This window comes from Bufo gargarizans, chromosome 9 (assembly GCF_014858855.1).
Source record: "Bufo gargarizans isolate SCDJY-AF-19 chromosome 9, ASM1485885v1, whole genome shotgun sequence".
Classification (NCBI taxonomy): domain Eukaryota; kingdom Metazoa; phylum Chordata; class Amphibia; order Anura; family Bufonidae; genus Bufo; species Bufo gargarizans.
The window spans coordinates 186,604,071-186,725,966 of NC_058088.1; the positions used below are offsets into that span (position 1 = coordinate 186,604,071).

Genomic DNA, 121,896 nt, shown 5'->3' on the forward strand with positions numbered 1-121,896 from the left:
TACTAGACTGGTCATCGTATCTGTACATTATTACAAGGGAGTAGTGTTGAACGAACTTGCGTTGTAAGTTCAGCATCTAAAGTTCGGGTTCAGGTTATCTAAGAATTGGGTTATGGATTCTAAATTCTGGTATGGTCCGTGGTAGCAGAATCCATAACGCGATTCTTCGATAACCCGAACTTAAAACACAAGTTCGCTCAACACTACAAGGGAGTAGTCCGAACCAGACAACCCCCGTCATGTCTCTAGTAGGGCACCTGGACATCACAGAAGGCAATTCCTTGGTCAATAACCCCCTCTACTAGCTAGAAAAGATCTGCTGCATGGGGGTTGATCCAAAAACAATGGTTAAAGGGGTATTCCGGTTATAACATGTTATCCTCAGGGTAGGCGATAATAATGAGATTGAAAAAGAGAACAGGGACCCGTGCCCATTGAGACCCCCTGAAATGGACGCCTCTGCTGCATTCATTTGTAAAGGAGCGCCGGAGACGGCTGTCTGACAACCTCATGTAAAAGGACCCCAACAACCAGCCATGACCGGAAGCAGGGGCAATGAGATCATTTTTTGCAGGTAAACCCATTACATAGCAGCCATAGCTTGAGTCCAGCTCTCCATTCTGGCACACAGAGGGGAGGGGCGGTCCTCCATCTTGGGACCCCCCCCCTCTAAGATGTCCATATAGAGAATACGGATGAGGAGGTCTTAACGTGCTATTTGTGATAATATATATAACTATAATCCAGCGCAGGAATGCCGCGCTTTGACTGCTTTCTTGAAGGTGGATGCTGTACCGCCTGCAGATGTACTGTACCATCGTCCATGTCAGAGGGAAGGCACTTGCCCACCCTCCGGGGTACGGTCCCTGTTCTATCTTCAGGAAGCATTGAAGATTTTCTGAAGAAGCGAGCGATTGGTCTGCGATAGTTCCTGCGCGCGCTCTGCCTGTTCCTGCCTCTTCTGTATGCGTTTCTTGTCGCTGCCGGATTTAAGCGTCTGTATTTCCTCTTCCGTTTTCCGCTGTGTGAAGTTCCACTGCTTGTCGGGCGCCGCGCTGCCGCCTGCCGCCATTCTTTGTTCCGATTTGGCAAACTTTTTGCTGCGCTCCACGTTCTGCATGTAGAAGTTGGTCTCCCTCTTGGCCTGCGACACTTCGGCGCGCATCCTCTGCTTCCGCACCTGCCTCTCGATGGCCAGCCTTTCGCTCAGGTGGGTCCACTTAAAGCGGTGGAGATACTGTCAAAAGCAACAAGGGGGAGGGGGGGGGTGACTAAAAAGCAGGCACACAGCAACACAGAGAGAAGAAAGACCCCCCCTCCCCTCACCTTCATGGTCCATAAGTCATCATGGAAACGGTTCTTCTTCCGGGTACCCATGGGGGCGTTATTCAGACTGGATGCCACCAGCTTGGCGACACGTTTGTCTCGAAATTCCACCCATCCCTCCGTGTAATCACGGGCGTTGCTGCCGGCTTTCTTCTTTTTCTTTCGGACAAAACGTTCTGACAGAGACATTAAACGTCCTATTAGGTTTGCAGATGAGTGTCATGGCGGACTTGGGGAAGGGTATCAGTCTCCATTATAAAGGGGTTTATATTGAAGATGATGATCGCTGTTTTGCTCTGTTAGGCCCCTTTCACACGGGCGCAATGCGCGAGTTGAACGCATTGCACCCGCACCGAACCCGGACCCATTCATTTCTATGGGGCTGTGCACACGAGCAGTGATTTTCACGCATCACTTGTGCGCTGCGTGAAAATCGCAGCACGTTCTATATTCTGCATTTTTCACGCAACGCAGGCCCCATAGAAGTGAATGGGGCAGCGCGAAAAATCGCAAGCAAGTGCGGTGCGATTTTCACGCATGATTTTTATAACTTGGTTCTAAGGGAAAATAATAGCATTCTGAATATAGAATACATAGTACAATAGTGATGGAGGGGTTAAAAATATAAAAAATTAACTCACCGAGTCCACTTGATCACGTAGTTGCGGATCTCTGTCTTCTGTAATGCTGAGCTGCCGGCTAAGGACCTGTGGTGACGTCACATCACATGATCCAATCACATGGTCCCTCACCATGGTGATGAGCACAGTGAAGTCATCAAAGGTCCTATTCCTGTGCACAGCAAAGAAGATAGAAGAGATGCCGGCTGCGCGATCAAGTGGATTAAGGTGAGTAAAATTTATTTTATTTTTTTAACCCCTCCAGCACTATTGTACTATGCGTTCTGTATTAAGAATGCTATTATTTTCCCTTATAACCATGGTTTAAGGGAAAATAATACAATCTACAGAACACCGATCCAAAGCCCGAACTTCTGTGAAGAAGTTCGGGTACCAAACATGCTGATTTTTCTCACGCGCGTGCAAAACGCATTACAATGTTTTGCACTTGCGCAGAAAAAAATTGCGCATTTTCCCGCAACGCACCCGCCTCTTATCCGGGCAAAAAACATGACGCCCGTGTGAAAGAGGCCTAAGGGTTCAGCTCTGAGTGATTCCAGCTATGCTGCACTGTCTATTGGAGTCTGAGGTAGTCTGAAAACACACCTGTCTAATCAAAGCCATGCCTGCTGCTCAACAGATACCCAATACTGCACCTCCTCTGTACTGACGAACTGACGACTATGGCCTCCCAAGCTGCAATCCGGGAATTCCACTGTTTAGTGCACTTAATTGAAAGCATTTTTCTCTAAGTGCTTCTGTCAGCAGTTTTGTACCTATGACACTGGCTGACCGGTTACATGTGCACTTGGCAGCTGAAGGCATCTGTGTTGGTCCCATGTTCATATGTGCCCACATTGCTGGAAAAAAAATGATGTTGTAATATATGCAAATGAGCCTCTAGGCGCAACGGGGGCGTGACCGTTACACCTAGAGGCTCTGCTCTCTCTGCAACTGTCGCGTTCTCTCCACTTTGACAGGGCCAGGTAGAGCAAATGTCATCAAACCTAGTGCTGACTTCTGAAGTAATTGAAAGTGCAGAGGACGCGGCAGTTGCAGAGAGAGCAGAGCCTCTAGGTGTAATGGTAACGCTCCCGTTGCTCCTAGAGGCTCATTTGCGTATAATCATTTTTCGCAGCAATGCGCGCACATGTGAACATGGGACCAACACAGATGTCTTCAGCTGCCAAGCGCACATGTCAACGGTCAGCCAGTGTCATAGGTACAAAACTGCTGACAGATGCTGTTTAGCTATCCTCAGGATAGGTCATCATTATGTGATCGGCATGGGGTTCAACTCCCAGCACCCCCACTTATCAGATGTTTTTTTTACTCTCTGCATTCCCGGGGCCATAACTCTCTCTCTCTCCCCAATTCACATAGCTGCATGAGGGCTTGTTTTTTTGTGGGACAAGTTTTACTTTCTAATGGCACCATTTAATATTGCATACAATGCTGGGAAAAAAAAAAAGTGAATTTGGAAAGAAATGCAAATCTGCTGGTGTTATGGGTTTAGTGTTCCTTGTGTTTTACTACAAAAAAAAATAAAAAAATATTGGGAATCTCAACATATTCTGACCCCTATAACTTGTTTTTATATTGACATCTACGAAGTTGTTTGGAGACCAGGGCATTCACAAACAACCAATGGCTACCTGATCGCCGTGGGGGGGGGGGGGGGGGGGGGCTGTTCAGGCTCCTGGGGAAAGCTGCATCCGATCCAGTGGTCACAATTGACCATGGAATCTGAAGGGTTAAATATCTGATCTGCGTCATCACCGATCGCAGACATTAGCCTCAGGTGTCTGCTGTTTAAGAGCAGAAACCTGGCAGCTATGGCGCCCACGAGCAGGCTCTTTTTTTTTTTAAAGGCTTTCAAGGTCCAAAAAGGGTTAAACACCTCATCAACTAATTAAACTGCGTCCCTTTAAGTAGGACTGAGTAATGCAGCCCTATCAAAAGGGTTATTTCTACTAGTGTTGAGCGCAAATATTCGAATCGTGAATATCGCCACTTTGAGAATTCGTGAATATTTAGATTATAGTGCTATATATTCTTATTCCTGAATATGCTAATTGCAAATTTCTCGCGAATATTGGCACTTAGCAACCAACAGGAAAGTTGCTACCCCTTAGTGTTGATCGCGAATATATTACATTGCCGATTTTAGCAATCAAGTAAATAATGAATGGAGATCTCGAATTTGCCTAAATGTCCCATAGGTGCAGGTCCCAGTGGAAGGATCTGCACCCGTCTCAGAACATGGGTCTTCTAACCCCTTGTTCCTCCTAATGAGGTGGCAACTGGACCTCAAAAGGATTCTGCACTTTATTTAAACTGATAATCTATCCTCTGGATAGATCATCAGCTTCTGATCGGCAGGGGTCCGACGCCCGGGACCCCCGCCGATCAGCTGTTTGAGAAGGCAGCAGCGCCGCGGCCTTCTCGCTGTTTACCGCCGGACCAGTGACGTCACGACTAGTATAACTGGCCTGGGCGTGGCTAAGCTCTGTTCACTTGAATGGAGCTTAGCCCCACCCAGGCGAGTTGATACTAGTCGTGACGTCACTGGGCCAGCGGTAAATAATGAGAAGGCCGTTGCACTGCTGGAGCGCCGCTGCCTTCTCAAACAGCTGATCGGTGGGGGTCCCGGGTGTCGGACCCCCGCCGGTCAGATGCTGATGATCTATCCAGAGGATAGATCATAAGTTTAAACAAAGTGCAGAACCCCTTTAAACCCATCTACCTTCATCAGATGCCACAGTCTGTGGATCATCTTCTATAAAAACAGTTAAGGGCTCTTTCACACCTGCGTTCTTGTCTTCCGGCATAGAGTTCCGTCGTCGGGGCTCTATGCCGGAAGAATCCTGATCAGTTTTATCCTAATGCATTCTGAATGGAGTGAAATCCGTTCAGGATGCATCAGGATGCCTTCAGTTCCGGAACGGAACGTTTTTTGGCCGGAGAAAATACTGCAGCATGCTGCGCTTTTTGCTCCGGCCAAAAATCCTGAAGACTTGCCGCAAGGCCGGATCCGGAATTAATGCCCATTGAAAGGCATTGATCCGGATCCGGCCTTAAGCTAAACGTCGTTTCGGCGCATTGCCGGATACGACGTTTAGCTTTTTTAGAGTGGTTACCAAGGCTGCCGGGACGCTAAAGTCCTGGCAGCCATGGTAAAGTGTAGCGGGGGAGCAGCATACTTACCGTCCGTGCGGCTCCCGGGGCGCTCCAGAGTGACGTCAGGGCGCCCCAGGCGCATGGATGACGTGATCGCATGGCACGTCATCCATGCGCATGGGGCGCTCTGACGTCACTCTGGAGCGCCCCGGGAGCCGCACGGATGGTAAGTATACCGCTCCCCGCTCCTACTATGGCAACCAGGACTTTAATAGCGTCCTGGGTGCCATAGTAACACTGAAAGCATTTTGAAGACGGATCCGTCTTCAAATGCTTTCAGTACACTTGCGTTTTTCCGGATCCGGCGTGTAATTCCGGCAAGTGGAGTACACGCCGGATCCGGACAACGCAAGTGTGAAAGAGGCCTAAAGGGGTTGTCAGCCACTATACAATGGATGGTGCTGTGCTTGGTCTACTATGAAGTCCTCAAGTCCTGGAGAAACCCTTTAATGAACCTCCTTGTTCTCACCCTCGGCCTGCAGAAAAATCCTTCCCACTTCTCCATGGGCGCTCATCATGTTGCGGATGTGACGCGGCCGAAGTCGAGGTGGGATGTGACCCAGGTATATAATGCCGGGGATAGCAGTCTTCTTCTTGCCTTCTGATTCCTTCTCCTCTTCCTCCGCCATCTCAGCATCACCTTCTCCCTGGGCGCTGCCCCCTACGCTCTCTTCTTCCTCGGCCCCACCTTCAGTCACCTGCTCCTGTTCATCTTCCATATTGTTCTCGAAATAGACAAAATTATTTACTATAACCCTCCCCGGGATTGAACATCCCCATACTCCCTGCCTTCAGTGCCAAGAAAGTCAGAAAAGACAAAAAGGGTGAAGGAATAACTCCCACCGATCTCACCACACCCCCTAACAAAAAAATAGCGCCACCTGTGGCAATCAAGTGAGAGGAGCTGCTCCGTGGTTCCTACATAACTTGGGGGCCCGGTTTTAGGAAAAACCAGACGAGGCGGCAGACTCTCGTTATCATCACATATATGGAATCAATGTACGACAAGTTAAAGGGGTACTCCCATCTTCTAATGGCTGAGATGATTAGTGCGGGCCAATGATCCGCTTCACTGTGTTTCCTCTGTACAGCAACACAGGCCCAGAAAAATGGAGCCACAAAATAGGAAATAACTGTCTGATCGGTGGGGCCCCTGCTGATCACAAGACTGGGGCCCCTGCCTCCTCTATTTGAATGGAGCAGCATGCACGCTGCCCCTCCATTCTGCTCTATGAGGCTGCCAGAGACAGCTGGGTGCTTGTAACCGGCGATCAGAGTCAAACAGAGAACACGTATCTGCAGCGCTAATCAAATTGGTGAACACGGGCCCGTTCTTGTTATCGAGGGGGGGGGGGGGGGCAATCAGACCCCCATTGATGAGGTTGTTGTAATGGGACAAGCCCTTTAACCGTTGCTTCCCCTTCATTTTCAGGACCAGAGGTCAGACCCCACCAATCATGAAGTGATGCCATGACTTTATAAAATAGGAGTGCCCCTTTAAACCTGCTAATTGTTGCCACTCATGTCATCAGTTATCCCTCTGCCTCATATGGTAATACATGACCCACACTGCCCCCATCACATATCACGTGATCTGTTTCACCAAAAGGCCACATTTCTTCACCCAAAACAGGCATAGACCGCGTGATCTGATCCAGACACCGTGATCACCGGATAATGTAATGCCCTGCATCCACACAGCCGCTCCTCACACTGCACACGAGCACGCCGTCCACCCTGAGAATACATACTGCAGATGGCGAGAGACGCGACGAGCTCCACACACAACGTGCACTGCTGGTCGCTTGTTAATGACGTCACGGGCGGAGGCAGCGGTAAAGAGGTGGAGCCTCGGCAGAGTGCGGCGGGGAGGCTTTGGGCGTTACCATAAACGTGGTGGGTGGGGCCAACGTAAAAGGGCGGGAAAGTGAGCAAAGTTTTGGCAGCGTCTGACGCTGAGGTAAATGGGAGGCTATGAGTCCGGAAAGTCATTTTACTGAGGTAAAAGATGTAGAAATAAATGTCGGCAGTCACAAATTTCCTTACCAAGTGTAGATTGTGCAAGGGCGTGTTCACATGGAGCGTTTATATTGTGCTTTTTGGCTGTGACCGTCCGTAACTTACCTTAGCGGCAAATTCTATGCAGCGGAGAGTTTCTGCACTGTATCGCACGTTAGACTTAGATACACTGACCCTGCAGAAAGTGTCACAGGTGATAGGTTTAACAAGCTCGGCTGACGGTATCGCACGTGACTGGTTTAGATACACCAGCTCACAGACAGTATCACACATGATAGGCTTAGATACACATGCTGTGGAGACAGTGCCACACATGGCTGGTTTAGATACACAGCTCTGTAGACACTAGAGGCAGAGATACAAGCTGAGCAGACAGTATCACACATGATAGGCTTAGATATACAAGCTGAGCAGACAGTATCACACATGATAGGCTTAGATACACAAGCTGAGCAGACAGTATCACACATGATAGGCTTAGATACACAAGCTGAGCAGACAGTATCACACATGATAGGCTTAGATACACAAGCTGAGCAGACAGTATCACACATTGTAGAAATAGATACACAAGCTGAGCAGACAGTATCACACACAATAGGATTAGATACATGGCTCAGCAGACAGTATCACACATGATCGGCTTAGATACACAAGCTGTGGAGACAGTGCCACACATGGCTGGTTTAGATACACAGCTCTGTAGACACTAGAGGCAGAGATACAAGTCGAGCAGACAGTATCACATATGATAGGCTTTGATACACAAGCTGAGCAGACAGTATCACACACAATAGGATTAGATACATGGCTTGGCAGACAGTATCACATATGATAGGCTTAGATACACAAGCTGAGCAGACAGTATCACACACAATAGGATTAGATGCTTGGCAGACAGTATCACACATGGTAGGCTTAGATACACAAGCTGAGCAGACAGTATCACACACAATAGGATTAGATACATGGCTTGGCAGACAGTATCACACATGGTAGGAATAGATACACAAGCTGAGCAGACAGTATCACACATGGTAGGAATAGATACACGAGCTGAGCAGACAGTATCACACATGGTAGGCTTAGATACACAAGCTGAGCAGACAGTATCACACACAATAGGATTAGATATATGGCTTGGCAGACAGTATCACACATGGTAGGAATAGATACACAAGCTGAGCAGACAGTATCACACATGGTAGGAATAGATACACAAGCTGAGCAGACAGTATCACACATGATAGGCTAAGGCTACTTTCACACTTGCGTTCGGAGCGGATCCGTCTGGTATTTGTACAGACGGATCCGCTCCTATAATGCAAACGATGGTATCCGTTCAGACAGAACCGTCTGCATTATATTTTGCTAAAAAAGTCTAAGTACAATTTGTATTCAGACGGATCCATCCAGACTTTACATTGAAAGTCAATGGGGGACGGATCCGTTTGAAAAATGCACCATATTGTGTCACCTTCGAACGGATCCGCCCCCATTGACTTCCCTTTTAACTCTGGACGGATCCGTTTGCTGCAAGCTGCGTTCAGGTGTCCGCCTGCTGAGCGGAGGACAGACGGTGCCAGACTGATGCATTCTGAGCGGATCCGCATCCACTCAGAATGCATTAGGGCTGGACGGATCAGTTCGGGGCCGCTTGTGAGAGCCTTCAAACGGAACTCACAAGCGCAGCCCCGAACACTAATGTGTATCTAAGGCTACTTTCAGCATTTGCGTCACCACTGCGCCACCAATGAAGATAACTGACCTGTAATACAAATACTGGAGGCGGTTGCCGGAATCAAATAGCCGACACCCGACCTCTATGACAGGGAGCTGCGATCGGCTGCAGTTGAGTTAACCCTTCAGGTGTGGTACCTGAGGGGTTAACTGCTGCTGATCGCAGCTCCCTGTCACAAACGTCGGATGCCGGCTATTTGATTCCGGCACCCACCTCCTGTATTTGTATAAGAAACATTGGTGGCTCAGTGGGAAGTGCCAATGAGGGTTAAAAAATAATAAAATAATTAACTCACCTCCTCCAGTTGATCGCGTAGCTGCCGGTCTCCTGTTCTTTCTTCAGGACCTGTGGTGACGTCACTGAGCTCATCACATGGTCCATTACCATGGTGATGGATCATGTGATGAGCACAGTGATGTCACCACAGGTCCTGAAGAAAGAACAGGAGACGATCAATTGGAGGAGGTGAGTTAATTTTTTTTTTATTTTTTAACCCTCATTGCCACTGCGCCAATAATGTTTATTATAATGGAGGGGCGCACTGCGCCACCAATGTTTGTTATGTTCGGGGGGCGCACTGCGCCACCAATGTTTATTATATTGGGGGGGTGCACTGCGCCACCAATGTTTATTATATTGGGGGGGTGCACTGCGCCACCAATGTTTATTATATTGGGGGGGCGCACTGCGCCACCAATGTTTATTATACTGGGGTGTTGGGGGGGCGCACTGCGCCACCAATGTTTATTAGATTGGGGGGGCGCACTGCGCCACCAATGTTTATTATACTGGGGTGTATATAATGTTTATTATATTCACCTTCTACTAAGCATTCTGTATTAAAGAATGCTATTATTTTCCCTTATAACCATGTTATAATATAGTGAATAGACTTTCATCCTAGCAACCATGCGTGAAAATCGCACCGCATCCGCACTTGCTTGCGATTTTCACGCAGCCCCATTAACTTCTATGGGGCCTGCGTTGCGTGAAAAACGCACAACATAGAGCATGCTGCGATTTTCACGCAACGCACAAGTGATGTGTGAAAATCACCGCTCATGTGCACAGCCCCATAGAAATGAATGGGTCTGGATTTAGTGCGGGTATACATTCATACATTCCTATGGGGAAAAATGATGGATTCGACATTCAGGCAAATCTTCAGTTTATTTCGCCGGAGATAAAACCATAGCATGCTGCGGTTTTATCTTTTGCCTGATCAGTCAAAATGACTGAACTGAAGACATCCTGAACGGATTGCTCTCCATTCAGAATGCATGGGGATATGCCTGATCAGTTCTTTTCTGATATAGAGCCCCTAGGACGGAACTGTATGCCGGAAAAGAAAAACGCTAGTGTGAAAGTACCCTAAAATATTAAGTTTAAATCCCCCCTTTCCCAATTTTACATATAAAATATATAAACAATAAATAAACATATTACATAGCGCTGTCCAAACTATTAAATTATTAAAAAATATCTCCTATGCTGTGAGCATTCGCCATTTTTTAGTCACCTTGTCACCCCAAAAAATAGGATAGGACTGTTCTATTATGGGCCGAATGTTTCATAGAATGCGAAATGCAGCTTTTTTTTGGTGTTTTTTTTTTTTGCGCGGTATTGTGTATCGCAATACTTTTTTATGGTGACGAAAGCGAATCAAAATTTTGGTATCAAAACAACCCTACGCCGATCTGATCTGCGTAGCGTTGTCACGATACTAAAATTTTGATTCGATTTTGATTTGGCGACTAAAAATTGGATTTGGCTCCTAAATTTTTCAGTTCAGGAGCCAATGGCTACTAGGTATTTTATTTTTTTGTCTGGAGCACTGCTATGCCGGAAAAGAACAACGCAAGTGTGAAAGAGCCCTAAGTTATAGGGGTATCAGGGTTGAGGCAGGGCAGGCCATGAGACGAGGTAGTGGGGGTAGTGGTACATACTTTTTTTAAAAACTTTTATTCTTACTTTGTTTTCTTTTCTCTAGGCCCAGGGCCCGCCAGGCAGAGTTGGGAAGGTGCCACAGCAGCTACAGACACAGTCACAGTCAGTAGTCCACTCCTGTCCTCCTCTCCTGACAGTCCGAAGCTGGGGCCTAGCCCTAGGCAGTGGGCACACAGACAGAGACAGGCTCAGCCGCTCACACTAGAAGTCACTAGACTAACAGAAGACTAGCAGAGTGATGCAGGAGCAGAACATGAAGGCAGCAAACGTTCGGGCGGGCGGGCAGGCATGCAGCTTTACGTGGTGACGACCGTGACGTCAACTCGTCTCTGCGGCTACCACACTCCCACCCTGCGCGCTCTGCTTCCGCGAGTCCGCTGGGTCCGACCGCCGCGCCCACCCCCATCTGTCATGTGACTCTCATCTGAGACTGTGTATGTATCTGTGTGTTGTGTTGTAGTGTGTGTACTTTAACTTTAATCACTGAGTCAGTAGTGTGGCCGGCTGGGCGCAGGCAGCAAATCAGGGGGGGCAAGGAATGACCTGGGGGGGGGGGGCAATTGCCCCCCTGTAGCGACGCCACTGTGTGTGAGAAATTTTATATCTCTATATATATACTGTGAACATTCTGTAGTACACTTTTTTGTCCACTAGATGGCCGCAAACCAGATGTATGAGCCATGTGAGCATTCCTTTGTCTGATGGTCAATAGGGGAAGGGGGGGATTAGGTTGCAGTTTTCAAATCTACCTATGAACTGAGAGTTGAAGTTGCTGAAACCACTCCTATCAAGGAGCCAATAGTCTATTCTTAAAGGGGTTATCTCATCTTAGACAATGGGGGCATATCGCTAGCATAACCCCTTTAAGGAACAACCCTTTTTGTGATGTCATCTCTGCTGTTTAAGTTAATGTAACTTGAATAAAGCTCTCTCTTGTTCTGGCTCAGGGGGATGATAAGATGCTTCAATGAAACCAACTGGTGTGTCTGGTCTCATTATGAAAGCAGTATGATACGTACATACTTATACTTTTAACTGATTTGGCACCACATAAAGAGGATGAGAATCGCAAGAATTGCGATGACAGTCTGTTGCTCGGTGGTCCAAAGTCCTCTTTTCTGATGAGACCATCTTTTGCATCTCATTTGGAAACCAAGAACCCAGAGTCTGGAGGAAGAATGGAGAGGCACACAATGCAAGGTGCTTGAGGTCCAGTGTGAAGTTTCCACAGTCGGTGTCTACCAGGAGATTCTGGAGCACTTCATGCTTCCTACCGCAGACGAGCTTCATGGAGATGGTGATCTCATTTTCCAGTAGGACTTGGCACCTGCCCACACTGCCAAAAGTACCAAAACCTTGTTCAATGACTATGGGACTACTGTGCTTGATGGAGCAGCAAACTCACCTGGCCTGAACCCCATAGAGAATCTACAGGGCATTGCCAAGAGAAAGATGAGAGGCGTGAGACCGAACAATGCAGAAGAGCTGAAGGCTGAAGCGTCCTGGTCTTCCATAAAACCTCAGCAGTGTCATAGGCTGATAGCATCCATGCCACTGCGCACTGAGGGGCCCGAACCAAGTACTGAGGACATATGCATGATTATACTTTTCAGAGGTCCTACCTTTTTCTATTTAACATCCTTTTTTTAACATCCTTTTTTTCATGTATTATTCTAATTTTCTGATATTGTGACTTTGGGGTTTTCATAAGCTGTAAGCCATAATCATCCAAATTATAACAAATAAAGGCTTGGAATATCTTGCTTTTCATGTAATGAGTCTATCTTATATATTAGTTTCATCTTTTAAGTTGCATTACTGAAATAAATGAACTTTTGCACGATATTCTAATTTTTCGAGATACACAGCTCTGCAGACTGTATCACACATTGTAGGATTAGATACACAAGCTCAGCGGACAGTATCACACTTGGTTGACGTAGATAGGCTGAGCAGACAGTATCACACATGATAGGCTTAGGCTACTTTCACACTGCCGTTTCTGGGTCCGCCTGTGAGATCCGTTTCAAGGCTCTCACAAGCGCCCCAAAACGGATCAGTTCAGCCCCAATGCATTCTGAATGGATAAGGATCCGTTCAGAATGCATCAGTTTGGCTTCGTTCTGCCTCCATTCCGCTCTGGAGGCGGACACCAAAACGCTGCTTACAACGTTTTGGTGTCCGCCTGGCGATGCGGAGCCAAACGGATCCGTCCTGACTTACAATGTAAGTCAATGGGGACGGATCCGTTTACATTGACACAATATGGTGCAATTCTAAACAGATCCGTCCCCCATTGACTTTCAATGTAAGTCATTCCGGTTACATCGTTATACCCTATCCACAGGATAGGGCAGAGCTGGCCAACCTGCGGCTCTCCAGCTGTTGCAAATCTACAACTCCCAGCATGCCCAGACAGCCACAACTATCAGCGTACAGCAGGGCATGGTGGGAATTGTAGTTTTACAACAGCTGGAGAGCCGCAGGTTGGCCAGCCCTGGGAAAGGGGATAGCTATTAGATCGGTAAAGGTCCTACTACTGGGACCCCACTGTTCATGAGAACCTGGGCCCCAAACCCGATAGAGCCCCCTGAAATAAACGGAGTGGGTAGTCAGAAATGCTACTCCATTCATTTCTATGGTAGTACAGCACTCGACTATCTCAGGGACTTCCATAGTAATAAATGGAGCGTTTGTGCATATTTCCAAACACCCGTTCTGTTCATTTCAAGGGGGTTCCACAAGGTTTTGGGCCCCCCGTCCTCATGATCGATGGGGGTCCCAACGGTAGGAACCCCAATGATCTAATAGTTATTCCCTTTCTCTGTAATGGCTAAACTCCGGCACTCCAGCTGTGGTAAAACTACAACTTCCAAGATGCACACTTGCTTGGCTGTTCTCAGAACTCCATAGAAATGAATAGAGCATACTGGGAGTCGTAGTTTCACCACAGCTGCAGTGCCGGAGGTTAGCCATCACTGCCCTAACGATATAACCGGAATACCCCTTTAAATTATAATTAGCTGCATCCCCCGCAGTCCGTACACCTAGATTTCAGACCTCCGTACACTGGCATAAATAAAAGTAAATGGGCGTGGTCCCGCCCACACCGCGCTTCTCCTCTCCCCTTTTCAGAAAGTGCTGCATGCAAACACTACATGCGCCTAAATTTATGTGAAGTAACATCCAAAAAGTTGCAAACCTCAGGCATCACTCACGGCGCGCACTGCGGGGATGATGCACGATCCCGCTCTGCAAATACTGCCAGATGTTACAGGACAGGGGTCCAGTTATGACCGAAACATTGTGCATCACAAATATGTCCGCATTCTCCGGGATGAAATCTATATACGCTATAAAGTATGTTTCCGCTACTTTGCAGGAAGATACACAGCAGCTTACCAAATACAGGCTCACCTCCATGTCTGCACGGTGCTGGAACACAGGGCTGACTACACAGAGCAACTGGCCAAAAAGACCTGAATTGGTTCAGCACTCGTTATATAAAAAAAAAAAATAATTGATCTCAGAACATAACAAAAAATAAATACATGATATAAAAAACACTGCTTTACACATTTCTGGTGAGAACACCATTAGGGCTCATGCACATGAATGTATTATTGGTCCGCATCTGATCCCCATTTTTTGTGGGCCGGATGCGGATCAAAAATGTAATCTGTATTTTGTAGACTGAAGTATTGACATGGCCAAGTGCATGGGAGCCGCGGGGGTTGTATAGGTAATACCGCTGATATTATACAGTAAACATATGGTGGAGCCGCGAAGTGGGTATAGGTAATACCGCTGATATTATATAGCAATCATACGGTGGAGCCGCGAGGTGTGTATAGGTAATACCGCTGATATTATACAGTAAACATATGGTGGAGCCGCGAAGTGTGTATAGGTAATACCGCTGATATTATATAGCAATCATACGGTGGAGCCGCGAGGTGTGTATAGGTAATACCGCTGATATTATACAGTAAACATATGGTGGAGCCGCGAAGTGTGTATAGGTAATACCACTGATATTATATATTAATCATACGGTGGAGTCGCGGGGTGTGTATAGGTAATACCGCTGATATTATACAGTAATCATACGGTGGAGCCGTGGGGATATTATATAGTAATCATATGGTGGAGCCACGGGGTGTATAGGTAATACCGCTGATATTATACAGTAATCATACGATGGAGCCGCGGGGTGTGTATAGGTAATACCGCTGATATTATACAGTAATCATACGATGGAGCCGCGGGGTGTGTATAGGTAATACCGCTGATATTATACAGTAATCATACGGTGGAGCCGTGGGGATATTATATAGTAATCATATGGTGGAGCCACGGGGTGTATAGGTAATACCGCTGATATTATACAGTAATCATACGATGGAGCCGCGGGGTGTGTATAGGTAATACCGCTGATATTATACAGTAATCATACGGTGGAGCCGCGGGGTGTGTATAGGTAATACCGCTGATATTATACAGTAATCATACGATGGAGCCGCGGGGTGTGTATAGGTAATACCGCTGATATTATACAGTAATCATCCGGGGTAACCGCGGGGTGTGTATAGGTAATATCACTGATATTATATAGTAATCATACAGTGGAGCCGCGGGGTGTGAATAGGTAATACCGCTGATATTATACAGTAATCATACGGGGTAACCGCGGGGTGTGTATAGGTAATACCGCTGATATTATATAGTAGTCATACGGTGGAACCGCGGGGTGTGTATAGGTAATACCGCTGATATTATATAGTAATCATACGGTGGAGCCGTGGGGTGTGTATAGGTAATAACACTGATATTATACAGTACTCATGCGCTGTGTATGGGGCGTCCATTGCATGTGTATTATCAGGCTGGATGTCGTCGTCAGGCCTCTCACTGTGTGAGCAGTTTCCTCTCCTGTTGCCAAATTAAAAAGCTTCCTATTAATTATAAGCAAGATAAAGTGGTGGGGGTCCGAGTGGTATCATGCAGGCAGTGGGGTATAATTAATATAAATACACAGCCTGTGATGGGAGGGCAGGGGATTTGGGGATGTTAATCGGGTGCGGACAGCTGCCTCCCATCCAGGGATTACAGGCACAGATCGGTACTGCTCACACAAAGCCTCCTTCCATTATACATTATTACATGACCCTGCGCTGGCATCACCGCCACAGTCTGTGCTCTCTGGTGTCACATACACCGACTGCCTTTCATCTGTCAATCCACTGATCCGGAGCTCCTCTGTCAGCTGTCACATCACCTGAGCGCCTAGAGGCCCTGCTCTACCTCCACTGTCACAGGATGTGGCCAGTGCTTACTTTAGGCTTTACCTTATCAGGAACCCGCTCTGTAAGCCAGGCTGGAGAGCAGCGTTCAGCATTTTATAACCTATTCATTTTCAGTAAACATTTTAAGATAGTTTGTTTTACAGTGCAGCAAAAAACACTTAGGGTGGGTTTTATGCCTACGTTTGACTTGTATAAATACAAAACGCAGCACAGCACGTTCTTGTATCCTGCAGAGTCTGGTTAAAAAAAAAATATACATTTTTTTTCAATGGAACTCTATGGTGAATTAATATTTAAAGGGATTCTGTCACCAGGTTTCACCCCTGTCAGCTAAACATATGCTGATGTTCAGGGCCTCATCAGGATTCCTAATGTGGGCTTCTAAATGTGATCCGTAGTCTTATTTTGCTAAAAAAAAAAAAGGTTTTACTAACCTGTCACTCAAAGAAATAAGGTGCCCAAGGGGATGTCAAGGGATGCAAGGTGCCGGCCGCACCCACCGCCGTTCGTGCCAAGCGCCGCCTTTCCAGACTTCTGCACCGCCTTCTAATCCTCTGTGCCGCCTCTCGCTCTCCCTCCCTCCCCCCTCCTTCTCCTGCTGTAAGATCTCGCGCGTGCGCACAGGGCTCTGCCTGATGCGCCCGTGCGGACTTCTCGATTTGGCTTCTTAAAGCGAAGTGCGCATGCGCCGGCACTTCGCTCAACCCCGGTATGACCTGCACTCTGGCGCCAGCCTCTCAGAGCCCTGTGCGCACGCGCGAGATCTTACAGTAGGAGGAGGAGGGGGGAGGGAGGGAGAGCGAGAGGCGGCACAGAGGATTAGGAGGCAGAGCAGAAGTCTGGAAAGGCGCCGCTGGGCACGAACGGCGGTGGGTGCGGCCGGCACCTTGCATCCCTTGACATCCCCTTGGGCACCTTATTTCTTTGAGTGACAGGTTAGTAAAACCTGTTTTTTAGCAAAATAAGACTACGGATCACATTTAGAAGCCCACATTAGGAATCCTGATGAGGCCCTGAACATCAGCATATGTTTAGCTGACAGGGGTGAAACCTGGTGACAGAATCCCTTTAATGTATACACAGATGGGAAAATCACGATGTGAACCCACCCTTAACAATCCTCAATACCCCTCTATTTAAGGGAAAATTGTACTGGGGATCAGCATCATTAAATCATGCATATAACATACCTGCACCCACTAATGTCCCCACACTCAGCATTGTACCTGCACCCACTAATGTCCCCACACTCAGCATTGTACCTGCACCTACTAATGTCCCCACACTCAGCATTGTACCTGCACCCACTAATGTCCCCACACTCAGCATTGTACCTGCACCCACTAATGTCCCCACACTCAGTGCTGTACCTGCACCCACTAATGTTCCCACACTCAGCATTGTACCTGCACCTACTAATGTCCCCACACTCAGCATTGTACCTGCACCCACTAATGTCCCCACACTCAGCGCTGTACCTGCACCCACTAATGTCCCCACACTCAGTGCTGTACCTGCACCCACTAATGTTCCCACACTCAGCGCTGTACCTGCACCTACTAATGTCCCCACACTCAGCATTGTACCTGCACCCACTAATGTCCCCACACTCAGCGCTGTACCTGCACCCACTAATGTCCCCACACTCAGTGCTGTACCTGCACCCACTAATGTTCCCACACTCAGCGCTGTACCTGCACCCACTAATGTTCCCACATTCAGTGCTGTACCTGTACCCACTAATGTTCCCACACTCAGTGCTGTACCTGCACCCACTAATGTTCCCACACTCGGCGCTGTACCTGCACCCACTAATGTCCCCACACTCAGCATTGTACCTGCACCCACTAATGTCCCCACACTCAGCGCTGTACCTGCACCCACTAATGTCCCCACACTCAGTGCTGTACCTGCACCCACTAATGTCCCCACACTCAGCAATGTACCTGCACCCACTAATGTTCCCACACTCGGCGCTGTACCTGCACCCACTCATGTCCCCACACTTAGCATTGTACCTTCTACCACTCATGTCCCCACACTTAGCATTGTACCTTCTACCACTCATGTCCCCACACTGTTAATTCTCTCCCTGTGAAGACAGTACTTGTTCCAGACCTTCTGTATATTAAGCCCCCAGTCTTTACAGAAACGTCTCTTTGATTTGCAGTGTATGTACTAACCATGCACCTAACCTGCTTTATGTGACTCTCAGCTGTGCCCATTTTCACCCTGCCCTGGGGTCCGCTTTCTAAGTAATGATGTAGCCTCTTATCTTGGCTCTTATTCAGGCTCATTTATTCCACACAATAAGAAGCCACTCAGAGCAGGAGTTTGCCGGGCCAGGGCCGGGGGCTGCTTACAGCCTATTAATTCTGGCCCATCGTCGTCGTGGCTGTTATTACTGCCTCAGTGCCTACTGTAAGAACCTATGAAAAGTCAGTCCTCCCCCTAAGACACCTCTTGAATATTTCTTATGAAGTCACTTTTCCTTATTTGAGATCTCTTAATGCAGGAGAGTGGAGGCCGGCTGTGTGTGCTATATGTGACGATTTACAACAGATGCCCATGTCCAGTCTTAAGGCGTAAGGTATTTCACTATTTCTTATGTAGGGCATGGCTCTTCCTTCAGACAGTTCTTTCGAATCACAATTCCTTACATCCTTGTATCCCCTATATGTCCCCTATGTGGTCACCCTGCCACCTATCCTTTTATTTGAGCTAATATGCCATGGTACTCATCCCTTTTATAGCAAAATCTTACCTGAACCCCCATTATAATCCCTATACCTCACCTGTCCTAGTGCCCCCATTATAATCCCTATACCTCACCTGTCCTAGTGCCCCCATTATAATCCCTATACCTCACCTGTCCTGGTGCCCCCATTATAATCCTTATACCTCACCTGTCCTAGTGCCCCCATTATAATCTCTATGCCTCAACTGTCCTAGTGCCCCCATTATAATCCCTATACCTCACCTGTCCTAGTGCCCCCATTATAATCCCTATACCTCACCTGTCCTAGTTCCCCCATTATAATCCCTATACCTCACCTGTCCTAGTGCCCCCATTATAATCCCTATACCTCAACTGTCCTAGTGCCCCCATTATAATCCCTATGCCTCACTTGTCCTAGTGCCCCCATTATAATCCCTATACCTCACTTGTCCTAGTGCCCCCATTATAATCCCTATACCTCACCTGTCCTAGTGCCCCCCATTATAATCCCTATCCCTCACCTTTCCTAGTGCCCCCATTATAATCCCTATACCTCACCTGTCCTAGTGCCCCCCATTATAATCCCTATCCCTCACCTTTCCTAGTGCCCCTATTATAATCCCTATACCTCACCTTTCCTATTGCCCCCATTATAATCCCTATACCTCACCTGTCCTATTGCCCCCATTATAATCCCTATATCTCACCTATCTTAGTGCCTTTATTATAATCCCTATACCTCACCTGTCCTAGTGCCCCCATATTTGTATTCACTATCCCTCCTGTGCCTCAGCACATCCATTCTTATGCCCATACCTCTTCTGAATCCTCTATATCCCTTCCTTGAAGCCATGGTCTCTAATATCAGTGTGAACCCTTCAACATACAACATATTTTGTGCCGCCTCTCCTATACCTGTGGCCATTTCTACCTGGGCTTCACCCTCAGCGCCTCTTCTGCATTTTACTGCACCCCCCACCATTTTGTTGTCATCCATGCCGCTGCTTCTGGCTGGAATATAATGGAAGAACAGCAGCTTTTGCCCATGGTAAATCTGTGCAGCTTTTAAAGGATTTAGTGGCACTCAAATCGTAAAGTGACCTCAGAGGGAGGGGGAGTGTGCACTCACATCCACAGCCCAGAATGTCAGCACCACTCGGATGAATGGGAGAGACAGGCGAGAGGGAGACAGGCAAGAGAGGGGCACAGGGATGAGGGCAGACATCTAAAAGAGACACGAATAGAAAGCACAACCTAGAACTAGATTGAAAGCTTAGATATTTAGATTGTGGCTAATAGGAAAGGGTTATGTTAACCCATGCAAGTAAGGGGCCTGTTTTTTATGAAGGAGTTAATAGAGATACTTCTATTTATTAAGAGCATCCTCCTATTGCCGGACTGAGAAATCACAAACTTGCCATCGTTCCCTAAACTTTCCAACATCTCCTGTAAGTAAAACTCAGGTACATGTGTTTATTGTGTATATTTGTATATTATATTGTATTGTGAGTTTATAATATGTACCACGTTCCATATAACCACTTAGATTAGATGCATTTTGTACATACTTGCATTGTATTTAGCATAACTTGTAGATTTTTTTACAGACCTATGTCTATTGTGTGCGTGTAATACACAGCCAGTGTAAGAACTGCAATATTTCCGAATTTTATTTTAAAGAGTTATGATCGGACCTGAGATGCTGATGACAAATGATAGTTTTGTAAAAAAAAAAAATACTTTCTGTGCCTATTTCTTAATGTTTTCAAGATCTCTGCTAGCTGTCACTCAATAGAAAACGGTATTGTTTACTTCCAGGGCATAATAATCTGTCCTGTCATCTGACAATCACACAGGTGGATGGCTTGTTCCAACAGATAAGCGGCATGTACTGTAACGAGCCCTGCATCTCCGTCCATGACCAGGAAGGAAGCAATGAAGGTTCCTAGTGATTTAATGCAAGCAGAGATCATGAAGGTATATTCTATTCATTTTCACTATACAGGTTTATTTTAGGCGGGAGATTACGTTTGTAGCAGCGATGGATGCGGCTTGTGTGATTTTATTAACCCTTGTGTCTTATGGATATAGATATTGCACCAAAGATGCCCTAAACGCTGATGGAAATTGCATGTTCATGATGTATTTATCATTCATATCTATAGAAATCAGCTCCCATTACACGGTCCCCACTTACTGCTTATATCCATCTGTCGATGTGCCTGTGATTTTGAGGCGATTGTACTTTCTCTGTTTGGTGGGCAATGCATTCACATTCATTAATGTTCTGAATTAGCAATGCTCAGACTGTTGATTACTAACCTGAGCAGATAGAAATTACTCCTAAATTCAGAAATCACCAATTTCAGCAATTTTTCATCTGGTTATTAGTAAGTTGGTGACACCCACTGTCGCTTAGACATTTAGCTTTTTGAGACCCTTGAAATATATATATATATCTTGCAATTAATGGAGCAAAGATATTTTGCAATAGGCTAAGGCTACATGCACACAAGTGTTGTTTGTTTCATTGTCCGTTCCGTTTTTTTGTGGATAGGATGTGGACCCATTCATTCCAATGGGTGTGCTGTCCGCAAAAAATCAGTATGACCGTTCCATTGGCCTGCCCAAAAAATAGTGCATGTCCTATTTTTTTCTAGTTTGCGGACAAGGATAGGCATTATTACAATGGATCCGCAAAAAAAAAAAAACGGATGCCATACGGAACGTCATCCATTTTTTTTTTCTGATCTGCAATTTGTGGACCACAAAACACATATGGTCGTGTACATGTAGCCTTAGGCCTCATGCACACGACAGTTGTTTTTCTCGGCCTCCGTTCCTTTTTTTTTTGAGGATAGGATGGGGACCCATTCATTTCAATGTGTCAGCAAAAAAATGCTGATAGTTCATCCGTTTGTGTTCCGCGTCCGTTGTCCGTGTTTCCCTTCAGCAAAAAAAATAGTGCATATCCTACTCTTTTCACATTTGCGGACAAGGATAGGCATTTATTACAACGGATCCGTGGAAAAAAAGGATCCTCCCCAAAAAACGGATGCCGCATCCGTTTTTTTTTTGCGGACGCAAAAAATAACTGTCGTGTGCATGAGGCCTTAGTAAGGGATTTATCACTGATAACTAGATATTGGGAGTTTCCCACAGCTTGATGACATACTCTATGGGAGCTATAATGGTAGCCATATTGGCAGCAGTGGCTGGCTCAGTGGTGGTTGGCACTGGCGGCTCAGTGGTTGGCACTGGCGGCTCAGTGGTTGGCACTGGGGGCTCAGTGGTTGGCACTGGGGGCTCAGTGGTTGGCACTGGCGGCTCAGTGGTTGGCACGGCGGCTCAGTGGTTAGCACTGGTGCCTTGCAGCGCTGGGGTCCTGGGTTCGAATCCAACCAGGGACAACATCTGCATGGAGTTAGTATGTTCTCCCCGTGTTTGCGTGGGTTTTCTCCGGTTTCCTCCCACACTTCAAAGACAGACTAATAGGGACCTTAGATCGTGAGCCCCCTTTGGGGACAGCGTGATGCTAATGGCACTATAGCACTGTGGAATATGTCAGCGCTATACAAGTGCATAAAATAAATAAGCATTATTTTTTTCTATGCTTTCCTAAAAATAGGTATAAACCGGGGGGAAAAAACTGGTTGTTTGAGAAAGATGCAGTGGGGCAGATTTACTAATAGTGTAAGCTGAGACCAGGCAGTCTAACTATGTACCTGAATGAATCACCGTATCTCATGGTGTATGATAAATTTGGGGCAACGCTTTTGTCTAACTTCACACACCCAATGCTTGGCTTACTTTGCACCAATTTAAGCCACTCCCCTTCCCCTCTAAGCCACACCCATTGAAAAACAAGGGGGCTAAAAGCGTCTAAAGCACTGAACAAATGTGGTGTGGGGCAGATACAATTCACAGCGAGCCAGGATTCTAGCACGGTGAGATAAGTAAGACTTCCTCCTCCACTGACTTTTATTGACGGGCAAGTTTTATTATTTTTATTTTAGAGAGAAATGGCCCCTGTCCAATACACCTAATAACCAGCGTCTTCTTAATACCTGCAGTACTGCAACACAAAATGAGACATTTCTGTCATGAAGCCAATTTGGTGGTAACATTTAGAAGCAAAGATTGCATCCACGTTTCCAAATATTATCACCAAGTGTCAGAGGAGTTATTTTACAAATGTTTGGTGTCCTGCATAAGTATTTATATTCAGTGTTGTGCAGTATTTCTGATTAGGATGCCTGTTGCTAATGGGAAACCGTCAACAAGCAGCTTTTGGGTCTGTCATTATTAGGCTTGTGGTGTGGTGTGGTGTTCTGAATGGTTTATAGGTCTCATTGCCTCATTAACGGCTTTAATATCTCTATGTTCAGCTCGTTAATGTTGGAGAAGCATTCCTGATGAACCAGGCGGACCAGAGTCACAGATTGTGAACTGTTTATTAGAGTGTTCCGTGTTTTAAGATCATCTGAGGCCTATTCAGCCATAATTCTTCTTACGGTCCTGAACACATGCCGTCTTAGGCCTCATGCATGCGGCCGTTCCGTGCATTGGGGACCTGCAATTTACGGTCCCCAATGCACGGGCAACGTCAGTGCGGCGGCCTGGGACGGATCGAGACCTATTAGACTTGAATGGATCCGTGATCCGTCCACACCGCAAAAAAATACCGCAAATCTTTGTGGACTGCAAAATACAAACGGTCATGTGAATGCACCCTAAGGCTGGGTTTCCATGCTCACACACGGCAGACTTAAATTACCTTAATTTAATTAATATAATTCAGTTTTACTGTGTGTTTTCCCTTCTTTTATATTTCCACGTCCTTTCAAATCCACTTCTGGCTTTTGCTACAAAAACCCTGCAGGGAAATCTGTCTCATAACCTCCTATGAAACACTCTATGGGAACCTACCCTTAGCGAGAGCTTTATAGTTTAAGAGTTAAGTGACAAATCCAGCTCTGCTAGATCTGTATGTCGTGCTCTCTTTATTACAGCGCTGCAGTGACATTGGGAATACGGTATTTACAGGGCTGTATATGTCCTCTCTGTACCTATCAGAGGCTATATGTGTCCTGTGTCACATTGGTGGACTCATCAGGGGCTATAGATGCCCTCTATGATGTGTTCCTCTTGCAGTGTATATGCAGTTTTTCCATTGCATCCTGTTCTCTAGGAGATGTACATTTATGTTACTAGATTTCAGATGAGCACTGTGTAGAAAGCTGTGCAGTCTGTGGGTTCTCTTAGTTATAAATAGGATTTAAAGAATAGATGCAGAGATTGCCTCGGGCACACTGTCACTGGCAGGACTCTGAACTGACTGTACGGCTCTCTCTACCCCCTCTTTCTGTATCCTCTGAAGGTTCGGATACATTTATTTTCATATTTTCCTCCATTTCTTTCCCTTTTTCCCCATCTACTCATTCTTCCTACTGTACAGACTTCTCATAACCCCTGCAATTTTAATAACAACCCCCATCAGTCATCATCACATCTCCCTATCGAGTCCAGTTCATCATTTAGCCTAAAAACCCTTGTTTTGCAAATATGAAGGACCTTCTTCAATTCTCATCTCTTTGTTCTCCGCAGACAGCTACCAATCGTACGTTATTGGATATAGCCTGAATGACAGATACAACAGGATTTTCAGTCCTCCTTGGAGGGGATCTCGGAAAGATATGGGACCGCCACCATTGCCCAGAGCACTCTTCTTTTTCTTCCTCTTGCAAAGGGTAGCTGAGGCCCAGCAGAATACTCAGCCTCACTCAATTAAGATAGATGGGGACATCACATTAGGAGGTCTGTTTCCAGTTCATGCAAAGGGACCTGCCGGAGTCCCATGTGGAGAAATAAAGAAGGAAGCCGGAATTCATCGAATGGAAGCTATGTTATATGCACTGGATCAAATTAATGGGGATCCCGAACTCCTTCCGAATTTGACGCTTGGCGCGCGTATCTTAGATACGTGCTCTCGGGACACCTACGCTCTGGAGCAGTCACTAACATTTGTTCAAGCTCTGATTCAGAAAGACACCTCCGACATTCGATGCTCCAATGGAGAACCTGCCATACTCAGCCGTCCGGAGAGGGTTGTCGGAGTTATCGGAGCCTCTGCCAGTTCAGTCTCCATCATGGTGGCCAACGTGCTGAGACTGTTTGCTGTAAGAAATTCTTCAAAATTCTCTTTTGTTAGATCCAATTCAGCAGCTGAATGAATCAGTTCTGTTCTTTAAATTTTTTATACCTATACTATAACTTTTATAAGGCCAGTGAATGCATAGCCATACGTCAGTGAATCACTGTAGATACCCATAGACCTCCCATTGTATGCAAATAAAGCTTTAAATGGCTATTTCCACCATACTAAATTATGGTATATCAGTGAGTGTCCATCTGCTGGGACTCCTGGTGATTCCCAGAACTAAAGGGACAGTGATTGTGTTGCCCTTCTCTGCCTCTGGTAAGGAGTGGCTCTGCACATAGGAAAAGCTAAAGGTACTGCAGCCCCTTTAGGGTTCAGGGGGATCACACTTAGGGCAGTCAGATAGTAGTGATATATCGCAGTGATATACTATCACTTAGTTTGGTATGAAAACTGGTTTAGTCATTGTATAATGAAATATAATTTGGGGGTCATTTATTAAGACCGTCGTTTTAGGCGCCAGTCTTAATAAGGCCCTGCACTGGCGGTGGATCCGCTGATGCTATGTAGAGGTGCTGGCCCATATTCTATGCCTAAAACTAGCGTAGGTAATGATGAATGAGATGAGACGGGCCTGCCGGCCTTTTCCCACGCCAGAGCCCACTTTTGTAGACCTGGCGTGAGCGGGGAAAAGAACTTTTGCGGCACAAATCTGCACCAGAAATACACCTAATATAGACGTATTTCTGTTAGTACATAGCCCCCTTTGTGTTTTAACTTTTTGCCAGTTACAGAATTGTTGCTTGCTGTCAGTGAATGTCACCAGCTGAAAATGTGCAAAGGCACATAGCTGAGATGGCATATCCCAACCCAAACAGATCCTGAATATGACGAGGGACTGAAAGACAAAGTATATAATGAATTTGCAATACAGCTATGGCAATTTTTTATTATACATGAACTACAAAACCCATGACATTGATCCAAACAAAGCAGAAGGAACAGTAGACAGACTTCTTCTTCTGAAAAATTATGATGGTTTATTGACCGCATCTGCACAATGAGCCTTGAGAAAGGAGCATTGTGGAGCCAAAATGTTGTGGAAAAGATTCGGATGATACATTTTTGTACATGTGATGCTAGATCAGCAATTATTATTTTTTTAAATACCCTTGTGGCACGGGTTATGTTGGGCTAACCTCCCGATCGATGAAATTCACTGAATGCACATAAGTCAGCTCTTAAAGTATATAAAGGAAAGAAGGTGAAACTGAACAACAAAAAATAGAAATATGGCGAAACCACTGTTATGAAACATTTATGGGAGAAAAAACACAATGTTAGTTAACTGAGATGGCAGATATTAGAGCATATAGACTGCTGTGATGACGAAAAAGAGTTGACGCTAAGAAATTATTGCAGAGGGAGGTATTTTGGATTTGAAAGAGCCTAAATGAGATCTGTGATTTTAGTGTTTTCCTGACATTTAGTATCCATATTCACCCATATACTGTGTATGCGACGTGTTATTTTTAAATATATGTACATACACCATATTTTTCGCTTTATAAGACGCACCAGATGTGTCCCAGGTTTTAGAGGAGGAAAATAAGTTTCTTTTTTTTCATCAGACCTCGGATCAGGATCAGACACCCATAAATATCAGGACATCACATCAGTCCCCCTATATGAGACCTTATATCAGCCCTCCATGTCAGAACTCCATCAGACCTCAGATCAGCTCTTTATGTCAGACCCGCATCAGACCTTTATGTCAGACCCCCATCAGACCTCAGATCAGCCCTCAATATCAGACCTTATATCAGACCTTTATGTCAGACCTTATATCAGCCCTCAATGTCAGACCCACTTCAGACCTTTTATCAGCCCTTTATGTCAGACCCCCATCAGACCTTATATCAGACCTTTATGTCAGACCTCAGATCAGCCCTCAATGTCAGACCCCATCAGACCTTATATCAGCCCTCAATGTCAGACCCCCATCAGACCTTATATCAGACCTTTATGTCAGACCTCAGATCAGCCCTCAATGTCAGACCCCATCAGACCTTATATCAGCCCTCAATGTCAGACCCCCATCAGACTTTATGTCAGACCTTTATGTCAGACCTCAGATCAGCCCTTTATGTCAGACCTCAGATCAGCCCTTTATGTCAGACCCCCATCAGGCATCAATGTCAGACCCCCATCAGACCTTATATTAGCCCTCAATGTCAGACCCCCATCAGACCTTATATCAGCCCTCAATGTCAGACCCCCATCAGACCTTATATCAGCCCTCAATGTCAGACCCCCATCAGCCCTTTATGTCAGACCCCCATCAGACCTTATATCAGCCCTCAATGTCAGACCCCCATCAGCCCTTTATGTCAGACCCCCAACAGACCTTATATCAGCCCTTTATGTCAGACCCTCATCAGACCTCAGATCAGCCCTTAAAGGGACATCAGGCCGGCGCATGCGCACTTCGCTCAATGAAGCCGCTGCCAGGAGTCCGCGGCGCATCAGGCTGAGCCTAGTGCGCAAGCGGGTGGATTGAGGAGGCGGCGCTGAGGTGAGGAAGGCGGCGCTGGGCACCAGACGGCGAGGGGTGCAGGCAGGCATCCTGGATTAACGTAAAACCCCTTGGGCACCTTAAGTAGGTGAGTGACAGCTTATAAAAACCTGTTTTTTGGGCTAATAGAACCACAAGCAGGTTTAATAAGGGCAGTTTAGGATTCGTGTTATTAGCACCGACATGGCCATATGTTTAGCTTATAGGGCACTAATCTGATGACAGAATCCCTTTAATGTCAGACCCCCATCAGCCCTCAATGTCAGACCCCCATCAGCCCTTATATCAGCCCTCAATGTCAGACCTTATATCAGCCCTTTATGTCAGACCCCCATCAGACCTTATATCAGCCCTCAATGTCAGACCCCCCAATCAGAGTTCCTTGCTAGAACACCATCAGACCTCAGATCTGATTAAAATAAAAAACTCCTCTCACCTCTCCTGCGCCCTCGGCTCCTCTCCACGTTCGGTGGTCTCTGGAGAAGTCGCGTTCCCCTGTCTTCTCAAGCCGCTGTACACGGTCAGGACAGTGTAGCGTCGGCCCAGGAACGAAGACTAGAGTGGGTGAGCATCGGGCTCCCGGCACCTAATGCATGCTAGTGAGCTCTTCCATAATGGAAGCTCTCACTAGTATTTGCTTCATAAGACACGCGGCTATTTTCCCCCACCGTTGGGGCCAAAAAAGTGTGTCTTATAAAGCGAAAAAACTATATATATGGTGTGTGTGTGTATATATATATATATATGTATATATTTTTAATATACTGAGATACGTCACCCAAGAGGGTATTTAAATATGCATGAAACCTAGTGATAGCATAAGCTTGATAAAGGGGGCGTGGCCCTTGAAGCGTTGCATGGCGAGGTGCGGCATCCTGCATGTGTGAACTGAGCTCAGAGACAGAACACCAGCCAAGTGCACATGGATGTAAATGCATGATAACGCGGCGATCCTAGAAAGAAGTTCAGGACAAAGTGAATGGACTCGGGTTTTATTTATTATTCTTATATCTGTTGTGATTTAAAACTTGAGTGGTGAAATTAAAGAGAAGTGTATAATATTTAGTGGCCCCAAGAAATTGGAATGGTGGATTTCCAGTGTATAGGGGAATAATTAGAGCCAATGCCGTACGTTCTGAGACTAAATGTTGCTCATTTGGTGAATAAACCGGCAAAACTGTTCAGAACAAGAAGTATATGTGCAGATCCCTTCAGGAGACTGATCCATTCTTGTGGTAATGGAGTAAAATGGAGATTGCTGTATTAATATTTTATTAGGATTTGCTCGCTATTAGGCCTCATGCACACGACCGTTGTTGTGTTCCGTTGTTCAGTTTTCTGTGATTTTCTGCGGACCCATTGACTTTCAATGGGTCCGTGGAAAACTCGGCTAATGCACCGTTTGTCATCCGCGTCCGTGTTTCCAGTCCGTGAAAAAAAATGTGACCTGTCCTATTTTTTTTCACGGACAACGGTTTGCGGACTCATTCAAGTCGATGGGTCCGTGAAAAAACACGTATGCACACAAGATTGTCATCCGCGTCCGTTTTTTTCCTATCATTTGCATGGCAAACTAAACTTAGATTTTTTTTCACTTTCCTTCATGTCTGGTGATCCTCCAAAAATCAAGGAAGACACACGGAAACAAAAACGGATCACGGAACAACGGAACCCCGTTTTGCAGGACCATAAAAAAATACTGTCGTGTGCATGAGGCCTTACAGGGGTAGCGTGCCCGGACTTGTTATGTGCTGTTTTGCCAGTATGGGAGGTGGATGAAGCTCTGTTCTGGGTATATTTCAGGGTGTATATGTCGAGAGTATTTGCCCTGATTTATACCTATGATGTACACCACTCTACAGCCATACAGTGGCATATGCTGTCCATTAGCCAGTGGCAAAAATGTATACTGTATGGTAAGAGTTGTTTGTGGTGGACCACTGTATAGGAAGCAGTCTGCTTCACCATAAAAAAAATGGTATTGGCTTACATGTTAGTAAATTTGCCAGGGCCGGAGTGCGACTTAATACACATGGGCCAGTCAAAAAGAGGATTGCGACTATCTATAAGTCTAATTAATAGTCACAAGTCCCTTGATAAATAAGCCCCAACGAGGGTAGCTTTAGACCTCTATCGTTCATTACGTCATGTTATTTGTCTGCTATATATTTGGGCCTGGTTTTGTTGCTTTTAGAAGCCTCTGGTGCTTTGCTTGGATCGAGTCCTACAGGAAAAAAAGCAAACAAACATTTTTTCTGTGTCGATTTTGCAACTTGACTTTATTGATTTTTATACATCATATCCTTTCCCTTCATTAACAGCACAAGAGCAAGAAGCTGTTTTCTGTACAGAAAGACTAAAATATGATATTCTTCCTTGAAGGGGTTCTCCGGGAAGTAAGAAAATGAAAATATTAATTATTACTTTATTATAAATATATTCCCAAATATCTTTCATTAGTTATAATGGCTCGATCATTAGGATAAATAAAATGGCTGCCGTCCTATTAGTACACACAAATCCAGTCCTAATCACACAGGAGGACAAGTTACTTCAGAGCACTGAGGTAAAGAGCTGCCTCATCCTCCTCTCTGCTCTGCTTGTCAGGGATTATGATCCTGAATACAGTTTAATATGATCTTTAGCAGAATCTCTGTAGGAATGGAGTTCACGAGGAGACATGAAGTACAGAGAGGAGCTGGGGAAGTGGCTGATGAGCAGCAGCACTTGTATGCAGTCTCCATTACCACCGTCTGTCCTGCCCGTCCTCTCTCTACTTCATGTCTTCTTATGAGCTCAATTCCTACAGAGATTCAGCTGAAGATCTTATTAAACTGTATTCAGGACCATAATCCCTGACAAGCAGAGCAGAGAGGAGGATGAGGCAGCTCTTAATCTCAGTGCTCTGAAGTCAATTGTCCTCCTGTGTGATTAGGACAGGTTTTATGTGTATTAGTAGGATGGCGGCCAGTTTTATTTCTCCTAATGATCGCTCCCTAGATAAAACGAGCTATTATAACGAAGGCTGAAAGGTATTTGGGAATATATTTATAATAAAGTAATATTTACATATTTTCATTTTCTTAATTCCCGGAGAACCCCTTTAAAGGGGTTGTGCAAGAATGGTGGTGGTGGTGGGGCTTTGGCAACCTCCACTTTGTCGGAGTTATAAAGGGAAGATAACTTACCTTCTTCCCGTCTCGGGCTCCCTGCTCTTTCTCCTCTATGCCTATGATGCTCCGTTGGGCTCTCTCGATGTCAACATCCGCTTTGACATCGCCGCAGCCAATGACTGACCACGACGGAGACTGGATCCCCTTGTGTCATGTGACCATTTGTCATGCCGTAAACAAAGCCGGTCACTGCTGTGGCCAGTGATAGGTTGCGGTGATGTCAAACCTGATGTTGACATCGAGGGAGCCAGAGCCAGGAAGCAGGTAAGTACAGTAATCTTTCCTTTACAGGTCTGGCAAAGGGGGGTGGGTGGCGTTATCTGTTGTTAATCTTTTCCACGTGTAAAATCATCTTTCATGTAGGCCCTGTCCTTCCATGGCTGCCAATGACGGCACGATTTACAAGGTAGTGACTGTATTCCCTGGAGAATCATTTCAGGGGCGTGCAACAGTCACGTTGTATAAGCCCAACCACTGTTTATTATGTAAGAGTACGTTCACATCTGCGACATTGGATCCAGCAGAGAGGAGACTGACGGATTTCATTGGATGCTGCATTGCCGGATCGTACAATTTATCGCCAGATACCTGTTGACTAAAAGGGGGGTCCGGCGGTGATCCAGGTGCTTTGTGGCATAAATGCCGGGTTTCAGCAGGACAAAAAAACGCTGCATGCAACGTTTTTCTTTCTGGCCGACATCCAGCGTGCTGGACATGTGAACGCAGCCTTAGCGTGCACTTGGCTTGTAACATGCTGCAGTACAGCGGAAGCTAGAAATGGTCACAATGCAGGAAATGGAGGTAGAGTTAAATTTGAAATTCTTTACATCTTTGTTACTAAATTGGTCAATCAAAACACAATTTTATCACATTTGTAATTGATATAGACACATATGTCATTAGCCTCATTATAAATGCCGGTGGCTTTCATAATTCACCGGTAAAGACACTGGGGACAACTTGTGGTTAACTTGTTATAGAAGGGGACAAGTAGATGATATTCTCTGTGCCTCCATCTTTTATTAGAGGAGACAGAGAGGTCTGTCTTTGCAGGGAGTCAGTACTTTCTGTGCCTTCATCATTGACAAGGATGGGTGCCTACATCATCTACGTAAATAGGTAGGGAGGTAGTATTCTTTGCGCCTCCGTCATTTACAGGGGAACAGTAATATCGAGGCCCCCAGCATTTACGAGGAGGCAGAATGCCGTGCTAATATCTTGCTTAGGCTACTTTCACACTTGCGGCAGAGTGATCCGGCAAGCAGTTCCGTCGCCGGAACTGCTTGCCGGATCCGGCCAAACGTATGCCAACTGATGGCATTTGTAAGACTGATCAGGATCCCGATCAGTCTGAAAAATGCCTGATCAGTCAGAAAAATGCATTTCAATACCCGATCCGTCTTTCCGGTGTCATCCGAAAAAACGTATCCGGCATTTATTGCTGCGGTATTATCTCCAGTCCTGATCAGTCAAAATGACTGAATTGAAGACATCCTGATGCATCCTGAAAGGAATGCTCTCCATTCAGAATGCATGGGGATAAAACTGATCAGTTCTTTTCTGGTATAGAGCCCCTAGGACGGAACACTATGCCGGAAAAGAAAAACGCAATTGTGAAAGTACCCTTAGGGCGAGACAAGAAGGCCGTACAGTGTGTGCCTCCATCATTCACAGGAGGAGACGGCGTGTCATCTATAGAGAATGAGTGCTAACTACGAACACGTTTTTGTTGGACAGTAATGTACTTCTCGCTCTAGCAGACTGGAGCCAATATTCTTTTTCTTAGGAATGCAAAGGCTTAGCCTAAAATCCAGCGTTTTTGGATTTTTAGGAAGATGTCCATATTGTGTTATGCAATCCCTAGAAACTAGATTTATGGCGTATCTCATGACAATTGTAGAAGCTAGCAAAAAAAAAACATCTAGGAGGTAATTTATGATGCAAAGTACGCCACTTTTTGCCGTATTTTTGTTGCAGATTGAGTCGCAAAGGGGAGCAACAAGGAGGGGGGCAGGCTGGCTGGTCTGTCTCATTTATAATTTTATACGCCAGTTTTTGGCATAGAAAATGGCCTAAATCTATGCCAGCAAGGAAACTGGCATAGGTTTAAGCTTGTTGTACGCCACCAGAACATGCGCCTAAGTTATGTAGAGGCCAGCACCTCTATATAACGTAGGCGCATCCACCGCCAGCGCAGGCTTATTAAGACCCGCATATAAATCTCCGGTCTTAATAAATGACCCCACTAATGTCTACAATCAGCGTTACTATAGTATGTATATGGTATACAGCATTCTTACACCATTAAGGGCCTTTTTGTGTCAGGCTGTGGATGACTATGTGTGTCAGGATACAGACCGTGTAATGATTTAGGCTGGACGTGCTCATGGTAATCAAATTAAAAGTGTAAGGCTTCCTCTGGCTTCACTGGCAGGATGCAAGGTTAGAGATTATGTGGGTAGTTCATGACACCCACCCTCCATGTGCTAAACTAGGGATTATGTTTGTGTGTCAGAGAAGAGATACACATACAGATGCTAAAGCCTTTTTTTTTTTTGCAAGAGAATTATTTCCAGTCGTGATCTTTAATATATAAAAAAATCGGGATAAATAAAACCATAGAAGTATATGAGGCCATAGAAAATCAACCATATGCATCTTTCTATACACAACAAATATTAAAGAGGTTGTCTCTTATTCTTGACCTTTTCTTTCAATCGCCATGTCAATAAATGTTTTATATTCTTCAGTAAAAGCAGGTAAGATCACACAAAGACCACCCCTGTATATATGCCGTTTTAGGGACCCCTTCTATGAATCAGAATGGAAAGCTGAGTGTCTCCCATTCTCGCAGACTTACTGTTCTGGCTATTACATTGATGGCCATTCATCTGAATGACTGCCATGTAAGCACTACATGCCTGGCCGGGCGTTGTTTACCCTGGTAAAATCATCGGTTTGTAAGGGCTATCGGAATTTTTTTGCTGTGATGACACAGACCCTTTGGTGGTCAGGTTTGAACCTGCACTTAGGCTGTGTTCGCCCCAGCACTTCAATCTGCGTTGTGTTTTGCGGATCCGTGAGACACGGACATCGGCAAGGTGCGTTCCGCATTTTGCGGACCGCACATCGCCGGCACTATAATAGAAAATGCCTAATCTTTTCCGCAATTGCAGACAAGAATAGGACATGTTCTATTTTTTATCAGGAACGGAATTGCGGACCCGGAAGTGCGATCCGCATTTCTGGATCCGGACAGCAGTCAACGGAAGCGCTGAAGCTGTCAAATGATGGTAACGAACAGTGCCTGTCTTTTTTCAATATAATTGGATTCGTCGGGTTTTCCAGCATTTTACCGTCACATGCTGCACCATTTTGTCCCAGATTTTTTACAGAATCTGCAATGGAGATGTGAACATAGCCTAAGCGTTAAAGGGGTTTTCTGGTTATAATGATTTTTAGGCAAGGGCCCACAGCCTGCTTAAACTGAAGATTCATACCCACCTGCTCCACGCCGCTCTGGTCCTTGGCGCCGCCTCTGCCGTCTACTTCTTCCGGTCCCCGCACTGTTTACATCCGGTGCTGCATGGGCACGGTCGCATGCAATGCTTCAGCCAATGACTGGCTTCAGTGGTGATGCACTGCTTATGGCCATATCACCGCTGAAGCCAATGATTGGCTGGAGTGGTGTATGTGACCATAATCAAATAGCGCAGGACTGGAAGATGGAGGCAGCAGAGGACTGGAGCGGTGTGGGGCAGGTAAGTATGACTCTTCAGCAGGCAGGCTGTGGGCACTTGCTTAAAAGTAAAAAAACCTGGAAAACCCCTTTAAATGGTTTTCAGGATAGGGCACTGATATCCAATCAGTAAGGGTCCAGCACCCTGCACCCCCACCAATCAGCTGTTCCCTGATTGTGACAAGAAGCAGACAGCTCCATTCACAGTGTAGTGGCCGTGTCGGGTTACTGCAGCTCAGCTCCCATTCACTTCAGTGGTAACTGAGCTGCGGTGCTTCCTGCTCCATTCAAGAGCTAGTTCCGGTGCCGAAGGCTGCACAGAAACAGCTGATCACCGAGGTGTCGGACCCTCACCGATCAGTAGCCTGGGAAGCCGCTTCAATATTTGGAGCAATCTAGCTGTGAGCGTTCAGTTCTACTGCAGAGCCACCACAGGGGAGATTAAATCTTACGTTTTTCTATGGAAATCAGTGGGCTTTCCATTTCATAAATAAAATGTAAATTATTATTTTAACACCCCACCACCAGAAATCCCCATTAAGTGACTGTAAATTCTTCATTTATCACTGATGTCGAAGAGCTTGTATACTGCAGTTATTATGCCTCAGATATTTTCCACTGACCGTAATAATTGCACAAAGCAATCAGATAAACTACCATATATAATACCATATATTGCTTATAGTTGATTAAAATATGCCACTCATACATGTAAAAAGCTTGTAAAATGTAAATCTGGCATTAAACTGTATTGCAGGTACAATTAGAATAGCTTAGCTTTTGAAAATTGATACAATCTTGCAGTGTAACCACCTGTTTTTATAACTATTCTGTGAGTTTGGGATTGTAACTATGTAGCAATGTACTCCATTTACATCCAGAAATCAGCTTTCCTTTTAGATCTTCGGCTGCTGTACCTAACATTATATATGTAAACGGGTTAAAATGTGGCTTTGCTTTTAAAAGGGGTTGTCCAATCTGAGATATTGATGGCATATCCCACCTCTGGAACTCCTGTCTCCAGAACGGGGCACCCAAAATGAAAGGAGAGCAGCCATGCATGCACAGCCGCCCCCCTCCCTCCCCCTCCATGTTCACCGCTATAAGAGTTCTGAAAATACGTGATAGCTGATTTGGCTCTTTTCAGAGATCTCATAGCAGTGAATGGAGAGCAAGCAGCACATGCGTCTAGCGATATGCCATTGATGTCCCAGATGGGAACACCCCTTTAAACTTTTTAGAGTCTGTCAAACGGTGGACGCCCTATAATCAGGTTATCATCTGGAGACCCTACTTGGCATTGTTCAGTGTGGCAACCTTTGGTGTCTGATTTTCAGTTCTGTCTTTTTTAGATTCCACAAATAAGTTATGCTTCCACCGCCCCCGAGCTCAGTGACAATAACCGATATGACTTCTTCTCTCGTGTGGTGCCGCCTGACTCCTACCAAGCACAAGCCATGGTGGACATCGTTAAGGCCCTTGGATGGAACTATGTGTCCACATTGGCATCTGAGGGCAATTATGGAGAAAGTGGAGTGGAAGCCTTTGTACAGATCTCTCGTGAAGCTGGTGAGTAGACAAACTAAACTGTCATTGTAGAAAGTAAGTACAATATCATTAATATTGTAAGACATGAACATACTTTGTATTTGCTTTGTCCTGCAGGGGGGGTTTGTATTGCTCAGTCTATCAAAATTCCACGGGAGCCTCGTCCTGGAGAGTTTGATAAAGTCATACGACGGCTGCTGGAGACACCTAACGCCCGTGGCATTATTATCTTTGCCAATGAAGATGACATCAAGTAAGTTTGATATGTTCCTATACTGTTTAGGGTCAATTCACAGGTCTGTAGTGTATTGCGGATCCGCAATACACCCGGCCGGCACCCCCCATAGAACTGCCTTTTCTTGTCTTAGGACATGTTCTATTTTTTGCGGAGCCGCAGCACGGAAATGCGGATCCGGACAGCACACTGTGTGCGGTCCGCATCTTTTATATCCCCATAGAGAATGAATGGGTCCGCACCCGTTCCGCAAAATTGCGGAACGGATGCGGACCCATTTGTGGACGTGTTAATGGACCCTAAGTTGTAAACTTTTAATTCATCTGTTTCTAAATATTTTTTTACGGAGCAACGGATGCGGAAAGCACACGAGTGCTGTCTGCATCTTTTGCGGCTCCATTGAAGTGATTATCTGCTGTATTCGTTTTTTCCCTCTAGGCGTGTCTTAGAGGCAGCCCAACGAGCAAATCAGACAGGACATTTTTTGTGGGTGGGATCCGACAGCTGGGGATCCAAGACATCTCCTATTTTGGATCAGGAAGAAGTAGCAGAAGGTGCTGTGACTATTCTGCCAAAAAGAGCATCTATTGATGGTACATAAATGGTGTCCTTATGAATTTACTTTAAATTTTTTTCTCTTGATTATCTGCTCTTGATGCTACCTTTTTTTTCTCTTCGTGTTAGGATTTGATCAGTATTTTATCAGCCGGACACTGGAGAACAATCGGCGTAATATATGGTTTGCGGAATTTTGGGAAGATGATTTTAAATGCAAATTGACCCGATCTGCTCAACAGGAAGAGGCCAGGCGAAAGTGCACTGGTATTTTGTTATTTTCTCATAAGGCATATGCTGGGTGTCTGATGATAGTAAATGTCATCAGTAGTTTACCACTGTACCATAGTGTTATTAGTGTAATTAATGCAAAATTAAAGGGCTATTCTAGTTGTTGGACTTTAACCCCTATCCTTCCTTCCACATGGCTATGCCTTCAGCATTCAATTAAGTGGCTAAGCAGAGCAACTAGTGTCTTTGTAAGGTCACGTAAAGGAAGCATAAATTAAAGGGATATTTGAGTCGTGAGACGTTTTCCCCAATACACATGATAGGGGATAACTATTAGATCAGTGGGGATCCTACCACTGGGAACCCCACCAAGAACAGGGACCTCATACCCCCCCCAGGACGCCTCAAAATGAACAGAGCAGCAGGTCAGGCATGCACACCACTGCTCCATTCATCTCTTTGGGAGCTCTAAAGACAGCCAAGTACAGCGCTCTGGTATTTCCAGAACTCCCATAGAGATGAACGAAGTGGCAGTGCAGATGCCTGACCTGGCGCTCCATTCATTTCCGTGGGCCCCCAGATGTACTGTGTCCTCATGATCCGTGGCAGGACTGCCACCGACCTAATAGTTATCCTGTGAATTGGGGAAAAAGTCTCACAACTAAAATACCCCTATAATTTATACTTCTAGTTGCTCTGCTTAGCCTTTAATCGAATGCTGAAGGCATAGCCATGTGGAAGGCAAGGGCCAAAGAAAACATTTCGGTGACAGGGAAGTGGGGTGCTTAGTGATAGCCACAAGTAATCAGGCCTCAAGAATACAGGGTTACATTGGCCCAGCAGAGGATCCTCATGTGGGCGCGGGTACTGAAGTGTTTATAGGACTCCAATGCCAAGATCAAGTCAGTGTTGGAAGAGACTTAAAAAAGTGCAAATCACTCGCTGCCGTTTTTATGGGTGCTGTCACACGTGCTGGCTCCGTTCAATTGCCAAAATGAGGTGTGGATCATAAAAGGAAACATCAAACACCCTGTACAAAACCTGCACATTTGACACCACACTATATTTTTATGATCACTTTACTATGCAATTAAAAATGAATATACGTACGTCCTGTAATGATGGCAGGTTGGCAATCTAGTACTAATGGTTAACATTTTAAGCCCAAGCCCATTAAAAAATTAACAACCTAATTAGCCTTTTCAGAAATTATGGCACTAGGATTATTATTATGCCTATGAGGCACAGTGGGGAATAGATACAGGTAGAGGTCAATTTAAGGAAAAACATTATTTCTCGCCCATTTTCCTTGGGGGACACAGACCTTGGGTATAGCTCAGCTCCCTAGGAGGCGTGACACTAAGTAAAACTGTTAAGCCCCTCCTCCATCAGCTATACCCTCAGCCTGGAGATAGAGGCTACCAGTTTTAGCTTAGTGTCCAAGGAGGCAAGACACTCCCTGCTACTGCAGGGCTGTTTTCTCCTTGTTATTTTTACTTTTTCTTCTAATTTTGTTATTTTATTTTTTCCTAGGGATACCAGAGACGCATTTGACCTCTCTGCTCTCCCGGGGTTGAGCTGCGCCAGTGCCAACTTATCTGCACTGCTGCCTCCCCCACAGAAGCAATAGGAGAATCTGGGCAGCAATGGCTCCCCTACATCCCGCCAGCTAGGGGGTCGCCCGCACGCCAAGCCCCTCTTCCAGCTTCCTGCCACTGCGGTGCCAGTGGCTGAAGGGGCGACCCTGCTGGAAAGGACTGAGGGTGAAGACGTCGCACGGTGAGATGGCTATTCCAGCCCATACCCCGTCCCAATCTGCAGCATCTACCCCTCTGGGTAAGGGGGGCACCCGTGGTCGCTCATTCTGAGCGCTCATCTGCAGGACAATGCAGCACAGCAGCATCCTCAGCACCCCCACGCTTTTCCCCCCCACGCTGCTATCTTTCTCCCCCCCCCTCCCCCTCATCGGGGCTGACTCCATTTTTCTCTTCTCTCTCTCCCCCTTCCCGCCGAGAACGGGGGGCGGGGCTTAGCGGGCCCGGCAGGGGGCGGGGCTTCCGCGCGTCATTTTGGGGGCGGAGCTACGTTCTCCTTCACAGGAGACATTTCAAGCGCTGGAGGGGGCGGAGCTTGTTCCCCGCGCTTTCTGCTGAGGTTTCCCGCGCTTCCTCACTCCTGACAGGAAGCTGGGACACGGTGGGGGACTCTAACCTCCTGTGTACATCGCTCGGCTTCTGTGGGCGCTAGGGTTGCCACCCGTCCGGGATTCACCCGGACAGTCCGGGTTTGTAATCCTGTGCCCGGGTACAAGCCTTTCTTAGACCCGGGCACAGGATTATTCATTCAAACTGCAGTGTGGTCCGACCAAGACTCCGATCGCATATTTAAGCTGTCACTCCGGGTGATCAGCTGAGCGCAGCGCTCCCGAGCCTCCTTCCTCCTCCTCCCTCCTCCAGTCTACAGTGATGCCAGGCAGCGCTGTGTGTTCACTCACTGTTCAGGCTCCTCCTCTGCCTCCCAGTCCCTCCCTCCCTCTCTCTCTGATAAGGAACAGGAAGTGATGACATCAGAGAGAGAGGCAGAGGGAGCTCCGTGGGAGAAATCATTCTACTTCTCCTCTCCAGCCCAGCTCCAGCAGCCTGCCCATGTAGTGGCCAGCCAAGTGCCCACTGTGCCCTACATGCAGACAACCTGACCAAGACAGTCCTGACTCCTGAGTCCTGACACCTGTCCTAGTCTGTCACTCACTTCTAAAAAGGTATACATAGAAACTGTTACATACAATTACACAATTCAAATGTTTTATGTCCCCCCACTAAACTCTTTTTTTTGGCTTCTTATAATCCCTATACTGCGATATATGAATACATAATGTTATTAGTCATTTTGGTTTAGTAGATAATGAATAAAACAGACTTTTATAATATGTAAATTACCTGTCTACCAGCAGGTAGGGCGGTTACTTGCTGGTAGCAGCCGCATGCTCTTTTCATAATGACGCCCCCTCCTCATGTCGATTGACAGGGCCAGCGAACGCGATCGTTCTCTGGCTGGCCCTGTCTGGTATCAAGATCTCGCGCCTGCGCCGTAACGGTCTTCAGTTGGTGCAGGTGCACTGAGAGGAGGACACTCGCTCGGCCGCTCCATCCTCAGTGCGCCTGCGCCGGGTGTAGATGTGACGTCATCGGCGCAGGCGCATTGAGGATGGAGCGGCCGATCAAGTGTCCTCCTCTCAGTGCACCTGCACCAACTGAAGACCGTTACGGCGCAGGCGCGAGATCTTGATACCAGACAGGGCCAGCCAGAGAACGATCGCGTTCGCTGGCCCTGTCAATCGACATGAGGAGGGGGCGTCATTATGAAAAGAGCATGCGGCTGCTACCAGCAAGTAACCGCCCTACCTGCTGGTAGACAGGTAATTTACATATTATAAAAGTCTGTTTTATTCATTATCTACTAAACCAAAATGACTAATAACATTATGTATTCATATATCGCAGTATAGGGATTATAAGAAGCCAAAAAAAAGAGTTTAGTGGGGGGACAGAAGCCCTTTAAACAGGTTTCTGAATCTGTCAATCATCAGAAAAAACGTTATGTTATGTAGCTGACTGAGGTTAGCGATGTGCTAATACTACATAACATCATGTTTTATAACTCCCTGCCGCTGCCGCCGTTCTCTTAAAATAAAGACTTATAATATGCTAATGAGCCTCTAGGTGCTATGAGGGCGTTCCTGCAGCACCTAGAGGCTCAGTCTATTCACCCTTTGGCAGTGGCACGCCCATGTCCAGTTGATTGACGTCCAAGTTCTCCTCTTCGTCCCGTAAATCCCGCGCCTGCAGCGAATACTAAAAGGGACAGCGCAGGCATGGGATCAGGGGCGTAACGATTGCGGTGCGACAGCGACCAGGGGTGGAGACGGGACATGGTTGGAGGCGGGACATGGGCGTGGCTGGAGGCGGGGCCTGGAAGGGGGCCCTCCCTCCCTTCTGTTCGGGTTTGGCTTGAAGAAAAGGTGGCAACCCTAGTGGGCGCTCTCTGCTGCTCACTGCTGTTCACTGCTTCTCTGCTGCTGCTGATCTGGGCCATCTCCTGACGTTCTTCTGAGGCACTGGTAGGACAGTTAACCCTCTCCTAACCCTCCTGGTTATAGCTGCTATAACCCTTTGTGGTCTCTATATTAGAGTACAACCACACTTCAGCATGTCAGATCCCACAGGTGCCCCCAAACCCTGGTACCATGCCTGTACCGCCTGTAAGGAACTTTTTCCGCGTGGGCAATCTGAGCCGCATTGCCTTGCATGTCAGGCCCCGGTGCAGGGCCCGCTTCCCGCTGCGCCCCCCGGTGCCTCTGAACCCCCTGACTGGGCTAGGTCTCTGTCTCAGGCGGTGGAAAGCCTTACACACGTAGTGGGCCGTCTCGTGGATAGACCGCCTCTCCCGCAGGCTGCCACAATCCCTGTCGCACCCGCTGGGACTACCGTTTCTGCCGCCCCCACTGGTTCCCTGCCTCCCAGCGAATCTTCCAGGGCCCGGCATACTCAGAAACGTTCAAGGGTTGAGCGCACATCTTCTCCAGATGCTTCGCTCTCTCCGCCATGCGTGCGAGCTCAGTCAAGTCTATCCTCTCAAAGGGATACGCTTTCTGAGGGAGAACTGGCGGATTCGGACGTGGACATGGACTCAGAGCTTCCGTCCAAATTGGCGTCCGCGGTGGGGCATCTTGTCACTAGCATCCGTGATACCTTTCAGCTACACGATGACCCCCCCAGCTCTGAACAGGCCGGCGTGTCCTTTCTCCGCCCCAAACAGGCCTCCAAGGTTTTTCCCATACACGCTGATTTTTCTTCTGTGGTATCCAAGGCTTGGACTCGGCCTAACGTCCGCTTTATTACACCCAAAAAGCTGGACATTTGTTATCCCTTTCCAGCGGATTCTGTGACCACGTGGACATCCCCGCCTAAGGTTGATCCTCCCGTGGCTCGCCTGTCCAAAAGCACTACTATTCCTGTACAGGAAGGATCTTCCCTCCAGTCTGTTGAGGACCGTCGTACGGAATCCCTCTCCAAGGCCATATTTACTGCCTCTGGTTCGGCCCTTAGACCGGTCTTTGCCTCCGCCTGGGTTGGCAAAGCGGTCTCTGAATGGGGTTTGCAACTGGAACGGGAGTTAGGGTCGGACGTCCCTGTTCAGGACCTCCGTTCCTTAGCCCAACTAATTGTTCAGGCCGGAAAATTCATCTGTGAGGCCTCCCTTGATGTGGGTGCCCTCATTGCCCGTTCCTCTGCCCTGGCAGTTTCTGTCAGGAGGGAACTCTGGCTGAAGGTTTGGGCGGCGGACGCCGCTTCCAAACGCTCTTTGGCCGGCCTACCATTCACGGGTTCCCGCCTGTTCGGAACCCGTCTGGACGAACTTATATCAGAGGCCACGGGTGGGAAGAGTACTCACCTCCCCCAGTCCAGGCCAATGGGCGCCCCCCGTGGTCGCGCTGGTTCGTCCCGTTTTCGGTCCTTTCGCAAGCCCACCGGGTCTAGACCCGCGGCCAGTTCTTCTTCCTCTGGCCCAGCCCAGGATAGACGCAAGAAGCCGTTTTTTCGGACGCAACCTACCTGGCGCAAGTCCCAGCCTGCACGGGCTCCCACAGGCCAGCAGCCCTCTGCCTGAAGGTGCGCCCCCACCCACCCGGGTGGGGGGCCGCCTTCTCCTATTCAGGAACGTATGGCGGGCCCACATCTCAGACGCATGGGCGCTCGAGATTGTATCTTACGGATACAAAATCGAATTTGCGTCCATTCCGCCAGACCGTTTCTTCCGATCCCGTCCTCCGCGAGATCCCGTACGAGTGGCCGCCTTCTTCGCGGCCATTCACTCTCTAATGGACAAGGGTGTCGTCGCCCCCGTGCCTCCGACGGAAAGGTTCAGGGGGTTCTACTCGAACCTCTTTGTGGTTCCCAAGAAGGAAGGCTCAGTGCGTCCGATCTTGGACCTAAAACGCCTGAACCGTTTTCTCAGACTGCAGAGATTCCGGATGGAGTCTCTCAGGTCCGCAGTGGCCTCCCTGGAAAGAGGGGATTTCATGGCCTCAATCGACATTCAGGATGCATACCTCCACGTTCCGGTTGCTCCATGTCATCACCGCTTCCTGCGCTTTGCGGTGGGGGACGATCACTTCCAATTCGTCGCCCTTCCCTTTGGTCTGGCGACTGCTCCTCGAGTGTTCACCAAGGTCCTGGCCCCTGTCTTGGCCCTTCTACGTTCAAGAAGTGTTTTTCTTCTCCCATACTTGGACGACATCCTGGTCAAGGCACCCTCCTTCTCTCAGACATCCCGCAGTGTGGAACTCACTCTGGAGACCCTGACGCGGTTCGGTTGGATTATCAACCACCCCAAATCTTCCCTTACCCCCTCCAGACGGCTGATCTTCCTGGGGATGCTCCTGGATACAGAGTTGGCGGAGGTCCGCCTTCCGTCGGACAAGCGTCTGGCCCTTCGCGGGTCGGTTCGCAGTCTCCTCCGTCATCACCGCCCTTCCCTCAGATCCAGCATGCGGTTGTTGGGAAAGATGGTTGCCTGTTTCGAAGCGGTGCCGTTCGCACAATTCCGATCCCGCACCTTTCAGAGGGCAATTCTGTCGGCCTGGGACAAATCACTGAGGAGTCTGGACAGGACCTTTCTTCTGCCTCCCCTGGCTCGAGCTTCCCTCGGCTGGTGGTTGCATATCCCTCTAAGGGGGAAGTCCTTCCTTCCACTGAACTGGCTGGTGATTACCACAGATGCCAGCTTACGGGGGTGGGGGGGGGGGGGTTTCCCTCCCCGGTCCGTCCAGGGCGTTTGGTCTCTATCGGAGTCCAGACTTCCAATCAATATTCTGGAACTGAGGGCGATTCTTCTGTCCCTCAGACACTGGACCCATCTGCTGAGGGCCACCCTGTTCGGATCCAATCGGACAATGCCACGGCTGTGGCATACATAAACCATCAGGGAGGCACTCGCAGCGATGCAAGAGGTGACCCTCATTCTCCTCTGGGCGGAGACGCACGTGCCGGCCTTATCTGCGATTTACATCCCGGGGGTGGACAACTGGGCGGCGGATTTCCTCAGCCGGTCCACCATCGACCCGGGAGAATGGTCCCTGCACCCAGAGGTGTTCGAAGCCCTTTGTCTTCGCTGGGGTCGCCCCGACGTGGACCTCATGGCCTCCAAATTCAACCACAAGGTCCCCCTATACCTGGCCAGGGCACGGGACCCGAAGGCATACGGCGCCGACGCGCTCGTCCTTCCGTGGCGCGAATTCTCCCTTCTGTACGTCTTTCCTCCTTTTCCCCTCCTGCCACGGGTTCTTCGGAGGATCGCGGCAGAGGGCGTCCCCGCGATTCTAATCGCCCCGGATTGGCCCCGCCGGTCTTGGTACGCCGACCTAATGTTGCTGTTGGCAGACGCACCGTGGCCACTGCCCTCCAGGGAAGACCTTCTCTCTCAGGGACCGATCTTCCACGAGCATTTAGGCTCGCTACGTTTGACGGCGTGGCTATTGAGACCGCCGTCTTAACGCGACGGGGTTTCTCCGCGGACGTAGTCCGCACCATGATCCGGGCTCGTAAGCCCGTATCCTCTAGGATCTACTATCGGGTTTGGAGGTCCTATCTGGGGTTCTGTGAGTCCCGGAGCATCCCACCTCTCCGGTTTTCTCTTCCCACAATCCTGTCCTTCCTCCAGTCGGGTCTGGACCTGGGGCTGTGCCTCAGTTCTCTGAAGGGTCAGATTTCGGCGCTGTCTATTCTTCTCCAGCGTCCCCTGGCCCCTCTAGGGCCAATTAAGACCTTTTTACAAGGGGTGGCTCACTCTGTTCCGCCGTACCGCCCTCCAGTTCCTTCCTGGGACCTGAATGTGGTGCTCTCGGCGCTCCAATCAGCCCCCTTCGAGCCTTTACGGGAGGTCTCCCTTCGCCTTCTGTCCTGCAAGGTCATCTTTCTTGTGGCCGTCACGTCTCTCCGACGGGTGTCGGAGTTAGCGGCTCTTTCTTGCTCCGAACCTTTCCTGATCTTCCACCAGGATAAGGTTGTGCTTCGGCCTGTCCCGACTTTCCTGCCAAAGGTGGTCTCCGCCTTTCACATCAATGAGGACATCGTCCTTCCGTCGCTCTGTCCCTCTCCTTCCCACCCCAGAGAACGGGAACTGCACCGTCTGGATGTGGTCAGGGCGTTGAGGATTTACTTGGAGGTCACCGGGTCCTTTCGGCGCACGGACTCCCTGTTTGTGGTTCCGGAGGGTTCGCGCAAAGGGTTGGCGGTCTCCAAGGTGGCTATTGCCCGTTTCATTAAACTGGCGGTGTCTGAGGCTTATCGAGCCAAGGGCAGACCTCCGCCTTTTGGCGTCACTGCTCATTCCACCAGAGCAGTCGGAGCTTCCTGGGCGCAGAGGCATCGGGCCTCGGCTGAACAGTTGTGCAAAGCAGCCACTTGGTCCTCTCTGCACACTTTCACAAAGTTCTATAGGGTGCATACGCATGCATCAGCGGATGCTGCGTTGGGCCGCCTGGTTTTGCAGGCAGCGGTTTCCTGATGCTCTGGTGGTGTTCCGCCTTGGGTTTGTGGTCCCTCCCTTCTTGGACTGCTCTTGAACGTCCCAAGGTCTGTGTCCCCCAAGGAAAATGGGCGAGAAAAGGAGATTTTTGTATAACTTACCAGTTAAATCTCTTTCTCGCTCTTCCTTGGGGGACACAGCACCCACCCTTCTGTGTTTGGTTACAGGGTTATGGTCTGGCGCCCCGTTGGGTTGCTGGCTGGTTGTTTCCGTTATTGGTTGTTATCCTTTCACTACTTGGACACGCAACTGGTAGCCTCTATCTCCAGGCTGAGGGTATAGCTGATGGAGGAGGGGCTTAACAGTTTTACTTAGTGTCACGCCTCCTAGGGAGCTGAGCTATACCCAAGGTCTGTGTCCCCCAAGGAAGAGCGAGAAAGAGATTTAACTGGTAAGTTATACAAAAATCTCCTTTTTTTGGGATGGAGAGCAATTTTCCTTTTTGCTCATTGGAAAGCACAAAGAGTTGTGGGGGAAGTGATTATTTATGGTTCTGGAAGTGGTCAAATACGTTAATCCAGTGTCGCATTTTTTATTGCAGGAGAGGAGAGGATTAGCAGAGACTCCATTTATGAACAAGAGGGAAAAGTCCAGTTTGTCATTGATGCAGTGTATGCCATGGCGTATGCCTTACACAATATGCACATCGACCTTTGTGCTGGAAGCATTGGCGTCTGTGACAGGATGGATCCTATGGATGGACGGCTGCTCTTACAGTACATACGCAGAGTTAATTTTAATGGCAAGTGCTAGTTTATCATTCGTTGTCTTTATAGCTCCAGTTGATCAGTGCTTTGTGTGAGTGAGTGCTTGGCCCATGGCTAAGGTTACTCATACATCGTCCATCTAAGATACAGTAGTAGCAGTTCTATAATTACAATATAAGACTGTTATGGGAGGACATTGGACCGTAGCTATCCTTAGTATAGGGTTGGTTATTAGCTCTGAGGGAGCTCCTGGCAACCTCTGGTTTCCAGTCATTATTTGTACAAATCAAGAGTGATCCAGAGGGTAAATGGCTTGTAGTGATCAATATGAGCTGTATTATATTGGCCCCATGGGACTAAGAATACAAATTAAAGCGTTTTTCCAAAATATAAAGATAGAGAGTTATCATTTCCTGTTGTTAAAACTCCAATTTATCTCTGTGATATAATGTTTCCACTGGGCTTGTTAGCCAACTTGCCCAGACATCTTAATTCAGATAAACCCATGAGTAATGCATTGATGTATTTCCCACTGTCAAAGAGCTGTATAAATAGGCAGATTTAGGGGCTCAGGTCCGTAGACAGCAGGTTTATAACTATTGTGGGCAGTGAAAATGACCACACTGGTTGTCATCCAGCTTTCCAAGAAACACATATAGCAACAAAAGATGGAATAAGGAGGTTGTACACGTCAGACTATGTCTTTTTGTTAGAACATTGCCTCAGATCCTGCTACTAGAGAAACTCAAGGCTGCATGAAGACAATACAGATCAATTGAAAAAATGATTTTTAGCTCAAAATGAGTACAATGCAATAATAAAAATGCCCCTAAAGGTGTACACAGCCTTGGAATTGTATCCTGCTGCTGGGACTGCCAACAATCAGCTACAACCTATAGTAGAAGGCAGGCATCCGTTGCTCCGTAAAAAAATATAACCTGTCCTAACGGATAAGAATAGGACAGGTTATATTTTTTTACGGAGCAACGGATGCGGAAAGCACACGGAGTGCTGTCTGCATCTTTTGCGGCCCCATTGAAGTGAACGGGTCCGCATCCAAACTACAAATACTGCGGCTCAGATGTGGACCAAAACAATGGTCGTGTGCATATGGCCTAACTCTGCAGCAAGTGTTCAAATTTCCTGAAGCTCCGAAGCAGGACAAATCAAGCATTGTACAATCTTCATTACATCAGACAACCTCTTAAAGTCATATTTTCTTGGCTTTACTTTAACCTGAAACATTCTTTTAAAGGGGCTGTCTCTTCACAGAAAACCCCTTTCCGAGTGCATCCTCCGGGGCGACCAGCTGATTGTCCTGGGTCCTTTTTCGGCACCGCTGGCAAACAGCTGATTTTGCCAGAGAAGGCCACTTGACAACCAGGCATTTCCCCTGCAGCAGCCATTGCAGGGTATATGTAGTACTGCGTTGTGGCCATTCAGATGAATGGCTGTTCTTGTAATTCAAAGACAGCTGAAGTCTACAAGAACAGGAGCCGTTCCTACTCATAGAAGGGTCACAAGCAGGGATCCTCGTCTATGAGGTTCATATGCCCCAATGTCTATATGAAATAACCTCTTTAATGTAATATGTCTTCTTAATTCTTTATGCATATGGAGGAGTTTATCGAGCCCTGCACTCTAGATTTCGGTCATAAAATATCGCCAAATAGGTAGTTGTGACTTTTTGGACTTATTTGCACAAAGAGTTAGTGACATTTAAACCACTCAATCCATTTTTGAAAAGTAGATGTGAAAATGGGCATGGTTAGCATGCCAAGCTGATTTATACCACATTTATCAATTGCAATTTTCTAGAAAGTTTCAAACAGTTTTGCCATAAAGGGGTGGTATAGAGTGCAGCGAGTGTTGGACTTGAAGATGCACACAATTTATCAAACATTGTGCAGCATTTGACTCCTACAAAATGGACTTTAAAAATTCCCCCTATGAAAAATCTTTCTTACAGAAAATATAATTTTGATCTTTTCTTCTCTATATAGGAAGTGCTGGAACACCGGTGATGTTCAATGAAAACGGGGATGCACCAGGGCGGTATGACATTTTCCAGTATCAGATGACAAATGCTTCTGCTCCATCCTACAGAGCGATTGGACAGTGGACAGAGTATTTACGCCTCAATGTGAGTACAGAAATCTAATCCTACACTTTCAAGAACAAGGGCTATTGTCTTTAATAATTGTTTTTATAATATGTTACATACAGTATGTGATATGTGTTGAAATTTCAACAGTTGCTTTGGGTTCCAGTCTATTGAGGCAATAACTGGGTGGTAAGTACCAAGACTTTGAGGTGATGCTAGATAAACATTGGGTATTAAATAAATATGATTTTTTAATTTCACAGATTGAAGAGATGCAGTGGTATGGTGGCCAGTCAGACATTCCATCATCTGTCTGTAGCCTTCCTTGCCAACCAGGAGAGCGGAAAAAGATGGTGAAGGGCGTGCCATGTTGCTGGCATTGTGAGCTATGTGATGGGTACCAATTCCAGCTGGATGACTTCAACTGCCAAGCTTGTCCCTATGACATGAGGCCAAATGTTAACCGAACTGCCTGCCGCCCAACACCAATTGTCAAACTGGAGTGGCATTCTGCTTGGGCAGTTCTGCCTCTTTTTTTGTCTATTTTGGGCATACTCAGTACCCTCTTCGTGGTGGGGACCCTGATACGTTTTAATGACACGCCAATCGTGAGAGCATCTGGACGAGAATTAAGTTATGTTTTGCTAACAGGAATCTTTTTAATGTATGCAATTACCTTCCTGATGATGGCAGAGCCTGGTGTCGCCGTTTGTGCCCTTCGGCGGCTCTTCCTGGGTCTAGGCATGTGCATTTCATATGCCGCTCTTCTGACCAAGACCAACAGGATCTACCGCATCTTTGAACAAGGAAAACGCTCAGTGACTCCTCCTCGTTTTATTAGTCCTGCATCCCAGTTGGTCATCACTTTCAGCCTAATTTCTGTGCAGCTGGTGGGAACAGCAGTGTGGTTGGGAGTTTTGCCACCACACAGTGTAATTGACTATGAAGAGCAGAGGACACCCAACCCTGAGCAAGCCAGGGGGGTATTGAAATGTGACATGTCTGATCTGTCCCTTGTTAGCTGTCTAATGTACTCAATCCTGCTGATGGTCACCTGTACTGTATATGCAGTGAAGGCCCGTGGGGTGCCTGAAAACTTTAATGAGGCAAAACCTATTGGTTTTACTATGTATACAACTTGTATTGTGTGGTTGGCATTTGTCCCCATCTTTTTTGGCACTGCACAGTCTGATGAGAAGGTGAATTGCAAGTTTTATAATTTTTTTCATAGTTTTACATGATGACATTTTGACATGTCCGAATTTAATTTAGTTTGGTGTTACATGACCATGCATATGCCGTATCCATTACCTCTGTGGTCAGTGGAGAGGCCATTGTTCAGTATTCACGTTCATCTGCCACGTTTTTGGGAGGCCATAATCTGCATGTACATGTACATCCATGCCTGTTTGACATCCTGTACTTGGAATCATCTCAGCATATTCAGCATCCAACTTTCAGTAACAGAGTTGATGTTTTTTTTTTTTAACCCATTCACTTAGATCTACATCCAGACTACCACGTTAACAGTGTCGATGAGTTTGAGTGCATCCGTCTCACTGGGAATGCTTTATGTGCCGAAGGTTTATATCATCCTCTTCCACCCTGAGCAGAATGTACAGAAACGCAAGCGAAGCTTCAAAGCTGTGGCAACAGCAGCAACTATGTCTACCCGTCTGTCTCAGAAAAACCAGAATGGAGAGAGCAAACCTCCCGAAAAAAGCCTACCTGAGAGTAAAGGTTAAAGGTATGTACCGATGTAACATATTCTACCAGTACTTTCTCAACAGGTGTGCCAGGGGACAACATCATTGTTTACGGACGCGGCTTCCAATATTCTGCCACGTGCTAAGTAGCCTTAAAGGGGTTGTCCGGTTTCAGAGCTGAACCCGGACATACCCATAATTTTACCAAGGCAGCCCCACCTGATGTTAGCATCGGAGCATTTCATGCTCCGAGGCTCTCCCCTGCCCTGCGCTGGATCGCGCACAGCAAGGGCTCTTTTATTTACAATAACACGCTGCTGGGCGGAGGCTTCAGTATGTTCGGTGACGTCACCGGCTCTGATGGGCGGGCTTTAGCCCTTCCCTAGCCGTTTTACACGATAGGGCAGCGCTAAAGCCCGCCCATCAGTGCCGGCGACGTCACCGGGCTCACTTCTGGGTGGAAGCCTCCGCCTGTCAGCCCTATGGAGAGCCCGGTTCGTCCAGAAAACGCCTTTGCCCTGCGCGATTTAGTGCAGGGCAAAGAAGAGCATCGGAGCATGAACTTCTCCGATGCTCAAGTTATTGGGGCTGCCTGGGTGAAAGGGGTTGTCCAGTACTTTTAGGCCATATTCACACAATAAAGTTTTCCGTGTGATGCGTGAAGCAAACGCATAGCATCCGGACTGAATCCTAACCCATTCATTTAAATGAGTCTGCGCACATGAGTTTTTCACACATCTTTTTTTGCATTCAGGAAAAATCACAGCATGTTCAATATTCTGCATTTTCCATGCAGCTCTGGTTCCATAGAAGTGAATGGGGTTTCAATAAAAAACAGATTGCATCTGAATGCAATGCATTTTTCACTGATGGTTTCTAGGAGATGTAGGTTGTTTTTCCTTAGGTTTTTTTTCACGCATCAAAAATGGATTACACCCGCACGGAAAAAACTGAAACACTGAACGCAGACAAAACTTACTGAACTTCTGTGCAAAACCATCTGTTTTTTCCTGAACAGACCCTGAGAGAATCCGTAACTCTTGTGTGAAAGAGGCCTTATACTGATGGCCTATTGGCCATTGATATCTAATCGAGGAGGGACCTTGTACCCCCTCCGATCATCTATTGTGAGTAGCTCTGGAACTTGAACTACACAGCTCTGTCCATTGTACAGTGGACAAGCTGGTTACTGCAGCACTAATCCAATGGACTACACAATAGATAGAGCTATGTAGTTCCAGAGCCACTGCGGAATTATGTGCAGTGGTGCAGGTTGTTGACCCGCTGGCAGTCAGATATTGATGGCCTACCCTGAGGACAGGCCAACAATATAAGTACTGGACAAAACCTTTAAGAAAGTATTTAAAGGATAACTGTCATGTTTTCATTAAAAACATCAACTTTAGCATATGTTACTGCTGCAGCAGCATTATGCATAAAGCAATCTTTAGTTTTCCTTGAGTTTTTCCCTTAGTTATGGCTGTTTAAACATTTACAATATGAGGACCTTCTCAAGATGGCTCCTCTGCCAGTTCTCTGAGGCCAAAACTGTCTTCCCTCAGGTCACATACAAACTTGCTGTAGCCAGCAGCTCTCTGCCAGCCAATCAGATTGGATTACTGAGAGACACGCCTCCTCACTCTGAAGCCTAATGCAGGCATGCAGTGTGAAGGACCGCCCCTCCGTCTTCTGTTTATACTAAAAGGAAGACAGATGAGCCCTAGCATCTAGCAAGGGAGCAGTGAAAAGGGACAGGAGACATTAATGAAAGCTGTTATTATAAGGTAATTACAGATCTTTTGGCAATCATTTACAGACTAACTCAGGTATACATGCCGAGCTCTAATAAACTAACAAATAAAAAATGACAGTTGCCCTTTAAGGAATATACTTCAGAATTCCTCTTTCAGAGTAATCTTTTTTGTTTGTGCCATTCATTCCATAGAGTAATGGTGACTATAGACTTTATGACATAATTGTCTGACTATAAAAATTTAAGAAAACCTGTCACCAGTTTCCTGTCTAAGGGCACCATAAATTGATGACAGAGTAAAACGCAGGGTCAGTTAGTCATTTTTCTAAAATCTGTATTGAGCCGCTCAGTGCAGAGACGCAAGCACAGGAGTTCTCATATTCATGATCTCCCAGCATCTTCATAAATCAAAAGTAGAGACCGGCACTTCACTCCTTGTTCAAAATAATGTCGCTTTATTCAAGCATAGAGGAGACACAGCGCTGTGTCTCCTCTATGCTTGAATAAAGCGACATTATTTTGAACAAGGAGTGAAGTGCCGGTCTCTACTTTTGATATTTGAAGCGAGTTGTTCCTACCCTGGATGCGAGCACCACGATTCCTGAAGAGGAGTGCCGACTGTTTGTATTTTCATAGCATCTTCATAAAGAGGGGGGGGGGGGGGCAGGAGCTCATGAATATGAGGACTTCTGAGCCTACGGTCTGTATTGAGCGGACTTAATACAGATTTTAGCAAAACGACCGATCCAACGTTTTGCTGCCCTCAAATAGGACAGTTACCTTTTAGGGCTTGTTCACACGGCTTTTTCAGTGTTTTGTGGGCCGTTTTTAACGGATCAATTTTTCAGTTTTATGTTTCAGTATTGTTTCCGGTTCAATTACGTTTTTTCCGTTCCGTTTTTCCGTATGGCATATACAGTATACAGTAATTACATAGAAAAAATGGGGCTGGGTATAACATTTTCAATAGATGGTTCTGCAAAAACGGAACGGATACGGAAGACATAGGCCTATTTCACACAACCGTATGGTGTTTTGCGGTCCGTTTTTTTTTTGTTTTCGTTGTGTTTCCGTTCCGTTTTTCCAAATGGCATATACAGTATATACAGTAGAAAAAATTGGGCTGGGCCTAAAATTTTCAATAGATGGTTCCGCAAAAACGGAACAGATACGGACCGTATACGGAATGCATAAAACGGCCTGTAAACTGAAAAAAAAAAAGCTGTTGTGTGAAAGAGGCCATACGGAGTACATTCCGTATGTGTTCGTTTTTTTTTTTTTGCGGACCCATTGACTTGGATGGAGCCACAGAACGTGATTTGCGGGCAATAAATAGGACATGTTCTATCTTTGAACAGAAATACGGAATACATTCCATATATTTTTTTTGCAGGAACCATTGAAATTAATGGTTCCGTATACGGACGGTATATGGAACTCAAAAAACGGCCCGTATACGGAACGCCAAAAACGTTTGTGTGAACGAGCCCTTAGTAGCACAATTCTATCGATTTCAGTTTTTCCTGCATTAGAGTTCCATCACACCCCGTTCAGACACAGCTCATTTCATTAAAAAATGCAGGTCCACAAGTCAAAGCAGCATAATATAGTGAGTCAAATGATTGATGCATCTGAGGAGGAGAAGAGAAAACTAAAGTAAATAAAGAATTGAAGGTATCGTTTGAACCAAAGGAACTTTGAGTAGCAGTCATTTGACTCGCTATATTATGCTGCTTTGACTTGTGGACCTACATTTTTAAATTAAATGAGGCTTTTAGATAGGACACCATAAAACTAGTGACAAATTCCCTTTAAAGTGGTTAAAATTGTTGGAGTATCCATAGGAGCGGACTACAGTATAAGATTATATGGGGTCCCACTCCCTGTCCTCTCGCCCATAAGCTGTTGAATGGGGCTGTGTCCCTTTCATTGTTTATCGGGCATATCAACTACTTTAGGTAGCAGTTGTGTCGTCTGGTACCGCTTCATCCTAAATTAATCAGTACATCACAAGTCCCAGCTCACCTTCACATGAAAATAGATCCTCTCAGTGCACAAAAGGCCTGGAGAAAATTGGCTAAAGTCCAATGTGAAAAAGGTCCAGCAGGTCAAGAAGGATCCAATAAAATATAAATATTATCCAAAGTGACTCAAGCTTGAGTCACGCTGTAGTCTTAACAGCTATGAACACTACACAGTTACTCAAGCTGGAGTTTTTAACTTTGTATAATAAAGATTGATATTTTATTGGATCCTTCTTGACGTGCTGGACCTTATTCACATTGGACTTTGGCCAGTTTTCTTCAGGTCTTTTGTACACTGAGAGGATCCAATTTCATGACCTTGTTCACGTCCCAAATTAAAGGGGTTGTCCAGGTTCAGAGCTGAACCCGGACATCCCTCCATTTTCACCCAGGCAGCCCCCCTGACATAAGCATAGGAGCAGTTCATGCTCCGATGCTCTCCTTTGCCCTGCGCTAAATTGCGCAGGGCAAAGGCATTTTTAGGAGTTCCGGTGACGTACCGGGGCTCTCCATGGGGCTGACAGGAACCCCGGTGACGTCACCCGCACTGAAGGGCGGGATTTAGCTCTGCCCTAGCCAGTAAAATGGCTAGGGCAGAGCTAAAGCCCGCCCTTCAGAGCCGGTGACGTCACCGAACACACTGCCGGGCGGAAGTTACCGCCCGGCAGTGTGTTATTGAAAACAAAAGAGCCCGTGCCCTGCGCGATTTAGCGCAGGGCACAGGAGCGCATCGGAGCATGAGATGCTCCGATGCTAGGCTCAGGGGGGCTGCCGGGGTGAAAATAAGGGTATGTCCGGGTTCAGCTCTGAACCCGGACAACCCCATTAATGGAACTGATCTGCAATACCAGGCACAGCCGCTACTAAACGTACAGAGCTGCGCCTGGTTAGGAACTGGATCCCAGCTGATCTAATATTCATGGCCCATCTTAAGGAAAGGCATCAGTATCCTGAAGCCCAAAAACCCATGTAGCAATTATCATTATGTGGTAAGACAATGATCAGTTTCAAACAAAACAAGCTCATTGGCAGGTGAAAATACAGGACTTGTTTGAAATTTTTCTCAGCTATGATTGTAGTGTTTTACAACATTTTCCCCAATACTATTGAATGATATTTGCAGAGGAAACAGTGTACAGATATCTTTCAGTGTATACCCCTTTACCTTCCAGTATCCCAGTGGTACAAAATATCATAACACTAGAGATTAGAGCAAAATGTCCCTATACGCGGGACAACGATCTAGCGGATTCCTTCCCGACAATCTGCTGATCGCTGACGGAGGAGTCCGGTGAATTTACATGCAGCAATCTCCTCTAGAGTATGAGGAGGAGTGATCGCTAATGCCATCGCCCTTCCCCATACTGTCTCCTTGTTTCCCGGCAGCAGATCGTGTTTACACAGCACAATCTGCCACTGGGAAGCGATTATCTTTTGTGCTGCACATAAGATACAATTACCTTGTGAACAAGCATTTTGCTCGTTTATCCGGCACTTAGTATTAGTAATGCTTGTTAGCGATGATCTGTTCAATTGTTGGCCCATGTAAAGGGGCCTTTTGTGATGCCAGTAATACATTTATATTCTTCAGCAATGGTCTAATTACTTTGGAAGTGATACAATGATGTGGCTGTAATATTCAGGTTCAACATTTGTCTGACATTCCTGGTTTGGGCAGGTGTATCCCAGGATACAGTAGGATTTATGAATTGTCCCCAAATATAGCTTTAGGATTTCACAGACTGCAGGATATAACAAGCACTAAGGGCTAATAATGGTCGACACAAAGCCTCCTGTGACCATCATGGATGGATAATAAGTGATTGTAGGATAAGATGATATACCGAAGAGTGATTGTTTTAGCAGTGATGTGAGGACCTGTCAAGCGTGTACACTTGTGGATTTATGCAATAAAAAATACATGGATATCCTCAGGAAAACCAAACAGCCTTTATAAACCTGCATTTGGCCTGAGGACGCCCCATTGGACATTAATGACCTAGGAAGAGATCTTACTTCGACTGTGTATTGAGACATATCCTGTAGACCCTGGCAGTGACACTACTTCTTATCTCTCACAGAAAAAGGTCACTTCTGAAGTTGTAATAGGAATATGCAGCAGAATAAAACTGCTTGTCTTCATTGTGCATTTTTTTAACGGTCTGTTTCACAAGACGCTTTACTCAGCACTTGCAATTATCTGGTCTAAAAATGTCATGCATATTTACTGTCAGCTTTTGGTGTTTTTACTTGTGGCAACTTTGTTAAAAAAAAAAAGCTTTTCCCAGAAAGTAATTGGGGGACATTTATCAAGACTTGCGTTCCCATACACCAGTCTTGTTCCCCGGCAGATGCCTCTTAATAAAGTAGTCGCATTTCTGGCAGTCCGGACGGCAGAAACAGAAGTCTGTGCCAGCTAGGGGCTGACGTAGACATCAGCTATAGTTTCTGGCATAAGTTATAGTCAATTGGGCGGACAGCGTAAAGCCTACCCCTCCCAATAAGTCATGCCCTTTTCGTGCCACTTTAGAAAAGTGGTGAGAAGCATAAAAAGTTGCACATTATGTCATAAATATGACGTACACCATAATTTGTGACTTTTTCACTCCACAATAGTGACATAAACACTTTAGTAAGTGAGTTGCCCTCTTCTGCTACATTGATGAGATAACTTTGATAACTTTTCAGTAGTATTTATTTCTGGAAAAACTAGGTGACACCCAACGTTACTAAGAGCTTCTGCTCTGGTGACCATCCACTTCTGCTGAATGACACATTGGCCCAGTAATGCACTGCAAAAGGGCACATTTTTGGGAAAGTAAGGTAACAACCATTTGGGAGCATTATTTGTGGCTATATTACTTATGGAATTGAGAGAAGTGCAGAAAATGGGCAAAGTGAGTTTTCAAACTTCTGGTTTGAGGTCTTTAAACAACGAAGATTTGGCCTGTTGTCTGTAAATGGGGAGGGGTTTGGTCTAGGGTCTGTAAAGGGGGGGATGATCTTGAGTATGTATTTTTTTTATTTTTTTAGAGACTATAGGGCCTGTCGTTTTTAGAGGGTCTGTATTTTTAAGGGAGATCTGAAATTTAGGGGGGGTCTGATTTGTGTTGTTTATTAGTTTAGAGCAGTGGTGACTAACCTATGGCATGGGTGCCAAAAGCGGCACTCAGAGCCCTCTCTGTGGGCACCCGCACCCTGCAAAAAATATAAGGCATACCAATATGCCTTAGACTTTCCCTGCCATTCATCAGCGCAGGGCGCGCTATGAACAGCACAGGCAGCGTATTGACTGTAGGCAGGCTATTACAGCTAAATTATAAAGTACAACAAGGAAGATATACTATACTGGACTGTACTATTCAGGTTAAATTGCCGTGTTGGCCCTACGCGATAAATAAGTGTGTTGTACGGTTGCAGTTTGGGCACTCGGTCTCTAAAAAGTTCGTCATCAGTGGTTTAGGGGATCTTGGAGAATCTGTAGTGATTTATGGGTCTATATTTGTATTCCAAGGAGGTGTCAGGCCGGTGGTCTGTATAAAGTTGGGGCCTGGTCAGGATTCTTTATTTGTTCTGTATTCATTTTAGGGTGTGCTGTAAGGGATCATATGAACTATTTTTTATTCAAAATATGATAGTTGGTGGACGTACCCTGTAAAAATAGACGGCGCAAAAAATAATAATATATTTTTTTCCCCATCTTTAAAGTCTCCCTGGTGCCCCTTTTCACATGAATAATAGAGGGATTCATATAGAACAGAATACCCTTGTCATGCACTGCCCTCTCATTCCCTGTGCTAGCCTTAGTCTTGATCTATGTGTTCATTAAAGGACTGACTGGCTCTTCAACAGCACAGAGTATTTCAGGAGATGTGTTTATTATTTCATGTACCCCAATCTGCATTTGGTGAGCAAAATTGCATCCACTTAGTCTAATTTTCATAAAGCCTTACAAATGCCTATTGTAATTTACATAAATCACATTCTTAGAGGATACATCATAGGCCTCATTCATTAAAATCCAGGCATACACATAAATATTCATATATTTTTTTTATAATGAACAAAATCTGGTTTATTACGGTCTTCAGGAGTGCGGTAAGATATCAATTCCGCATTCCGCTCACTATCCAGTTGCCTAGCAACTGTTAGTTTCTGTACTGCCAAAGCTGCACCAAGTTGGTCCCTGTCCTGCTTACATGTACTGAAAGTAAGGGAATGGCAATTCTAGCCCTTTATGCACTGGAATAAATATTTCAGTGAGAATAAATGAAATGAGCAACCTAGTTTTTTTTTTATGGTCCAATCCAGGGCTGCAGAACAGATAAGGATTGAAGGTAACGCCAGTTTAATAACGAATGCTTGACTTCTCTATGTGCCCACAGGTATATGTGATGGGTCACTGCACCTCCTCCCCCTCTGATGATGATGTGCTAATGAAACCGATAGCACAGGATTTACCGGGACTACACTACAGGACTTGAACGTCAGCTCATCCAGGTACATAAAAGCAGACGGGGATCCCACAGGAGAGCTCGTCAATGTGGCAGAACGCAAATGAACCTCGAAAATACTCTGCGCAGTATTACTTAACACCGCTCGTTTTGACAAGAGTTTTGCACAGCAATTAAGCCCTTCTCCTGTTAAATCTATGCACGGCAGCACTTAATATTTTTCCCAACCAAGCCGCCCCCCCCCCTTCCCTTTTATACCCTTTACCTGTCAAAATCCTTAATAGTGTCCCTTAACCATTTCCCTGCCACAATCCTTATTCATCCTGCCACAATCCAAATTACATAATACTAATTGTGCTGGAATGCCTTCACAGAATCATTTACACACTTTCTTGTTTCCTTTCAAGTTAAAAATTTTATTCAGCCGTTTTTTGGGCTTATTTCTTTTTCTTTAAAAAAAAATGATTCAGGTTCCATAGGTTTTGTAATAAGCTTTTATAGAAATCCCTTAGCAGAATAAGATCTCAGGCCTTTCATTTACTGGTAATGTTCTTATTTTAAGAGAGGATCTTTCATGTAGTTTTTACCTTTACCAGCTGATGCTGCTACCCTGCCTGTTTTTTTAAAATATCGCTCGTATGCCCCGCTGTGCCCCCCTGTAGTTTTCCCGCTCCGTGTGTTAATACTGAGCATCGGTACAGGGAGGAGGAGACGCCACGGGTTTCTCAATGGGTGTCTCCTTCTCCCTGGCTATGCCGCAATAAAATCACAGTGGAGAGCGTCACAGCCAGGGAGAATGGTGAGCTTTTTTTTTAACCCTGGCTGTGACGCTCTCTGCTGTGATTTTATCGCGGCACAGTGAGGGAGAAGGAGACGACCCTTTAAAAACCCTGGCGTCTCCTCCTCCCTGTACAGATGCTCAGTATTAACATACTGAGCGGGAAAACTACAGGTGGGCACAGAGAGGCGTAGGTGCGATATTTAAAAAAAAAAAAAAAAAACAGGCAGGGTGGCAGCATCAGCCTCAAGTAAAGGTATTTATCTAGAATTAAAAAAAAAAAAACTATAAAAGATCCTCTTTAAGATTTCGCTTGTCTATATACTATTACTGCACTTTAAGAAACTTAGAAATCTATTTAAAGGGTTACCCAGTTCTGTACAAATGAGGGCCTATCATTAAGGTGGGCCTTCAGTATTAGATCAGTGATCACGACACTCCTGCTGATCAGCTGCTTGAAGGGGCTGCAGTGCTCCAGAGAGCAATATGTCTTCTTTATGGTTCACCAGGCACAACTCTGTACGTTTAGTGGAAGCCGTGCCTGGTATTGCAGCTCAGTCACATTCACTTGAATGAGACAAAGCTGTAGTAAACCGTACAACCTGGTACAGCCTCTACTAGAAATATAGAGCTTGTCTGATAATCTGTGAAGGGGATGTGAGAGTCAAACCCTACTGAACTAATAATAAAGGGACTATCAGATAATCCCTGTAACAGTCAATAAAAATTATACCTGAAGTTAATGGCACTGTTAATGTTGTTAATAGCATAGTTTTCACTGCACTCGGCAATATATAAAGAAGCGGGGTGCTGGGTCAGACCACTGTTTTCGGACAGGAAGGAGGCCCTGTGACTTGGCCTGTCTTCCTTTTCCGCTTATGTAGCAGCCTTATGTCTGTTCACACTGCCAATGTTCAAAACGCCCATAGCAGCCACATTGGTTTTCTCTGTGATATCTATGAAACATCTGCTTTAAATACACTAAATAGAAATGTAATGCTGAAATTATATTTACTAAATGGACAGGCCATCGTTACATTGCCACAATTACTTATATAGTGTACTTTAATACATTTCCACCATTCAGAATTATTATTACTATTTTTTTTTAATCAATAATATTAATAAGACTGGATGATTTATCTTGATACAAGGTACATTGTTTCTTTACATTTCCCTCAATTTCAATTCAGTAATAATAAAAGAGGAGGGTGCCCCTGCAGGATGTCAGTGGGTACTGCAGGGCACTTGTAACTAAAAGGCCAAACCATTCCTTTGCATCATATTACTTTTACTACACTGGTTAGCAACCAATTTCTCCATTGCCTGGGACACAAATACTCTCAGCTTTGCTGGGATTTGCAGTGCCTCAACTGATGAAGGCTCACAAGCCACAGACGACCACTTTACACCCTTAGTATTGTACTAATACCATTTCAATGACGTTCCCTGACTCTCCCTTACCTTCATTCCTGGTTATATAATTTACTCATCGGTTCTTGTTCCAATTATGTATTCTCTAGCCTCTTACACAATGGACGCCTGGTATAGTAGATGACAATTAATATAAAATAAACATAATAGAGTGGCTTTATGTATTGGAAATGATCTCCCAATGATAAATGATGAATAAACATACTTTCTTCTCTTGTTTCTTTTGTTATGTGATGCAACAATGTAGTGAGTAAGGCAGTTAATACAGTATAACAACAATGGAGATTGCAGACACCCCTGTGTCCAGGTGCTTATCGCTTCCTTTTCACGTAAGTGGGCAAGAATACTACGTTAAAAATGGCATGTGATGTTTGGAAGGCGGTCAAAGAGCTTCAAGTTAAAGGATTGGTTTGACTTTGCAATGGCATCTCAGGTCCTTGCCTTATAATTGCCAGTGTTAACTTAATTTAAAGTGTTGTTGCTTTTAGGCATACCATCCCTTTAAGAAACATGTCACAACTGTAGTCTGATAAATAACTATGCCGATGTGGGATTCAGATATATGAGTTCTGAGCACAGCCATTAAATTGGCAGAGAAAGCCATCTAACCAGTACATTTTGCACATTTAAATGACGTTTCCATCTCATTTGTGCGCCTTTTTATGTCTCAGCGGTAAAATCAGGTGTGAACATTTCCAGGGTAATGACTTATTAATGGGCATTCTTATTAGCTATGATTTAGATGAATGAGCCAGGCCTGCAATATTCCTGAATGATTTAAATGCATAAAAACATTTTTATTGCACAGTGACATTTGCCTAAAACGACTCAAATGCAGATCTCCCATCAGCCTCATAAACAAGAGGCTGAAATAAATGCTGTATTGAAAAGGTGTACCCAAAGGAGCCCATAGAAGGTACCCCCCCAATCATTGACACCATCCATCCTTCTCCTACAAGGAATGGGAGGAAAGACCCTTGAAGATGGGGCCCTGAAAAGGTGGATATTGCTTATGGAAAAGCTGCGTGGCCCTTTAACATCTGTAGGTACCCGTGTCCTGGGCTGGAGACCCAATTAAAATCCCCAATAATAAACATATGTATTAAACAAGCAACATGATCCCCCTATTATAGTCCAATAATCATCCATTTATTGTTTGACCTATATAAATAATATTTTCATGAACTTTTGCTATCCTAGCAAAATACCCGTGCAGAGTTCAAACAATTAATAATCTCGACCCCCATCTGGCACAGAGTACCGTAGAAGCTTGAGTCAACAGGTTTTAAAAGGCTTTTGCAATAACATAGCAACTTATAGCCTACACAGTGACATCAGATGGCGTGAGATGATCAGCTGACTGATCCTCAATGTCAAAACGGCCCCTCATCTCCATGGGGCAGACAGTGGCTGTCAGCCCCATAACCACTGTCCCAATAGTCTGCCTTTGTATGTGTGGAAAAAAAATATATTTATCTGCTTTTTTTGGACAAAAAAAAAGGAAATTATTGCTAAATAACTATTTCCAGGTCCAAACATTCAGGCTCATGCTGCTACACTTATTGAACCTTCTCTTAGCCTGGGCTATGACTTTCATCTAATGGATTCTACTTGTCTTCCTGCAAATTACTCAATAAGTTTTATGTGTCTGGTTTCCTTTTTGTGCTTGTAAGACGTACACTTATAACACTGCAGGGAGTGGTGGTTTATTCTTTTTATTTGTCTGGGACACAGTTGAGCTTTGTTGTGCTGTTTGTATCGCATATTGCAATTTCCAGAAGAGAAAAACTGTTTTGTTTTTGTCTCATAAAAAAGAAAATGAAAAAAAAAAAAAGTACAAAACCCTGTTGAATAGACTGCCAACATAGACAAGTCAACATTAGGGTCTATGCACACAGTGCAAATTACACGCAGTAGCAGTTAAGTAGGTCTACACTGTGTGGAAATTGACCTGCAGCGCAGGTTTTGAAAGCCGCACTATGTCATTTGTTTTTGTGTTTTCTCAATGCAGAATTCACCCTTTGCAATGCAGAGGGTGAGATCTAAGGGCAAATCTGCGACAAAATGTGCAATTTAAGCCTGTATTAAAGAGGCAGAGTGAGCAAGCGATTGTTCGGAGGGAAGCATTCCCTCCCAGCAAATGCTTGCTCGCTAGCGGAGGAGACCACTGACTGATATTACATGCAGCGATCGCCTCCACAGCATGGCGAGTAGTGATCGTTATGCCATCCCTCGTCCCCGTGCTGTCTAGTGGTTTTCCAGCAGCAGATCGTGATTAGACAGCGCTATCTGCCGCCAGCAAACAATGATTTTTTTTTTAAACGTGAAGACGTTCATTGGGCAGTCGGTAGCAGTATTACACTGCCAGATGATCGCTAACGAGCGTTCATACGAACGCTCGTTAGCGATCATCTGCTGAAAAATCAGTAGGTGTAATACAGCCTTACCACATGCAGACTGTGGTATGGAAATTTTGTGAAAATCCACACAGACAGTCTGCATAAACTTCTGTGTGCACATGCTTTTATGGTGCCTTAACCCCTTCCCTTCTCCCCCCCCCCCCCCCCCCCCCCAAGTAGTTAAGCACCAAATCTACTGCCTCTTGTCTATAGAAATTTAACAACTGAAGCACATTGGTTAGCACTGGAGTCCCAGATTTTGATAAAGCTTATTGGCCACAGAGTATTGGCCTCAAGTATCTAAAAAAAAAGGAATTCCTCTGTTTTGGTTTTCCCGACTAGAGTATACAACTTGCGTCTAGATGCATAATATGAGGATATACACATCACAATCCTATTGGCTCATTTGTATTTTTAGGTTGTAAGATAAACACCCAGGTTTTTGCTAATAAAAGGGTCTTCTACTGTTTGAGAGGAGGGACAGAAAGACTCAAATATCATGTATTTTCATTCTTTTACCCCTAGACTAAATTTTAAGATTTGGAGCATTGAAGACAACATGGTTAGATCCCTTCTTTAGGGATGAAACAAAAATTCTACCATGACAGTTTGAATCTCACCAAGGACAACATGCCTGGATTTTGTATGTGCTTTCCTTGTTTGCGTGGGCTTCATTCACATACTTTGGTTTCCTCCCACACTCCAAAGACATACTGATAGGGAACTTAGATTGTGAGCTCCACTGGAGACAGCAGGTGATGATAACGTCTGGAAAGCGCTGTGGAATATGTCTGTGAGTAATATAAGTAATACTGCTTCTACATACAAGAATATAAGCACTATAATACTGCTCCTATGTACAAGAATGTAACTAATATAATACTGCCTCCTATGTACAAGAATATAACTACTATAATACTGCTCCTATGTACAAGAATATAACTACTATAATACTGCCTCCTATGTACAAGAATATAACTACTATAATACTGCCTCCTATGTACAAGAATATAACTACTATAATACTGCTCCTATGTACAAGAATATAACTACTATAATACTGCTCCTATGTACAAGAATATAACTACTATAATACTGCTCCTATGTACAAGAATATAACTACTATAATACTGCCTCCTATGTACAAGAATATAACTACTAAAATACTGCCTCCTATGTACAAGAATATAACTACTATAATACTGCCCCTATGTACAAGAATATAACTACTATAATACTGCCTCCTATGTACAAGAATATAACTACTATAATACTGCTCCTATGTACAAGAATATAACTACTATAATACTGCTCCTATGTACAAGAATATAACTACTATAATACTGCCTCCTATGTACAAGAATATAACTACTAAAATACTGCCTCCTATGTACAAGAATATAACTACTATAATACTGCCCCTATGTACAAGAATATAACTACTATAATACTGCCTCCTATGTACAAGAATATAACTACTATAATACTGCCCCTATGTACAAGAATATAATAATAACTATAATACTGCCCCTATGTACAAGAATATAATAACTATAATACTGCCTCCTATGTACAAGAATATAACTACTATAATACTGCTCCTATGTACAAGAATATAACTACTATAATACTGCTCCTATGTATAAGAATATAACTACTATAATACTGCTCCTATGTACAAGAATATAACTACTATAATACTGCCTCCTATGTACAAGAATATAACTACTATAATACTGCTCCTATGTACAAGAATATAACTACTCTAATACTGCTCCTATATACAAGAATATAACTACTATAATACTGCTCCTATGTACAAGAATATAACTACTATAATACTGCTCCTATGTACAAGAATATAACTACTATAATACTGCCTCCTATGTATAAGAATATAACTACTATAATACTGCTCCTATGTACAAGAATATAATTACTATAATACTGCTCCTATGTACAAGAATATAACTACTATAATACTGCCCCCTATGTACAAGAATATAACTACTATAATGCTGCTCCTATGTACAAGAATATAACTACTATAATACTGCCTCCTATGTACAAGAATATAACTACTATAATACTGCTCCTATGTACAAGAATATAACTACTCTAATACTGCTCCTATATACAAGAATATAACTACTATAATACTGCCTCCTATGTACAAGAATATAACTACTATAATACTGCTCCTATGTACAAGAATATAACTACTATAATACTGCTCCTATGTACAAGAATGTAACTACTATAATACTGCTCCTATGTACAAGAATATAACTACTATAATACTGCTCCTATGTACAAGAATATAACTACTATAATACTGCTCCTATGTACAAGAATATAACTACTATGGGGGGGGGGGGGGGCATGGCTAGCTGCAGACCTGAATAGCCGCACACTAGGAGAGCTCCAGCAACACCTCCGCTTTTATTCAGCTTATCCCCTTCAGATCGATCAGATTTGTGGATTATTTTATTGGGAACACGCCACATGATGACCAGGGGGGAAGAGGGAGTACACTGCGCAAAGCAAGCTGGACTTTTATTTTGACAATGACCGAGAGCATAATTGCGCAGCTGCAGAAGAAGGCGCGAACGCACACACCACGCCACCAGTACCTCTGTCCCCTGCAAAGCCGACAGAGATAGAGCGCGGGAGTGAAAAACTCCAAGCGCCAGCCACCAGGTCTCCGTTTTCCACACAGAGTGGATCCAGATACTCCCCACTAACCTGGGGATCAGAAATCACGGGAGAAAATGAGACAGCGGACAGATAAGCGCCATCTTCTCCTACGGACAGTCCCTCTAAGCAGCAGTCTAAAGCAGCATCACAGAGCTCCAGCAAGAAGGTAAACCCAGCACATGGGGCCCCAACCTCTCCACTTCCAGATGCCATTACAGACACCTTTGCCTCCATTCAGACCTCAGACAAACCAGCGTCTGGTTCCCTCATTAAAAACCTGTTACTGGCATTTACCAAATCCCTAGACCAAGACATCATAAAGTTATATACCCCTCTTCATGCCAAGGTCCAAGATATAACCGGCAGAGTCAACCATATTGAACAAAAGATGGGTGAATTCGCAAATTCCCATAATCATCTTTTTTTTTTTTTTAGAGAAGTGGACATGCCTAAGGCTCAAGAAAGCACACAATAGGGTAGTATGTTCGATTAGATGGTAACAAAGGTGTACACTAAAGGCTCACCTTGTGGGGTTGTGCTAATATAGGCACAACCCTATTGAAGGCTTGTCACACAAGAGTCGGTCCTTGGGTGTGCTGCCGCAGGTGGGGGTTCCTTCAGAAGGAAGTCCCTTCAGTCCCTCCGAAAAGGTGCTTTAGGTAAAAAGGAAATCCTGCTCCGGTGCTTTAAACCCAATTCAGAAAGTCTTGGATGTAGAAAGGTTTAAAATTAAAAATGCGCACAAGTGAAAACTTTTAAATGCGCAAAAGTAAAAACAACGTCTTTCGGGGAGTTCAGATCCCCTTCATCAGGTTGACATTAATAGCTGATACAGTGTGGGATATATATACACATAATAACCGCCAAAAAAGTGCACCAGTGGGAGGCTACCAACTCAAGGGACCAACCACAGGTGCTGTCCAATTAGCATATGTGACAGGTATATAGTTCATGGTTTATATATTAAAACAGCACACGTCTGGAGGAGGAGGGTGGTAGTATAATTATACTACAGATCATGGCAGTGTTTTCCTATTGTTTAATATTAGTTTAGTTTAGATTGAACGGCAAAGGACGATGTAATACTGGGTTAGGTCATGTGATCGCAAAGTCAACGATCACATGATCATCGCCATAGTAACCAGCAATGCTTGGAAGCTGTCTGGCCTATCGCGAGGGGTCAAGTGTCCTAAGGTGGTCACGTGACCGAAGAGGAGATGGGGATTAAGTCAAAGGACCTGCCGTTCTGGCCAATAGAAATTAGACACGTGATATGTTCCAATCATGTGACTCTGGGACTTGGAAGGAGAATATTTAGTATGGAGTCACGTGATGCGTTGTCATGGAGAGAACAACGCTCATCCTATCTTCAGGCACCGCAGCCAATGTAACTTACATTACTTAGGGGCAAAAGGGTGCGGATATACTAAAACTTAGGAAGGGGGGGGGGGGCAATAGAATGTGTAGAAAAAAAGAATGAATGTATAGGTAATACAATATAAAATGAGTAATGTGAACAGTACAACTAAATATATAATACATAAGAGATGATACCAAAAGGAATATACATAAAAAAAACTTTTTATAAGTAGAAAAAAAAGGGGGGGATAAATGCATGCGATATATTACTATTTAATATGATAATATGATACTGTCTAGACTTACATGAGTACTTGGTGTCACTATTCGTGTCATAACCTATATGAAGAGTTGTAGGGTGAAAGGGAGTGTATAGGAGCTAATTTATTGTTAGAAAGAATATATATTATATATATATATATATACACTGTATATATAGAGGTGGTAGAGAGAGGGAGACACAGGTATAACCTGGAAGCCTATATATGTATAATGTAGGTGGAAGGAAAACTATAAATAACTATAAAAGGACAAGAACTGGATATAAATACATAAAATTGCTAGTAAAAAAGCTGAAGGATGAGAATGCTGGTATTGATGAAAATAATTTTTGGGTGGCAATGGAGGGTAAGTGTATTGTGGTGATTGGGATGAGGCTTATAAGTTGATTTCAAACACCTCATTAAGTCTGTGTGGATTTAGACATATATCTTCTTATATATTGGATATCTTCCCGCTGGCATGTGGGTATTTGCTCGATTTGGGTGTTTCTGAAACCTATTGAGCTCCCTCCATGAAAGTCGGCAGCGTGTCTTAAGACGCTATGTTTCAAATATCATTTTTTGATATTGGATCAGTGTTTATTCAATCTATTTCTTAGCGTTTGTATTGTTCTCCCAACGTATATCTGATTGCAGGGGCATTCAAGTACATAGATCACATGAGTTGAGTTGCAATCCAGTTTTCCAACAATGGGGTAAGATGTCCCATCACGTTTGTTCTGGATACATTCTGTTTGGCGGATCATTGGACAACACAGGCACCTTGAATATCCGCATCTTCTGCTGCCATTTTGTTTCTTCTTATTTCCAATGTCTTTTTTGTTCTCAATGCCCTTCAGCTTACTTGGGGCTAATGTTTTTTAGGGTATGGGCCCTCCTATACGTCAGTTGGGGTGCTCAATTTATTGAGAATGGGGTCCTTCCTTAAAATATGCCAATGCTTGGCCAAGATAGATCTGACCACATTGTGTCTTTGGTTGTATGTAGTGATACAATTACACTGATAGTTCTCCAGAGCATTAGTTTGTTCTTGTTTAGGTTCCAGACATTCCATCTGTGTTAGTCCAGTTGCCTTATCCTGTGCCGCAGTGATTATATTCTTCGGAGAGCCCTTTTCCTGGAATCTTGTCGATAGTATTTTACTTTGTTGTTTAAAGTCTTCCTCCAGTGTGCAATTTCTTATTCTTTTAAATTGACTGAAGGATATATTCTGCTTCCATTTTTTGAAATGTCTGCTGGTGTAGTTCAAATAACTGTTGCTATCGACTTTAAAAACACGTTTTTTTGTTATTATTTATTTTCCTTTGGAAGAAAGGTCTAGGTATTCTATTTTTGGGGAATTGTAGGTCCCTGAGATGGATATTCCCCAGTCATTTGTATTTAGATGTGGGATGAAACCTTCAATGTTTTTTGGGTCCCATCTCCAAATGAATAACAAATCATCGATTATAGCACTTGTAGTATACAATGTTTTCTTCCCAATAATGTGACATGTATATGTAGAATTCCTCAAAAATACCCATAAAAAGGTTTGCAAAACAAGTCCCCATGGCGATCCCCCGTATTTGCTTATAGATTTCGCCCTGGAACTGAAACACGTGGGCGAGTATGAGATTGATCCCTTTTATGATGAATTCTTTCTGTGAGAAATTTATATGTCCCAAGTTTATGCAAAATATTTGAATATAGGGTGGATACATATAGGGTGAGCCACTGGTAGCCTTCATCTCATCTGATTTCTTTCAGTTGTTTGATTAGAGTCGTGGAGTCTTTCGGGTAGGATCTTAGGTTGGTTACTTATTTCTGTAAGAATATGTCTATATAGTGGGATAAATTACGAGTCAGAGAGGATACCCCTGAGATGATGGGTCTGCCTGGGGGAGATCTTTATGTATCTTCGGAAGGTGGTAGAATGTGGATAGAGTGGAATCTTTTGCTAGTATATACTCCTTTTCCTTCTTATCCAGCCAATGGATGGCGGTCTTGATTGGCTACTTTCACACTTGCGGCAGAGTGATCCGGCAAGCATTTCCGTCGCCGGAACTGCCCGCCGGATCCGTCAATCTGCATGCAAACGGACAACATTTGTAGACAGATCCGTGTCACAAATGCATTGCGAGAACGGATCCGGCATTCAGGCAAGTGTTCCGTTTTTTTGGTCGGAGATAAAACCGCAGCATGCTGCAGTATTATCTCCGTCCTGAACAGTCAAAAAGACTAAACTGAAGACATCCTGATGCATCCTGAACAGATTGCTCTCCATTGACAATGCATGGGGATAAAACTGATTCTGATTCAGTTCTTTACCGGTATTGAGCCCCTAGGACGGAAATCTATGCCGGGAAAGAAAAACGCAAGTGTGAAAGTACCCTAATGTTGTGAATTCTTCTCGGTCCTGTGGCGAAGGATCATTTTCCAATGGTATATAATATTCTCTATCAGATAAAATCCTCATGGCCTCTTTGATATAGTCCCCTCTGTCCTGGATCACAACTCCACCTCCTTTATCCGCGCTGCAGATTACTATATTCTTGTTAGATTGCAGTTTCTTTAGGGCGTCTTTCTCAAAGGGTTTAAGGTTATGTTTACCAGTGGGTCTCTGATTGATATGCCGAAAGTCTTCTGATACCACAGAGTAAAACGTGTCGAGGAAGTTCCCTTTATGGTGGGTTGGGTAGAAGTTTGATAAGTTTTAAACCTGAGTGGGTGGGTGCAGGTTGATCCGAATTGACAGTATTGCACGAAGAGGTGGGTGGTTTTGTTTCATTTTTCTTTTTTTCTATTATTTCAAAATGTCTTTTCATAGTAAGTTTCCTTATGAACTGATTTAGATCCAGAAATAAGTTGAATTCATTTATTTTAGATGATGGGCAGAACGACAGGCCTTTAGCTAGTGGAGAAACTTCGCTACTGGTAAGTGCATGATTGGATAGATTAAAAATGCCCGAGGCCTGATTAGTTGTTGTTATGCTGTCACTCCTTGCTTTCTTTTTGCCAGTACCTCCCCTGCAGCCTCTTCTGCATTTTTTCTTTTTACAGATTTCCGGTCTAAGGGCTGTTTCACACGAGCGGATGCCGTGCGTGACATCCGCTCCGTGAAAGAGTGCCAAGACCCGATGCAGACTGCAGAGGCACGGAGCATTAACATGACTGTGCATCGGGTCTTGGCACTCTTTCACGGAGCGGATGTCACGCACGGCATCCGCTCGTGTGAAACAGCCCTAATGGGTTGAAAAAGTGGGTTATAGTGGTTGTCTTGGGGCTTTTTAAAATCGGATATGACATAGTGGGTGTTAGTAGGGGAGGTAACGCTAAAAAAGACACCGAGGTGGATGGTTCCGCTATGGGGCGTATACAGTGGCGTAACTAGAGTTCTATGGGCCCCAGGGCAAACTTTGAATCGGGACCCCCCACCCCAAGACTCCGCCCACCCCACGACTCCGCCCGTCCACTATCCATCCATCCATCCGCCCCGGCCCTGATTTCAGACCATAATAATGTCTGAATTCAGGGGGTAGGGCGGATGGATGGATGATCAGTGGACGGTAATGATGTCTGAAGTCAGGGTGTGGGTGGGGCAGTAGGATGGATGAATCATTACATTACTAATACTACCTACCAGTCTATAGACCAGTCCAGGAAGATGGTCCTGCTGGAGTACTTCTGCTGCAATGACCGGCGCTCGCCCTTGATGGTTCGTGTCTGGTGACTTGGTCGGTCGTTCGGTCTGGTAATAATAATGTCTGAAATCAGGGTGCGGGTGGGGCAGATGGATGGATGGACCTGTCACAGCAATAATTTATTACCATCCACTGATGATCCATCCATCCGCCCCACCCAGGCCCTAATTTCAGACATTATTATTACCATCCGTCCACTATCCATCCATCCACCCCGGCCCTGATTTCAGACAATAATAATGTCTGAATTCAGGGGGTGGGGCGGATAGATGGATGATCAGTGGACCGTCGATAATGATGTCTGAAATCAGGGTGTGGGTGGGGGCCTGGGGCAGATGGATGGATGGATGAATCATTTACATTAGTTACTAATACTACCTAGTAGTACCACCTACCAGTCTATAGACCAGACCAGTCCAGGCAGATGGTACTTCTGACTGCTGCAACGCCCAGCGCTCTCCCTGGCCTTGATGGTTCGTGTCTGGACAGTCTGGAGTGGTGAGGGTGACTACTTGGTCGGTTGGTCAGCCGGCCGGCCGGTCCCTCTCTCATTCAGTCTCAGACTCTCAGGTGAGTGCGCGCTGGCTGACACTGGGGCCGTGGGGCGCTTGCCGCGCTTTCAAGTCTCAGATGTGGCGGGCTCTTGCGCGCCTAGAGTCTACTCTCGTGGTGACGTCAGAGAGCAGACTCATATCGCGGGGGCGCAGGGAGGGTCGGGTCACCTGACGAGTCCGCTTCAAGTTCCAGACCAGCGGTACGTATGAGGAGAGAGGGCCGCGGCGTGCGTGTCCTAGCTACCTGCCTGAGTGCCTGATCATGTGGTGAGGCGAGAGGCGTATTTGTGGGCGTGTGTGTAGCTTGAGGGAGGGCCCGGCAGAGGAGCGGCAGCAGCTAAGTGGGGTCCCTCTCTCTCTCAGACTTGCGATGCGGATGCGATGATTTGTCACCTGCGAACAGCAGCAGGTGTCGGTGATCAACAGATAAGTTACTTAACACAGTCACAGGGCCCGGCCACCCGCCGCCGCCGCAAGCACTTGCGGCCTGCAGCGGGCCCTCCCTCCCGCCGGGCCCAGTCGCAGTCGCACTCTCTGCGACCGCGATCGTTACGCCCCTGGGCGTATAGCTTGGATGACTATATCTGAATTAATGGTATCATTGTTTGGTGATTGGTAGGTAAAACTTCCTTGTGGGTGTGACCTTGTACCGTTGTCATCGGTTTCTGATACATATAATGATGGCTGTAAGGTAGGTGAAGTGTAGTTATGGATAAGGGAATCCGCTTCTGCATCAGAGGATATGGAGAGTACTGGGGATGTCAGTGTGGATTCAGAAGATAGATCTGTGTAAACAGAAAACTGTAGGTGGCAGGTTCAGTGGTGCACACTCAACTAAGACATCTAGGCCGAATACTGAGGCAGGGTATTTGCACACGGCCTGGTTACTGGAAGGTGAAGTGGCATTGATGGTATCTGGAATGGGTAAAGGAGTGTGATATTCCAGGTTAGACATATTTTTACTTGTGCACATTTTTAATGCAATAAAGAAACCTTTCTACATCCAAGACTGTCTGAATTGGGTTTGAAGCGCCGGAGCAGAATTTCCTTTTTACATAATCATCTTATTGGCTCCCACTATGATTTAACTGAAGAGGTCGAGTCATTGAGGGCTGAAGTTACTGACCTGAAAGACCGGTCAAGGAGAAATAACATAAAATTCAGGGGCATTGCAGAGGACGCCCCTTCGTCTGAACTGTTCTCATTTTTACAATCTCTGCTAAAGCTGCTTCTACCAGGCTGTGACCCCCGAGAGATAGTGATTGATTGGGCACATCGTGTAGCTAGGCCTAAGCACATTCCGGATTTCATGCCCAGAGACGTGCTAGCACGTGTTCATTTTGAAAAAGCCATGGCGGCTGCCAGGTCCTAGAAAGAACTGCCGTCTCCATATCAACAAGTTAAACTATATGCGGACCTCTCAGCCACTACTCTCCGCCTGAGAAAACAGCATTGCTTACCGCTGGGGATTCCCTGTAAAACTCCACTGGGGTACTTCTGTTAAGGAAAGCATACGCATGCTTCAAGAATGGGGTATCTCTACCCCCAACATCCACTCTCCCCAAGGGCAAGAAAAGCAGAAGCACATGGATCCAGACTGGCAACTGGTCTCCAGATCACGCCAAAGGGTTAGATGAAGGGTTCCAAATACCTTTAACTATGAGGGGTCATGTAGCTGCTACCCGAAAGACCTCCTATATTAGGTTGCTGCCCCCCAAAAAAGTGCAACCAGTTGTTGCTGTTGAATGTTAGATCTCAAACTTGCTTATCCCTTAAAATAAGAGGGATTTCCTGTTTTTTGGGGGGGTTTGTTTTTCAACTTTTTGTTTTCCTCACCTTTACACCTTTCTCCAGGTGCATCCACCGACGCCAGATTGTATTCTACTGTGAGTGTGAGATGATTGTCTTTTTGTTCGCTGCGTGCTGGGATGTCGTTGTCCCAGATCTCCAGGTTGGGATACCTGCTTCAGTCATCAGCAATGTATTCCTTTATCATGCCGCTTAAATTCGCATCCCTGAACGTCAAGGGACTAAATAGCCCACTTAAGCGTTCACCGATGTCGAAAGAGGCTTCAACCCAAAAAGCAGACATTTTCTGCGCATCGGAGACTCATCTTTTAGCCTCTGATGCCCATAGAATTCATCATCATAAATTTCCACATATCTTTCAGGCCCACTTTATCAAAAAACAAAGAGGCGTACTGATAGCTATTAAAGATACAGTAGCTTTTCACCCAGCAAGAGATCATGGCTGATCCAGGAGGCAGGTACATCATACTTGTGGGTGATTTCAATAACGTCCAGTATACTGTGGTGGCAATATATGCACCACATAGACATCAATTGTCCTTTTTTAATAAATTAATGAACAAGATTGATAAGCTTAAAAGGGGACACTTGGTGGTCTGGGGGACGTCAACGTGGTGCATGACTATCTTTGGGACACTACCTCTCCTTCAACTTGGAGGTCCCACTCCCTAGCAAAAATGTTATGCAAACAGGACTTATATGATATTTGGAGAATCCTCCATGAATCTGAGAGGGATTATACATCTTTTTCTCCCAGGCATTAAATGTATTCATGTATAGACCTTTTCCTGGTCTCCAGATCCCTACTGTCCAACTCGGTTTCTGCGGTCATAGACACCATCACGCGGTCAGATCATGCCACTATCACCCTGACACTAACAGAAAAATTTGAGCCTAATGTGACCCCTCAAAGGAAAAATGTGGAATATCTCATGTCTCACGAAATATACCGAGCAGAGCTTACTAAAGCACTACAAGAATACTTTACTTTAAATGTGGGTTCCTTGGAGAACTCAGCAACATTATGGAATGCTCACAAGGCCTACATCGGAGGCATTTTTATCAAAATAGGAAGATGCTTCAAAAGGGAAAAAAGATTCACGGAGATTATGTCTGAGATCAGACGCATCGAATCTCTCAACAAAAAATATATTTTCACTACCTTAATAGATAAACTTCGACTGCTACGACCCCAACTAAATGAATGGCTACTACTTACATATGAGAAACTTATACGCTCCTTAAGGGTGCAATATTATTCACAAGATAATAAAGCCAGTAAACTCCTTTCTTACCGATTGAAAGCTAGAACATACAAAACTAAAATCCCTTTCCTGCTAAAAGACCAGTCGGGTACAAAAATATATGACCCTAAAGGCATAGCCAACAAATTTAGAGAATATTACTCCTCATTATATAATCTATCTACATCCCCTGACCTAACACCAAACCATCGGGATATTAATATGTTCCTGGACTCTATAGCCCTGCCCCGCTTGTCTGGGAACCATTTACGTCTTCTAGAATCCTCTTTTCCACTAATGAAATACAAAAAACCATACAGTCACTTCCGTCCCACAAGGCCCCAGGTCCTGCAAGAATATAACTACTATAATACTGCTCCTATGTGCAAGAATATAACTACTATAATACTGCTCCTATGTACAAGAATATAACTACTATAATACTGCTCCTATGTACAAGAATATAACTACTATAATACTGCTCCTATGTACAAGAATATAACTACTATAATACTGCCTCCTATGTATAAGAATATAACTACTATAATACTGCTCCTATGTACAAGAATATAACTACTATAATACTGCTCCTGTGTACAAGAATATAACTTCTATAATACTGCCTCCTATGTATAAGAATATAACTACTATAATACTGCCCCTATGTACAAGAATATAACTTATATAATACTGCTCCTATGTACAAGAATATAACTACTATAATACTGCTCCTATGTACAAGAATATAACTACTATAATACTGCCTCCTATGTATAAGAATATAACTACTATAATACTGCTCCTATGTACAAGAATATAACTACTATAATACTGCTCCTATGTACAAGAATATAACTACTATAATACTGCCTCCTATGTATAAGAAAATAACTACTATAATACTGCCTCCTATGTACAAGAATATAACTACTATAATACTGCTCCTGTGTACAAGAATATAACTTCTATAATACTGCCTCCTATGTATAAGAATATAACTACTATAATACTGCCTCCTATGTACAAGAATATAACTACTATAATACTGCTCCTGTGTACAAGAATATAACTTCTATAATACTGCCTCCTATGTATAAGAATATAACTACTATAATACTGCCCCTATGTACAAGAATATAACTACTATAATACTGCTCCTATGTACAAGAATATAACTACTATAATACTGCTCCTATGTACAAGAATATAACTACTATAATACTGCTCCTATGTACAAGAATATAACTACTATAATACTGCTCCTATGTACAAGAATATAACTACTATAATACTGCCTCCTATGTATAAGAATATAACTACTATAATACTGCTCCTATGTACAAGAATATAACTACTATAATACTGCTCCTATGTACAAGAATATAACTACTATAATACTGCCTCCTATGTATAAGAATATAACTACTATAATACTGCCTCCTATGTACAAGAATATAACTACTATAATACTGCTCCTGGTACAAGAATATAACTTCTATAATACTGCCTCCTATGTATAAGAATATAACTACTATAATACTGCCCCTATGTACAAGAATATAACTACTATAATACTGCCTCCTATGTACAGGAATATAACTTATATAATACTGCTCCTATGTGCAAGAATATAACTACTATAATACTGCTCCTATGTACAAGAATATAACTACTATAATACTGCTCCTATGTACAAGAATATAACTACTATAATACTGCCTCCTATGTATAAGAATATAACTACTATAATACTGCCTCCTATGTATAAGAAAATAACTACTATAATACTGCCTCCTATGTACAAGAATATAACTACTATAATACTGCTCCTGTGTACAAGAATATAACTTCTATAATACTGCCTCCTATGTAAAGAATATAACTACTATAATACTGCCTCCTATGTACAAGAATATAACTACTATAATACTGCTCCTATGTACAAGAATATAACTACTATAATACTGCTCCTGTGTACAAGAATATAACTACTATAATACTGCCTCCTATGTATAAGAATATAACTACTATAATACTGCCCCTATGTACAAGAATATAACTACTATAATACTGCCTCCTATGTACAAGAATATAACTACTATAATACTGCTCCTATGTACAAGAATATAACTACTATAATACTGCCTCCTATGTACAAGAATATAAACTACTATAATACTGCTCCTATGTACAAGAATATAACTACTATAATACTGCCTCCTATGTACAAGAATATAACTACTATAATACTGCCCCTATGTACAAGAATATAACTACTATAATACTGCTCCTATGTACAAGAATATAACTACTATAATACTGCTCCTATGTACAAGAATATAACTACTATAATACTGCTCCTATGTACAAGAATATAACTACTATAATACTGCTCCTATGTACAAGAATATAACTACTATAATACTGCTCCTATGTACAAGAATATAACTACTATAATACTGCTCCTATGTACAAGAATATAACTACTATAATACTGCTCCTATGTACAAGAATATAACTACTATAATACTGCTCCTATGTACAAGAATATAACTACTATAATACTGCCTCCTATGTACAAGAATATAACTACTATAATACTGCCTCCTATGTACAAGAATATAACTACTATAATACTGCCTCCTATGTACAAGAATATAACTACTATAATACTGCCTCCTATGTACAAGAATATAACTACTATAATACTGCCTCCTATGTACAAGAATATAACTACTATAATACTGCTCCTATGTACAAGAATATAACTACTATAATACTGCTCCTATGTACAAGAATATAACTACTATAATACTGCTCCTATGTACAAGAATATAACTACTATAATACTGCCTCCTATGTACAAGAATATAACTACTATAATACTGCCTCCTATGTACAAGAATATAATCTACTATAATACTGCTCCTTTGTACAAGAATATAATCTACTATAATACTGCCTCCTATGTACAAGAATATAACTACTATAATACTGCTCCTATGTACAAGAATATAACTACTAGAATACTGCTCCTATGTACAAGAATATAACTACTAAATACTGCTCCTATGTACAAGAATATAACTACTATAATACTGCTCCTATGTACAAGAATAGAACTACTATAATTATCTGCCTCCTATGTACAAGAATTATAACTACTATAATACTGCTCCTATGTACAAGAATATAACTTACTATAATACTGCTCCTATGTGCCAAGGCATATAACTACATAATTACTGCTCCTATGTACAAGAATTATAACTACTATAATACTGCCTACTATGTACAAGATAAACTACTCTAATACTGCCCCTATGTACAAGGAATATACCTACTATATACATGCTTCCTATGTACAAGAACTTATAATACTATAATACTGCTCCTATGTACAGAATATAACTACATAATCTGCACCCTATGTCACGCTATAAACTACTCTATACGCATCCTCTTACAAGAAAAATAACCTACTATAATACTGCATCCTATGTACAAGAACATAACTACTATAATACTGCTCCTATGTACAAGAATATAACTACTATAATACTGCCTCCTATGTACAAGAATATAACTACTATAATACTGCCACTATGTACAAGAATATAACTACTATAATACCGCTCCTATGTACAAGAATATAACTACTATAATACTGCCACTATGTACAAGAATATAACTACTATAATACTGCTCCTATGTACAAGAATATAACTACTAAAACACTGCTCCTATATACAAGAATATAACTACTATAATACTGCGCCTTATAACAAAGAATATGGTTCTGATGAGACAATAGAAATGTTGTATCCCACTTTGATGTGCCCACTGTCTCAGCAGTACAGTGATATTAATGAACCTGTTCTGATGACAGAGGGTACAGACCGAATGGGGCGACATACTGAGCTTGTAATCATTATGAACTCTCTTCTAAATTTATAATATGAATGTTGGTCAGAGACTTTAAAGGGAACCTGTTATGTGGATATTTGATTATAATCTAACTAATTATATACAATCATTAACTACTAAAAAGTACCTTAGATGTATTCACTTACTGGTGTGACAGATGGTTACCTCATAATATACACACAAAAATGCCACATGCCGCATGCTAATGAGCTAATTTGAGTCCAGAGTGATGTCATTGAGTCCAGCGTATATTTAATTCAGAGCTATAGCCACTCCCCTGCCCCTTCTGCTGATTCATATGGAAAATAACTGTCAATCAGCAGCAGGTGGGCGGAGAGAGTTAGGCGCTCATGAATATTCAGGACTCATTATCAGCTGGAGCTTTTCAATACAAGATGTTGGCAGATTGACTGGGTCAATTAAAGAAAGTGACCCAGCATTGTGCTAAGAGAATCAGTCACTTATTTAGGTTGCCCTTAGTTAGGACACCATAAAACTGGTGACAGGTTCCCTATAAGGGCTGTTTCACACAAGCGAGTCCATTGCGGGAATCACGCTCCGTGTGTGAGTGTGATCCTCCGCTCTGGATTATCATGATTTATAATGCTATGTGCCTCTGCTTGACCTTATTTCTACAGAATCATACTGACAGCTTTATGTCACTATGATTCTGTGGAAAAAGGGCCAAGCAGAGACACATAGCATTATAAATCAAAATAATGCCGTGCGCTCCTACAAGTCCAGAGCGGAGGATCACACTCACACACGGAGCGTGATTCCCGCAATGGACTCGCTCGTGTGAAACAACCCTAAATGGTTCTAAGGAGGATCTAGGTGGATAGACCCAGTGATTCACTTGTTTTTTTAAATACATTTTTTAACCATGAGCCACGTACCTTGTTCTGCATTGCATTATGGGAGCTGTAATGAGGCACAGATTGTGGGTTTTTACTTTCTCTTTATTGTATGGTTTATTTCCTCCCTTACTGCCAGGGTACCGGCCTCTGTGGCAGAGTAAGGGTATGCAGTCCAAACTAAAACATATTAACATGCAGATGACATGCAACAGGTCACCCACCCAAAACTAAGTTTGAAGATATGAAGGACATGGAGTGTGAAGAGCAGGTCTGCCTGAGACCCGCTGACTGGTGGGCTTTGCAGTATTAGGTATCAGTCTTGGATACGTTTGCCCAAGAGTTAGTGGAATGTCACCAAGTAGTAAGGTTTTGGTCTTGTCACTTTTATAAAACCAGGAGAGAAGTAGGACACATAGTAAACAATATCTTGTCTGGGGTCAGTTTCCATGCTGCAAGACAAGGATCTATCTTCAAGTCATAGGTTTGTTCCCAAGGGCCGTCTGTCCCTCTTCCCAGGTCAGGTGTTCTTTTTAGCAAATGTCCGTGCTGAAGTTGCCCACTTACTTTGTCATAAGAAAAACATATGTCTGACTGGATCTGGATTTGGTTTGCGTGTGAACGGATGGCTTGAGCGGGCCCTAAGGCGGACCACCAAGCTCTGGATGCCCAGATGAATGTCCTCCGCAGTCAGCGGTTTGCAGAACTCTGTTGGGATTGCTGTGTTGAGAAGGGGAAGACTGGGGAGAAGGACAAGCGTCCACGGTGACTTCATGGGACACACTCATGGAAGATCTTGGGGTGACGGGAAGGCGTCCAGCTGTGCCTTCGGAAGCTCTCAATCGTTGCATGAAGGTGGTGACTCGTATGGCTTTCTGTAATAGGCAAAGACCATACAAATTGCATATTGGTTACTTACTTTACACCTTCCAGCTATGAGGAACCTTCCAAGGCACCCATTACTCACCCTCCATTTGGCTTTAGCAAAGTTCTTTTCAATTTGGGCGCAGACACCTTCTTTGAGATTCCTCTCAGAAGCTGCGTTTCCTGAAATCCTACGGCAATTCGTGAGAGAAACAAAAGGTAAGTCATAGCTGTTCTTAACGTGTTCTGCTAACTGCAAATACTTGGCTTTACTTGTACTGATTCTGAGTGACATCCTATATTACACTCCAGTCACATCAAGAGCTGCTTTCAAGATTCTTCTGAGTTCCTGTTAGAAACGATTGGCGGAAAGCAATGTTCTTGAGCGCTGAGGGCACATATCGGCGATATAAATACCAAAATGATTTTTTTTACCAAAACACAACAAATAAATTCACATTTCAGAATTTGTACAATGCTGCGTGCTCTTACTAGCAGCTTGTATCAAATATCTATGTTATGAATCGCAGAGAGATGTAAATCCATATTTTGTAAGTGAATGCTACATAGTAACATGCGCAAAATGTATCAACCAGGGGTCCTTTTGGTTTTCTGGCGTGAATAGAGTTGCAAAGTTCAATGCGTTGGGAGATGCTGTTCAAAGAGCCCCACGTTACTGCAAATGCTTCCTTCTTGCACTGGACAAAAACGCGTAGGTGATTACATAAGACACCGTGCTTTTTGATCATGGAGGAGATCGAGCTGCTGACCCTATGTGAGATTTCCACCGTCCGCTCTGTTTTTAGAGCTGCAGACTCTGCCTGCTTGTCTACACCAGGAGCTGAAGCTTCTGGTCTCCAGTTGAATCAGAGATACCTATGTGGGCATTGGATGATACTGCTGCTTCATATTCTCTAGTTTAGCCGGCTGCCTGTGTGTGGCTGGTTGGAGGTTGCTTACTGCACGGATACAGGGCTCATACCTGACCTGCATCTCCTTACACTTTGCAGAGTGCCATGCATTGAATAGAAGCTCTATTCACACTAGTGGAAAACTCAAAGGACCCCCCCACACACACTTCTCCATAGCATTTATTAAACAGCAGTAATTTCAGTGTCTGTATTGGCAGGTTATAACCTCTGTGGTTGCTGGACCTTTACAGTGGATTATTTCGATATATATCCCCATTGCACTTAGCAGTTTATATTCATGGATTATATTATCCAGCGCTGGACAGCTTTATGGGATCCCATTGAATGGATTGAACTCTCCTTCACTCCATCCTCGTGGCCTAATATCTTAATGGTCGATACGTTTGTGCCTGTTACAATGTGGCATTCATTTGCAAAATATAGATTTATGCTTCTCTATGATTTGTAACAGTAATTTTTTTCCCCCAGCTGACGAGCAAGCGTATTCAGCGGCGCTGTACTAGCACCTAGTGATGTGAATGCATTTCTTTGTGTTTTTGTTAAATTCTGTTCAGTCAGTTTTAATATTTCAGCACAATTAAATCACTCATTTTATACTGCAGGCACGTGGCCTGAGTGCACAGTTGTTTGTGTTTTTACTATGTGTATATTTGGTGGTTACTGAGCACCAGCGGGGTATTGCTCGCTATATTTATAGTCACAGATAGGATGGAGCTGTTTGTATATTTCCTGTTGGTTTTATGTCTGGATGAAAGATTTAACAGGGGACATGTCACCGCTGAGGTCTGTGATTGGCTGCAGTGGTACACGTCAACCTGCCCGTGCACAAAGTTTAGAGGCAGGGACTGGAAGTGACAGCCACATAGACCGAACCTAACGATGGGGAGCAGGTACCGTAGGTATAGATCTCTCTCCCCCCCCCCCCCCCCCCTTCTATACCCTTACTGCAGACTGCTAGCAATTCATTCATAACTTCTAGTAGAAATAAGAAAAGAACGGCACAACACAGAGCCATAAGAATAATAGATGCTCTAGAATTGTTATCACATGGGGAAAGCATAAAGCTATTGAAACAGCCATGTCAGGAGTGGTGAAAGGTCCTCTTTAAAGGTAATCTGACATCCAGCAAGCACAATAAAGTACACTAATATATTTATGTTGTCATGAGGAAGGACCTTGAATATATGATGGTCTGAAACGCGTTGACTTAAGCATCCTGTACTGAAGATTTTAATTACCGCAAAATAGAGATACTGATTTTTCTACCACTATTTTTAGAGCTGGATATCTCTTTGTTTCTTGCTACTAATATATATATATATAGAACACCTGCCATTAACTCTAATTTGTATGTTGATACTCACCCCTGTTCCCCTGCAAACCATCTGTAAAATACATTGAGGACTCCTGTACATGCACACATAATGAACGGGAGTTTTTCCTACTCATTCCAGCAATGGTTTGTGGCCGCACAGCAGGTAAATGGGGGTGAGATACAAATTACTGATCAGGAGTCAGTGGCAGGTGCTCTGAATACAAGTTATACATGTATTACTGTACTTTTTGGGGCTTGTCTGAGGTGACAGATTACCTTTAAGGTGGCCATACACTATAGATTAATGTTGGCCAAATCTACTGATTTTGGCGGGACAGGCCAGCTATATAATGTGTTTGGGGGCCTCTTAACTTCCCTCTTCCCCAGTAGCAGAAGTCAGGGAAAAGAAGGTTCAGACATGTTGGATGTCAGCATGCCTGCTCCTTTTGTCTTTTGTTCCCAGGGAATAAGCCACCGTCAGAGGAGTCTAGTAGCGGCTTACTCCTATTTAAAACGTACGCCGGCCCAGCTGAGCATGCATGTACATATATGGGGGGAGCACAGGAAATAGATGTGACAGTTATCTGTATGGCCAGGATTGGACTCTACATCAGGGATCAGCAACCTCCAGCACTCCAGCTGTTCTCACCTTCAACTCCCAGAATCCTCCTTTCACTTCTATGGGTGTTACAAGAACAGTCAAGTGTGTGTGCATGGTGGGAGTTGTAGTTTCAGGTTGCTGATCCCTGCTCTATATAGTATACTCCACTGTACTGTACTGTGGGGAAAAAGTTTACACCAGGCATAGTGGAAAACCTAAATCAGTTGGTTGTTATAGGTCCTGTGCTCAAGGCAGTCTCAATTGTGAATGCAGCTCTGGATGTGATTGGTGTGCAAGATTAGCACAGGAAAGAAAAATATCTGGAAAGTTACTGAATATCATATGTAGATTGAAAAAATGCCTTTCAAGTTCCATTTTATTTATTATTTTTTAAGAAAGTATAAAGAAAGTGCTACCATTTTGACTTCATTAGAGCTGGACCACATCTGTAGATGCAGCCCTTGGCCTGACCAGATTCTCCTTAGCTAGTGCAGGTAAGAGAAATAAAGCAAGATAGTGAAATTCTATTACTTAGATAAATTAACTTTTTACTGTGAACGCCCTGAACTCTTACCAGATGTGCCCTAATGCCTCTTGTGCCGTTATTCTTTGTTCCTGGTCCATCTCCATCAGACGAGACACAAGATCCTTTGCTGTTGGAAATAAATCTATGGTGAATGATTGGGCCTTTTAAGAAACAGCAAAACATACAAGTAATAGCGAAGCCTAGCGGCTACATACGTCATTATTTGGCAGTTAATCATACTAGAGCACATATACATATGCCATATACAGCATAACTATAGCAAGAAGCAGTATACATAGAAAATATGCACAAATTATATGACAAAGGTACTCTTACTACCCAACTTACCCCTGAGAATTAGAGACCCGACTAATAGACCCTGCCCATTAGAGATTATTCCGGGGTCACTTTGAGGATTTAGCACGTACCTGATACAGAGATGACATCCCAATATGGCGAGTCAAACTCATATTCACAAGCCAGAATTTTGCGGAAAATTTTCCTGTTGTGATTCTCGCTGTTTTCTTCCTCATTTTCATCATAGAAAGGAGGGTTCCCTGAAAGACTGAAAAAAAACGTAGATGTGATAAAGGGCCGGTCACCCAACTGAAGGACTATTCAATAATGTACCACCACCCTGCAACTCACAGGATAAACATAACAACACCAACTGCCCAACAGTCAACCGGACGGCCATATCTGTGCCGGGACACCACCTCAGGGGCTGGCAAGACAAAGGTGATAGCCTGTTATCAGAACATATATAATAATCCTGTAGTTCAAGATGTCTGAGATCATTGCTATTCCCATATATGTAATGCTTTACTCTGCAGCCCTTCTTGATCAGGAAAAGTCTAATGTTCTTTGTGAGCTTCCTGGTTCATGACGGTAATGGCAGAACCACAGTGATACAGTACATAAGTAGAGGAGTAGGAGACGGGAACTTCGGGAAGCAGGGGAAAGAGGAATGTGTGTACTTGCAGAATAGTGTGCTTATATGCCACTCAGGGTCTGCGCAAAGTTGGGTAAAAACCACAGCATTTTTGTTCCCTGGCATTCATATTCTAATTCTGTTTCAAAAAGGGAAAATGCTAAAAAAAAAAATCACATTAGGTTCTACACCTTGAATATAGCTAAATCCACAGAGCATACAAAATGCTAAACCACAGCAGAAATCTCCTGAAGAGGACTATGTGAAACATACAGAGGCAGGCTTCTCAGCCTGCCTCTTATCAACCCCAACCCCGGGATCCATATGTGTTCCCTCTGCCTGTCTCCCTGTCTATCTGACTTGCTTTGCTGGCAGCTCTGTACAGTTTTCACTTCCCTGTGCATTTCAGTTACTGAGCTCAAGGACGAGAGAGAAGAACAGAACCTTTTCTGTAAGCGCTGACAATAAGTGTACTATGTCCCAGCATACTTACTGTTAGTGCTAAGCGCTGGCAATCTCGTTCTCTCTTAGCATGAAAGTGAGACAAGAACAGGGTTCCAGCACTTAGCGATGACAGATCAGCATAGAGGCAGCAGCAGGCAGTGTAATAGGAGCCGACAGTGGACTAGCGCTAGCCCCTCCCCGCCCTCCAACCAATCAGAGGCAGCCAGCACTGACTCCCAGCACAGGGGGAGTCGCAGGGACTCAGAGAATCGGCTGAGTCTATTAGTTAAAAGAATCGAATGAGTCAGAGACTCATTTGATTCTTTGAGTTAAAAGAACCGTGAGTCACCGAGTCCCTGCCAGGCTCCCTGCTCTGCGGCTCCCTGTAAGTCCGTCCGGGGGGAAGGGGGGGCATTAATCTAGCATGTAGCAGAGCTGTGTGTGTACAGGGTGCATGCAGCAGTGTAGCATCATGCTACACTGCTACATGCACCCTGTACACACACAGCTCTGCTACATGCTGTAGCAGTGCAGGAAGTCTGGTAGGGACTCGGTGACACGATTCTGTTAACTAAAACTCTCAGACAATTATCTGAGTCCCTGCAATAACTATAGCCACTACATCACAGTCTGCTTCACTGCATTCACTGCAGCAGAGCTGTGTTTGCCAGGAGCCAGTCCCTCCTGACCTTCGGTTCACTTGAGAGCCGGCTCAGGAAGTGAACCGAAGATCCGATTCATGAATCGGTTCATTTGAATGAGCTGATTCAAATGAACCGATTCATCTGAAAGATCCGAACTTCCCATCACTACTTACAAGAGCTAGTAGTGATATAGCTGTTCCCTACAACACGAGACGAGGCTGCGAGTTGAGGGTAAGAAGATCAACATTTATTGGTGCCACCCTTGGCCTTATATACACGTCTCCATGGAAGGGGAACTCCCCTGTGGACCTGATGGAGAACTACGTGACAACCACACAGACCAATGGAAATAATCACACAATCCGGGACATTCCCACACAATGTCTCCCCTCTGCCTGGGAGATAATCAGGTAAGACACTGCAGGTATCCTAATCATCGCCAGACAGTAAAACCACATTGAGTATAAAGACCCCCTTACAGGACACACAATGCCTCCCCTCTGACTAGAAGATAATTAGGTCAGAAACTGTAGGTAACCTAATCATCTCCAGACAGTAAAACCACATTGTGTATAAAGACCCCCATACAGGACACACAATGTCTCCCCCATGACTGGGAGATAATTAGGTCAGACACTGTAGGCAACCTAATCATCTCCAGACAGTAAACCCCATTTTTTTTTATAACGCAACAAAAAGTACCCCAAAATCCACAATATTCCAACAGACAGAGGGCTTCTGTTACACATCCGTCATGAATGTATCCGGTTGTATTATCTGTAACATAGCCAAGACGAATCCGCCATGAACTCCATTGAACGTCAATGGGAGACGGATCCGTTTTCTATTGTGCCAGAGAATCCGTTTTGCTCAGTTTCGTCAAGCGGACAGCAAAACGCTGCAGGCGGCCTCCAGAGCGGAATGGAGACTAACTCACTGTCAGCACTAAGTGCAGTAGTTGTGTTCTCTCTCTTCTCTGCATGCAGTAACTAACCGAGAAGCACAGGGAAGTGAGAAATGTACACAGTTGGCACATACTGTAGGCAGGGACACAGGCAGGGAGTGTATACATAGGGAGGCAGGGGCAGTGAGATAAGAGGTAAGTCTCTGTATGTTTCCTTAGTTATCTTCAGCGCTCAGTAGAACGATGAAGACAGACTCTCTCTTGCAATGCTCAGACTGTTGCTAAGGAGAGTCTTTGTACTTACTCTAGTAAAAAAGAAACACCTTTCCCTAGTAAAGTATATTATAAAATGTTTAACAGCCCCTATACTGTATTGAAAACAAAAAAAACATGAAATGACAGCTACACTTTAAACACTGCTAAGTGGAAGACTAAAATACCCCACACATAATGACAACTTAATACTTATATGTCCATGCGTTTTTCATATATTTATTTTTAAGGAAATTTATTTTTATGCTAAATAATCCACTCTGCCATTATGACATCTCCAGACAGATTCTAGCGGCTTACCTAAATACTCAGGGGTTCCACACGGTTCTGTAATTTCTCCACTCTCGAAACACGAAAGGTAAAAGTCTCGCAGGACAACTTTGGAGTGAGTATTGTGATTGTAATACATTAAATTCTCCAGCTGGGGGAAACAGAGACATACATTAGGGTCCGTCAGCATCACTCGTATCTCCCTTCAGTCCCTTTAAACCCCTTTACACTGGAGAGTTAAGCTGCGTGTATTGCTGTGATGCTATTCTTTCTAGAACAGTCAAGACACTGACATCATTCCAATAAATGCACCACATTTTGTACCTCCATACTCCTCTTTACATATACACTCCATACTGGATTAAACACTCTATAAAATGGTTGGGATAAGGATAGGTCATTAGTATAAAAGTCGGAAAACCTCTTTAAGACTGGCATAGTATATGCTGGTCTTAATTGGCCCTGTGCTGCCATGAGTTGCTGTCACGCCCTGTCCTGTGGGTGTTCTGGGACGATCTGTCAGAGTTGCTGCACGTGACTCGATCTGACAGTTTGTTTTGGGTTTGAACAGAATCCCACCTCCTATCAGGTGTGGTTCGTTTGGTCATTGGGGAGGCTATTTTTTCCTCCCTCTCCCTATAGCCTTTGTGGGTTATAGTTCTTCCTTGTTTGAGCGCTGGAAGGTTTGGTGGATCGTCTGCTCCAACTCATCTATAGATAAGTCCTTTTTGCTTCTGTGTCTGTTTTTACTAGGCCCCTAGAGTGACGCTAGCTCCTTCGGTGGTTGAAGGAGCTGGTAGTCACTTTTCCCTTTCCCTACTGCTGAGGGTTTGGTCCAGTGTGTTACAGCTTTAGGTACGTGGGCATGTGCATATCTACCATCGAGATATGCACATGGGCATAGCAGCGTAGGGAAAGTCTTTTAGGGATTGCTAGGAGGTGACCCCTTTGTTTCCTAGCTTTTGGGGCCTAGTCAGTTGTTTTGTTTGCTTTGCCGTTTCCTGTTCCCTTATCTTACCTACCGTGACAGTTGCACCATAATGTCTAAAAGATCCACACCTTTTACTAATTGTGGCACATTTTGGGCCACCCATTCACCAGAATTGAGACCTACTCCATCAGAGATCTAGAGTAGATTTTCATTGTAATGTGTGCCAGTTTTCTGGCACACATATTGCTTAATGCGTCAGCAACTGGGGTCCCACCCACAGCTTCACCCACATTTTACTCACGATTTACAAAAGTGGTGATGGAGTCGGAAAGAGGGGGAAAAGTTGCAAATTGTGGCACAAAATAGGACTTTTTCTAGAAGTGTTAATTAGTCTGTCCCTCTGTGTTCTCCTGAATACCTTATTATAGCTTAAATCTCCATGTCCCACAACTTAACCAGCAATGAATGCATCACCCCAATGAAAGGTCTTATACAGTATCCAATCAATCAACTTTCAATAGAGGAATTCTTGAAGGGTCATTCAGATGGTGCAGTCGAGTTGCAGCTTTAAAAAAAAAAAAAAAAAATGCCATTTGACTGCACCGTCTGACTTTACCCTCCCTGTCTCTGCGCCAAGTCCTGTCTAATCATAAATATAGCTCTGCCATCTCTCACTAATTAAAACCGTAAAGAGAAGAGCCAATACTTCTGAAAAAAAGAGCTCCCGTACTGAACTGAGGTCACCCCCCAGTGCTGTCAATCACAGTATAGCATGACTGATGTTATACCTTTAGGTTTCGATGGATGATATGGAGGTTGTGCAGATAGGCTACAGCCTCCAGAACCTGGCGGATCACATTACTGGCATCTTTCTCAGAGTAATAGCCTTGCTCCAGGATCCAGTCAAATACATCTCCTCCTGTGGCCCTGTGAGACAGAATGCATTACCCTAAGACGCCAAAGCACAAGTTCTGTCCACTTCAATCATTGCAGAAATCTCAAGTATGGCTCTTCCTGTCATAATACACACTGGGTGATAGACACTCAGGGACTGTCAGAGAAAAAGTTTGGTCTACACATTCTGTAGTATCATGGTTTAACACTGACAAATGTAAAGTTATGCACATGGGAAGGAATAATGCAAGTCACCTGTACACACTAAATGGTAAAACACTCGGTAACACTGACATGGAAAAGAACCTAGGAATTTTAATAAACAGCAAACTAAGCTGCAAAAACCAGTGTCAGGCAGCTGCTGCCAAGGCCAATAAGATAATGGGTTGCATCAAAAGGGGCATAGATGGCGGTGATGAGAACATAGTCCTACCACTTTACAAATCATTAGTCAGACCACACATGGAGTACTGTGTACAGTTCTGGGCTTCTGTGAACAAGGCAGACATAGCAGAGCTGAAGAGGGTCCAGAGGAGGGCAACTAAAGTAATAACTGGAATGGGTGGACTACAGGACCCTGAAAGATTATCAAAATTAGGGTTATTCACTTTAGAAAAAAGACTGACTGAGGGGAGATCTAATTACTATGTATAACTATATCAGGGGTCAGTACAGAGATCTACTCCCATCATCTATTTATCCCCAGGACTGTGACTGTGACGAGGGGACATCCTCTGAGTCTAGAGGAAAGAAGGTTTGTTTGTACACAAACATAGAAGAGGATTCTTTACGGTAAGAGCAGTGAGACTATGGAGCTCTCTGCCTGAGGAGGTGGTGATGGGGAGTACAATAAAGGAATTCAGGAGGGGCCTGGATGTATTTCTGGAGCGTAATAATATTACAGGCTATAGCTACTAGAGAGGGGTCGGGGATCCAGGGAGTTATTCTGATGCCTGATTGGAGTCGGGAAGGAATTTTTTTTTCCCCTAAAGTGGGGGAAATTGGCTTCTACCTCACAGGGTTTTTTTTTTGCCTTCCTCTGGATCAACTTGCAGGATGACAGGCCGAACTGGATGGACAAATGTCTTTTTTCGGCCTTATGTAATATGTACTATGTTACATATAAAGTATATCATAAATATATATTATACTCCGCCTTGAAACGTACAATTCTTGAATAATGTAAAATTCCTTCTTGGTCTCAAAAGTATCGATCAGCTGCAGGATATTTGGATGATTCACCCTAGAGTAGAGGAATAGTAGAGAAGACATAAAACAGTAAAAAAAAATACCAGCGCATCCTTCCCATCGTCCCCGTCTCTTGGTATACCATTTATCCTTGTTCTCCAACCAGCGGCCCTCTTGTTTTTGCTTGAGCATGCTGGGAGTTGTAGTTTTGCAACAACTGATGAACCACAGGTTGGAGACCAATGCCATATTTGTTAAATTTTGTGTTGTGAAGATTACATAATGTGTGGGATTAACAATGAGCAGCTGTTATGGGGCATACATCTGTCACTGAGAGACAGCAGGTCTCTTTCATTATCCAGTAAAGATATTAAAAACACATAGATATAAAGACGTAGAGATTATAGACTGTAGCGCTCCAGGACAAAGATGGAGGGGTCACTGAAGCAATAGGAAAACTCTTTTTACAGCATTTTACACTCTAAATCTACATGAAATATTGAGCAACATTCAGCTGGAAGGAACCACTTAGGCTGAGTTCACATCAGCGTTCAGCCTTTCCGTTCTGCTCCGTTATAGGAGCAGGAGAACGGAAAGGATGGATTCGGCACATAACTGAGCCGAACGGAGCCTACGGACCCCATAGACTACAAAGGGGCCCGTTAGGTTTCCGCTCAGAAGATGATTTTGAAGCGGAGACAAAAGTTGTGCATGCATGACTTTTGTCTCTGCTTCAAAAATCTTCCTCTGAACGGAAACCTAACGGACCCCATTATAGTCTATGGGGTCCATAGGCTCCGTTCGGCTCAGTAATGTGCCAAATCCATCCTTTCCGCTCTCCTGCTCCTATAACGGCTGAACGCTGATGTGAACTCAGCCTAACAACTAAGCTGAAATTCTGAGCTACGTGTTTACAGCATTTCCTATTAAATCTCCTTAAAGGGGTTAGCCCACGATGACCACCCCTCTCCATTTGCCCTAGTAGGTAGTATAGGCATCATACATGATTCAAAGTAGAGAGCGGGATCCTGGCCCACCTATATGGCCAACCATTTATCTGAATGGCCAGCATGCAACACTATACTTCCACTGCAGGGGAAAAAAACGTCTGGCTGCAGAAGTTGATCTTCAAGCTCCTAATTCCATGTGTTTTCTTCTCCATTCACACTTTCAAAATTCTTCTTTAAAGATTATGGACACCTTTGCACTGATATTTTTTTTTTGTAGTTCATTTCCTAAAAACTTTCAAAAGTCTTCATTAAGCATTTCCTAAAACACTACTTCTGCAGAGTGTGTGTAAGTCCTTCGCCTAGCTGCTGGCACTGCTGCATCTCATAGAAATCCAACACTGACAAAAACAACATCCACCAACCAAAATACATGTAAAATATGATCTTTATTAGACTCAGTAAAAGCACGTAATGTGATAAAACTGGGGAAATAGTCCACTAAAGATAGCAGCAAACTGCGGTAAGTATAACAGTATACATAGGTCAAAAATAGTACCTATAAGCAGCCATAATGCTTGCAAATCCCCTGAAGTGCCTCATGTCCTTGAAGAAGCCACTGGCGAAACGCGTTGGCAGGCCCGGCCTGCAGTCAGCATTACTAACATGGTGTTTGTAATTTTGATGTAACTTGCTCATTCTAAGTTCTGGTCACCAGGATTAGTTTATGCTGGTACTTACCGGTTGTTATTTTTTTTTACTTATTTACTTGCCCTGTGTTGACCAGTGTATATGATTTGCAAGCATTATAGCTGCTTATTTGTACATTTTTTTTGACCCAATTATACTTGTATACTTACAACAGCTTGTTGCAATCTTTAGTTCATTATTTCCCCTGTTTTATCATATTACTTGCTTTTTCTATGATGAGTCTAAAAATATATTATGTTTTATATATATGTTGGTTGGTTGATGCTGTTTTTGTAGGTGTTGTGTTTACTATTATTTTGCATCACCATGTTATACTTAATATATCTATGCCCACTGGATAGGTTATTTATCTCAGGAAAATCCGTCACAGGTCAGCTCTTTGTCTGACAGTTCTCTCTGCTCTCCCCCTCCCTGCTCTCAATGTTAAAGCCCTTTTACACAGGCTGATAATCTGCCAAAGAATCATCTATAAGAACACTCTGTCCCAATCATTGGCCTGTGTAAACATGGCAGTGATTAGGTGACACATGAGCAAATCATAATTTTGAGCAGCACATCGCCCCATGTAATCTGGCTACGTGCTGCTGACAACATGCCGACTGTATGGGGACTGAACAATCGAATTCGCCCCCATCCGGCCCAGTAAAAAATGTCTTAAGCAATAGTCAATCTTCAACCCATGATGATTATGACTATGCGTGAGCCCGTCTAAAGGATCCTTTGCAATAGCAGCAGGGAGGGGGAGGACGTTGTGCATGGCTGATCAGAGTGGGGAGAGGGGGTAGCACTCAAAGAGGACAGCTCACACCAGGCAGTCTCCAGAGAGAAAGCAGCAGCATTCTGCACACAGGTATTAGTAGTAATCCTTTATGAGCAGTCCGTTCGGTTGTTTTCGTAACCCTGGCCGCCACAAACAACTATTCTCTGCCATGGATGACTGCGATGGAATACCCCTTTAATGCTATTATAGGCTCGGTCCTTAAGGCGTTAAAGGCAAAACAGTTTACCAGTACCTAAGCTGACGTCTTCTCTCCACGCAGCCAAGTAATGAACTTCCCATCACAATAAACTTCCAGCTTCTATATAAATCTGCCGTGATATTAAGGGTGGTGCTAAAAATACTCTACTAATGGTGGCACTATATTTTAATGCACATTTATCTGGAGAATGTACTTGTCAGCAGGCGAGCAGCCTCAATGTATAAATGGGAGCACCTGTGTGACAGTCGCTGAGATGCGCTCATTAACAGCGCGTAAACCTGCCGGGAATATCATCCATGGCGCAGCGGCTTTCATACAGGCCGTCCCACTTACCTATTGTTCTGTATTTTTAAAACTGCTGACGTCAGCAAATTGTGCCGTAAACAAAAACACAAGTGGCCATTGTGTCAGAGGAAACTGGGGCAAACAGCTGATAAATATGCATGAAAGAGACGATCCCTGCTGATCTCTGCGGTCTGTCAGAGTGATACATCGAAGGCGGTCACTGCGCCCAGAATAGCCAACACATTGCTCATTGGGTATAGGAAATTGTAACTGGAAGTGTAATATTGATGTCCTATCCTCAGGATAGGTCATTGATATCAGATTCCCAGCATCCCTGATGATTAGCTTGCACTGCAGTCTTCTAACAGCTTACTAAGAGCAGCGCTGTACTTTGCATAGTGGCTGTGCTTGGTATTGCAGCTCAGGCACATTCACTTGAATGGGACTGAGCTGCGCCCCTGGCCACTTGACCAATGTATGGTGACAGAACTGGCCTAGGAAGAAGCCTAAGTACTCACAGAGCGCCGGGGTCTCTTCAAAAAGCTGGGTCCTACAGATGCCCACCAATCAGATATTGATGACCTATCCTGAGGATAGGCCATTAATATCAAATTCCTGGATAATCCCTTTAAATTACACTTTTTTTAGGTTTGATGAAAGGAGGCAACACTTGAAGGACCCAAAAAGGTCCCCCTTCTGTCCCACACAGAAGATGGCTTCATATGAAGCGGTCAGTGGATTATTTAACGCCTAAACTAATCAATGCCTCACACTACATCAATAAATTGCCTGAAATTATCCCTCAGGGTCGTTCCACAAAGCCTTTTTTTTTTTTTTTTTTTTTGCGTTTTTTAAGGAATTTTGTGTTTTTCTTGCAAAAAAAACTGCCTTCAGAGACTGGCTGTAAGTCTAAGGGAATTATCAAATGCAGCGCAAACATGTTTTTATTAAGTTGCGTTTTTTCTTCATTTGCATTGTGTTTTTTGGAAACAATGGCCTTTTTTTTTTTTTAGCGCAGAATGCTTTGGGTGTGTCTTTTTTGGACCAATTTTTTGAGTTTTTTTTTCCCATAGACACCCATTGTTTTAAGTGTTTTGTTGCACTTTCTATAGAAAAACACATAGCTTGAAAAAAATGTCATAAAAAGGTGTTGCTCAAGCACACTATTTTGTAAAAAAAAAAATACAACGAAAAATAAAAACTGTGGACGTTTATAGACGCCATGAAATAAACCAATAGGCGTAAGGTGCTTTATTAGAAATCTACCTCTAATATAATCGTCAAAAGAGGTTGTTCTGCTTTTAGGGCACAGGTAACAGGTGATAGTCATTGTGCCGAACATAGTGATGTCATCCATGCTGTTACTAGAATCCCCCTACTCTATGGGGTTTAACAGTAGGTGTTGCAGTCGCACATGAGGCCCCTAAGCAGTGTAAGAGCATAGCAATAATATAAATGTCACAGGACAGATGGAGGTGGGCTCCGGTACAGATTTTGCTTCTGGCAAGGTCTCTAATGATTGATGCATAAAGTTAGGCCGTCCGCAGTGACTTTGGATCATGCCACCGCGCAGAATGAGGCAGAGTTGCCATTCAGGAGCCTGGGAAAGCTGAGTGACACCTGGGAAAGCTGTAGTAGCAGCCATAATGGGTGTCACTCAACTTTTCCAGAAGGTGTTAATCTTGAAAAATAAAATTAATTTAATTCATATTTTTTTACAGGCAAATGCCCTTTAATTCAGGGGGCGGCATGTATCAGGAGTGGCATGACTCTCCATGTACGGACCCGATGTGAACCCGTTTTTATCATTTATATTCCATTGTTTACAGACCTATAAAACATGCAACTGATATTCCCCTACCCCAGGTTCTCCGCGCTGCCTGCACATGCACACACTTGTATCTAGGGAGCCAATAAATGTGTTTACAGCTGCAGAAATAAAATGATCTTTGCTGCTTCTAGAATAATTCAGCAGAAGGAAGGGGGTGGGGGGTTAAATCGAAAAACAGGAATGAGCCCAAGATGAGATGCAGCGTGCCGCCATTACTGACGTATCCTGGCCTTCCGCTGTGTGATAACTAGATTACAGGCACCATAAAGAATGTTGCGTAGATTTTCACAGACCCCTGAATAGCAAGTGACACTGCATTTACATGTCCCTCTGCTCCCCCTAGGTGAGTGTCAGTCTTCACTGGAATTCTATTCATTAAACAGAAAGCTCAGGATGAACAAGGATCCTTATCGTAATTGCTGTTCTACATGGAGCTGTGGGATGACACATGAAAAACTTAATTTAAATGAGTTTTTAGTACCCAGTGCTGTATCTCTAGCTGCAATACAGTCGAAAATGCAGAATAAACTGATGCACGCAGTGAAAGCGTAAACCTGCACGTAGTAGACATAAGGAGGAAGCAAGTGTGGGCAGGCAAATGGCCAAGATTACTTTCCCCGAAATTAGAAAACAGACGACGGGAGCCAGAATAGAGTAAAATATTAATGGATTTCTAGCTGTGCGGGGTTTGATTGATAGCCCTGTTCTGTACTAATAAATATGTACAAGTCCTAGAAGAAATTTACTAACGGCAAAAACGGGGAAGCCCTCGGGAGCTCAATTACTAGAAATCTGAATAGGAAACCCAACCTCTAAGATAATCATCAAAAGCAGAGACCTTAGTAAGCGTAGACGGGCCCATCTGGGGAGTAACCCAAATAGACATATCGCTGCATAAGCTGTTGGATGGCTTGGCATATATTTTGCTTATCTAATTTTAAGTCATCATGTTTTGTCTTCTCTCTTGTCATCCAAAGTGGAAAAATAAAATGTCGCTGGTTGCTGTGGAAAACAGACAACTTCACACCGCGGGCAGACAGGTGGCAGCTTTATCTGTGTGGCTGTTTTCTAAACTCCCAGGATGCTCTGCTCTCTGGCAAGAGCAATGATGACTGTGACTTTGAAGGCAAAATGACGTTCGCTGCCATAGCCCTAAATCTAAACACCCTGGCCAAAGCAATGCCCAGTGAGTATCTGGAGCTCCATTTTCTGAAGCTTGCCACACACATCAGATGTAGGGTGAACTGCCAGTTTAGGCAGATCTAATATGCTCAGGGAATTCTTAAATGGGTTGTCTCACTTCAGCAAATGGCAATTATAATGTAGACACGGTTAATGCAAGGCACTTACTAATGTATTGTGATTGCCCATATCGCCTCCTTTGCATTGTATTATACACTGCTCATATGCAGGGGTTTACGACCACCCTGAAATCCAGCAGCAGTGGTCGTGCTTGCACACTATAGGAGAATGCACCGGCCTCTCTGGTGGGTGGGAACATGAAATCGTGCATAGGTAAGCATGCCCGGGAGCTCCCATCCCGACCACCTCATATATGCGCTGCAGAGGTGGCCGTAACCCCAGGAAACGAGCAGTGTACAATACGATGGAAAAAATTAATCAAGCCAGCAGAGGAGGCAATATGGAGAATCACAATACATTAGCAAGCGCCTTGTACAGTATTAACTTTCTCTACATGATAAATGCCATTTGCTGAAGTGAGACATTCCATTTAAAGAGGAGTTGTCACCTCTGCTGACATGTCCGTTTTAGTAACTACCTGCATTCCCCATGTAATACCAATTCAAAGGCATCTATTCTTATGACTCTGTCTTGTGACATTCCTATAATATTCCTGCTAATAGTTGACAAATTGCCAGCAGTTTACACGCAAGATATTGCTGGGTGTTACCAGTAGTCTGACTCTGTCCAATCAGTGCTGCTGGTGTCGGACTGTGCAAGGACCAAGGACACCCCCCCACACACACTGGTAACACCCATCTGTACCCTTACTGCAAGCTGCTGGTAATCCATTCATAAACTTCTAGCAGAAATAACAAAGCAATGGCATAACCAAAGAGCAATAAGAATAGAGGCTCCAGAATCGTTATTACATGGGGAAGACATGTCTGGAGAGGTGACAGGTCCTCTTTAACACTCCTCCACTGGGAGGTGTCGGGCATGTTGGATTTCAACATGCCTGATCCTTTTGTTCTTAGGAAGATAAGCTGCTGCCAGAGATGTGTAGCAGCTGCTTTCTGTCCTCTCCCCATAGATTAAGAAGTCTTAGAGGGGCTATCCGGGTTGCACCACGATCCCATGCAGCAACCACTTCTGGGATCATGTGCCATACACTGGACACGTGATCCTAGTCTGGGGTTAGAACCCACAGCGCTAAGAAGGGATTCACACTCACGCATGCACTGCGGATACTAACGCCAGGCACGTAATCTCGGAAGTGGCCAGCAGTGCAACCTGGATACCCCTTTAAGTGTATGGCTAGCATTAGTCTGTACATTGTGTACTCTGCTGTACTGCATTGTGGAAAAAGTACAGTTCCCACCAGGCATAGCACATTCTGATGCATGCAGCGCTATTTTTTTTCCCGTATTTTCTGCAACGAAGGCTTGTAACACAGATGTGAACACAGCCTCATCCTCATAAACTGTGGGCATAAAAAGACAATCACCCTCATCTTCTAACATGCATGCAAGGACCGCCGGGTGTAGTCCACATGATTTCTTTCTTCTTAGAAGATTCACAATTTGTCATAAAAAAATAATCTCAATAAAACTGCTTACTGAGAGAAGATGGCTGTACATTATTAAAGCTGGAAGGCTTATGAGATTCATAGCCACCAACTCTGGGGACGCCAGTGACTCATAATGATGCAGCCTAGCTTCTCATTGACCGTAATCCAATCAAGTTGTTATATATTGACTCAAGAAGAACCCAAGATAATGTTGTTTCGTTTTTCCTTTCCCAGCTTAGAGCTTATCTCACAGTCACAACCATAAAGGCTAAGCCATATTCAAGATTGTCTATGGCAGGGGTGGCCAACCCGCGGTTCTCGAGCTGCATGCGGCTCTCTGCCTCTTCAAGTGCGGCTCTAGCGGTGGAGCTGGGAAGAAGTCAGGCCAGTGTACTCTACACCCCACCCATTCTCAAATCTCCTTTCCCGATCAGGCACCGTTGCTACTCTGCAGGTCCAGCTCGCTCGCCACTACGTCCTGATGCGCATGTAGTACGTGGAGACGCACACTATGACCTGACGCTGTGCGCATCAGGTCGCAGTGGGGACCGTGTCAGACCTGCAGAGTAGCAGGTGCCTGATCAGAAGCCCGGTGCCCGATCAGGAGAGGTAGGCGGTTTCTTTAAATTATAGTACTGAGCATTGGGGATACTGATCTAAGCATGGGGGGGGATCTTATCTGAGCATGGGGGGGGGGGATCTTATCTGAGCAATGGGGGTCTGATCTGAGCATTGGGGGGGGGATCTTATCTGAGCAATGGGGGTCTGATCTGAGCATTGTGGGTCTGATCTGAGCATTGGGAGTCAGATTTGAGCATGGGGGGGCCAGATCTGAGCAGGGGGGGCCAGATCTGAGTAGGGGGGAGTCCTATCTCAACATGGAGGGTCAGATCTGAGCATTGGGGGGTCTGATCTGAGCATGGGAGTCTGGTCTGAGCATGGGGGGGTCTGATCTAAGCACGGGAGGCAGATTCGAGCATGGGGGGTCTGATCTGAGCACGGGGGGCTGACACTGGGAGTCTGATTTGTGTTGTCTGATCTGAGCATTGGGGTCTGATTTGGAGGTCTGATGAGGATCGGGAATCTTAGGTCAGATAAGCATTGGGGGTCTGATGAAAAATATATTTTTTTCTTTTCGTCTCTGCTAATGAAAAATAAGAAAAAAACTCAGATCAGATGAAAAATATATATTTTTCTTATTGTTCTCTGCTAAAACCTAGGTGCATCTTATAGGGCGAAAAATACGGTGACTCGTGTGTGGCGCCTGGTAGTTATACGTTTTTTTTTTTTTCTGGCTCTTTGTGTCTCCAGTAAAGGGGTTATCCACCATTTACAAATGCCTTTCTAGTAGACATAAACTAGTCACAGGGTGTTCTGCTGAGTGGACCTCAGCGATTAGCTGTAATCTGACAGAAAACCTGGGAGTAAGGCCTCATGCACACGACCGTTGTGTGCATCCGTGGCCGTTGTGCCGTTTTCCGTTTTTTTTCACTGACTCATTGACTTTCAATGGGTCCGTGGAAAAATCGGAAAATGCACCGTTTGGCAGCCGCATCCGTGATCCGTGTTTCCTGGCCGTGAAAAAAATATGACCTGTCCTATTTTTTTCACGGCCAACGGTTCACGGACCCATTCAAGTCAATGGGTCCGTGAAAAATCACGGATGCACACAAGATTGGCATCCGTGTCCGTGATCCGTGTCCGTTTTTTCCTATCATTTCAATGGCAAACTTGACTTAGATTTTTTTTTCATTTTTCATGTCCGTGGATCCTCCAAAAAACAAGGAAGACCCACGGATGAAAAAACGGTCACGGATCACGGACCTACGGACCCCGTTTTTGCGGACCGTGAAAAAATACTGTCGTGTGCATGAGGCCTAAGTGTTTCATTTCCACCACTACAGCAGAAACTAAGTATCACACGATGACCATTGAAATCAATGTACTATCTTCATAATGTATGGACATTTTGGGTCCTCTAAAGACATTCTTTCCTGCTAATTGATGGGGGTTCCAAATATCCTAATAGGGTAATCAAATGATGGCATACTAAGCTTCGAATACATCCAAATCACCAGCTGAATGTGCATCTGGGTCTGTGGGTATCGAGACTTAAGTCAGCGGTATAGCTGGGGGCAACAAGCATCTTTACCTTGGTCGGGGTATTTAGAGGCAGAGTTAGGACACAAAAGTGAACATTTGCCGCAGCGTAAATGAAAACCTGGTTCTGGTTCTTCTAAGGTTAATTGTTTAGGACATTCATCAAGCTGTAGTACTTCATGCTGACTATCAATCATTTGACTTCCTCCCTGGGTGACCACTATTTGGGTACATGTATAGAGGTAGTCACAGGGCTTTCTGTACCTCTACACAGACCTATTTAGGCTGATACAGCATAAGTAACAGAGGCATAAGACACGATTTGTGGTCCCCCATTGTGAGAGCAGCTTATCCAGTATCATTGGATAGCTTTGCCCTTAATGAGCAGAGCTATCCCACCTGTTCTGGTGAGCCTCAGATGGTCTTGTTCTGGAACACGGGAGCCGATCTAAACAAGCAGATCTGTAGGGGGAAGAACAAATCAGCACCTCCGATGAGGCAGGAGGTGTATTTGAGACTACCTCAGACTCCAATAGACCATGCAGGTAAGTCACTGATTATAGCTGATAAAGAGATAAGAGGCAACCGATGAAAAGGAATAGCGTATGTGTGTGTATATATATATATATATATATATATATATGTATGAAGCTGTTTTCTTACATTTTTAGTATCATTATCTCATTCTTTGCTGCTCTTCTCACTTTTCGGCCATCTTTTTTCAGGAACTTTTTGCAGACGTAGACACGGTCAGTCTGCATCTCTCGGGCGAGGCATATTTCACAAAACTCCTTCCTGTGGGGCACAGGTATAGTGAATAGATACGCAATGTTAAATCAACCAGTGGAAAAGAAGTGATGAAAGTCGCCAGAGGCACGATACTCACGAACAGAGGAGCTGGCCAATCTCATACTTGTCTGTGATATCCGAGAAGCAGTTGTATGTTTTCTCATTGCGGACACTGATACATCCAAAAGGCATGGCCGCTACAAGAGACAATAGAGAAGGTAGGTCAGAGCAGAACAGAGGGACAAGACACACATAATACCGAGCCCCCTCAATTTAGGGGAGCAGATAGAACAGATACCGATCCAAAAGAAAACAGTCAAAACTAAATCTACACCTTTTACCACCATGTTGCTTAAAGGGCCAGCAATCTATATTCATTAATTTCCTAATATATCTTTATAGTGATCAGAGCTTTGCAGCAAGAATTAAATGATGCAATTTCTGCTGCCACCACCAGAGGGAGCCTGTGTACTTTCTGCACTATTGATCTCCGTGTGTATGCACTAAGCTCCCCCTAGTGGTGGCTAGAAATAATCATTTCAAGGGGGCCTGTCTCCACTCCTGACATGTTTTAGTAAATACTGGAAAATGGGGGGGGGGGGGGGTCTCTGCAGTCTCATACTGTAATAAATTCTGTGTAGAGTCCCCCATCCCCCATTGTTAACACCCAGCTGGCAATTAATTCCTAAACTTCTAATAGGAAGAATAGCGGAATAGCACAACATACAGTCATAAGAATAGATGCTCCAGCATGTTAATGTGGAATACATGTAGTTACTAAAACAGACATGTCAGGAGAGGGGACAGGTCCTCATTAACTGATTACCTGTAGCAACCACCAGGGGCAGCTTACTGCATACTATTAATACACTGGTATCAGTACTGAGGTGAGTTACCCTCTAGTGGTGGTTGCATTTCATTTAAAGGGACTATCCATTTTTTTCCAAGCAATAGCCTATCCTCAGAATAGATCGTCACTATGTGATTGGTGGGGGTACAACACCCTGTCAATCAGTTTCTTCAGTGTAGTTCCGGCGACAGAGCTGGTTACTACAGTGCTGCTCCCGTCGGTCACTACACAGGGCACAGAGCTATGTAGTTCAGGTGCCGAGCTACTCTGAATCAGCTAATTGGCAGGTGTGCAGGGTTGTCAGACCACCACCGATCAGATAGTGGGATAGGCCATCAGTTGTAAACATCTGGACTGTCCTTTTAATTCTCTGTCAGTGCAGGGGATATGGATCTCTGTATCAGAGAAAGGATAGTTATCTGCTCATCAGACTCATTTTAGGGCATCTCCAAGGTGCACATATGCGAGTACATGTGTACTATCTGACATTGGAGGCATATCCCAGCGATATGCCACTAGTGTATGAGATCAGTGTAACCCTTTAATGTGACATCAGGTCTGATGAGATGAAGCTTCTGACTGGTACAGCCATGTCCCTGCTCCCCTACAGAGTTATGCAGGTAAAACCCATTTCACGTCACAATAAAAAAGATATTGGAATACTGGTTAAAGGGAACCTGTCACTGGGATTTTGGCCATAGAGCTGGGGACATGGGCTGCTAGCTGGCCGCTATCGCGAGATTTCGGCGCTCCAGCTCTGTGACGTCAGCCAGCAAGGAGGAGATTCGGAGGACGCGGGGCGGTGCTGGGCTCCTTTCTGCTGGACTCATCTCCGGATACAGAACACATATGAGGTTCATTTGCATATGGATCAAAACGGTTTTTTAACACAATAAAAGCACACAGAGCTATGGGGACTGGGTATTGCAGATGTGCTAGCGGCCATCTAGCAGCCCATGTCCCCAGCTCTATGGCCAAAATCCCGGTGACAGGTTCCCTTTAAATGTTGAGACTTCTTTATCATCCTACAGAATAGCAAGACTTAATTTTACAAAGATGGTATCAATATCCTTTCATGTAAATGCAGAGTGTACACCGACATCTCAATAATTTATCTTCTGACCGTGCGGGGGATCAGTAGGGGGAGGGACAGATCCGAAAGTATAATCCTAACCTTATCAAAGTCTTAACTCTTACAAAATGCCACTTTCTACCGGCTGATACCCATTAAAATCCAGCCCCGAGATATCTCTTTCCAAAGTAAAAAGCGGTCATTAAAAATGTATATGTGATATCAAAAAGACAGATAACTATGATCATAATGAATCCTGAATAACTGATTCTTACCACAGATAATGTTATCCTGCCCTAATCGTATCAAAGTGCAAATTTAATGTTATAATGGACTCTTTTTAAAGGGATATTCTACTAGCATGTCCACAAGAGTCGTATGGGTTGGGGGTTCAGCAGGAAGGGTCCCAGCTCCCAAACCCTTACACTTTCTTCCAATTAATAAATTCCTCCTTTGCATATATTTTTAAGGTTTGTACTTATTAATACCTCTACAGGGATTAAGGCTTGTTACCTTCACACAATTGTGACTGCCGGCAGCCGCCACTAGAGGGAGCTCACTGCATACAGATTTATACAACTTCGTCATGAATCTGTCTTCAGTAAGCTTCCCCTAGTGGCTGCTGCAAGCACAGACAAAAATGCATTATATAACTCTATAGTGGTGTGAAGGGAAGCAGGAGATTTGGAGATCGGCAGCTCTGTATATTCCCTATGAAGACATATTATGAAGTTAATCAGCACAGAATTTTTTCGACCCAAAAACAAAATGAGATGTTCTAATGTTCAGCGTGCTACACTGCAGTTGGGTCATGGGATATGTGCAGCGGCGCTGGTTAGATCACTGACATCCATATTGTTCAATCACGGGTGTATGGCTCCTTTTAGATGTAGGTGTGTGTGGCTGCAGAATGCACCGAACATCAGCTTTCATAATATTTACTGCTGCTTCAAATCTGGTGCTGTAACCTGAGCTTCAGAGGGCGTCAATATGAGCAAGTCCGGAACAGATGGACCAAATACAGATCACTGCACATCACGTCCACATCTTGCCCTGCGCTGTCACTGCACACATGGGATGTGTCCCGTTCTGACGCTGCACACAGTCTGTTCTGTAAAGCAACAGCGGACAAGTATTCCTTTTAACCAACCTTTCAACATCCATTAGTTCAGCAATTCCAGTAGACTGCAACTTGTTTAAAGGAGAGCGGGTGTAATCATTACGCCAAATGCCTTTAAATTGGAGCATGTTGGCTGGAATATCAGGCTAATCTGAAAGCGTCTTTTACAGGCAGCACTGGAGGGATTGGCTGACAAAAAGGAAAAGAGCCAAAGCCCTACACTACAGTGTGAGCCATAATACTCTCCATTACAGTGTCAGCCATAATGCCCTTCTAACAATGAAAGCCGATGCCCTGCATTGCCATAACTGCCATCCAATGCCCCCTGCTAGTTTCAGCCAATGCTCACCATTAGTGTGAGCCCCAATGCCCAAATAAGTGCCAGCCACTGCCCTCCATTGCAGTTTGAGCCAAAATGTCCCCCTATCAGTTTCAGCGGATGCTTTCCAGAAAAGTGTGATTTCTAATGCCCTGCATTACCATATGGCCCTGCTAACTGCAATCCAATGCCCCTGCTGGTACCAGCCAATGCCCTCCATTACAGAGTAAGAAATAATGTCCCCCTACTAGTGCCAGCCAATGCCCTCCATTACAGAGTAAGAAATAATGTCCCCCTACTAGTGCCAGCCAATGCACTCCATTACAGAGTAAGAAATAATGTCCCCCTACTAGTGCCAGCCAATGCCCTCCATTGCAGAGTAAGAAATAATGTCCCCCTACTAGTGCCAGCCAATGCCCTCCTTTACAGAGTAAGAAATAATGTCCCCCTACTAGTGCCAGCCAATGCCCTCCATTACAGAGTAAGAAATAATGTCCCCCTACTAGTGCCAGCCAATGCCCTCCTTTACAGAGTAAGAAATAATGTCCCCTACTAGTGCCAGCCAATGCCCTCCTTTACAGAGTAAGAAATAATGTCCCCCTACTAGTGCCAGCCAATGCCCTCCTTTACAGAGTAAGAAATAATGTCCCCCTACTAGTGCCAGCCAATGCCCTCCTTTACAGAGTAAGAAATAATGTCCCCCTACTAGTGCCAGCCAATGCCCTCCATTACAGAGTAAGATATAATGTCCCCTACTAGTGCCAGCCAATGCCCTCCATTACAGAGTAAGAAATAATGCCCCCTACTAGTGCCAGCCAATGCCCTCCATTACAGAGTAAGAAATAATGTCCCCTACTAGTGCCAGCCAATGCCCTCCATTACAGAGTAAGAAATAATGTCCCCCTACTAGTGCCAGCCAAAGCACTCCTTTAAAGAGTAAGAAGTAATGCCTCCCTGCTAGTGCCAGCCAATGCCCTCCATTACAGAGTAAGAAATAATGCCCCCTACTAGTGCCAGCCAATGCCCTCCATTGCAGAGTAAGAAATAATGTCCCCCTACTAGTGCCAGCCAATGCCCTCCATTACAGAGTAAGAAATAATGCCCTCCATTACCATGGGCCAAGAACAGACCCTGAAGAAGCGCCCATGCTTTTAGAAAGTGATTACCCAGTTCCACCTTCTGACTCCTAAAAGTAAGAACTCGCTTTATCTGCATCATCTCTCTGCTTTATTAGCCTCAACCCTCCTGTTTTCTTATATCGGGTTGACATTTTTAAGCTTTGGAACCAATTACCAGTTTCCCACAGAGTTATGGCTTCAACATATAAATAATAAGGGTGCTGACACACGTCGCAGCCGGGCGGTGTTTTTGGTCCGGCAAAAAAAAAAAAACACCACGTGGTTTTTGCGACAACAGACCTGCATTTACGGTGCAATTTTTTACATTAAAGGGAAATCACACAGCAGACGTAAATGACTATAAACGCAGCCTTATTCATTGCCTTTAATGGGGGGTGCACTAACTACTTTAGATTCATTGGGCTACAGTGTAGCAATTCTTCCGGAAAATACAGAAACATAAAATGATAATATAGCAAACAAATACCACTCAGTGCACATAAAATAACCGACATACACTGTCAAAACTGCCTACGTAATACCACCAGCCTGTCTGTAGAATCTGACCGCCATGTAGAATACGTAAGTGCTTCATTAATACTACCATAATAACAGATAGTGCCAAATAACATAATACTGCCGTATATATACCCACTGTGATACACTGCCCAATACCACTACACACTTCCTCAATACCGTACAGTTATATATAGTGCCATACAGCACCAACTGCTTAGTGCCCGCTCATATGACGGGTGATGGAGGCGGTTTCTATCATTTGGCCCAGGTGTATTAAGAGGTTAAATTACTTCTACCATTTCTATCACAGGAAAAAAAAGACTTGTTTTATCCATTATAATTGATGAAATTGCTTAAAATCAGTCTAACATGAAAAGCTTCTGTGAGCAGCGTAGCTTCTAATTAAATCAGAGAACGCTCTCAGTTGAATGAAATATGTTAGATATGTCACTCGCCAGAACGCAACAATTAAACCTGCAGTGAAATGTCTCTTTCCAGGTGACAATAAGACCTAAAAAGCAATTAAAATGGGATTCTGGGGATGGGAAGTGCCTTGTATAAATGCATAGGGTCATATACTGGGGGGAGTGATGTTGATAGCAACCAATCACGTTCCACCTCTAACCAGGCGGTCATGGACCTGATAATCACTAATGATCTCACTGTGAGCACTGACAATCGATCTATGCACAGTAACTATATCTTATCAGTTTCCACTTGTTGAAATGACTGATCTGATCTGATGGCAATCAATCAGGTTACAGACAAGAAATGGCGACGGTAGAAGTGACTTCTCACATGTGAATGTGTTTCATTACTCCAGAAACTAGTTTTATATTACATATACTGGACATTGGACATTTCTTTTTTTTCAAATAGATTGCTACGCGCGGGGCCCGTCCCCTCCGGTCACTACGCGCGGGGCCCGTCCCCTCCGGTCACTACGCGCGGGGCCCGTCCCCTCCGGTCACTACGCGCGGGGCCCGTCCCCTCCGGTCACTACGCGCGGGGCCCGTCCCCTCCGGTCACTACGCGCGGGGCCCGTCCTCTCTGTCTTCACATATCCCACTGCCACTCTCCTGTGCTGAGTACCTACTAGCTGATGCACAATTAATGCAGATAGACAGACCTGTGCATAAATAAACACATTTAAACATTTACAAACACTCTGCTACACACATGCTGGCATTGCTTCCTTGCCATCTGCCCTGGCAGCTTCAGGAAGGCTGACTGAGACGAGGGCGGGGGTGACATCGCTGTGCGTTCTTGTGAGGAGTTCAAGAGGCATAAAAGATGCAAAAAGCGGCATTGAGTGAGGAGATGCAGCAATAAGCAAAGATCAGCTGTGTGCTCAGCAGATAGTATTGCACATGATGGGCTTAGATACAGCCGACAGTATCACACATGCTATGTGTTACATATAGGTCCAGGCCAGTTCTATGTACACTCAGCACCACTTCTCAGATTACTGCAGCCAGTCCAGGCATCTCACTGAGGTCTTCTTGTTCCCAGCATTGGCTCCTCAGCCTCCCCAATCAATTTCAAAAATCTCCTAGTAAAACCTCCACCAGCTGCACATTGCTTCCAATTAGCAGTAAAGGAAGTGATTTACCCTCCGCTACAATCTCCCACTTTATGGTTTCCGTCCACGTTATTATTTCTTCCACGTTCCGTGTCAGTACTGATGTCTGCCCACGAGGCTGTCCGGCTGCGACTGTAAATCCGGTGTGACATGTTCACAGCCACTCACATTGGTATTTATTGTCACGGTCATTTCTTTTACTATGTTTTATTGACTTCTTGGGGTCTGCAGGAAACTTCATCCTCCTTGGCTGATGAAAAATTAACGTGAAATTGGAAATTAAATTAAATCTGAGCTGCACATTTTATTGCGGGGGTTGTCAATGATTAGAGAAAGATGGCTGCTTTGGGTTATGAATGGTCAATTCACTTCAGTGAATGGACCTACGCCGCAGTACCACATCCAACCTGTGGTGAGGGTGGTGCTGTTGCTGGAAAAAAAAAAGCAGCTGTGTATTTCTAATCCTGTATTAACCCTGGACAATGCGCTCAGTGCTGGACGCGCGCGCGTTCACAGGATCGGAAGGTAAGAGAGTGGATCTACAGCCTGCCAGCGGTGATCGTTCACTGGCAGGCTGTAGATGCGATTTTTTTAACCCCTAACAGGTATATTAGACGCTGTTTTGATAACGGCGTCTAATATACCTGCTACCTGGTCCTCTGGTGGTCCCTTTTGCTTGGATCGACCACCAGAGGACACTGGCAGTTCAGTAAAGTAGCACCACACTACACTAGTAAAGTAACACCCCCCCCCCCTGTCACTTATAAACCCCTTATTAACCCCTATACACCCCATATAGACTCCCTGATCACCCCCCTGTAAGGCTCCATTCAGACGTCCGTATGTGTTTTACGGATCCATGGATCAGATCCGCAAAACACATACGGACGTCTGAATGGAGCCTTACAGGGGGGTGATCAATGACAGGGGGTGATCACCCCATATACACTCCCTGATCCACCCCCCCTGTAAGGCTCCATTTAGACATTTTTTTGGGCACAAGTTAGCGGAATTTTATTTTATTTATTTTTTCTTACAAAGTCTCATATTCCACTAACTTGTGTCAAAAAATAAAATCTCACATGAACTCACCATACCCCTCATGGAATCCAAATGCGTAACATTTTTTAGACATTTATATTCCAGACTTCTTCTCACGCTTTAGGGCCCCTAAAATGCCAGGGCAGTATAAATACCCCACATGTGACCCCATTTTGGAAAGAAGACACCCCAAGGTATTCGCTGAGGGGCATATTGAGTCCTCTGTCCATGAAAGATTTAACTTTTTGTCCCAAGTTAGCGGAAAGGGAGACTTTGTGAGAAAAATAAAAAAATAAAAAATTTCCGCTAACTTGTGCCCCCCAAAAAAATCTTCTATGAACTCACTATGCCCCTCATTGAATACCTTGGGGGGTCTTCTTTCCAAAATGGGGTCACATGTGGGGTATTTATACTGCCCTGGCTTTTTAGAGGGGCCCTAAAGCGTGAGAAGAAGTCTGGAATCCAAATGTCTAAAAATGCCCTCCTAAAAGGAATTTGGGCCCCTTTGCGCATGTAGGCTGCAAAACAGTGTCACACATGTGGTATTGCCGTACTCAGGAGAAGTTGGGGAATGTGTTTTGGGGTGTCATTTTACATATACCCATGCTGGGTGAGAGAAATATCTTGGTCAAATGCCAACTTTGTATGAAAAAAATGGGAAAAGTTGTCTTTTGCCGAGATGTTTCTCTCACCCAGCATGGGTATATGTAAAATGACACCCCAAAACACATTGCCCAACTTCTCCTGAGTACGGCGATACCAGATGTGTGACACTTTTTTGCAGCCTAGGTGGGCAAAGGGGCCCAAATTCCAAAGTGCACCTTTCGGATTTCACAGGCCATTTTTTTTCCAGATTTTGATTTCAAACTACTTTGCACGCATTTGGGCCTCTAAAATGCCAGGGCAGTATAACTACCCCACAAGTGACCCCATTTTGGAAAGAAGACACCCCAAGGTATTTTATGATGGGCATAGTGAGTTCATGGAAGTTTTTATTTTTTGTCACAAGTTAGTGGAATATGAGACTTTGTAAGAAAAAAAATATCATAATTTTTCGCTAACTTGTGACAAAAAATAAAAAGTTCTATGAACTCACTATGCCCATCAGCGAATACCTTAGGGTGTCTACTTTCCGAAATGGGGTCATTTGTGGGGTGTTTGTACTGTCTGGGCATTGTAGAACCTCAGGAAACATGACAGGTGCTCAGAAAGTCAGAGCTGCTTCAAAAAGCGGAAATTCACATTTTTGTACCATAGTTTGTAAACGCTATAACTTTTACCCAAACCATTTTATTTTACCCCAAAATTTATATATAGATGTCATTTTTTTTGCAAAAAGGTCGTTACATTTCGATAAATAATAAAAAAAGTAAAAATGTCACCAGCAATGAAATACCACCAAATGAAAGCTCTATTAGTGAGAAGAAAAGGAGGTAAAATTCATTTGGGTGGTAAGTTGCATGACCGAGCGATAAACGGTGAAAGTAGTGTAGTGCAGAAGTGTAAAAAGTGGCCTGGTCATTAAGGGTGTTTAAGCTAGGGGGGCTGAGGTGGTTAAGCACCTGGCTGGCAGCCGCAGGTGTGATCTGTGAGGGAGCCTAGAAGCAAGTGTTTCATTTCCCTAGAGCGCCACCACAGGAGTAATGAAGCATTACACAGTGTGCACTTAAATCAATAAGGTATTGGTGTTCATGGAAGGTTTGTGGCCCTTTAAGAAATGTTCTTAGGAGGATGACAAGAATATTACAAGCCGTTCCTCAAAGGGGGCCATTATAATAAATGCTTGCTCCTGAAGGATCTATAAACGCGTGAGATATTGCGAACAGAACGGCAGCGCAGAATTAGGTTTCATCACAATTTATTTTTCAATGAACAGTGTTAAAAGCGCGCTGCCTTGAGCGAGACCATCAATATTCTGCATATTGTCGTGCGTTTCACATGGAAGATTCTCGGCAGATATTGCTCAGTGTAATGCAATATCAGGCTGGTGGAGGGAGCGGGTGGCTTATGTCAGAGACAATTTGCTTGTTTCCACCATGAACAATGTGATCGAGACCCTTAAAAAGAGCAAAGTGGAGTGATCACGTGGTTAAACAACAAAATGGTCTGCGTTCTGATTGTAAAAAGACACAATGGAGCAGACTTTTCTACAGTAAGAGCATCTAATGCAGATACATTCCTCTTCTCTAAAATTACACAGTCGAGTCACATTATTATCACCACCACGTGGATATTAATCCAGAGTAACCGCCGCGTGGAGCACGGACAGCAGCTAGACGAGCTGGGGGTGACTCAAAAAGGTCCTAGTAGATTGTCACAGGTATCTGGAGACATGCTGACTGTATCCCCATCTCCTTCAGGTTGTGTGGGGGGATCCATAGAGCAAACACGACCATCGAGGTGTTCCCACAGATGCTCAAATGGGTTCAAGTCTGGGGAATTACTGGGCCGGGGTTGTACTTGGAGCTCTTGGTCCTGCTCTTCTAACCAATGTCGGACATTTCTAGCCGTGTGACATGTCACATTGTCTTGCTGGAAGATCCCATCCGCCCCAGGGAAGACAATCAGCATGTATGGGGGTGTACATTATCTGCAAGGATGGATTCATACCCAAATCATGTCAAAGCGCCTTCCACATGGATGAGTGGGCCCAGAGAATGCCCCGCAAACCTTCCCCAGAACGTAACGCTGCTACCCCTAGCAATGGCTGCAGAGTGTTATCTAAGGTTTCCCATCTGACACGCCAATGTCCATCCGTTCCATGAAGCAGAAGACGTGACTCATCTGAGAAGACAACCTTTTACCAATCAGCGGAGGTCTAATTCCAATACTGCCACAAAAATGTAAGCTTTTACTGCCGATTAGTAGAAGTGCAGTGACCATCCTTCTGCTTTACAACCCCATATGAGTAGGGTTCTCCGAAGTGTTGTGTTAGACGCACGTCTGGTAGCCCCTGGTTCATTTTAGCAATGAGCTGCTCCACTGTAGTGTGTTGGTTCGCCCTGGCGCACCCGTGTAGCTGACGTTCACCTCTAACTTCAATGGCACGTGGTGCCCGCAGTCGCTTATTCACAATGGGTTTACAGGTTTTCACCACAGCAGCACAAGAATAGTTCACAAACTGCGCAGTTTCAGAAAGTCCTTTTTGCAACTATGATAAATCACCCATTTACCGATGAAAGAAACAAGGGATGTGTGTGCAGACCACATATCACACACCTTATATACCCACCAAGCAGGCTGACGACTGCTTCCTACATGAGCTACCGCTGCTGCTATCGAAAGTAGGAAGTGGTCATAATAATGTGACTGGAATCTGTATATTATAGTAGTTATATACGTTTACATAGGAGGCAGTATTATAGTAGTTATATTCTTGTACATAGGAGCAGTATTATAGTAGTTATATTCTTGTACATAGGAGGCAGTATTATAGTAGTTATATTCTTGTACATAGGAGGCAGTATTATAGTAGTTATATTCTTGTACATAGGAGGCAGTATTATAGTAGTTATATTCTTGTACATAGGAGCAGTATTATAGTAGTTATATTCTTGTACATAGGAGCAGTATTATAGTAGTTATATTCCTGTACATAGGAGCAGTATTATAGTAGTTATATTCTTGTACATAGGAGGCAGTATTATAGTAGTTATATTCTTGTACATAGGAGCAGTATTATAGTAGTTATATTCTTGTACATAGGAGCAGTATTATAGTAGTTATATTCTTGTACATAGGAGCAGTATTATAGTAGTTATATTCTTGTACATAGGAGCAGTATTATAGTACTTATATTCTTGTACATAGGAGCAGTATTATAGTAGTTATATTCTTGTACATAGGAGCAGTATTATAGTAGTTATATTCTTGTACATAGGAGGCAGTATTATAGTAGTTATATTCTTGTACATAGGAGCAGTATTATAGTAGCTATATTCTTGTACATAGGAGGCAGTATTATAGTAGTTATATTCTTAATCAAATTTCTTTTTATTGAAGAAAACGCAAATAGTCATGTGACAATTCAATCACTTAAATACCAGGCGCAGCTGGACAATGCTTATTCACTAAGCGCATGAATTCAAGTGCAGCGGCGACATGACTCAATAACACATTAACATGTGCATAAAAGTAATTAATACGGAAAAGTAAAGACAAGACATGGGAAGAGGGGAGGGGGAAAGGAGGTAAGGGGGGGGGGTAATAGATGTCTATCATATGCTTCGTGTGAATCTAGAAGTTACGATAAAGCTTCCAAGGGGACCATGTTTTGATAAACTTTGCTCTAGAGTGAGTCTCCCAGTGTGCAAGCTCCTCAAACCGGTAAAGCTGATCCACCTTCTCGGTCCACATCAAGAGGGATGGAGGAGAATCATTTCTCCATAACAATGGAATCAATAGGCGAGCTGCTGTTATAAGCATAGTCGGTAGATTTAACCTTGAGGGGGTCAGCGTGTCATTAGGACACCATAACATTAGGAGCTTTGCGTCTAATCTAACCTGGTTTTTACAGATCTTATTTATAATAGTTTCGATCTCTATCCAGAAAGGCCGGATCTTTTCACAATTCCACCATATATGAGAAAGAGAACCAACATCTCCTCCGCACCTCCAGCAACGGTCGGGGATATCAGAATTGATCTTATGTAGATATTCTGGTGTTTTATACCATCTTGTGAGCAATTTGTATGAGTTAGCTTGTATCTTAATGCAACGGTTGAATCCGTGTGAGTGTGTGAGGATAAAAGCTTTCTCAGGTTCTGACAAAGTTATGGATAACTCCTTCTCCCAAGCTGAGAGAAACCACAGATCTGGAGGGGCGGAGGAGAGCAGCTCCTTGTATAATGTGGAGAGAGGCTTCCGCGGGCGTTGGCCTACTGAAATCTTCCCCTCCATCCATGAGGGATCATTTGTGGGCCGTGGGACCTTTTCAATAAGCTTTAGGTCCTTTTTAAAGGCCATAACTGCCAAAAAGGAAGCCTTTTGGACCTTTGGAAGAGCGAAAACATCACTCCAATTTAAAGCACCAGACTCAGATATAATGTCTTGTAACCTTAAGCTAGATAGTAGGGCCCAAATTCCTGATGGTGCAGTGGTGGCGGGATGAATATGGGCCTGAAGCAGGTGCAGGGGGATATTCATACTAGGGAACTTAAGAACTGACGCCTGATATAGTTTGGACCACTCCAACAGTAAGCCCTTCCACAAAGGCGAGGCATAAATGTTATTAGCAGTACTTTTCCGCAAACCCCATAAGACCAGTTTATCTTTATAGGTGAGCATATCACACTCCAATTGGGAGACAAGATTGAGAGGGCGCCAGGAGAGGAGGCTTAGAGCTCTGCTTATCATTGCCGCTTTATAGTAAAGGTATATGTCTGGCAGGCCAAAACCTCCCAATCTTTTCTCCCGAGTGAGGGTGGTGTATGCTATTCTGGGGGGCTTACCCGACCATACAAATGCTGAGAAGATTCTGCGGACCTCCACAAAGAAGGAATGGGGTAGCCAAATTGGTAGTGTTTGAATGAAGTAAAGTAGTCTAGGGACAATGAAGGCTTTAATATAATTCTTCCTTCCAATCCATGAAATGAACGGGAGTTTTAGGGATTGCAGGTGTGCTCTAATAGATCTAAGTAAAGGGGCCTGGTTAAGCTCGTAAAGGTCCTCTGGATTCGCTGATATATGGGTGCCCAAAAATGGGATTGACTTGGGGGCCCACGTAAATGCCGTGGAGCGTTTGATCATTTCTATGGAAGTGGCTGAGCAGGAAATATTTAGGGCCTGTGACTTACCATAATTGATCTTGAAATTAGAGACCAAACCATATTCCTCAAAAAGAGCTTGGAGCCTGGGAAATGAGGTCGTGGGATTGGACGTGATGACTAAGAGATCATCTGCAAAGGCAGCTGTCATATGGGTATGAGATCCCAAGGTAATCCCTTGTATGTCCGGATCTTGCCTAATTTTAGCCAGCAGTGTCTCCATAACAATAACAAAAAGGGCCGGTGATAGTGGGCAGCCTTGCCTCGTCCCATTGGTAATGGGGAAAGTTGGAGAGAGTGTGCCATTGATCCGAATCCTGGCAGAGGGGAGCGAATAGAGTGAGAAGATGGACTGGATGAACTGGTCCGGAAGGCCAAATTTTGACAGTGCCCGAAACATAAAATGCCAGTTGATCCTGTCAAAGGCCTTCTCTGCATCTGTACTGAGAAGGGCTAGCGGTATAGAATTCCGCCGAGCATGCGTTATTAAGTGTATGATGCGAACCGTGTTTTCACTCCCCTGTCTACCAGAGACGAATCCTACCTGCTCCTTATTGATAATGTCAGGGAGAACCGACTGGATCCTATGGGCCAAAATCTTAGCCCACCATTTCACATCAGTGTTCAAAAGCGAAATAGGGCGGTAGCTCCCGCAGTTTAGGGGGTCCTTATTTTCTTTGTGAATTACTGTGATATGGGCCGATAGCGATTGTGGGGGGAGGGAACCTCCTTGGAGTAAGTAATTACAAAGGATGTTAAAGTGTGGGATCAGGATGTGCTTAAAGGTTTTGTAGTAGGAGATGGTAAAGCCATCAGGGCCTGGGCTTTTCCCGGAAGGTATGGAGGAGAGGACCTTGCTGATTTCAGAATCCGTGATGGGGGACAAGAGTTGGGCCGACTGTGATGGAGTGATAGTGGGCAGCTGGAGGGAGGAGAGGAATTTCTCAGTTGCTTCCCCTATTTGGGCTGGCGAGAGTTGGTTTGGTGGCTCTAAGTTATATAGGTCCCTATAGAAGGCACAAAAGGAATCTGCTATGTCTGGGGTGCTTTTATGTAGCGTAACTTTGGCATCCTTGACAGCTGCGATAAAGGAATTAGCTTTCTGTTTTTTAACTAAGGCTGACATTAGCCTATTCCCTTTATCTCCATGGGCATATGACCGAAATTTGGCACGTAAAAGTAGTTTGGCTGATGTGACATTCAGCAAATTCTTAAGCTTTGTGCGAGCCTCTGACAGGTCCGAGGCACATCTAAGGGCCTGCGAGTTTTTGTGCGTTATTTCTAGCGCTTGTATCTGGGAGAGGAGGGTCGCTACTGCTTGGTTCCGCTGTTTTTTAATATGAGCCCCTAGAGCTATCAGCTCACCTCTCAGAACTGCCTTGTGGGTCTCCCAAGTGATGGAGGGGGAGGGCGCGTCCGGGCCTAGGGTGTTAAGTGTGAAAAATTCAGTTATGATAGAGGACAATTTAGCGACATGGGAGGGGTCAGAGATAATGGTCTCATTAATACGCCAATTCCATTCCCTCTTTGGGAGGTCTCGCAGAGAAACACTCAGAAATACAGGGGCATGGTCAGACAGGGTGATGTTCCCTATGTGGGATCGGATAGCCCTATTTGCATGGGTTTTAGACAGGAATAGATAGTCAAGTCTATGGTAGGAGGATTTAGCGGCTGAATAGAAGGTGTAATCCTTACTAGAGGGGTTCGTGGTGCGCCAAATATCTATTACACCTAACCTATGTAAGGCGAGTTTGAGGCGCCGTAAGCGTACATGTGTAATGGCGGACTTCCCATTTGAGGAATCTATGGAAGGCTCCAGGGTGACATTGAAGTCGCCGCCTAGAATCACCATTCCCTCCTTAAAGGTGGATAACAAGCCAAGGGTCTGAACGAGCCAAGCAACCTGCCCTCTATTGGGAGCATATACAGTTGCCAGGGTAACAGGTGTGTCAGCGATAGTGCCCTTAACAAACAGGTAACGACCCTCAGGGTCCGAGGAGACAGCAGAATGCTTGAAGGGGAGCTGTTTGTGGATCGCTATGCTGACACCCCTGCTAGCCGAACTATACGTGCTGTGGAACCATTGGGAAAACCTTTTGGGGGGCAATTTGGGGGTCTTACCCTCTCTGAAGTGGGTTTCCTGGAAGAATGCTATAGACACTTTATCCCTTTGTAAAAGGGCCAGGATTTGGGACCGCTTGCAAGGCTCGTTCATTCCCCGGGCGTTCAGGGAGGATATCACAACGGACGACATTCTAAAATAGAGAAAAAATAATCAGCATCTACATAGACTCTATATGACATCTGACTCCAATGGGGAGGGGGAGACACAAGAGGGAAGGAGGGGAGACAAACGGTTAATGAACACAACAATAGTGCAAGCCATTCTTGCAACAGAAGCTCCACTGAGCACCTGACTATAGGGCGACCCTTTCTCATCACGGCTACCAGCCGGGGTCTGTCAGGTGGGGGGTCCCGCAGAACTAAAGAGGGCCAATGACTGACCATCACAAGGGGGAAGGGTGACCCGTAGGTAAAGCCGGGTTAACCCCTGCAAACTAAGGTGAGAGCAGGGAGTGGGAGATGACCAGGCCATGGTAATACCCATAAAAGCCTGGAAGAAGAGGGATCCATTATTAAACAATAAACAGACAATAAGACACAGAGTCCCATATACTTAGAGTGGAACTGGAACAGAAAACGCAGAGAACCTATTCACGGTCCTATATTCAGGTCGGAGCTTGAGCAGAATTTTCAGCCCTGGTTTTGGGCCCTTTTCTTGTGCGGACGGAGCGCCATTCACCCGCATGGGGTGGCGGTAAGGGTGGGTCTTCTAGATCCGCCGGCATCCACGAGGGTATATCGATAGGGGTTAACCCCAGCTGGGACCAGCTAGCCTGTAGATCCGATGGCGAGCGGATAGTGATTTGGCGTCCGTTTTTAAGGACCGCAATGCCAAAAGGGTACAGCCATCTGAATGGGGTGGCAGCAGCTTTAAGGGCATCCAGGAGTGGGCGAAGAATACGCCTTTTAGCCAGTGTGGATGGGGCCAGATCTTGGAAAAACAGGATTGGCGTACCTTCATGCTGTAGCTGCTCCGCTTCTCTGCTAGCTCTCATCAGTGCGGCTGTATCGACATAGCTGAGGAGGCCGCAAATTACATCGCGAGGAGGATCTGAAGCTTTCGGTTTGGGCCTAAGCGCACGATGTATGCGCTCGATTATTATCCGATCCGATTTTCCGGCACCCAGGATATTCGCGAAAATTTCGCGAGCAACTTTATCGAGCACCTCACTGGCAATCGATTCCGGAAGGCCGCGAATCCTCAGGTTCTTCCTGCGGCTGCGGTTCTCCTGGTCTTCAATTCTTAGAAGAGCTTCATTTAGCAGGTCGGTGTGGGATCGGATTACATTGTATGATTTCTCCTCTCTCTGCAGAGCAGCTTCCTGTGTGCTCTCAAGGTCAGACACCCGGCCCCCGATATCTCTGAGGTCTTCCTTTATCTCAGATAAGTCTTTCTTTATAGGGGCTAATGCTGTGTTAAGCACTTCAAGGAGTGCAGCTTTAGTGAAAGATCTCCCCTGTCTGCGCGATTTGCAGGTTGAAGCATCAGAGACACTCCCGGCATCTGAATCCTCCTCCTTGTCAGATAGCTGAGCCGGCGCCATCTTAGGTGTTTCAGCCGACCTGAGCTTCGGTTGTTTTCTTAGATATTGGTCCATATCTGGTTGTCTGGACCGAACTGGTGTGGGATCTGCTTGATCCTTGGATCTATCTTTACCCACTTTGCCCATTAGAGCGGTGCTGTAAGCTGATTTTAGGGGTTAAAACACCGGCAAGGTTGAGGAGCTCAGAAACTAGCAGCCATTCAGCTACACAGCCAGGCTCCGCCCCATAGTAGTTATATTCTTGTACATAGGAGCAGTATTATAGTAGTTATATTCTTGTACATAGGAGCAGTATTATAGTAGTTATATTCTTGTACATAGGAGCAGTATTATAGTAGTTATATTCTTGTACATAGGAGCAGTATTATAGTAGTTATATTCTTATATATAGAAGGCAGTATTATAGTAGAGAAAGATCCATCCACCGGTAATAGTAAAAACATACAATAATTATTCCATCATCTAATCCGCCACATACAGATGGATACAAACAGGACAGTGTTCATCTAACTGACGCGTGTGTCCTCTTTGCACCCTTCGTCATAGAATGGTGAGACAAACAGCCAAACTAAATAGCAGCCATAGTGGAAAGGGAACAGCCAAACCACATGTGCGCACATTGAAAAGAATGAATTACCAATCAACCCCTCTGCTGCTATTCAATGTAGCAAGTAAATACCTTGAGATAGATAGATTATATATATATATAAATCCAGAATAATCAACCTTGCGGTACAACGTTTCGGCTCCAATACTGAGCCTTTCTCAAGCACAAATACAAATCAAGTGTGGACAGTTATATAGGTGAGTTAATTGAGTTACAAATCATGTGATCACTACACGTCCCACCCCAAGGGGCGTGTTCAAAGCTAGCCAATGCATAAACATAATTACAAAAAATACAAGTGCAAAAATAAAACAAATGTCATCAGTTACATATATCTGATGTTAATACAATGTGAAATGAAACATCATTCAAGTGCATGTATCAGACATTTGTAGACTTATGGTGAATAAAAGAAGGAAGAGGGCAGACCCATCGGCTGCACTTATACTAGTACACAGCCGGTGGATGTGCCCAAAGCACCACAACTGGGCCGATATGGTGTCACGGCTGTTCCATCATCTATCTGGTTTAGATTTGCCCCCTGCAACACTTGGGTACAGATTGGAGGAGAACCCTCGTGGGTCTGTAAGCGACCGGACACCAGTGATGGATAACCCCCTACATGCAACGGTTTTCGTTGTGATGGTGGGCTCCAATCCAGGCATGGCATGAGGACAACCTGTTTTCCGGACTGTCTGTGCCGGTCTGGTTCGCTATACCCTGAAGTACCACAACATGGGTAAAGGGCATCTTTCCAGTTTCCAAGATGGCGTCCCGACATGGGACGTGAATGGGACATACGCCGTGAAGCACCTAGGCCGGATGTGATGACGTAGTGGTGACGCAGCAGAGGGCGGCCTCTGATGACGCAAGGCGACTGACAACAGGCGATATCCCCTTCCTGGTGCCGGACCGAGATAACAGTGAGTCGGTTATGGGACCCAGCGATCGTACAGCTGCGGCGTTCAACTTACATAGGATCAAGTAATTGCATAGCTACAAGTTTTCGAAAGTGTCCTTTGATTCATTTCTCAGCTCCTCCCTCAGTATGTTTACACGCTTTGGGCACATCCACCGGCTGTGTACTAGTATAAGTGCAGCCGATGGGTCTGCCCTCTTCCTTCTTTTATTCACCATAAGTCTACAAATGTCTGATACATGCACTTGAATGATGTTTCACATTGTATTAACATCAGTTATATGTAACTGATGACATTTGTTTTATTTTTGCACTTGTATTTTTTGTAATTATGTTTATGCATTGGCTAGCTTTGAACACGCCCCTTGGGGTGGGACGTGTAGTGATCACATGATTTGTAACTCAATTAACTCACCTATATAACTGTCCACACTTGATTTGTATTTGTGCTTGAGAAAGGCTCAGTATTGGAGCCGAAACGTTGTACCGCAAGGTTGATTAAAAACCACTTTTACTTTTTCAAGACCGGAGTGCCGTCCTTTTTCTGGATTCATTGATTGGGGTAAGAGGTCGACTCCCCTGGAACGTGCACCCTATTTTTCCTTCTTTGCAGTCAGTGCCGCCATTTTTCGTATATATGTATATATATATATATATATCTATATATATATATATATATATATATATATACACACACACACACACACACACACACACACACACACATAATTAAAACAAGGTTATACAATGTTACAATCAAAAATACAATCATTAATGCAAAATCAAATCTTGCCTCCTGTTCTGACCATGGGAGATGCGGGTATTGAGTTTAAACATCCAAAACGCTGCAGGTGCCCGCCTCTTTCTATACCCTGCACCATTACATGGGTAACATTGTGCTGGCGCAGGATATGATGAGAGACCGCTCAGCGTGACTTCGGTGTTATTTTTGTACATTGCTTTCACCAAGTCCATGTCTAAGAAGTTGCACATTTTGTTCTTATAGATTCTGTGTTGCGAGACAGGACGTAAAAGTTGCTCATCAAAAGACACAATGTGAATAAATGAAAGATGGCAGAATGTCTATGTGTCCACTTAATGTTCATAAGTTCTTGGTCCAGCTGTAGCTATGGGCTCTGTAAGGTAACAAGATGCTACTGCTTCTCTGAGAGCTGTAACTTTTTTGCTGTAGGCAGTATACACTCTCCTGGGAAGGAGCTGAGCTGTCAGACAGGATAGACGGGGGAACAGAGGAGCAATAACGGATACTGGGAAAGAAAGGAGCAAATGAAATTAATATGGGGAAGAAATAAAGTGGGGGATGGGAGATGTTGCACAGACAAACCATACACTACATACAAGTCTGTGAGCATAACCTGTGTATATAGTGACTGCATAAATACAGCTTCAGTGTACCCAATGCAACCTCTCAGCCTATATATCAGGAGTATTTAGTCACCCCAGGAGCAGTAATCCTTTTTACAGTTAAAATGTGAAGCTGCACACCAGTCATTTCTCCCCCACCCATGGCACAACTGAGCCTATCCGCTCGGCTAGTACCTACCTACCATGACACAACTGAGCCTATCCGCTCGGCTAGTACCTACCTACCATGACACAACTGAGCCTATCCGCTCGGCTAGTACCTACCTACCATGACACAATTGAGCCTATCCGCTCGGCTAGTACCTACCTACCATGACACAATTGAGCCTATCCGCTCGGCTAGTACCTACCTACCATGACACAACTAAGCCTATCCGCTCGGCTAGTACCTACCTACCATGACACAACTGAGCCTATCCGCTCTGCTAGTACCTACCTACCATGACACAACTGGACAAGAGTAAACTAAAAGTGTATATTAATCCTGACAGAGCAGAATGGAGTTGCGGCTAACAGCCATCTCTGGCACCACTTATCTTGGGGATGGAAGCAATGGGAATGGCTATAAGGATACCTGGCAATTTTACATTCTTCAATTCTCCCCTAAAATCTATTGTGTATGGGGCTACTGTTTGCTTTTTCTGGACTGCCAGCTTTGGGGTATTAATTATATATGTGGCCAGGTTAAAAAATAAATTATAATCAGAAATATATGATTCCCTCCGACCCACATAATAGCATTATTATATTCCCCTCCTTCATATATAGCTCTTAACTACATGTCCCATGAGGTCTTACTCAGGCATCATTTAGGGATCAATGGCCAGATCACATGTTTAAAGAGGACCTTTCATCGCTCCTGACATGTCTCTTTTAATAGCTTAATGCATTCTCCATGTAATACCAATTCCGGAACATCTAGTCTTATGGCTCTGTGTTGTGACGTTCTTTTATTATTTCCACTAGAAGCTATGAATGAATTGCTAGCAGTCTGCAGTAAGGGTACAGAGGGGAGGTAACCAGCTGGGGGGGTGTCCCTGCACAGTCTGTAAATGGCAGCACTGATTGGATAGAGTGAGACTGTGCAGGGACACGCCCCCAACTGGTTACCTTCCCTCTGTACCCTCACTGCAGACTGCTAGCAATTCATTCATAGCTTCTAGTGGAAATAGTAAAGGAATGGCACAACACAGAGCCATAAGACTAGATGCTCCAGAATTGTTATTACATGGGGAATGCATGAAGCTATTAAAAGAGGCCTGTCAGGAGAGGGGACAGGTCCTCTTTAACCACCTCCCGTCCGCCCATAGACAACCACCTCCCGGACGTTTATAGTCTATCTCCTAATGGACGTTTTAAAATGTCCTTTCAGAGATCGCAGCTGCACGCTAATC

The 121,896-nt window shown here is 44.5% G+C and overlaps 3 protein-coding genes and 1 long non-coding RNA gene across 4 annotated transcripts in view; 2 read left to right on the plus strand and 2 right to left on the minus strand.

Annotated features, from left to right (window-relative positions):
• ABT1 (activator of basal transcription 1) overlaps window positions 1-6,950 on the minus strand; it is a 7,132-nt gene extending 182 nt beyond the window's left edge. Inside the window, exons 1-4 of the mRNA XM_044306169.1 lie at window positions 6,878-6,950; window positions 5,596-5,851; window positions 1,327-1,502; window positions 1-1,237 (exon numbers count right to left, since the gene is read on the minus strand). The exon at window positions 1-1,237 is cut by the window's left edge and continues 182 nt beyond it. Of these exons, the coding sequence (XP_044162104.1) occupies window positions 878-1,237; window positions 1,327-1,502; window positions 5,596-5,845 (786 nt within the window). The 5' untranslated portion in view covers window positions 5,846-5,851; window positions 6,878-6,950 and the 3' untranslated portion in view covers window positions 1-877. The remainder of the gene's footprint in view (window positions 1,238-1,326; window positions 1,503-5,595; window positions 5,852-6,877) is intronic.
• An 89-nt stretch (window positions 6,951-7,039) lies between these two features.
• LOC122919511 lies at window positions 7,040-12,275 on the plus strand. Its single transcript, XR_006386795.1, has 2 exons — window positions 7,040-7,127; window positions 10,877-12,275. It is a non-coding gene; the product is annotated as an uncharacterized LOC122919511 (long non-coding RNA).
• Window positions 12,276-24,514: 12,239 nt separating this feature from the next.
• On the plus strand, window positions 24,515-59,069 carry LOC122946258 (metabotropic glutamate receptor 6-like). Its single transcript, XM_044305754.1, has 10 exons — window positions 24,515-25,037; window positions 35,858-36,074; window positions 36,171-36,306; window positions 36,727-36,881; window positions 36,973-37,110; window positions 46,202-46,402; window positions 48,371-48,510; window positions 48,735-49,670; window positions 49,974-50,218; window positions 58,340-59,069. The coding sequence occupies exons 1-9, from the start codon at window positions 24,555-24,557 to the stop codon at window positions 50,214-50,216; spliced, it is 2,649 nt and encodes an 882-aa protein (XP_044161689.1). The 5' UTR covers window positions 24,515-24,554; the 3' UTR covers window positions 50,217-50,218; window positions 58,340-59,069.
• A 20,591-nt stretch (window positions 59,070-79,660) lies between these two features.
• On the minus strand, window positions 79,661-100,749 carry LOC122946690 (caM kinase-like vesicle-associated protein). The gene is made up of 10 exons (XM_044306456.1): window positions 100,634-100,749; window positions 100,411-100,542; window positions 90,122-90,196; window positions 88,848-88,986; window positions 87,159-87,279; window positions 84,311-84,386; window positions 84,091-84,227; window positions 83,711-83,789; window positions 80,392-80,479; window positions 79,661-80,299 (listed from the first exon to the last, which is right to left on the minus strand). The coding sequence occupies exons 1-10, from the start codon at window positions 100,726-100,728 to the stop codon at window positions 80,066-80,068; spliced, it is 1,176 nt and encodes a 391-aa protein (XP_044162391.1). The 5' UTR covers window positions 100,729-100,749; the 3' UTR covers window positions 79,661-80,065.
• Between the last annotated feature and the right edge of the window lie 21,147 nt (window positions 100,750-121,896).

Bases quoted from the DNA above. Each gene is read 5' to 3' on its own strand.
- LOC122946258 (XM_044305754.1), top strand. From the start codon at position 24,555: ATGGGACCGCCACCATTGCCCAGAGCACTCTTCTTTTTCTTCCTCTTG. The intron at 36,307-36,726 runs GTAAGTTTGATA...TTTTCCCTCTAG, and splicing joins GCCAATGAAGATGACATCAA to GCGTGTCTTAGAGGCAGCCC. The intron at 48,511-48,734 runs GTGAGTACAGAA...TTAATTTCACAG, and splicing joins CAGAGTATTTACGCCTCAAT to ATTGAAGAGATGCAGTGGTA.
- LOC122946690 (XM_044306456.1), bottom strand. From the start codon at position 100,728: ATGCCTTTTGGATGTATCAGTGTCCGCAATGAGAAAACATACAACTGC. The intron at 83,790-84,090 runs GTACGTGCTAAA...TATTTCCAACAG, and splicing joins GGATGTCATCTCTGTATCAG to CAAAGGATCTTGTGTCTCGT. The intron at 80,300-80,391 runs GTGAGTAATGGG...TGCCTATTACAG, and splicing joins TTGCTAAAGCCAAATGGAGG to AAAGCCATACGAGTCACCAC.